Here is a 144,179-nt window from a genome sequence, read left to right as displayed (position 1 = left end):
TGTAAACTGCTTAAGAAAGCAACTAAGCCCCATATATGATGATAAATAGAGAGAAAGGGCATTTTGCACAAAGGCCCGAGGGGAACAAACATTGTTATAGCATAAAACTAATCCTGCTGTGCTAAGAACTCTTACAGATAATCCCTTTAAGATATGTTGTTACTGTGATGTCAGCATTATGTCATGCTGATATAACCCTGCTTCCCAGCCAGAGCTATAATAGTGAAATAATGCTATCCTTTAGCTTTGCAGAACCAGAACCCCATGGAGCAGACCCAAATGAACACAAAGAGTTCCAATGCAACTCCCTACAAGGGATGGGTATGCAAGGCCCTATATTGTGACCCCCAACACATGAATCCTAAATGTGTGCAGAACACCAATGGGGAAAGGGGGAAATGGTGCCACTCTTTCAAATCCATAGCTGGCACCATGTGCATTTGCTAAGCATACATCTAAAAACTGCAGTTCTAGTTTTAATCCAGCTCTTCTGCTGTGTGGTTGTCAGCTCTTGTGTTTTCTCCTGGCTCCTGCATCATTGCAAGTAGCTTAGCAGACAGCTGTTTGTCAACTGCACATGTAGCTGTCATGGGTGCCAATTGATGGAATTCAGCTCTACCTATAATTTTGCTGTCTATCAGTTCAGCTTTCAAAGGCACAGGAGGATTGCCAGACCAAACAAATTGACAAACCACTTCACTGGACTTGCTTTCAGAACTCCAGGACTCCCTAGAATATACAGTTGGTACAGATGGATGCAGCCAGAGTGTTGACTGGAGTGAGTTATTGGAGCCATACTACTCCCTCCTTATTCCACTAATGATGGCTCCCAATTGGCTTTCAGGCCCAATTAAAAGGTTTGCTATTAACCTTTAAAGCCCTATAGAACTTGGGCCAGTATACCTTAAGGAATGCAATTTCCCATAAGAACCTACCCATCCAATCCAGTCATCTTTGTAGGCCCTGCTTTAGATGCTTCTGCCATCTGAGGCTAGATGGGGGGCAACCTGAGAAAGGGCCTTCTCAGTTGTGGCATCAAAACTTTAGAACTCCCTCCCTAGTGAGATTCATCTTACTCCCATTATTGCTTTATTCTGCCAGTGGGTGAAGACTTTTTAATTTTGTTTGGCATGCCCTCTAATAACTGTTATTGGCCCTCCTACCCAATCGAGTTCTTTTTTTTTTTTGAAAAATTTTTATTGGGTTAGAATCCATTATTTCCACATTTACATTCAATTTTCCCCAATTTTTTTCATCTCTAACCCCCTCCCTTTCCCCCCCCCTTTTTGTTGACTTCCAACAGCTTTCCACCCCTTTGTCCCCTTTCCCTTACTTTTATTAGCTTCCTCTATCTAAAACAAATATATATTCTCCATTATTCTAAGCAGTACATCCTTAACTATTTTTAACATTATATGCCCAAACTGTAAGTCTTTGTTTCCATCTTAGATAAACAATTTATCCCAATTTTTCAATTTCAGATATTTCTATATATCATAAACCATATAGATCATACATTCGTTTATATCAAACAATTTGACTTATTCTCTATATATATTACTCATTCTATCTTTTTATAATAGTTCTATATATCTCTCCTCACGTAGTCAATCAATTTGACCCATCTATATCTTCAGACATTCAGTTTGGTACAAAACTTATCAGAAAAAAAGAAAATATTGTCAGTTAATCGCTCCTTATATTTAGTCCTTATAATTAATTATTTTCTCTATGTTCTGTTTGTTAACCTATATATATCTATATATATGTCAATCTATTAATCTGACTGCTTATTAATTCACATTTATCTCTTCTCCCCCCGGTAAAGTCTCCCCCCTCTACTTCAATACTTCAGTAGTTCTCAAACTGCCACAGTTTTCCTCCCACCTCCCATTTCTTCTCCAGGTATTGTTTCAGCTTCTCCCAGTCTGTGTTGAACTGCCCTGAGTCCAGATCTCTCAGTTTTCTTGTCATCTTGTCCATTTCAGCCATATACAGCAATTTGTAAGTCCAATCTTCAATAGTTGGCACTTCTTGTACTTTCCATTTTTGCGCATACAAAAGTCTAGCTGCTGCTGTCATATAAAATATCAACGTCCTGTGTTGGGCTGGAATTCCCTCCATTCCCAAGTTCAGTAGCAGGAGTTCTGGGTTCTTATTAATTTGAAATTGTAAAATTTCACTCATTTCTCTTATTATTTCCCCCCAGTACTGCCTGGCTACCTCACACGACCACCACATATGATAGAGGGAGCCCTCATGCTCTACCCAATCGAGTTCTTATGTGAGTTTGTACTTTTGTTTCTATTGAATTATTTTATATATACTTTATTTTAACTGTTGTTTTGATGTTTGCTGCCTTAGGGACCTCATTTGTGTAAAAGATGACATAGCAATGATTTAAATAAATAAATAAATAAATATGTAATGCTGCATTAATAAACATTAGGATTGTTTTGCAGATGTTGGCATGGCCATGCTTCCTTCCTCACGTGTCCCCTTATAAAAAGGATATGTTTAGATCAAGACATTCAACCCCATGTGTGAACTTCCAAGTAGTATGATAGTTATGAGGCTTCTACTGGGCATACTACCACCTCCATACAGTGGAGGACGTTATGCTATCTTTATTCTTTCTCTTTTGTGTTCTGTGGGTGAGTGAAAGCAGGGTGGTGGCAGGGCAGCATGTTTACATACAAAGCTCTTCACAGCCTTGGTCCAGCATACCTATGGGACCACCTCCCTCCCTATGTACCTTCACGGCAGCTTCACTTATCTGAACAGGGTCTCTTGCAGGTGCCAGCCTGTACATGGGCTTTCTCTGTGGTGGCCCCTACCCCGTGGAACAGCCTGCCTGAGGAGGTCAGGGGAGCCCCCATTCGCCTGGCTTACCACAAATGATAGAAAACTGAATTATTCAAAAAGGCTTTTTTACTTAGATAGGAGGGTGGTATTGTAGGGAGGGGGTCTCAGATGCTTTGCTAATGAGTTAGGGACCATAGACTTCACCACTATGTTGCCTTACGTATTATCTGTTGCCTTAAATTTGTACTCCAATATACTACCTGTGCTTCATGTTGACTAATGTCAGTCCTAGAATTGGTTATGTTCTGTTTCAGCAATTCTTCAACTGTGTATTGGATCCTTGCTAATGCTATGTTTTTGTAAAATGTATTTATCCTATGGCATCATCTATGGAAATGTCCTTGACACTGTATGAAAATGTCTTTGATACTGATTATACTAATCTTACACTGTGTAATCCATCTTGAGTCTCAGTGAGAAAAGCAGGCTATAAATGAAATAAATAAATAAATAATAATAAATAAATAAATAAATAAAAATGTATTGGTGTGTTCTGGTTGGCTGCCTCCATATCTGGCTGGCATGGAGTTATCATTGTCATGCTTTTCCTTGACTGGTAAATGTGCTTAGTGTTTCAAGGGGCTACAGTGCAATAACTGAGTTCTTAAGATAGGCAGTAAAGCACTTCTAAATACCTAGAAGGCTGAAAGTTATTAAGTTCCCATTTGGAGTGATGGCAGGAAATGCCTACCATTTTTCGTGACATTCTTCCTGCAACTGTTCATTTGAAGTAGCATGAACATTAGGAAAGCTCTCACTTGACTTTTGAAGTTCCCATTTCAGAGTGTTTTGGGTCTTCTATTAATAAAGTTGTTTAGCGGTACTGATATTCTTTTGCTGTGCCCATTACAGTAAATCCATTGTGCAGTGACATTTGTATAATGGTTCTGAAGGCCCAGCTATGAAATTAAGCAGTTGAATATAATGGGTTCTTTGGAGCCAAATGGAATGCCAGGTAGTATCAATTTTTAAAATGGTCAGAATGCATAAATTATATGATGACATGTAGTAGTATTGGCTTGGTTTTATAAACCATATGCATTTTGAACGTTCCCTAAAACCACATGTCTCAGACTCCAAGAAATAGTTATAACAAAAGCTTTATTAGCTCCTAAAGTGGTTCCCTGGGGAGTTCTATACAGTGAGCTTTATGAGAATTTTATTCCTTTTAATTTAAGTAGCAAACAAAAAAACCCCCCAGAAAATAAATTATGTACACACAACTGCCTTCTTGAACTTTTTTTTTAAAATAAATCCTTCTTGAATTTTGGTGTGTAGTGATGTGAATGGAATGAAAATAACATGTACTTCAGTGGTGTTGGTTTTTCTGTGATAGTTTTCATGCATTGATGAGATCACTCACTATGATTAGAGCTTTTCAGAAGCTATTAAAGACCTATTCCTCCATGTGGTACTCAAGCAAATGTTTACTAGGGAAGGAACCCCCACACTTTCCCCAAATGAGTCCAAAGCTAATGCTATAATTCTGTTTCTCATATTTGGAAACGTTTTAAATATTTATCAGTTTTGCGAATATATGTAGTCATGGAAAATGAATGACTCTGCACATCTGTTATATTTATTTGTTTTCCATTCATGCCCTGTTCCAAAGGCTTAGAAATGATCAGGAATTGGGGGTGAACACTGGAGTGGCCAAGTTTGCAGATGACACAAAAGTATTCAGGATGGTGAAAACCAAAGCTGACTGTGAAGAGCTCCTGGAGGATCTCCACAAATTGAGTGAGTGAGCAACAATGTGGGAAATGAAGTTCAATGTAGGCAAGCATAAGGTGATGCACATTGGAACAAAGAATCCCAACTTTAAGTATATGCTAATGAGGTCTGAACTCACTGAGACTGAGAGAGAAAGAGGCCTTGGGGTCTGGGCTGGGACTGGGAGGCAGTGTTTAGCAGTGGTTCTGGTCCTACTTGGAGGATAGGTTTCAGAAGGTATTGCTGGGAATCTGCTGTTCATCCCCTTGGCCTTTAGCCTGTGCGGTTCCACATGGTTCCATTGTATCCCCTATGCTCTTGAATATCTACATGAAAGCACTGGGTGAATTTATCAAGAGATTTGGGCTGGGTTGTTACCAAATGTGGATAACATACATTTCTATCTCGTACTTCCAGATGATTCCAGGGAGGCTATAGAAACCCTGAACTGGTGAAGTTTTGTGGTTGATAAGTACTAATAAACTGAAGCTTAATCCTGAAAGACAGAAATGCTACTGGTAAGTGGAAGATCTGACCCAGGATTGCAAGTATCACCCATTCTGGATGGGGTTGCACACTCCTTGAAGGAACAGGTCCATAGTTTGGAGTGTTTTTGTACCTAGACATCTGGCTGGATACGTAAGTGGCAGCTGTGGCTAGGAGATGGATATCATGTAACAATTAATCATTGATTATTACAGTAGTTTCAGGATACATATACAACCATACCACAATTCTATAAATACAACAATATTCAGTTTATAGGAGATCCAATAAATATCACATCCAATTATTTCAATGTGCAATACAGGCTCAGAATACTTCTATTCCATATACAGCATATCAGAGAATCCCCTTTAACAATTTCTTCTGTGGTAAATTCAAGCGAGGTGGGGTTTGTTGTTATGTCCTTTGCCCACAATAGTCACAAAGCGTCTCTGTTCCTTTATTCCCAAACATTTCAATTTCCTTAATCTTTTTGGACTTTGGAAACAGATCACCCCAACTAAATGTCTTCTATAGTAGGTATTTTCCAAACAAGGTATGCATTCCCTGGGCTAAGAAGATGGTGTTAGTATAACCATTCTTCATTTGATTTTATCTTTTTGTTACAGGTGCCTTGAGGGATCCATGAGGTAACCCTCTCTCCGAGGGTCAGCCGCTTAGCTGGCTGCAGTTTGGACCGTGAGTGGCACACCTCCTCGGAGAGAGGGTTACCTCATGGATCCCTCAAGGCACCTGTAACAAAAAGATAAAATCAAATGAAAAATGGTTATACTAACACCGTCTTCTTAGCCCAGGGAGTGCATACCTTGTAGGCAGGAAAACTTAGTAGTTAACCTGTCTGCCAGGCAGCTCTCCGCCACAGAAATTGAAGTGTTAAACTTAGGTTTAGGTTTTGTCCCCACCCCTCGTTATAATGCTTTCAAAACAAGAGTTGATTTGTTCAAATTAGTCAGGCTCCTAAAACTTCGAGATTTTTTTGGTAATGCACCCCCCTCCCTTGGTGTCCCTCCCAGTCTTCGTCCCCGTTCGACTTTTGTTCCTCCGGTTACTAATCATTATATTCAAACTTTTGAGGCAATGGTAAATAAAGAAATAGAGGAAGCGGAGCAGGGTTTCCGCTTTAAGAAGTCCAATCTCAGCTATTCACATAACCTTGACTTACGCTCCCTTACACAAGATGAATCTATAGTTATTAAGGAGGCAGATAAAGGAGGTGCAATTGTTGTAATGAATAGAGAGGATTACGTTGGGGAGATTGACCGCCAACTTAATGATAGGGAGAGCTATTTGAATATTCCTAATGATCCTACAAAACGAGTAGCTAGTATTATTAAAAATACACTTGATGAAGCTTTAGCCCTAGATTGGATTTCCGAGCCGACACATAGGGCTTTGATTAATTTTTGTCCAAGAACACCTATTTTCTATGTCCTACCGAAAATTCACAAGCCGGGATTTCCCCCTCCAGGACTCCCGATAATATCCGGGTCGGATTCTATTTTAGAGCCGTTAGCTAAATATGTGGATAGTTTTTGCCAGCCATTTGTAAGAAAGCTCCCATCATATATACAGGACACACGGGCCTTTATTAATGCTGTAGAGGGTATGTCTATTCCACAATGAGCGACTTTTGTAACCCTGGATGTGGCTTCTTTATATACAAATATTCCCCACGAGGAGGCTATGGAAGCCGGCCGAGTAGCTTTGGAACAAAGAACTTCATCCAGTCCACCTTCTCATTTTTTGTTAGAACTTTTGGATATAGTTTTGTCACATAATTATTTTTGTTTTAAGGATAAATTTTTCCTGCAGGTCCACGGAGTTGCTATGGGCTGCTCTGCGGCACCTAGCGTCACGAATTTGTTTATGGGGCGTTTGGAGGAAACTTTTTTACAAAACCCTACACAGAATCCTTTTTTTGAAAAAAATATTTTCTATTGTCGTTATATTGATGATCTTTTTTTGATTTTGTCAGAGTATAATATAGTTAAAGAAATTTGCATGTGGATGAATTCCCTACACAATAATATCAGTTTTACCTGGGCAGCTAATGAGAACAACATTAATTATTTGGATGTGTCAGTGGTCCGTTTGAGGGGAAATGTAGTACAGGTACGATCATATAAGAAACCCACTGATAAAAATGCACTTTTGCACTTTCATTCTTTTCATCCTCCTCATCTTCGCAACAATTTACCGTATAGTCAATTCTTGAGGTTACGTCAAAATTCTACAACAATACAGGATTTTCATACACACGCGGCTCAATTAGAGAGACAACTTACGGTGAAGAGATATCCGACTCAGGTGATTAATCAGTGCAAGAATAGAGCTATTAAGAGGGATAGACAGGAGTTCTTAAAGAACACGGAAAAAAGGCAGGAGGATAGGTTATGTTTTGCATTAGACTACACACCTTTGATGAGACGAATTAGGGGTATTATTTATAAATATTGGCCCCTGGTGGAGAGCTTGCCTGGTTGTAAGGATAAGCCACTTATTGCCCTCCATAGAACAAAAAGTTTTAGGGACCAATTAATACACACGGATATAGTAGGAAAGGTCCCATCTAGGGAACTACCGAAGGGGTATTATAAATGTGGCAAATGCAACACATGTGACCTGGTGATGTCACCACAACAATGTAGGGACTTAGGATTGTATTGGAAGGAGTTTTCCAATTGTAATAGCCAAAATGTTGTATATTTGATAGTATGTTCATGTGGCAAAATGTATGTAGGATGTACAGGACGAGCTATCAAAATAAGGATTCAGGAACATCAGTCGAGACTACGGAGGAACATTGAGGAAGTGCCGTTGGTCGCACACTTTAAGAATATGGGACATGGTGATAATGACTTTGTGTATACCGTATTGTATGTGAGTCGCTGCAGGGAGCCCTTGATGTTGCAACGTGACCTGCTGCGGCAAGAGGCTTGGTGGATTTTTAAATTACGATCTATGGAACCAAGAGGTTTAAATAATTCATTTGACTTGGCTGCATTCTTATGAGGACAGGACCTAGGAGCACTAGCACTTTAAATGATGACTGGAAATTTTGATTCATTGACTAATTGGATGTGGTACTTAACGGCTGTATGAGTTTAATTGAATTGCTGACGCTATAGAGCGTGTTGCCACTATGCACTTTAAAGGTTGAGAAATGCGTTGATTTATTGCTTGTAAGTATTTATATAACATTTGTAATTTACTGTGTATATTGATATATTGTGAGATTAATTCAGTGGATATTTATAAATTTGATATGTGGCTTTTGTTTTACAGTTGTACAGTATTTATTGAGATAATACATCCATCAGAACGGTTGTTTGTGAGTATATAGTGAAATGGCTGTGACTTATTGCAGATGTATGAATATTTACAATTATTCTAAAAATCATTTTATATATTTTCACAGTGGTAACTGCTTTGAGAAAGGGGCATCCGGAACGGGAACCTCTTGCTGGCGAACCCGTCAGCAGTTACATTGATTGTATTGGATATACTGATTGTTATTGTAGATGGTAACATGGTTCATGTACCTATACAATTTATGGATAAAATATGACTTACTGTGAATGATATACCCTAGTGGTTGAAATATTAAATTTACACCTTTAACATTTATGATATAAGTTGGAGTGTAAGAATTGTTGATTGATTGGCTTATTAAAGCTCCTTCATTGAAAGTAATAGTCTATACAGCACACTTGCTGCATAGTTAGTCGGGCACGGTTACACATATCATTTTGGTTGGTTGCTCCGTGTCTCTCTCTTTTGGTATTGTTTATACTGGCTATCTAGTCTGTTTTGCTACCATGGCTAGGAGATGGGCATGAACAGCAATACGAACTAAAAAAAACCCACGAACAGCCCAATCTGCTGTTCATGAACAAGCTGTTCGTGAGGCCCCATTCTAAATGAACAGGTGGTCATTGCAAGCCTTGTTCGCTGCTGTTCGTTAAGCCAGATAGCCTGGCACCTGCAATCAATTCCCTTGGCAACTTGGGCAGAGATTGTCTGAACTCTGTCTGAATTCCTGCTGTTGCCCTGGAAACCCCAATCTAAGCCCAATTTAGCTTGATAAGCAGGTCGTCCTTCCAAGTGTGGACTGGAGCTCCAAATTTGTTACAAGAGGAAAAGACCAGGGGGGAGGGGGCTCCCAGCTCTGGCTTTCAGGGAGACACAGCTGCTGTTAGAGAGACAGGGTGAGTGCATTGGAGCTTGAATTTTCTTTGTGTGTGGTGGGAGAGGGATCTACCCCTTCAGGTTCCAGGGCTGCTGCCAGGCTCTGGGGCCAAGCTATTATTTATTATTGGTACCTTTCCTGCTGCCTGCTCAGGTAGGGTTTCTGGGAGTGATGCGGTAGGGATCTTGATGGCTGGAGGAGAGCCTGCTGGCCCCCACAAACAATGAACAATGAACATGTTCGTGAACAGGATCATGTTCATCAATGTTCATTGTTCGTTGTTCGTGGATGGCAATGAACAACGAACACCATGTTCATTTTTTTTCCTGTTTGTGCCCATGTCTAGCTAGGAGTACCTTTTACCAGTTTCATCTGATTAGCCAGCTGCACCATTTCCTGGTCTGAAAAGATCTGGCCACAAGAATAGCCTTTATGCATTCTTCCTTGATAATATACCTAGTTTCAACCCACAGTTCCTTCAGTTCATGTTCAGTTGGAGTCAGGAATGCATTTCTCTTCTTTATATCTCTTTTAGAATCTCCAGGAATATTTTAGATTATATATGAGTACTATGATTGTGTTAATGCTTTCCTTCAACTTTACAGTGTCACCTCAGCAGAGTTACTCTAGTCTAAGCCTATTGAAATAAATAGGCAGAAACTCTGCTTAGGATTTCACTGTTACTCTAAGTCTTGATACTATTTGTGGTTTGTACCACAGTCAGCACCTGATCATATTTTAGCAGAAAGAATAGAGCGTTTCCATCTTCTGCTTCTGATTATGTGATGATGGGAAGAGTTCAAGGGGCGGGGGGATGTCTCCAATTTCTTCCCAACTGACCTGGCTGTCACCTCTCTTCTGCTCCTGCTGTCCCCCCATTTTCCAAATTCAGGAAGCCATTTTAACTTTCCTTGTAACCTACTGACATTCATGCAGTATTTGATTCATATTAAGTGTGGTGGGCTCCTTTCATGCTTTAAAATACTTGTTGTCCTTGAATATTATTTATCAGCTCTTTCCCATATTATTTACAATTTCTTTGTGTATCTTCTATGGCCTCCAGAAAACTCTCTGGTCATACATTATTTCATGATAAAAGATGGTCAAAAACATCTTCAGCACAAATTCTGTGGCTCCAGGCATATATGTTAATCCAATATATAAATATATGACATGCATCAGATTGCTGACAGCAAGTTAATGTTGGGTACATATTTCTCTGATAGATGAACACACCAGATTTATGTGAACTGACAATGAAAGGTCTGTGATGATTAATTGCAGGCTTGTATGTTATTGACTGTATTTATACATTTATGAACCAGATGCTTGTAATAAATAAGTGTATCAACTGATGGGGAATTTGCCATCAGTTACTTAACTAAATATGTGCAAAAAACATGTGGTCATTGGCATGCGGCTCAGGGTCTTCAGATCAATGCATTCTAAACAATTATGTGTTTGCTTTTTCTCATCCTAGAGATCCTTGCACTGCATAAAAAGTCTCATGACAAAGATGATAGGGCAGTAAGGTGTGACACATGTCAGTACCATCCTAAGCAGAATTACACACTTCTGAATCTATTGAAGTCTATGTGCTTAGAATGTTGTACCTCTGCTTAGGATGGCACTGCCAATCACTTAATGGTGTAGGACAGGGGTCCTCAAGCCCCGGTCCGTGGACCAGTACCAGTCTTTGGCGGGTTAGCAACTGGGCTGCACAGGAGGTGAGTGGCAGGCGAGTGCAGAGCCAGCTCCAGGGAGCAGGCGAGGTAGGTGGTCACCTATCACCCCCAGATGGGACCATCTAATTGCAGGAAAACAAACTCAGGGCTCCTACTGATTCTGCATTGTGGTGAGTTGTATAATTATTTCATTATATATTATAATGTAATAATAGAAATAAAGTGCACAATTGTATCATTCCGAAACCATCCCCCCCCCCACTCCCCTGGTCTGTGGAAAAATTGTCTTCCACAACACTGGTCCCTGGTGCCAAAAAGGTTGGGGACCACTGGTGTAAGAGGAGTTCCATAAGTATGAACAATCCATCCCCCCACCTCAAACTGAGAGAAAAATTGAGCATGCAGTGCTTGCATACTCAGGAAAACTTGCAAGTACATCACCAGCTGCTGGATTAGGGTTCCCAACACTGCCTCAGATGTTGCTGGGAGATGGGGGAAGGGGTTCTTAGGGAGGGTGGAGTTTGGGAGGATATGATGTCAATTCTGGTCGATGTTCTAGGCTGCCTCACCTAGCCTGCATTGTCTTTACTACATGTAGTACATTAGTTTGTTAACTTTTAAATTAACCACTGCTTTTTGGAAAGTTACTGAAAGTGCAACTAAATTATTGTGTGAAGCCATTGCAAGTGATTTTTTTCTGACAATTGTCTGACAAATCTAACTGTACTGCTTTTTTTTTTTTTAAAAAAACTTTTTTGCAGAGAAAATAGGATCATTTATTTGGGGTGTGCATAATGGAAAAACTAGCTGAAATTATACATAGAACTTGGTGGTTTGGCTCATTGAAGCAGCTTCCAGAACGCTGAACCAAATCTGGGAAATGAGGCTGTAATGACTCCCCCTCCCCAACCACAGAAAAAGTTATGGGTTTCATTTCGGTACTTACCACAGGCAGGCCAGACAGTTGGAGGCCATCTGGCAGCATCTTGTTTTCCTTAATGGCAAGTCTGTCTGCACTTTCCATGCAACCAATTGGCTTTTAAGGGAACAGGCTGAGCCCTTAGCATTAACTCTGTTGGAGGGAAGAGGATGTGCATGGTGCAAATGAGTGCATTTTTTCCCAGTACTTCCTGGGCAATGGGGTTATGGCACTGGCATTGAGTGGCTCATAAGATCAAAGGTTTGCTTTGCACCAGCGAGGGAAGCAGCAGATGGCATGGCACCATCAGCTGCAATGTCACCATCGCCATACTTATCTGTGTGCTTTTACGCACAATGTAAGAAAAGAACAGCCTGGCAACATCCACGTAGGCATGCACACACAAATGGGTTTGAGGATCTCCTGCAGCCTTTGAGCCCCCGGCTACTGCAAAGGCTCATGTTATGCAGATTAGGGTGAAAATCGGAATGAAAAACCAATTATAAAAGGAGAACCAGGAGGTCCCAGGCATGTGGAGCTGGTTCATGCCCATTCAGTGGCCTTCTGCTGATGCTGTCATTTGCTTAGGTGTCATGGTGCCAGTTGGACAGTTGGAGTCCCTGGGAGAGAGCGAGTGAGAGGTGGGGAGAAATGTTTTGGATGCTGCTGAGAGAAGGCTGCAGAGATTTTGCTAGCTGCTTACAAACCTGTTCTGTTACACTGAAACATTCCCTGTTTAACCTCAGTATGTTTTTGAGTTTAAAACCATGTTCCATCTTGTAAATAAACTTTCTTTTTGTTTTGTTTAACCTTGGCTGGCTTGAAGTCATTGGCTGAAGGAAAATATCACACACAGAGACCTCAAATGCTATGGTCACATTAAATGGGCCAAGTTTGGCGGCAGCGTATATATATAAGGAAAGTAACCTTTAAGTTCTCTTTTCCCCTGAAGTCCTGGGCTGTAGCTGGATATGGGGAGGTAAATACAGGAAACTGGTTGCCTTTATGGTGGAGCCTCTGAAAGAAGAGAGAGGGAACTCTGAGGATTTGGGTCAGGGCATTCTGTCTGCTAAACTGGGGGCTAGAAAGGTGGCATGTGGTACTAGCCTTTACCAGCTTGGGAAGCCCCAGAACTGGAAGGGTAGGTAGAAGGCTATGTGAAAAGCTAGGTTGGCCATAGTGTAAGCGGTTGGCCTGGCCTCCGCCATTTTAATAGCAGTTTTATATATGGCTGCTTGTAATATTAAAGATGTTCAGGCATCTGGAGTTAAAATGGCTGCTGTATTGCCAGTAGAGAGCCTCCAACAGTTACTAAGTCCTGCCTGGGAAAACACAGCATGTATGGAATGCTGCACAGGAATGCGGAGTGATTGAGAAGTGATTGGATTTACCATGGAGAAAGAAACCGAGGGTAAAACTTCCATTTCTAGATACCTTGGTCATCCGCAAAGCAAACTTTCAGTTACGTCACAAGGTCTACAGGAAACCAACTCACACGGATTGGTACTTACTCAAAAACTCCAATCACCACCCTTGACAGAAAAGAGGTATAATAAAAACATTAGTAGACCATGCAAAATGGATATGTGAACCGCACTTTCTCAACGAGGAAATTAATCATCTAAACCACACACTTCAAGCAAATGGCTACTCCAGAAATGAAATCAGAAGAGCGATTAAACCAAGGATAAATCAAACAACTAAGGAAAAACAGTCTCCCACAGGAAAAGTGTTTTTGCCATATATCAAAGGAATCACTGATCAGATGGGAAAGCTTATGAAAAAGCAAAACCTACAAACAGTATTCAAACCCACCAGAAAAATACAACAGATGCTACGTTCAGCAAAAGACAGTAGAGACCTCCTCACCTCTGCAGGAGTATACCGTATACCCTGCAGCTGTGGACAAGTTTACATCGGGACCACACAGCGTAGCATCCAGACAAGAATAAAAGAACATGAAAGACACTGCAGATTTGGCCATCCAGAAAAATCAGCAGTGGCTGAACATAGCTTAACTCAAACAGGACACAGTATCCTATTCCAGGACACTAAAATACTGGACAACACTTCCAACTACTTTGTCAGATTGCACGGGGAAGCCATTGAAATTCACAAGCATAAGCACAATTTCAACAGGAAAGAAGAGACTTTAAGAATGAATAGAGCATGGTTTCCGGTCCTGAAAAACACCAGGCTAACAAAATACTGTACACCCTACAATAGCCCTGCAGAGAAGATTAGCATATCAAGCACCAATCCATATGCAAAAGAACCTCCTTCAGGATACAGTGAAGCATTAGCATTCCATTAGCATTCTACACCCTGGGAAACTCTTACAGGATGACTCAGCCCAAACCCACCTTCCTGAGCAGATATAAATTACCTGCTAACATCTTCTCCACAGTTTGACACTGAGAGATCTCTGTCTTTTGGTGCTACATCTCTGAAGATGCCAGCCACAGCTGCTGGCGAAACGTCAGGAACTACAATGCCAAGACCACGGCTATACAGCCCAGAAAATCCACAACAACTATCTTCTTTGTGCAGTGCTAGAACTAGTTTTACATTTGTATTCACACACCCCAGCATCAAGGCAATCAAATCCTTTGTTAAACCTAGGAACTGACCATTGGAGCCTTTGTTCTGACTGCTAGGTGGGCTCTCCCACCTCAGGGCACATTTTACCTATAAATGTAAGGTTCTGGCCCCATTCAATTTGTACACGCTTACTGGATCCCCAAGCACTGTTCCCTTGAGGTTTGCTCTGAGCCTTTTGCTCCCTGGGCCGAGGATGCTGGACATTTAAAGCTACTCTCTCTCTCTCTCTTCATTGCGGACTGGACTACTCTTCAGGATAGGTAGATACACTTACTCCCTCTCTCTGTTCCCAATCTCTGACTAAGTTTCCTAGGACTCTCTCTCTCTCTCTCTCTCTCTCTCTCTCTCTCTCTCTCTGTGTGTGTGTGTAATCATTTCCCCCAGTAATTGTGTGCATATGTGCATGAAGCCTTGTTCTTAATAAAAGTTATCGTTTGATGTTAAGCACCAGCCTCGTTCATATTATTGGAAGGGACCCAGTTAAAGTTGGTGATTGATCCACGTGGTTATCAGCCTCCTTGCTTGCTAATTCCCCCACAAATTATTTATTGCAAGGAGACCACTTCCAGTAACAATACCATGCCCTCCTTTTCCGTGCATTTTTACGCACACTGCAAGGACAGGCTGGCAGCTGGCAGGATTAAACAGGGACTCCTATTCCTCCTTGGGCTCCTGCAGCAGATTAGGGAGGAGGATTATCCCAAAATAGCCCCTCATTGTGAAAATGAAACTACAAGGTACAGGGAAACATGGCATAACAGTAAGACTGAATGACTTTGCCTCTAAAGCAAGGATTTTTTAAAAAATAAATTTTGCTGTGCTGTGGAAACCATTTGGCAGTGGAGCGTTCTCCTGCTTGTGTTTGTGGTGCTGCTGCTTGTTTCCTGCAATTGTGTGCAACTGGCTGCCACCCAAACCTGCCTTCTTTGGGGTCCATTGTTGTGTGCTTGAGGAGACACTCATTGGATCAATGGGTTTTTGAACAATGTGAAAAGAACAGTGCGTGCATGCATGCACAGCTATCCGACACTTGCTTTGATGTATGCCTTCCCTATTCTTCGCGGTCCTTAAACACAGAACCCTGTTGTTGTATGTTCTCAAACTCAGTGGGTCGATGGTTTCAAGGGAGGACTGAGTTTTCTGTGCAATTTCGGTGCTGTTGCATGCAAAAACAGCTTCTCCACCCTTTGTCCCCTTCAAAAGAAGACCCTGCGTGTGCACATGCATGGCTAACACATGTGCAAGGGGGTGAAACTCATGAAATGAAAAAAACAAATGGATCAGTTCTCAGTTCGCACTGCCCTAGCTGGAACAATCCAGTTAAGAGACATGATTGCTCCGTAACCCCTGGAACCAAAACTGAAATGGAAACTTTTCAGATAACACACTATATCATTTATTTGCTATGTCTGAAATGCTATTCAATTAAAATTAAAATAAATATTGTAATGCACACTATTTTGTGTCAGTTACAAAAAAGGAAATTCCATCTGGACTGTGCTTTTCAGAAAAAGATGGCATAATCTCTTCCTACTTCCATTAATGTCTCATTCTTCTGGTTATTGCAGCCCACACAGGCAGGCAACAGTTAGCATTTAACATCTGTGCCAAGATGTTTTACTTGTTTCTTTCCCTTCATCCCCAGCTGATATCCAGGCAGAGAAAGGAGAGTTGCAGCTCTGTTCTGAGGAGGTAGCCATTGTAACAAAATAAAGAAAAAAAATAAGATAAACAAATAAGATAAAACTGCTCTGCCCTGAGCAGAATTACACAGCCCATTAAAACCAATGAGTTTAGAAAGTATAACTTCATTTAAGATTGCAGTGCGAAAGAGAAGTTTCTTTAAAATGAATTGATATTGGGTAGAGTTGTCTTCATAGACTATATATGTACACACATGAAACACCTGGAATTCAGTGTGGTGTTAGACTGTGTTAATGTTCATCTTAATAGTCATTAATGGCTCATTTCCCACCAACATAAATGGAAATGAATGATGTGAAATCCTGCAAGTCAGCTTTGCACAGTCATTTCCCAAAGCATTGAACATGACAACAGGGAAACCAGGCAGGCAGCGTCATTGCATGCGGGCTGGCCAGTGGGTGGCTAGCCAAGTGAGCAAGCTAGCAAGTGAGCAGGTGGGAGGATGAGATTTCCTCTCCCCTCCACAAGTCTCATGGGTCACCCACTTGTAACTGTATAAAAAGCAATACAATAAAGAATAGCCTTTCCTGTGTCTAATGGCTAACTCTTTTAGGACCAGGAAGAAGACCTCATTCTTGCTGTCATTGCTGTCAGATGCTAGTGTGATGTCATTGTAAAGGTGCCTTTTTAACCCCACTCATGTCTTATAAATCTGACCTGTGCTGTTTGGTTCTGCCTAAGGAACAAGCCTTGACCTCACCAAAGACTTAAGATGTTGCTATTGAATTAGAAGGCTTTGGAAAATTTCCCACTGTTTATGTACATTTTAGCAGCTAAGACATTAATCCTTTGCTTAGCGTTTGTGGGGGCAAAAATGTACCAGAGGAAAAGGTGTGTACAAAAAAACGAATAAAGAACAGGAGAAACAGAAAAGGGAAGCTGAGAAGAAAGAGAACTGAGGAGTCTTAAGAGATTTTCAAACACTTGGCAGCTTGCTTGGATTCTTTTCCTGGGAGAGTTGACAACTTCATTGAAACACAAAGCTCTGCCAGAGGAAGGAAGCTTCCACAAAGAGCAACATTTACTTAAACAAATAACATTTTGGGTTTTTTTGTATATTTAATAAGAGCAGTCTGTTGGCTATTTGTATAATAAAAGTTCTCTCTCTCAAAAAAAGAAATACAATAAAAAGAAAATCAAAGAGCAATAAAAAAATTCCAACAAGAATACCAAGCTGCAAACTGAAAAAATGATCACAGATAGGGCCATTTGCCACAGCCAACTGTCTAGACCACTTCAAGAAAAGATCCACTGTAGAAATACCAGTGTACAGATTGGTGGGGAAGGCATACTGTGTGCTCACTCAAGAAGCACTTTCTGCAGTATAGGCTGAACAATAGAAAATGCGTGGAAATGGGCCAACAAAGCGTGCACCACCAGCAGTAAAGACATAGTCGGTAAATATGAAAACAGATAAGGTTCCAACAATTACACCAACCAATGGTAATACTACCTTGTTTATTTGTAACTACTATTAATTATGCGGCACTTACCTGGCTGGCTGCACGCAGCTACAGCTGGGTGCCGAGGATTGCCGCGCTGGAAGGAGGGAGGCGGCACCAACTCCGCCCTCCTTTCTTGTAGGGGTTAGCTGGGCGGGGCGGAGCCGGAGCCGTTGAGGCTGCTCTGCCCTTGCCCAGCCGCAGTTGCTCTTTGTCGCTCGGCTCGGGAGGCTGTCCGAGCGACTGGGGTAGTTGCTGGCGGCGGCGTGGCGGCGCGGCGGCGGGAAGAGCCCTCGACGGCCGAAGAGGCGGCGGGGAAGCCATCGGCGTGACGAGGGTTACGGGGCAGCGGCAGCCGCTTGCATAGCGCAGCGGCGGCGGCGGCGAGGAGGCTCTAGCTGCGGCGGTGGTGGCGGAGCTTTCCGGCGGCGCCGCGGCGGCCCGAGTCGCCCACAGCCGCAGAACACCCGAGGCTTGGGGGCAGTGGGGGCCTTTCCCGGGGGTTGGGGCGGCGGCATCCGAAGGGGCCAGTGCCGCGGCGGTGCCCATTAAGCGGGGAGGTCTCCTGTTCCTGGGGACTGAGCGGCTGCTGGTGCTCCATTGGGGGTGGCCTTAAAGAGGCAGTTGGTTGGGGCACGGATCACGGCCGTTGTAGGCCTGCTCGCTTTCTGGCTGGGCTTGCGGCCCGACAGGGTGGGGGGGGCGCGTTTTTTCTCCCCAAGAGACGAGGGCTTTTCTTTGTAAGGGGCCCAGGAAAGGAGTTTGCCCCCATTATCCCCCTTTTTTGCTGGTTTAAGGGGGGCCGAGCAGGACTTTGGGAGCAAGCGCTGTGTTGCGAGTGTGCTCCTTACTGCATCGGCGGCCATTTTGTGGAGGTTGAGGGCAGCCATTTTGTGGGTGGTACCAGCAGCAACAGTGGTGATGCCGCCCAAGAAGGGTAAGGCCGCTCCTAAAGGGAAGCAGCCTGCTAGCAAGGGATCAGCAAAGCGCCCTTATGTGGCTGGGTCTTCATCTGAGGATGAGGGACATGTGGACCAACATGACATAATTAAACGGTTGGTGGCTTTGGAGCAGGCTAAGGGTATACCTGGGGTAGCGCCTCATGCAGCAGGCGTGGCTCGGCCGATTAGGAGTGCAGCCAGGAACGCGACTAACAGGGATATTTTACGCTGTTTGGCTATTTTAGAGGGTGCAACTGGAGCGGCGGCTGGCGAAAGCAGCAGCGGGAAAGGTGCAGTTGACGTGGAGCAGCAGGAGGCGGTGGTGGATGTGGACCAAGACTGGCAGGATGACTCGGCTCCTGTGGCGGTCGCGGTTGAGCCAGCGGATGTGGGTAAGAACAATGCACCACACGTAGGTACCCATTGGCCTTGGGGGCCATGGGGCCCGGCGGCAGCCGGTTTGGCTCAGTCATCTCCGCAAGGGGCTAATACACCCTTAACTGGAATGTCCATAGTGGGTAGTCAGTTGGCATGGCCAGGGGCAGGCATGGGGTTTGCCTCACACCAGATGTCTCCAGCTGCTACGACATGGGGTAGCGGGGGTGTCACGGCCTTTTCTGGTTTACCAGCGGGATGGCCCGGTTTTGCCGGGAGCCCATGGGGTCTCTACCCCCACCCTACATTAGCTTATGGGCAAGTTCCTTATGGTGCCTTGCCTTTTGGTGAAACGGCCTTGCCATTGGGTGATCACCTTACCCAGGCCACTAAGGATAAAATATTAAAAGGGGAGTATGTTGATGTTTTTTCTCTGCTCTTTCGAGAGCTGGAAAAGAAAGACAAGGATGAGATGGATGATAGGGACAAGGAGCGCCTTAAGAGGCGACGCGTGGATAGGACTTGGAACAACTGGTTGCCCGGCTTTTTGATATATGCTGGGGTCATTGCTCGGGCTCAGCCCAATCGGGCTATACAGTTGTTTCAATATTTGGATATTGTGTTTAAAGCGTATACGGGCTTCTCATGGATGCAGTATGATGAGGAGTTCCGTATGCGCGTGGCCATGAACCCGAACATCCCTTGGGATAGGGTGCATCAGGAGTTGTGGCTGCATCTTATGTCCCCAGCCAAGCCGTCTACGGCTGATAGATCAGATAGCGGGCATGTGGTTTACTGCTCTTCTCAGACCCCCAGTGCCCGCAGTACAGCGGGCCAGCCAGTTCAACCCTGGCTTTTGTGCTGGGAGTTCGCATACAAGGGATCGTGCGTTAGGAAGCCATGTCGTTTCAGGCATGAGTGCCCCTCCTGCGGAGGGGCCCACCCTTACAACTCCTGTAACCGTGCCAAGCAAGGTTGGAGCGGTAAGAAGTCAGGAGGAGGGGGAGCCGGGGGTCAGCACTCTGCTGGTAAAGGGCCCCAGCCCGGTAAAACTGAGGGTCCTTAAGCAGCTGCTGGCTGGTTATCCCAAGCGGGTTGATGCGGTTTATTTGTTGAAGGGTTTTAAGGAAGGTTTTAGGATACCGGCGTTGGGTGCTCGGGCCCCATTTATGTCTGATAATTTACGCTCGATTGTGGGAAAGGAGGACATTGTGCAGAAAAAGATTGACAAGGAATGTGCCAAAGGCCGGGTGTTGGGGCCATTTTTGGCCCCGCCCACCCCGAATTTCAGGGTTTCCCCCCTTGGGATTGTGCCGAAGAAGGAGCCAGGTGAATTCCGCCTTATTCACCATTTGTCGTACCCCAAAGGGGAGTCTGTGAATGATGCTATACCGGAGCACCTGTGCTCCGTAAAGTACACCACATTTGACCAAGCGGTCAGGGTAGTGCGTAGGTGTGGGGTGGGGGCGGAGATGGCGAAATGCGACATTAAGTCGGCATTTCGTCTTTTGCCAGTGCACCCTGAGGATTTTGAGCTCCTGGGATTTATGTTCAAGGGTAGGTACTATATGGATAGGGCCCTACCGATGGGCTGTTCCATTTCTTGCGCCACCTTTGAGCGCTTTAGTACCTTTTTGGAGTGGGAGGTGCAGAGGCGGGCTTTTTGCCGCGACACCGCCCATTATTTGGACGATTTTCTTTTCGTGGGGCGGGCGGGGTCTGGACAGTGCGCCAGGCTGATGGCCGTCTTCACGGCGCTGGCCGAGGAGCAGGGGGTCCCGCTTGCGCATGAAAAGACTGAAGGACCTTCTAAGGTCCTGACTTTCTTAGGGATTGAGCTGGACACGGTCCAGCAGTCCCTACGGCTGCCTTCGGATAAGCTGGAGGAAATTAAGGAGCGGGTACGGACTTTTAGAGGTCAGTATAAGGTGTCCCTTACTGAGCTGCAGCAGCTGGTGGGTTACCTTAATTTTGCTTGTAAAGCGGTGGCACCTGGGCGCCCTTTTTTGCGCAGGTTGTGCGATGCTATGTCCCACCTGTGGGCCCCTCATCATAGGCTGAGGGTGACCAGTGGTATGAGGGATGATTTGGTCGTCTGGGAGAGTTTCCTCGCCGAGTTTAATGGGGTTACTCTGTGGCGGGAAGAATTGCTCTTAGAGGCAGAACTGCAGGTTACATCAGATGCCTCCGGATCTACAGGCTTTGGGGTTTACTTCCGTAGGCATTGGTGTGCGGAGCAATGGCCCCCGGATTGGCGGGCTAGCGCACTGGTCCGGGATCTGACCTTTTTGGAGTTTTTTCCAATCTTGGTGGCAGTGCACCTATGGGGTCAGGAACTGGCTAACCACACTGTCCACTTCTGGTGTGACAACCAGGCAGTGGTGCAGGTAGTCAATTCCCTGACTTCTAGATCCCCCAAGGTCATGAGGTTAGTCAGGGAATTTACCCTTATTTGTTTGCGGCTGAATATTTTGTTTCGGGTGCGGCATGTACCGGGGGTGGATAATGGTGTGGCGGACGCTTTGTCTCGCCTACAGATGGAGCGTTTTTGGACGCTTGCCCCAGATGCAGATCGGCAACCGGCCCGGATGCCATCGGAGCTGTGGCGACATGGGAGGCCGAAGCGTACCGGGCCATTCAGTTAGCCATCGCGCCGAGCACGAGGAGAGCATACCGGAGAGCGGTAGGACAGTTTGGGGAGTTTAGGGCAGCTGCCGGGCTACGTGATAGTTGGCCTGTGCCAGTCAGTCATCTCCTGCAATTTTGCATTAGGCAAAAAGATAAAGGGATGGCAGTGAAGTCCATTCGGGGTCAATTGGCAGCTATCGCTTTTGTTAGTAAAGCCCGGGGGTTTTCAGAGGCCACGGGAGACTTCCGGGTACGGAAGATGTTGGAAGGATGGACCAGAGAGGGTGCGAGTCGCAGGGACTTGCGGGAGCCCATATCCCTGGCTGTTCTGCGTGGGCTTAGGGCTGCGTGGAACGTAGTTTGCAGTTCGAAGTATGAGGCTGTGCTTTTTCACGCGGCGGCCTTGACGGTGTTTTTTGGGGCATTACGGGTCAGCGAACTTGTGGCCCGATCAGGTAAGGATTCTTCAGGTAGGGCTTTGGGTGCAGAAGATTTGAAATTTATTGGGGATGGTGTCACCCTTACCATTCGTTGGTCTAAGACGGACCAACGGAGGAAGGGGTTGGTGGTCCAGCTTGGCCCGTGTACCGATCAGGACTTATGTCCAGTTCAGGCCTTGCGTAAGTATTGGAAAGTTAGGGGGTCCCAGGGAGGCTGTTTGTTTTTGCATCAGGATGGTACTCCCTTGACTCGTTACCAGTTCTGGACGGTGACGAAGCGCGCGTTAGCTAAGCTGGGTTTATGTGGAGTCAATTTTGGTACTCATTCATTTAGAATAGGGGCTGCGTCCACCGCAGCAGCTATGGGGTACCCGGCACAGGTGATTCAGTGTGTGGGGCGGTGGAAATCCACGGCTTACCGTTCTTATGTTCGTCCTTTTTCACAATGAGAGCATTGCTAATGGTTGTTTTCTTAGGTTTCTCGGAGAGTGGTGGACGGCAGAGGATCCTGATCTGCGGTCACAGTTATGTGTTTTGGGCGGCCCATCAAGTGAGACGGACAGCGGTCGGGTCCCAGTTGGGACTGAGTGAGAGGGCCGTGGTTGAATGGCAAGGCCGCCAGGGCCTGCGATGGCCGGGCCTGTTGCCTTTGTTGTTTGGATCAGGTGGGAGAGAACCTCCTCACATTTTGGTGATTCATTTGGGCGGCAATGACCTCGGGCTGCTACAGGGCAAGGCCCTCTCGGCGCAGGCGCATTCTGATTTGCGCATTGTCGCTGAGCGTTGGCCTGGGGTGCTGATCGTGTGGTCGGCTATGGTCCCACGCTTGGTTTGGAGGGAAGCTGGGAGCCGGCAGGCTCTTGAGAGGGCTAGGATTAAGGCCAATACGGCTATCCAAAAGGCGTTGGAAGGGGGGTTGGGTGTTTATTTGCCCCACCCCAGAATTAGGGCCACTAGTCCCGGCCTTTACAGAGGTGACGGGGTGCACTTGTCTGAAGAGGGCAATAAGATATTTTTGGATGACCTGCGGCAAGGGCTTCTGCTGGCCTTAGATTATAAGTGGGGCGCCAAGGCCTAAGCAGAGGCTTGGCTTTGGCGTTGGCAGATTTGGGGTCGGATAGGGTGCGGGCCGGTGAGCACCCTTGGCGCTTCCCCGTTAGCGGGGAAGAGGGGCCTGCCTGAGGGCCTGGTACTGCTTTGACGGCTGCCAGGCAGGGCAGGCTGCCTTTGGAAACCCACGCTTGCGAGTCCTTCCTTCACTGCTATACGGCTGAGGGGTAGGAGCTTTAAAGGAGGGTGACCACGTTGCCTGGCTGGCCGGGTCTGCGCCATCTTCTAGATGGGTCGCACCCGGGGCTTCGGGGCTCGCCCAGACAGGTCAAGGCGGTGGTCCAAGGGGACCCCGTGTCTTGACCTGTACCGCCTTAGGCCCTTGCCGCTGGTGTTATCTTTGTAATTAGTTAATAAAGTGGCCCTTAGATCCAACTTGGTGTCTGCCTCTTCATTCCGACTAGCGTGGCAATGCGGCACTTACCTGGCTGGCTGCACGCAGCTACAGCCGGGTGCCGAGGATTGCCGTGCTGGAAGGAGGGAGGCGGCACCAACTCCGCCCTCCTTCCTTGTAGGGGTTAGCTGGGCGGGGCGGAGCCGGAGCCGTTGAGGCTGCTCTGCCCTTGCCCAGCCGCAGTTGCTCTTTGTCGCTCGGCCCACCCTCCTCACCCAGTCTTGATGCAGGATTAGCCAGCTGCTGTAATCAGAGCCAGGTAGGAATTTTCCCCTCCTTTCTAATTGAGCATATTGAATGGGGGTTTTTCGCCTACCTTGCACCATGGATGGGTTGAGGCAATTGGCTTCAGGTGGTGCTGGTTATTGAGCCATGGCAGGTTTGGGGTCGGATAGGGTGCGGGCCGGTGAGCACCCTTGGCGCTTCCCCGTTAGCGGGGAAGAGGGGCCTGCCTGAGGGCCTGGTACTGCTTTGACGGCTGCCAGGCAGGGCAGGCTGCCTTTGGAAACCCTCGCTTGCGAGTCCTTCCTTCACTGCTATACGGCTGAGGGGTAGGAGCTTTAAAGGAGGGTGACCACGTTGCCTGGCTGGCCGGGTCCGCGCCATCTTCTAGATGGGTCGCACCCGGGGCTTCGGGGCTCGCCCAGACAGGTCAAGGCGGTGGTCCAAGGGGACCCCGTGTCTTGACCTGTACCGCCTTAGGCCCTTGCCGCTGGTGTTATCTTTGTAATTAGTTAATAAAGTGGCCCTTAGATCCAACTTGGTGTCTGCCTCTTCATTCCGACTAGCGTGGCAATATCTCTCTAAATTTCTGCCAGTCTTGTGCTGTGGTGGAATGTAAGTGGCAGCAGGGAGGAGTTACAAAAAAACTCTTCAGCATCATTCCAGCGGTTATTCATTTATTTATTTGTTCATTTATTGATTAAAATATTATATTGTGCATTTTATTGTCTGCCCAAAGTGGCTTACAACAATGTTATTAAAACAGGTCCATGTAGAGATGACCAACAATCACTGTGCTGACTAATACCAAAAATGAATTACCTACATCACAGAATATTATCAACAGTTTATAAATGCACTTAAAAATAATACAGTCTGACAAGCCCTTCTGAATGTCACATGAGGAAGATTTATGAAGAAACTTTGGCAGAATATTCTAAGGAAGGAGAATGACAACTCTGATGCCAATTGTCCCAGCTTAGTAACTGGGACAGACAAAAGGGCCCACTGAGGGATGACCTCACTGGCACATGGTTTCATAACAGGAGAGGTTGTCCTTTGGCCACTGCTCAAGAGCTGAATTGGAAATTTGCTCCACTGTTCCCTAGTAGCAAGGAGGGAACAAGCTCTTTTGCAGCTGTTAAGATGTACAAGTTACACAACAGTACATAGTGAAATCCATTGCCATTTCCTAGTACCAAGGCATCATAGCTTTAATGCCTCTTTTTGTATTTTATCTTTTTTCCAGTAATAATTTCCCTTTATTAAATGTTCAGTCTATAAATATCTATCATCTAACTTTGTATATCTTGGATAAAACATATTCCAGTAATGGATACAATTGGTTACCAACTGACAGTAGCAGATTTCCAACACAATACACAACATTTAGAATGCTTTCTCTGATTACACTGAATCCCTTCTGGGCATTGGCAAGAATTAGTACTACAAAGGGGAGCTGACATATATTGAAAATGGAATGAATACGATGTCTGCATAATTCTGGAATGAAATTCCGTAGGCAGCATCTTTTTGAATTTCAAAGCTGTAATGCTAAATGTATGTTACCATGATGCAAGTTCCACTGAACACCATGAAGTTTATATATGAGTAAACATGTTGAGGACTAGGCTGAAATCCAAACAAATATAGCAGAGAAGATGGCTCTCTAACTTTCCCAGTAATAAATGCTGGAGCCTTGCTAAATAGGCCATAGATTTATTGCCACAGAAGCAATAAAATTTCTTCAATTAAAACCAAACTTATTTCCCCTGGCAGCAAAAGAAACTTAAATAAATAACTGAAAGAGACTGAACATGCAGACCTACTAATATTGAGTATCATTTAATTTTTCTTTCTTTCACGGCTGTACTACATTATAGCTTGCTTACACAGAGTCCATTTACCTGTGCAATCCTGTAAAAGGGACAGTAAAGGAAAATAGTATCATGTGAAATGCACAAAAATTAACTTCAGCATTTTTTCCTTTCTTTTTTGCCTAATGTATCAGAAATATGTTGCTGTCTAAATATGGTTTATTACAACTATGCGAAGAGTAGGAAAATATTATAGGCCTTTTCCGTTGCCTGGTTTAGTTGCTTTCCTGTGCAGATGATCATGGAGAGACAGTCAAGCATTCTTAATGGGTAATGTGGATTCTGTATGCAGATGTTTGTGGCATCTAGACTTGGATATGGGCTTGGGTTTGAAGAATTTCCTCTCCTTTGTGAACATCTGCCCCAACTCCAGAGAAACAACCATTATTCTATCTTCCAACGTATAGATAGATGGTAAAATTCTCTGCATCACCTTGGAAGGTGCTAATATGATGGGCTTCAAAAAGACTATGTTAATACAGTTAATGTTTATTTATTCTTATTTACTGAGTGATGAAACAATTCTCCTTGAAACATGATAAGAAATCGCTTGTAGTTTGGGTGCTTAACATTATCGACAAATTCCAAAAGACTGTATACAGGCACTCTCATGCTCTTCCTAGTCATTACTTCTATCCTGGCTTCAGGGGCTGGCAACCTCCATCAATTGGCAAAGGCCCACTGCTCCAGTGGGTGCCTTCTGAGCAGGAGCTAGGAATTCAACAGCCCTTCTTTTCTGGCCTAGGAATGACTCCCCACTTCCTATCTGCCATAAGGGCCAACTGACAGCTGAGATAAGAAATAAGAGGAGGTAAACAATGTCTAAAGACCCTTCTCCCTCACTTCTGATGATGTAGCTGCTACAGCTACGCTGCTAGTCTTTCCTATCCCTCATGGCAGCAATGCCTGCCCCCACATTGGAATTTTGGAATGGGGTACATGGGGGCCTGCTCATTCAAGCTGTGAAATTAACTGGTTATTCTGGATCTCTCCTCTGGGCTTCGTCCTTCTTGACAGCAGCAAGAGGGCATTGTGGGGATTACGATGGCTAAAGTCTATGTGACACAATCAATGAGGCCAAATTGGACATAAGAAATCACAACATTTAGAAACCAGTGGGAGGGGGGACATCATAATATCCCTAGACATATTATTACAGACCTGAAAGTCACTATTCTACAAAAGAACTTCAATGGGAATATACAATGTGAAAGTGGTCAATTAGAACTCATCATGAAATTAAAACTACATGCCATCTTGGTTTAAACAGAGGTTTGGGTTTCCTTACTTACAGGAGTGGAGAGTGCCCTCAAATCATAGCTGACTTATGGTGACTTCTGGTGGAATTTTCATGACAAGAACCTAACAGCCTGCCTCTGCAACTCTGGTCTTCGTTAGAGGTCTCCCGTCCAATTACTAACCAAGGCTGACCCTGCTTAGCTTCTGAAATCTAATGAGATCAGACTCATCTGGGCATTCCAGGTCAGGTCACTTATTGACCACAATCTCTAATAACTCTATAGGACCTACTTTTTAGAAATTTTATTTGGCTGTTCTTAATACGTTTTATTAATACCAATATCAATTAATCTTTACTAAAACTCTTTATCTTACTTCATCATTTTGCTTATCTGTTTAAATCTCTGACCTTTGTTACCATCCACTATACATATTCATGGCTTGAGGGTGCTGCTGGACCTGGATTTCCTGTTGGATAAACAGGTAGCAGTGGTTGTCAGAGATGCCTTTCACCAGCTGCGGCCATTCATAGGCAGGAAAGTTCTTTCCACTGTAGTACATGCCCTGGTAACAACTAGATTAGATTACTTCTATGCACTCTGTGTGGAGGCTGCCCTTGAAGACTGTCCAGAAGCTGGAATGAATGCTGCAGCCAGAGTGTTGACTGGGTAGGTTGTAGAGACCATATTGCTGCAGTCTTTCCCCCCATCTATAATGGCTCCCAATTTGCTTCTGGGCCCAGTTCAAGGTGCTGGTATTGACCTTTAAAGCACTATATGCCTTGACACCAGTATATGCAAGGACTGTCTTCCCCCATATGAACCTACATGACCACTTCAGTTATCTTCAGAGGTCTTGCTTCAGGTTGGGTGGCAACCTGAGAAAAGGCCTTCTTTGTTGTGGCACCAAAACTTTGGAACTCTCTCCCCAGGGAAATTGACCTGTCTCCCTCTGTCATTGTCTTCCATCAGTGGGTGAAGGTTTTTTTGTTTTGTTTGGCATACCTCCAACTTTCACGAAAATTGGACTTTGTGGTCCAATTCTATGGGGCCCTGAACAAAGTGCCACCAGCCACTCTCTCTTGTTTCCTATGGTGGGAAAAAATTCCAAACTGGCACTCAGCAAAAACAAACAGAGGCAAGGCAGCCGCTAGCAAATGCACAGTTTAAAAGGCAAGCTGAACCCAGAAAAAGCCCAACAGAACCAAACTGAAGCAAGGGAATGGAATCCCCCTAGAACCAAAGTAAAGCAAGGGGACCAATATCAAACCAGAGAATCATGTCAAACCAGCAAATTCTGTCCAAATCAGACTGAAGCAAAGGACACTGTTACAAGCCAAACAGAACCAGTGTCACTCACAGAACCCAGGAAGAACCCAGGGCCAATGGGAGAACACCACAGAACAGAACCAAACAAGTACTCACTAGGGGTGTGCATCTAGAAAGTTTCCAGTTCAGTTTTGTTTCTGGGGGTTATGGAACAATTGCAGCTCATTACAGTTTTCATCTGGCTGGGGTGGTGCTGGCTCGAAACTGATTAATTTGGGTTTTTTTCATTCCATGAGTTTCACCCCCTTGCATATGTGTTGGCAAAGCAAGGCTGTCGGGCAGCTGTTTTTGCATGCAATGGCACCAAAAATCACACAGAAAACACAGTCCTCCCTCTAAACCATGGAACCATTGACTTTGAGAGCATGCAACAGTGGGGTTCTGTGTTTATGAACCCTGAGGAATGGGGAAGGCACACATCAAGGCAAGTGTTGGGCAGCTGCACATGTGCACACTGTTCTTCTCACATCATCCAAAATCCCATCAATCCAATGAGTTTCTCCTCAAGAACATGAAGACACACAGAACAATGGACCCCAAAGAAAGAGGGTGTTGATAGAGGCCACTGGGCACACACAATGGTGGGAGCGCTGAAAGGGATGGTGATGGGCGCTGATGGCACCATGCTGTTTGGTGCTCCTCTCCCCAGTGAAAAGCAAACCTTTGATCCCACTTAATGCCAATGCCATAACTTCATTGCCCAGGAAGTGCTGGGGGGAAAAGCACTCATGCACAACATGCACAATACTTCCCAACAACAGAGTTAATACTAAGGGCTCATTCTCTCCCCTTTGGAAACAATTAGTTGTATGATGAGTGTAGACAGACTTGCTGTTAATGAAAACAAGATGCTGCAAGATGGCCTGGCCCAGCCCACTGCCTGGCCTGCTTGCACAGCAGCTGTGTGATAAGTACTGAAATGAAACACAGAAACTTTTTGGGGAGCAGGGAGTCATTACAGCCTCATTTCCCAGATTTGGTTCAGTATTCTGGAAGTTGCTTTAACTAGCCAAAGCACCAAGTTCTGTATGCATTTTTGGCTCTTTTCTTGGTTATGCACACCCCTAGTATTCATATCATCAGCTGCACAGCATCAAAACCACCAAGCACAAGGCAATGGCAAACAAACACAGTTGTAACATAGTATAAGTTGGATCCCTCTTAGCCTCAGAAAGTAAGAGAGAGGAGTAATTTTGAGAAACCTAAGTTCTTCTCTAGCCTAGTCTCCACAGTCTGCTGCTCTGTAGCCTACGCTGCCACTCTCACTGTCTTAGAGGAGCCTCGAGACAGAAATGTGTCCTGCAGCAGCACTTCATCAGTGGCCATCCTGTTCCCTTCTACCCCTGCAATGAAGAAAGTTAACATTACATACAAGAACAGACAGCAAACAACCAACTCTTAACAAGTCAACACAACAGAACAAAACACCTCCCAACACCAATTAATTTAAAAACAATTAATAACTAAGCTTGAAGCTTAGAAAACTGTCCCCTTTCCCCTCTTTATCTAATATCTCCCCAACCCAACACAAGGGCAGCCATCCCCAATTCCACAAAAAACAGGGAAAAAAGACTCTAAGGGGACTAAAAAACCAGATGAAATCAGGTATCCCTGCTCAGGCAGGCAGCACAGTAGCAAAAAGACCAGGCAGAAAAGCAGGCAGGTAAATCCAGTAATCCACGAGAGCAGGACACAGCAAGTCAGAACAGCCAGCAGCCACAGTCTCTCCACAGTCTCAGACCCACAAAAACCAAGTCTATTCTGAGAGCCAAGCTACAAGTGATGCCTGACACAGGTTGGACCCTTGTCAGCTTCCCTCAAGTTTTGATGGGAAATGTAGGCATCCTGGTCTTGCAGCTGTAATGGAGAACCAAGCTGTAAAACCAGGACACCTACATTTCCCATCAAAACTTGAGGTAAGCTGACAAGTGTCCAACCTACGTAAGGCGTCACTTGTAGCTTGGCTCTGAGCCAGATCCTGCACCAATTGGTTACTCATCCCCTCCCCCACCTCCCCATCTGCTGCTGGAAAACCTGGAAAGACTCAGAAAGCCCATGAAGGAGCCAGCCAACAGGTTGAAGCTGCGCTTGCCAGATGAACCCAGATTAATCTGGCTGTCTTGATCCAAATTTCCAGACCTGATCCAGGATTCTCTGATCTAATCCAGTGTAGCTGATTTTGCTAATCAGAAAGTCATATTGCACATGCCTAGTATATATGTTTTAATTGTATTTATATATGCATTTTAAATGTTACTTTAATGCTTTAATATATGTTGTTATTCACCATAGGGACCCTTTGTTTAGTAGAAATGAGAATTAATGTTTTACATACATACATACATACATAGATACATACATAATTTTGTTATCCTGGGATTCACCCTTAACCTTTACACCTCCCCTCTCCCATTATATTGAAAATTTACACTGGAAAGAATCATGGTGGAATTCACACCACACCTCTCTGTCTTGGCTTCTCTTCCCCCTCCCTGTAATTTCCCACATATGAAGAATTCCCAGTATGAAGCTGTGACTGATGAAAGCTCATATGGAAATAAATGTTGTTAATCTTTAAGATGTCACTCACTAAGCCTTCTGCTGACCTGGATAAATTGCTACTGTAGCCATTTATTCTAGCTGTATTAATAATGAAAAGAAGGAGATCTGGATAGGCAGGCATTTCTGTGATCACTCAGAAGATTCATTTTTGTTTGTAAGAATAGTAGATTTAATGACAGGAACAGCTGAATCTTCAAAGTCTTTTGCTAATGCAAGCCTTATTTCAATGAATTGTTTGCCTTGGCAGACCAGTCTAAGATGAGAGCCAGAACTTCATACTCATTCCAACCACTAACAGCTGTGGGATTCATAACATTTCAAATTACAATGACAATTTAGAAATAATTAAGATCACATTCAGTGCAATTCCTACCTCTGTTAAAAGGTTTTGTCATTTGCTGGGAATAGAAAAGTAACTATGCCTCTTTCTGAAGATAAAGTACCTTGAAATTCCTTGGGGTTCACCAGGAAAATTGGCTAAAATATAATTATTAGTAAAAGAAGAAAATGAGAGATGCTCTTTGTACCACTGAAAGCTACTAATGAATGCAGGATGTCTAAATCATGGCCGGTCCTTTCTTTAAGGATTATTAAAGCATCCAAAAGGATCAAATTGGATATCTGTAAAGTGTGGCAGGGTTCTGGGGAATCTCATCTGATAAATGTATTGGCTGGGCTGCCATTTTTTGAGCGGCAGAGGAGAGGAACTGTGTGAGACATATGAAATGATGATTCACTCAATCATTTCCCTCTCAAAAATTATTAAAAAAATAATTCTTACATAAGCATAGAACACGGAGGAATGCGTATATCAATCACAGTCAAAACTGAGGATGAGCATCTTTGACATGAGAGCAGTAACCACTTCTTTGTCTCTTATGGCTGCTCTACTTGTTACCCTTTGACAATTCAACCAAAGCATCCCTTTGGTTAAGTTGCTATGATCCAGTGGGAAGGAATAAGTCAAACCTGTCAAACCTGTCAGTGGTGGCTCATGGACAGGGTCACTGAGAGGTAGAAGAGGTGATGCCTTTACTGGTAAGGGTCAGGACAGGCAGCGATGGAGCTGCCTGGCCCTGTCTGCAGCAGTATGCAGACATACAGCCACTGAGTTGCCAGCAGAACCTGGTGGCAACAGGGGATGTCACCTGTGACCCCACTAGGTCCTGCAAGCCAGCATGCTTGCATAGTGCTTCTGCTGTGGCTAGAGAATTAAATGCTGATTAAACAGAGGTAGTATGCTGTGTATTTTGATTGGTGTGGACTCTACTGCAACATTCTGCTGAATGAACCGAACTGTCCTTCTAAATGCAGTTATTATATATAAGACATCAGGGAAACAGCATCAAAAAGCAATAACTTTTATTCACTATCAGGGATAGGAGAAAAAGAGGTTCAGTAATGATGCTTAAAACGCTTTACTGATAACACACAGCTTTTGCTGGGCATATTGTTAAAACACTTCAGATATTAAAAGATTGGCCTTCTCTCAGCCATTGGATTCTTACAGTGTAAATGTGAACTCCCTGAAATTACAAATCATTCGCCCATTTCCCTAAGAAACTGGGTCCTGAGAAAAGTTCAGTCTTTTCCTAACACATTCACTCTGCTAGCCTGCTTTATCATAGAAGACCGAGTGAGATTTCCTATGTCTCCTGAGAAAAGATTATTAGCCTTCCCCTCTGTATACACAAGATCTCTACCCAAACGCTCACTGATGTAGCCTAACTAACACTCTGGAAACACAAACCCTGTCTGATCTGAGCTGACAGTGTGATGACTTTTTCTAACTCACTCAGTCATTCAGGGGGGCAGATTGTATGTTAGCTGCTCTGCACACACAATCTAGCACATGGGATTCATTTGTTTGTTTATTATTTATAGTCTGTCTTTCTCACTAAGATTCAAGGTGGATTACATAGTATAAGTCAATATAGTTAACAGGATGGGACATCTAATAAACAAAACCAAATAAAAACATGAAACAAAACTGGAACAAAGTGTGAGCAATAACATGGCATATTAAATGATGCAGAAATTACACAACAGGGTAGTATATACAGCAACAGATTGTACATACTGTGGAAAGAATTTTTCTAGTTTGGCTTGTTTTGAACCCAAACCCCATAACCAAATTCAACTTAAGGTACAAAGCAACGTCCAAAAGTTCTTACTTTAAGTTCACGTGCACTAAAAACCTATGGGAGAGCTGGCAGAAGTCTGCAGCAGTTTGCCTTAAGCATAAATTAAGTATAATTAATTAAAGAGCATTAAAATTAAGAAAGAAATCTGGTTTTGACATATAAGACTAATATAGAGAAAAGCCTGCACTAGGTGAAAGTTCACTCTTTCCCCCTCCCTTCTAGCTACGCAGAGAGAAATAGTTATTTTCATTATAGGTAAATTGCTGATAACTGCATTCCAATAATTCTGGGAAAAGTTCCAAAAAGCGACTCCTAGTCCTCAAGGACGAGCACACCTGAGGAATTTCAGAAGTGATTTCATTGGCTAGCCAGAGTCACCTGGTCAGAAGTGTTACTGACCAATAGGGGTTCAGGAAAGTTGGAGTGACACCTGCATTAGGGGAGCAACAACCAATTAACCTGGAAACCAGGTGACAGCCAATCAGCTACCAACCAATCAGAACATTGGGGATTTTCCTATAAAAAGACTAGCACAGCAGCTAGTCCCTTGCCACTTCTTGGGAAGACACACACGTTTGTGTCTGCCAACAGGTGGTCTCTGGGAAGCCCACAAGAGACCCAAGTTGGTCCAGAGGGGCTTTCCAGAAGGGGAATTCAAGTACTTGTAAGGGGATTTTTAAAGCTAGCTTTTGGAGTTAAGTGTTAGAATATTTCTGTGTTAAGGACTTAGTTTAAAGTGTAAGTTATAGTTAAGAATTAAGATCTTAGGTTTCTTTTAGCTGTTAAGTTTTATATAGGGGTTTGTTTTTAGGACTGTAATATTCTGCTAAGATAGATTTCTCTTCTTTTGTTATAAGGTTCATAGGTTAAGACTCTATCTCTGTACTTTCTGTAACCATTGCCTGTCCTGCCCAGCATCTGAAATCTGTACGGGCAGTTTAACTAAATACCATCAGGATTCAGAACTATATGTAACATTCCACTGTGCCATTTTGTTATTCAAAATAAACCTTGAGGATAGTTAAGAGCCTTTCTGTGGAGTGTTGTTTGCTCACGTCACTGTGTTAGACTGACGAATGGAGAGAGAACAGGGGAGGTACGTTACTTTTGATTCACACTCCCCCGGGAACCTTAGTGAGTAGTCTCAGAAGCCATAACGAACCGAGGGAAGCTAGCCTCAGGAAAGAACCGAGGGGCTGCCGGGGGGGAGCCGGGACACCTCCCCAATCACCAAAAATTCTCACATCACATACTATATACAATCTCCTTCCTTTTAGTTATTAATTCCTGAATCAATTTTGTTTTATAATAAAGGCCTATTACCTTTGTAAAGATTCCCTCCTGAATAATTCAGTTTTGCATAGTCTAACAAATGCCAGGACAGTGGGAGACTTCCTGACCTCATCAGGCAGGCCATTCAATAATTTTCAGGCCATAACAGAAAATGCACACATATGGGCAGTTGCTGATTTTGCCCATTTGCATGGTGGCACCTGCAGAAGTCCCTGCTCAGATGAGCGAAACTGTCATGGCAGAGCAAAGGGGGAGAGGTAGTTCCATTAATATGAAGGTCCAAGGTCATTAAGGACTTTCTATGTGATAACCAGTACATTGAACTGAACCTGTAACTGATGGGCAGCCAATGGAATGGCTGTAGAATAGGGCTAATATGCATGTCCCGCCTATCTCCTGATAATAACAGAGCTGCAGCATTCTGCATTAACTGGACGTTGAGGGAAGACCTATATGGAGTGCATTACAGTAGTCTAGTCTTGATATTACTGTGGCATGCATCTAGATGGCCAGATTGGCTAAAGATGGGGGGGGGGGTGCATTTTCCAGGCTAAACTAAGTTAGTTGAAAGTGTTTTTTTGCAGCCACATAAACTTGCTTCTCCAGTATAATGTTGGATCCAGTATAACCCCTAGGTTCTTCACTGAGTCAGCAAAGGTCAGATAGACCTCACAGAAGGTGGGAAGACCAATGTCTTTGAAGATCTCTGACTTCCCAGCCAGCATTACCTTTGTTTGGTCAGAATTTAGGTTCAATTTATTCACTCTTAGCCATTTAAATACATGTGACAGTTAGCAGTCCAGACCTCTACTGCATTACCAGGAGATTTGTATAAGGAGATATAGAGCTGAGTGTTGTCAGCATATTTATGACAGTCAACCCCAAAACTTTGAATGATCTGTTCTAAGAGCTTTATGTAGATGTTTGAGCCTTTATAAAAACATCTAAGAGCTTTATGTAGATGTTTGAGCCTTTATAAAAACTACCCTATAATCTAATCTGCTTCAGATAATCTGAAGTAACTGGATTGGCTAGAAATTTGCTGGCTAGAAATTTATCTGGCTCTGGATTGAAACTCAACACACATGAAAACATGGAGCTGACTTATAATGAACCCAACCCTTTACCTATCATGGCCAGTATTGTCTACTGGGACTGGCAGCAGCTCTCCATGGTCTTTCACATCACTTCCTCCCTGATCATTTTCACTGGAGATTTCGAGGATTAAACCTGGGACCTTTAGCATCATGCCAGGCAGATGCTCTACCACTGAAACATGGCTCCTCCCCAGATCTCTTGCAGGATGAGATGGCATGGAAAAAATGAAAAACTTGGTGAATTAACACAAAACTAAATGTTCTGTACACTTTCACTAGAAAGATTAGGTGGAAGAAGGCCGAAGAGGAAGTAGACCCTGCTTCCTGGAAGACGGCTGCTGAAACCAATAGGTACAGGGACCAATAGGTGCAGAGATTGCAAGCAAGAGTCAAAGGTGATACAGAAGGCAGAAGGTTGTGTGAAAGAGGGACAAAGAAGGCAGTGATGAAGGAAAAGCTGAGCAAATTAGACATGGGACTCAGAAAGAAGCTTTAGGAAAAGAAAGTGGTATATGCTATTGGACCAGGGGACAGAAATGCAAAATTCAACATTCTCTCCTGTGGGCTGGGGAAGTGTAGAGACAGTAAGTCTAAGGGCAAGGTGAATTTCAATATAATCACCCAATTTTGGGGTCCACGCCTCAGCTATATGATTAATTTGTTCTGATAAATCCTTTCACTTTGGTTATTTCAGCCCTTCTGGTTAGGTGGCATTCATTTGCAAGGGGTAATAAAGTTTAAAGGCGTGTTAATGGTGTTCTGTTCCGCATGTGGTACCTCTCCACAGGTGCCCTATTTAATTGCTCACAACTTTGAAAGTGATGAACAGTGCATTTTAAGTGGCACGCTTGCACTCAATGCACATTCCATAGCTGCTCTTTGACCATCTCCTTTTCTCTCTCCCTGTTACCTTGTAGCTTCCAGAGGCCATACAATAATTGCTGCCGGGATACAATAGACAACTTGTCAGCAAGCATATTCCTTTTATTTAGGCTTCATTTACTTCCTCTGGCATTGTGACTTTTTCACCTCTCACCTTTGGTCCTGGCAGTTAGAGAACTAGAAAAAGTGGGGAGATGGAGAGGAGCAAATTAGTTTATGCCTTGCTCATGTGAACTGTTAACACTTCAGAAATATCAATAGATCCCGAAGCAGCTGCAATTCCAGTCATGGATGCCAGGCTGTTAGTGGTACACTACTAGCATTGGAAAAGTTATAGTTCATTGCAAGGAGGGGCTTTTGTTTTGGTTGAGAAAGTCTAGACATCAGTAAGGGACAGTTGTAATACTGTGGTCTCTTTTGCTGAGATAGTTAGTTGTTCTAATATTGCCCTGGGCCTGGCTGCTTTTGGACCTTATAATTATGGGCTTGCCTGCTTAACAGTTGATGGGTGATCAGGGGCCTAAGCAAGAAGTAGAATTACCAGCCTCCAGTTGGGGCCTGGAGTTCTCCTGTACTGATTATCAGTCTATAGAGATCAGTTCCCCTGGAAGAAACGGCAGCTTTGCAGAGCACACTGCATGGCATCACATCCCTGCTGTGCTCTCTCCCTTGCCAAGGGTGGTTACCGGCCCGCTCAATTTTACCCAACTTCTAACCTGCCATGGGAGATTAACTCAACCCACCTTAGCCAAATACCCCCTCTCCAGACAGTGCAAGGTAGGCGAAAAACTCCTTCCCCCAATGGCCAAATGTAGGAAAGGAGAAAAAAAAATCCTACCTGGCCCTGATAAACAGTGACTGGCTAATCCTGCACTGAACTAGGGTGAGGTGGGTGGGCCAAGCACAAAGCACAACCGAGAAGCTGGGAGGGCGGAGCGGCTAAACAGAGCTGCTGTCTCCACCCCTGCCACATACCCAGATGGACAGGAAAGCACTGCTGCCTCTCCATCTTTCCAGGGCATCAAATCTCGGCCCCTAGCTGTAGTTCCTGTTGCTACCAGCTGGGAAGTGCTGCATTCTCTCAGGGCTTAAATCCATGGCCCTTTTCGCACTTACGGTTTAAACCGCCATTTATGAGCATTCACCCCGATCGCAGTGGCTTCGGCATTGCACCTGTTCATTTCACACTGTCCACTGCAATTTTGATTTGGTGTCTGTGCTTCATTTCAAAACCTCGGTGCAATTTTGGGCTTTTGGGGCCTTGCAATTCACGTCACACTTTTTAAAAAAAAAAATCAGCATGCATAGTAACGTTGCAATGTTGGAACCCTTCCCCCCTTTTTGCTGATTGGGCTGTCCCCTGCCCACCAGAGAGGCAATTGGTGGCAGAGTTCTGGGGGAAAACATGTACCACTCTCATTTTTTTTAAATCAAGCCAGGAAAGGGTTAAAATGCTGCCGATTAATCTCCTCCCAGGAAGCAGAGGCTTGTTTCCAAAGGGCTGTGCAAAATGCTTGGGTTTTTTCCCCCTCTTTGGCAAAGTCTGAAACATGCCTGGGAGGGAGGGAAAAGCAGCCGTTTAATCCTTTCCTGGCTTTTAAAGCCAGGAAGAAAGTGCAGGAACATTACAACGTTGCAACCCATTCTTGTCTTTAAAAAAAAAAAAGAATGTGTGTGCATACCCTAAGGGAGGAAGGAGAAAGCAGCTATTTAACACTTTCCTTGATTTTAAATCTGGCAGGGAATTAGCAGCAAGCTTAGGAATCATTCCTGGCTTTTGAAAAAAAATAAAACAGCATGCATACCGGGAGGAAGGAAACCAACGAAGAAGCAGCCTTATGACTCTCAGCTCGCTTTACTAAAAAAAATGGTGGACAAGGAGTTCAGAGAGCTGAGGAGGGTGGGAGTGGTTAATTCTGCACAAACCAATCAGCTCCCAGGGAAAAGGAGGGGGGGAGAGAAGCAAAAAGGAGGCAAAAGTGTTCACATTAGCAAAATGCGGGCCAGCTGCCAGTCGGCAGCGAACTTAAAAAAACATCGGGGTATGTCCGCAGGGGGAAAAATCGGGGATACAGCGGACAAAAAGCAGGACTGCATCCCATGACTGCTTTTAAGTGTGAAAACCTTGCAAACATGGGATGTGGAACAGGTACAAACGCGCTCTAAAAACCGAGTGCGAAATGTACCCACGATACACTTTTCTTGAGTTTTCTTGAGTATTGACAGATACAGTTTGAGGAATCCATGTTTCCCAGCCATACATGGGGCCAGTTTGAATTGCAGTTTGGTGTGCAGGAGAAGGAAGTGTAACATTCCCTGCTTGCCATTTTCCTGACTGAAACAGCCCTGGGGAACTTCTGTTTGCCCAGTTGGAGAATCTTAGTCTGCTTCCACGTACGTTGGATAACGCACTTTCAATGCACTTCAATGATGGTTTGCAACTACATTTTGTGTAGTTGTGTGAAACAGGAAAATCCACTTGCAAACTATCATTAAACTACATTGAGAATACATCAAAAGTGTATTATCAAAAGTGTGAAAGCAGGCTTAATGTGTACTGATGGGCTATATGTTAACTTTACTCAACAGTACAAAATAGTGGTTCGGACTGTTTGAGGCTTAGAAAATGGCACATGGGGAAGACAATCCTCCCTCTCTAGACACCATAGTCCCTATTGTAATGCCCCATCAGCAGCTGGGAAGCAATGAACTTCTGGTGATAAGATTTGGAGTTTTAGCTGGAGAAGTGTATCATGTAGTTAAGCACTCACTTGGATGCCTACCGTGGGTTTAAGACTTTCTCTGTCAGCCCTACTTAAGTGGCTGGAAGATTTAAAAATCATCCTACGTATTCTGGAACTATTTCTAGAAATGTAGCTCATTCAAGGTTAGAATAATATCAAATGTCCACCTCCCTCAAGTTTTCTGGGATTGTAATACTCATTCCTGCCCTATTGAACTGGCTGGATGTACCTTTTATGGTGCATAGGGATGGTCATCCATGTATTACAAGTTTGTTACACGTGACCCGCTGCCAGAAATACAGCTGAATAAAGGCCAAAGACATAAGTTGTAAACAGACAGGATAGATCTTTGTACAAACTTGAAAAATGCCCCAGATTTGCAGAAAAAACTGAAATCTAAAAAAACCCTAAATAAATGGAGTGAGTGCGTGTTAAAAAAACCCAAAATGATAAAAGGAAAGCCTGCTGCTTTGTGATGGCCCCTGTGGGAACAAATGGCATGGTTGTGAACACCACCGAGTGCATAAGGGCTAACTATGAAGTCCTTGGGTGGCAACTGAAAGGAATGGGGGCACAGGGGGTATCCTCTTCAATCCTGCCAGTCAGAGGAAGAGGAATGCAATGGGAAAAGATTATGGAGGAGAACCACTGGCAGTTTTCATGGTGCCAGCAGGAGTTATTTGGATTCTGGGACCATGGACTATGTTTTCTTGAAGATGGCCTGCTTGCATGCAATGGATCCCACCTATCAAGGACAGAGAAGAATGTCTTTGGAAAGGACCTAGGGGATTCCTTGGGAGGATGTCTTTATCCTACTATATACCATGTTGGTCAGGCCCCACCTGGAGTATTGTGTGCAGTTCTGGAGGCTTCACTTCACAAAGGATGTGGACAAATTGGAATGGGTGCAGAGGAGAGCAACCAGGATCATCTGAGGTCTGGAGACAAAGCCTTGCGAGGAAAGGCTGCAGGTCCTGGGAATGTTCAGTTTGGAGAAAGTTGAGGGGAGACATGATTACTCTCATTAAGTATTTAAAAGGCTGTCACTTATGGAAGGGAAGGGAGCTGTTCCTGTTAGTAACAGAGGTTAGGACTTGAAACAATGGTTTTAAACTACAGAAGGGAAGGTACTGGCTGGACATTAGGAAAAACTTCCTCACATTAAGAGCAGTTCAGGAGTGGAATCAGCTTTCTAGTGATGTGGTGGGTTCCCCCTCATTGATAGTTTTCAAAGAACAGCTGGATGAATACTTGTCGGGGATACTTCAGGTCATTCCTGCATTGGGCAGAGGGTGGAACTAGATGGTCTGTACTTCCAACTCTATGATTCTATCTGGATGCAGGGGGAGAGGGAAGGACCCTTTCTGCCATTGTTTTGGCCTTTGAGGGAGGACTTCTTCAGAGATCATTTACCTCTGAGTATCCAGTGAGAGATACAACCCTTCTCTGGGGCATCTCCTTAGTACTGGAGAAATTTGTCATGTAAGTTGCTACTCATCTTTCTGTCTGTACTAATCTTTCTCTCTGGAACTCAAAACCTCCTTTCTGTAGAAGATGTTTAATCACAAATGCTTGAGTTACCTAAGATCACAATGTTGGACTTTACAGTATGGATTTCTTACCCATGGAATCCTTCCTAAATTTCTGCGAGATGGGAGAAAAGGGTTCCAGTGCACATAGGAAACTAAAGATAGAACACAGTTTTGGGCTCTGATTTTGTATTTCCCTGTGCAGGGCTCATTTCAAGGGGGAACATGCAGGAACGCAATTCTGGCAGTTCACCAAAGAGGTCACAAAGAGGTTGGCCCCGCCCACCTGACTCTCGGCCATTTTGGGCCCATTTCAGCCTGGATTGGGGCCAAAACAGCCCAGATCAGGCATCTAACGGGTGGTGGATCACGCTCCCACTCAGCAACGGCCCGATCCTGACCATTTTGGGCCCCTTTTCGGCCATTTTCAGCCTCTTTTTGCTATTTTGGGCCAAATTTTGGCCCTGAATGGCCAGGATTGGGTCCAAAACAGCCAGGATAGGTGATGTCAGGAGTGTGGCATATGCAAATCAGTTATGCTAATGACACACTTCCAGTGGTGGCAAGGGGTGTGGCATATGCTAATGAGTCATGTGAATGAGTTATGGTAATGAGTTCCTCCAGCTCTTTTTCTACCAAATGACACCTATCCCTATGTAATCAGGATGAAATCATGAGTGGTTAAACCTTTCTTCAATTCAGTCATTGCAGTCAGCTTACTCATAGACAGAAGAAAGTGTCCTTGTTTTGTAAACAATTAAATTTCACACTTACAGCCTGGACATTGGAATGGCACCCTACAAAAAGAAGCCAGAGTTATGCAATAGAAGCACAATAGACATTTGGAATGCAGCACTAAACTGTATTATCTAACACAGTTTGCTAAGAAATAGGAAAGTCCAGCAAGTATTAGAAAATCCATAAACAAACCTAAAAGTTCTCATTGAGATAATCATATGAGTAGGGCTCACATGGCATCCCAAAAGTACTCCCAAATGGAACAGCAGAAACCTATCAGTGCAACTCTCTTTGGTGGTAAAATCAGTAATACTCTCTGTAGATTGGCCAACATACCCTTTTATTGCCTCTGTCATTATCTGCTGCTGACACTCTCTCCTTTCTTCATCAAACTGATCACCGAAGTGCCAGAATATAGAGGATGAACAACCTTCTCTAACTGTATCTGAATGCACATAATTTTCCAGTTCTAATTCATCATAATAACGGTATATAAATATGGGATGTAGTCTGTTCAGAGTTTGATTATAACCAAATATACATCCCTATTTGCAAGGAATGCAGCATCACGATCCATGACCACAGGACAGAAAGTGAAAATAGAGTTGGATTGGGAAGAGGTTTCTTTTCTTTCTTTTTTTTGGTCTTTTCTTACTTCTGTATCCAAAGGTGTAAGATTGCTGTTGGCATATCCATTACCAGGCCTTCACATCTTTAAAAGCAGGTCTGACAAAGTGGCACACACAAATCATTTTTATAAGGGAGGAGAAATCCATGCACTTAGTTCTCTAGGTCATCATGGAATCTTGGTCAATAACGCAATCAGGTCACTGAAATGAATCATCTCTCTCAAGTTACTGGTGTGTGACCAGTTTTTAAAAGGTAGAAATGAAATGAAGCCACATTTTGTTCATCTCCAACACATTTCTTTTGTACGCTGGGTCCCCTGCTGCTACTACCACTCATCTCCATGGAAATAGCAGCATTTCTCTCAATCTGCTGTCTAACCTGAGAGATTTAAAAACCACCTTGTTCAAGTACTCCTAGTGTTCTTAAAGCCTGGGTTTATAAATCACCTCAGAAGTTTTATGTTTGAAGAGTGAGCAACTCTTCTGCTTTTGATATTTGTAAAACTCCTTCCCTAATGTTTGTAAAACCAACAGCTACCATTTGGTAATAGTCATCTTCTCCAGTCCTCAAAACCCATGACCAAGAAGCATGCATTTCTCAAATTTCCACGTTTCATTCATGAGAGTGAAATGAAAAGGGCTGATTTATTATTGCATTTTTAATCTAGGCCAAAAGTCTCCAACCTTGTTGAATCTGTAGCCATTTTGGAAATTTTGTAAAGTTTCAGTGGGCAACATCTCAAAATGGCTACCATGAGGGCCATGGCCAACCACATAATGACTGCTAGTGAGACTGGAATCTAATCTAATCTAATCTATCATACATACACACATACATACACACATACATTATATATATATATATATATATATATATATATATATAAAGACAAGCGTCCTGACAGACTCATCGATGCTCAGCCCAAACCCTTAAACCCAGAAATGTGAAATTTGGGGAGAATGTTCCTTTTGTGATGTAGAGGCTCACTAAGAAGGGATTTTAAGAAGGTGGCAGGAATTGACTGGAAGGAAGACTGCTTCTCACATGGGCAGTTCTATGTGGCCTGCACCAGAGTGAGCTCACCCAGCAGCCTGGTGATCCTAGCACCTGAGAGGGAAACCATCAATGAGGTCTACAAAGAGGTCCTTCAGTTGAAAAAAAAGGTTGTACATATTTTTCACTTTATTTATTGCACTACAATCTTTCCCTTTTAAAATTTCTTCAATAAATGTTACATTTCGAAATTCACTTCATCAGTTTTCGGCATCAACATGCTTCGCTTTATTCAAACACCTTTGTGAAGCTTGGGTACTATGCTATTATACTACAAAACCAACTCAAAAAAACTCCCCACAAACCAAAAAATGTTACATACCCATAAGAATTATAACTGGATTTAAAGTAGTGAAATACTGTAGCAAAGCATGGGCATCAAGCTAGCCTATATACATAAAGACAAGTGTCCTGACTGATTCATCAATGCCCAGCCCAAACCCCTGGACCTAGAAATGTGAAATTTGGGGAGAACCTTCCTTTTGTGATGTAGAGGCTCACTAAGAAGAGATTTTAAGAAATTCGCGCCCTAAAGGGATAAAAAGGAATACATAGAGATACAGCTACCCTGTGAGGCTGGCAGGCTTCTCCTCCCCCCAGCCCCCACCAACTGCAAATTTAGCCACTCTTCCCTGAGGTCATTTGCATATGTGGTCTGATTAGTCATCACTCCAACATTATAAACAGTGCAGTTGCTGTTGGGAGTCACTGAAAGTGTCCTGAAGTAAAAATACACCTCCCAGTCTTCCACTCTAGGGTTCTCAATCTCTCTGTGGGGCCTGGCCTTCCTGTGTGGCTAGCAGGCTCCTGCCTGCTCACACCCACCCCCTCCCTGATGGGTCAGCTGTGGAACTCTGTGTTCTGAGGTAAAAATCAGGTAAAGGAAACTGCAGACAGCAGAAGAAAGATAGTGCAAGACTCCTGAATAGGGGTTTTATATAAAAGTCAGTATGGCAACTGAGTTTTTAAAGTCATGGGGAGATGGTGCATGACCTTTCTAGGGGCCATTTCAATGCAAACCTCTCACATGAACCTGCCAAAGTGCCCACCACTCCACCCCTCCCTCAGTCCAACTCCACCTCACACCTCTCGCAACCATCACCTCTTACTGCTGCCAAGAAGCCTTCTGGCAGACGTCCTGCAAAATACACCAACACTAAAAGGAGGAAGAAACTTAGAGATGAGGCAAAGAAATATGAACATCCTACTTCTGTGGTTCCCCAAGCAGCAGTGGCCAAGTACCAACGAGATCACCCTGAGGTGCAGAGTCTCTCTATGAGCAAAAATAAGTTGTTAAAATGTATACAATTCTTTATGGCATCTAGTTTTGGCTGGTCCTCAGAGTAATGTACACCAAAACTGTATCCAGTTTATCTACTAGCAGGTACTAAATAATGAACAGTCATATCTCTGTTATGATAATATTTCTAGAGCAAAACATTATCAGCCAACTGTTTGCCTTTCAGTATTGGTACTCATGGTGTCTTATAAATATGTTTGTCCTTGTTTGACCTGCTAAATACATTGGGAGCAGATGCATGAGGATATATAATAATGTATTTTGGGAAACTGGTTTCATAAGTTTTCGTGGAAAAAATAGTCATGACAACCTTACAGAAAGACAACATATACAAAACTAGTGTGTAAAGAAGTAGCATATGGAACTGGTTTACAGGTTATATTTTAATGACCCAATCTATGTTTTTTTTTTAATTTTCAACAATGTAAAGACAAAGATGGGTGGAAACTAAATATCTAAAGTCCTTATATGTCTATTTAAACCCGTTGGTTAGTATTCAGATTCAGAATGAAGTATATTTTAATTTTCCTGCTCAAAATTCAATCCACCCTTCTGGAAATAGATCAAGATGGGTAGCTGTGTTTGTCTGTCTGTAGCAGTAGAAAAGAGCAAGAGTCCAGTAGCACCTATAAGACTAACAACATTTGTGGTAGAGTATAAGCTTTTGTAAGTCACAGCTCACTTCTTCAGATACATCCTTCCGGAAGTCAATTCTAGATAGTCTTGTTCTGAATTATAAGATTTCTTACTTTTTAGATAATGGTGTCTCATACTTCCAGTGTTTGGTGTGTCTGTGTAGATAGATGAGTAGCAAACAGGACTACCTCTTACAGTGCATGGTTTTTGATAGCCACTGCTAGACATCTGATAGATGTCTTGAATACTATCAGTTCATGATTAGGAAATATCTTTCTTCTAGTGTCTTAAAGTTAATTTTTGCAGTTATTGTGATGTCTCGTTTTCCAAGAATATTTTTGAAATCTTCATTTATAACATTATTTACTTTTTGAGAACTGGACTTATAGTGAGTTGCTGACAGGGCACTCCTAACAACAGAGCTTTGTTTCAGTTCTATTTCATATTTTGGCTTGTTTTCAAATTTTTCTAATCCAAAAATTCTCCACTGTTTATTGGATGCCCCATCCTATTGATCATTTTGACTTATACTGTGTAATCCAACTTGAGTCTCTGTGACAAAGGCAGACATTAAACCAACCCACCAACCTAAGCAGAGTTTAATGGACTCCGAGCTGGTTCAACTATATAGGTGAACCTAGGTGGTTGCCTAGGGCAGCAGGTTTTAATGGGCACTAAATTCGATGGAAGAGGGAAAAAGAATAAAAATACCAACTTTTATTTTTACTTCATTTATTTTGAATGCCAATATGTGAAAAGGAAAAAAGTATATTGCCTGGAAGCATAGGCCCGTTCAGGACATCGGGTTGCCAAACTTCAGGCAGAGTATGGAAATCTCCCAGAATTACAACCAATTTCCAGACCATAGAGAACAGTTCCTCTGAAGAAAATGGCTGCTTTGAAAATGGTGGATTCTATATATTGCGTTATACCCTGCAGAGCTCCCTCCTCTCCCCAAAGTCTATCTTCCTCAGGTTCCATCCCTAAATCTCCAGGAGTTTCCCAGCCTGAAGTTGGCAGCCCTATGACAACATGGTCTGCAAACCTGCAAAATATTGAAGGAACTTAATGTCATTCTTTGATAACATCTATGCCATGAAAGATTACCACACCATTTTGTGGAACTGTAATTATGTAACATTTACTTCTAGACACAAGAACGTTAAGAAGCAGCTATGAAAAAGTTATGCTCTCACTTTCTTTAAGTGAGTTCTCCTGCTCTTAAATGGTCTAATAGAATTGATGCAAATAATTTCTGGGCATTGTGCAATATGAAATCTTTGCAAAAAACATTGCTTTGAATCAATCAATGAGTGTTTTCCGGTTAAGCTTTTAACAGGAGAGATGTTTTTCTGAGTAGTAGAAAGTAATTGCGGATCCAAGAAGTCCATTGGCTTGATTTTACATTTTGTTCAGAAGATAGTAAATCATATGCAACCTCACTTGTGCAAACATCTAAACATAAACTCATTGGACCATTTTGTGGTTCCCTGAAAGGACTGATCAATAGAAGACAAAATGTGCATTATAGTCTTTTAGAATTCATGTGCTGTCAAGCCATTTTCATCTGCATTTATCTGGAGTTATTCCAGTTACCTCCTCATTTTGTCCAAGCAGGCAGGGCCTCTTGTGTTGGGATGACAGCTATAATTTTAGTGTACTTAAGGATTTTTGTTCAAATTTGTTCAAATAGCTTGATCACCTGCTGTTGAAGAGATGTGTTGAACTTTGACAGTCTAGTCTTCTGAAGGTGAATTATTTGTAGTGTTCTGGGTTTGACAGTGACATGTTCAGCATTTCCAGTTAGTTACTAACTTGGTTCACCCAAGTGTAAGAGAAGAGAACCACAATGTCATGAAATAGATGCCCCTCCAACCCCACTCCCCAAAAACCTCATCAGGTAAAATGATCTTAATTCTAATGTAAGGGCAGAAATCAATAGTTTAATACTCTTCATTTTCCCTCTTGTGTGTGTTTGTGTGATTTGTATCCTGCCCTTTCAGCATGTAAGAGATAGCAACACGGCCCTCATGGTATTATGCAGAGTATAAATAAATCTAGTGAAATTACAGTAACAAAAGGTATAATCTATTCCTGATTAAAGGCAGGTATGAACAACATTACGAATGCAAAAAAGCCCACGATCAGCCTGTTCAGCTATAACAAACAAGCTGTTTGTGAGGCCCCATTCTAAACGAACAGGTGGTCATTGCAAGCCTCGTTTGTTGCTGTTCGCTGCTGTTTATCAAGCCAGACAATCTGGCACCTACAATCAATTCCCATGGTAACTCAGGCAGGGATTGTCTGAACTCTGTCTGAACTCCTGCTGTTGCCCTGGAAACCCCAATCTAAGCCCAATTTAGCTTGATAGGCAGGTCTTCCTTCCAAGTGTGGACTGGAACTCCAAATTTGTTACAAGAGGAAAAGACCAGGGGGGAGGGGGGCTCCCAGCTCTGGCTTTCAGGGAGAGACAGCTGCTGTTTTAGAGACAAGGTGAGTGCATTGGAGCTTGAATTTTCTTTGTGTGTGGTGGGATAGGGATCTACCCCGTCAGGTTCCAGGGCTGACTGCCAGGCTCTGGGGCCAAGCTATTATTTATTATTGGTATCTTTCCTGGTGCCTGCTCAGGTAGGGTTTCTGGGAGTGGTGCAGTAGGGATCTTGATGGCTGGAAGAGAGCCTACTGGCCCCCATGAACAACAAACAACGAACATGTTCATGACAGGATTGTGTTCGTCAGTGTTCATTGTTCGTTGTTCATGGATGGCAATGAACAACGAACACCATGTTCATTTTTTTGTCTGTTCATGCCCATGTCTATTCCTGATTTGGCATTCCTTGTAATAAATACATGGAAGAATCTGATATTTTGTTATGTTTTGCTGTAACTTCCTTTTTCCAAAATTTTCTTTTTTAGATATAGCAATTAGTTCCTCTTATTCTCTTTTCTTCTTTCAAAAGAGGGATTCGCTTAGATTTCTCATTAATTTATCTTTGAGTTTTTTTGGTTTCCACACCTATGGATTTTTAAGGCCTGTCTTGTGTTTAATTGTTTCTTTAATGGCTCACCTTGTCCTTAATTTTTCAACTATGCTCGTAGTATATAATTAAATACACTACTTCTTAGAGATCTAAATCAAATTTTACTCTTAATGAAAGAGAATTGAATCAAAACTGACTGAAATTCCTAAAAAGAGGAATAGTAACAGATTTCAAGAAGAAATTTGGCAAAGAGGAATTTAGAGAATTCTACTTAACAACCCTAGTGACTTTCAAAGCTGGAAGGGTAGGATACAAATCATGCAAACACATACAAGAGGAAAAATGAAAATAATAAAACTATTGTTTTTGGTTGCCCTTACATCAAAATTGTTTAAAATCCTTTCAATCGACATCATTTTCTGAGTGTTTCAGTTTTTCATTTGTGTTCAATTATTTCCTTGTGCAGAACATGAACTGTTTGGTCTATGCATATGGCAGAAGCTTAGGGCAGTGCAGTGCAGAAAGTGCTTTAGCCTAGGAGACATTGGATAAAACTATAAGTGACAGTGGCTGCAGGTCCCTCTTCCCCATTGCTGTTTTGGCACCTGAAAAGGCACAGGGGAGGGGGGCTCCTGGGACAGCCTCACATGCTATTCAGATTGGGACTCTACAGCAATTTTTAGAGAACAATAACTGCTTTTAAAATGGTGTTGGGTGGCCATGGGATGGTGCCCATAACTGCTGTCAGTTGTAGTTTGGCCCAATGTCTCTGAATCTTCAGGGATACCAGTAGTTGGGCCAGGCTATCTGCTTCACATATAGAAACAGCTTCCTGTGTTTTAGGAGGAGGAAGGCTTGGTTTGCAACCTCCCCTTAGTTTTTGGAACTTCCCAGCCTTTGTGATTATTGCCTATGAAAGACATTTTGAGACTGGCCCATTCTCATTTTAAGGTGATGTCCATTACCCCAAAATCTAAAATAGCAGGATACAAAAACTGGCTTGGCATCTGACTTAGACCAAAGTCAGTGAATTTATTGGCTCCTAATATCCATTGGGAGAAAATAGCTGAGAAGTAGTACAAAGAAACAACATAGTTATGGATCTTACCTGATGGCCCACGCATTGTTTCTGCTGCTTTCATTCCTGCCAAGCAGACTTATGAGAAACCAGCCTAGACTCATCTGATAGACGACACAATCTATGGAAATGGGATGCGCTGATTACATTCTGTCCTTTGGAAAGACTTTACCACACTGTTAGATAAACATTCTGTTTATATATAACTGATTCAAACAATATGGCAGGTATTGTCGAAGGCTTTCACGGCCGGAGAACGATGGTTGTTGGGGGTTTTCCGGGCTGTATTGCCGTGGTCTTGGCATTGTAGTTCCTGACGTTTCGCCAGCAGCTGTGGCTGGCATCTTCAGAGGTGTAGCACCAAAAGACAGAGATCTCTCAGTGTCACAGTGTGGAAAAGATGTAGGTCATTTGTATCTACTCAGGAGGGGTGGGGTTGAGCTGAGTCATTCTGTAAGAGTTTCCCAGGGTGTGGAATGCTATGGCGGGAGGCTTCACTGTATCCTGAGGCGGTTCTTTTGCATATGGATTGGTGCTTGATGTGCTAATCTTCTCTGCAGGGCTATTGTCGGGTGTGGAGTGTTTTGTTGGCCTGGTGTTTTTCAGAACTGGAGCCCATGCTCTGTTCATTCTTAAGGTTTCTTCTTTCCTGTTGAAGTTTTGCTTATGCTTGTGAATTTCAATGGCTTCCCTGTGCAGTCTGACAAAGTAGTTGGAAGTGTTGTCCAGTATTTTGGTGTCCTGGAATAAGATACTGTGCCCTGTTTGAGTTAGGCTATGTTCAGCCACTGCTGATTTTTCAGGCTGTCCAAGTCTGCAGTGTCTTTCATGTTCTTTTATTCTTGTCTGGATGCTACGCTTTGTGGTCCCGATGTAAACTTGTCCACAGCTGCAGGGTATACGGTATACTCCTGCAGAGGTGAGGGGATCTCTGCTGTCTTTTGCTGATCGTAGCATCTGTTGTATTTTTCGGGTGGGTCTGAATACTGCTTGAAGGTTATGCTTTTTCATAAGCTTTCCCATCTGATCAGTAATTCCTTTGATATATGGCAAAAACACTTTTCCTGTGGGAGACTGTTTTTCTTTGGTTGTTTGATTCATCCTGGGTTTGATTGCTCTTCGGATTTCATTTCTGGAGTAGCCATTTGCCTGAAGTGCGTGGTTTAGATGATTAATTTCCTCATTGAGAAAGCGCGGCTCACATATCCGTCTTGCACGATCCACTAATGTTTTCATTATGCCTCTTTTCTGTCGGGGGTGGTGATTGGAGTTTTTGTGTAAGTACCGATCAGTGTGAGTTGGTTTCCTGTAGACCTTGTGACCTAACTGAAAGTTTGCTTTGCGGATGACCAAGGTATCCAGGAATGAGAGTTTTCCCTCACTTTCTTTCTCCATTGTGAATTGTATGTTCAGGTGGATGTTGTTGAGATGATTCAAAAACTCCATCAATTCTTCCTCCCCATGGCTCCAAATGATGAATGTATCATCCACAAACCGGAACCATACACTGGGTTTGTGGGGTGCTGATTCTAGAGCTGTTTTTTCAAAATGTTCCATGTAGAAGTTTGCTATAACTGGGCTGAGTGGGCTCCCCATGGCCACCCCATCCATCTGTTCATAGAATTCGTTGTCCCATTGGAAGTAACTGGTTGTCAGACAATGATGGAATAAGGCTGTTACATCCTCTGGGAAAACCCGATTAATCAGTGCAATAGTGTCTTTTACTGGAACCTTGGTAAACAGGGATACAACATCAAAACTGACAAGTATGTCTTGTGGATTGAGTTTCAGAGAACTGATTTTGTTGATGAAATCTGCTGAATCTTTGATGTAAGACGAGGTTTTCCCGATGTGGTCCTGCAGGAGATCTGCCAGATGTCTAGCTAATTCATATGTCGGTGAACCAATGGCACTCACAATGGGTCGGAGTGGGACTGAATCTTTATGTATTTTGGGGAGTCCATATAGTCTAGGTGGCTGTGCTTCTGTCTTGCATAGTTTGCTGTGCGTGTCGGGATGTAGTGAGGAATTCTTGATCAGCGCATTTGTTAGCCTGGTGATTTTGCAAGTGGGATCTCGTTTTAGTTTTTTGTAGGTGGAGGGGTCCAGGAGTTCCTTAATCTTCTTTTTGTATTCCTCCGTTTTCATGATCACTGTAGCATTGCCTTTATCAGCTGGTAGAATGATGATGTCTGGATCTGCATTGAGGGTCTTGATGGCATTTCTCTCCTTGCGTGTTATATTGCTGGTGGGAAGCTTTGCCTTTCGTAGAATCCTGGCTGTCTCTCCTCTTATTTCCTCAGCTTCCTCTTCAGGTAGATGACGGATGGCAGCTTCTACATTTGCAATGATGTCTTCCACAGGAATTCTGGTGGGGGTGACTGCAAAGTTTCCTCCCTTTGCCAAGATGGAGGTTTCTTCTGGTGAGAGTTGACGGTCTGTCAGATTGATGACAATGCGTGCATTGTCGAGCATTGGGCTTGTCTGTCTTTTTTCCTGTAGTTTGTTAAACTTCTGCTTCTGTCTGGATGTGTGGTTGGTAAACACTTGTTCCATCTTCCTGTAGGTGAGATTATCGACCTTGTCCCAATCCTGACTTCTCATTTTATGGCTGGTGTTGATATGCAAGCAAAATAGCTCCTTGTCTGTGGCAGCAAGTTCTCTGCGGGTAGTGTGGATTCTCTCACGTAAGAGGGCCTGTTCTAGACGGTCATAAATGCGGTTCGCCTGTGTGGTTTTGAAGATTCTTTTAGTTGTGAGAAAGGATGGAATGGTTCTTGTGTCCCTGCAGCGTAGAAGAAAGGTCAAAGAACAGAGTAGATGTGCTTTCTTGTTCCGAAGTGTTTCCAATCTTCGGGTCTGTTGGAATGTTTCCTCCCCGTAGAGGTGTTCGATGTATTGTCGAAGGCTTTCACGGCCGGAGAACGATGGTTGTTGGGGGTTTTCCGGGCTGTATTGCCGTGGTCTTGGCATTGTAGTTCCTGACGTTTCGCCAGCAGCTGTGGCTGGCATCTTCAGAGGTGTAGCACCAAAAGACAGAGATCTCTCAGTGTCACAGTGTGGAAAAGATGTAGGTCATTTGTATCTACTCAGGAGGGGTGGGGTTGAGCTGAGTCATTCTGTAAGAGTTTCCCAGGGTGTGGAATGCTAATGGCGGGAGGCTTCACTGTATCCTGAGGCGGTTCTTTTGCATATGGATTGGTGCTTGATGTGCTAATCTTCTCTGCAGGGCTATTGTCGGGTGTGGAGTGTTTTGTTGGCCTGGTGTTTTTCAGAACTGGAGCCCATGCTCTGTTCATTCTTAAGGTTTCTTCTTTCCTGTTGAAGTTTTGCTTATGCTTGTGAATTTCAATGGCTTCCCTGTGCAGTCTGACAAAGTAGTTGGAAGTGTTGTCCAGTATTTTGGTGTCCTGGAATAAGATACTGTGCCCTGTTTGAGTTAGGCTATGTTCAGCCACTGCTGATTTTTCAGGCTGTCCAAGTCTGCAGTGTCTTTCATGTTCTTTTATTCTTGTCTGGATGCTACGCTTTGTGGTCCCGATGTAAACTTGTCCACAGCTGCAGGGTATACGGTATACTCCTGCAGAGGTGAGGGGATCTCTGCTGTCTTTTGCTGATCGTAGCATCTGTTGTATTTTTCGGGTGGGTCTGAATACTGCTTGAAGGTTATGCTTTTTCATAAGCTTTCCCATCTGATCAGTAATTCCTTTGATATATGGCAAAAACACTTTTCCTGTGGGAGACTGTTTTTCTTTGGTTGTTTGATTCATCCTGGGTTTGATTGCTCTTCGGATTTCAGCCACAGATGCCAGCCACAGCTGCTGGCGAAACGTCAGGAACTACAATGCCAAGACCACGGCAATACAGCCCGGAAAACCCCCAACAACCATCGTTCTCCGGCCGTGAAAGCCTTCGACAATACATCGAACACCTCTACGGGGAGGAAACATTCCAACAGACCCGAAGATTGGAAACACTTCGGAACAAGAAAGCACATCTACTCTGTTCTTTGACCTTTCTTCTATGCTGCAGGGACACAAGAACCATTCCATCCTTTCTCACAACTAAAAGAATCTTCAAAACCACACAGGCGAACCGCATTTATGACCGTCTAGAACAGGCCCTCTTACGTGAGAGAATCCACACTACCCGCAGAGAACTTGCTGCCACAGACAAGGAGCTATTTTGCTTGCATATCAACACCAGCCATAAAATGAGAAGTCAGGATTGGGACAAGGTCGATAATCTCACCTACAGGAAGATGGAACAAGTGTTTACCAACCACACATCCAGACAGAAGCAGAAGTTTAACAAACTACAGGAAAAAAGACAGACAAGCCCAATGCTCGACAATGCACGCATTGTCATCAATCTGACAGACCGTCAACTCTCACCAGAAGAAACCTCCATCTTGGCAAAGGGAGGAAACTTTGCAGTCACCCCCACCAGAATTCCTGTGGAAGACATCATTGCAAATGTAGAAGCTGCCATCCGTCATCTACCTGAAGAGGAAGCTGAGGAAATAAGAGGAGAGACAGCCAGGATTCTACGAAAGGCAAAGCTTCCCACCAGCAATATAACACGCAAGGAGAGAAATGCCATCAAGACCCTCAATGCAGATCCAGACATCATCATTCTACCAGCTGATAAAGGCAATGCTACAGTGATCATGAAAACGGAGGAATACAAAAAGAAGATTAAGGAACTCCTGGACCCCTCCACCTACAAAAAACTAAAACGAGATCCCACTTGCAAAATCACCAGGCTAACAAATGCGCTGATCAAGAATTCCTCACTACATCCCGACACGCACAGCAAACTATGCAAGACAGAAGCACAGCCACCTAGACTATATGGACTCCCCAAAATACATAAAGATTCAGTCCCACTCCGACCCATTGTGAGTGCCATTGGTTCACCGACATATGAATTAGCTAGACATCTGGCAGATCTCCTGCAGGACCACATCGGGAAAACCTCGTCTTACATCAAAGATTCAGCAGATTTCATCAACAAAATCAGTTCTCTGAAACTCAATCCACAAGACATACTTGTCAGTTTTGATGTTGTATCCCTGTTTACCAAGGTTCCAGTAAAAGACACTATTGCACTGATTAATCGGGTTTTCCCAGAGGATGTAACAGCCTTATTCCATCATTGTCTGACAACCAGTTACTTCCAATGGGACAACGAATTCTATGAACAGATGGATGGGGTGGCCATGGGGAGCCCACTCAGCCCAGTTATAGCAAACTTCTACATGGAACATTTTGAAAAAACAGCTCTAGAATCAGCACCCCACAAACCCAGTGTATGGTTCCGGTTTGTGGATGATACATTCATCATTTGGAGCCATGGGGAGGAAGAATTGATGGAGTTTTTGAATCATCTCAACAACATCCACCTGAACATACAATTCACAATGGAGAAAGAAAGTGAGGGAAAACTCTCATTCCTGGATACCTTGGTCATCCGCAAAGCAAACTTTCAGTTAGGTCACAAGGTCTACAGGAAACCAACTCACACTGATCGGTACTTACACAAAAACTCCAATCACCACCCCCGACAGAAAAGAGGCATAATGAAAACATTAGTGGATCGTGCAAGACGGATATGTGAGCCGCGCTTTCTCAATGAGGAAATTAATCATCTAAACCACGCACTTCAGGCAAATGGCTACTCCAGAAATGAAATCCGAAGAGCAATCAAACCCAGGATGAATCAAACAACCAAAGAAAAACAGTCTCCCACAGGAAAAGTGTTTTTGCCATATATCAAAGGAATTACTGATCAGATGGGAAAGCTTATGAAAAAGCATAACCTTCAAGCAGTATTCAGACCCACCCGAAAAATACAACAGATGCTACGATCAGCAAAAGACAGCAGAGATCCCCTCACCTCTGCAGGAGTATACCGTATACCCTGCAGCTGTGGACAAGTTTACATCGGGACCACAAAGCGTAGCATCCAGACAAGAATAAAAGAACATGAAAGACACTGCAGACTTGGACAGCCTGAAAAATCAGCAGTGGCTGAACATAGCCTAACTCAAACAGGGCACAGTATCTTATTCCAGGACACCAAAATACTGGACAACACTTCCAACTACTTTGTCAGACTGCACAGGGAAGCCATTGAAATTCACAAGCATAAGCAAAACTTCAACAGGAAAGAAGAAACCTTAAGAATGAACAGAGCATGGGCTCCAGTTCTGAAAAACACCAGGCCAACAAAACACTCCACACCCGACAATAGCCCTGCAGAGAAGATTAGCACATCAAGCACCAATCCATATGCAAAAGAACCGCCTCAGGATACAGTGAAGCCTCCCGCCATTAGCATTCCACACCCTGGGAAACTCTTACAGAATGACTCAGCTCAACCCCACCCCTCCTGAGTAGATACAAATGACCTACATCTTTTCCACACTGTGACACTGAGAGATCTCTGTCTTTTGGTGCTACACCTCTGAAGATGCCAGCCACAGCTGCTGGCGAAACGTCAGGAACTACAATGCCAAGACCACGGCAATACAGCCCGGAAAACCCCCAACAACCATCAATATGGCAGGTACTTGGGGACTGTAATCTATATGCAAACAAAATCACTTTAGAAGTTTAGCCATCTCTGGAGGGTAAGCTAGTTCACATTAGTACAGAAAGAGTCCCCAAGCAAACATTTTTATGCAGTCTTTTAAATTCCAGTTGCTGATGTTTTCCTTGAAACAGGTTTCTCAATATTCAGATATCTACTTGCATGAAATCTAATTTGCCACCTCTTTAAACCCACTTCCTATTGACCAATTATGTATAACAGCTTTGTTAGAAACAATGGTCTAGTGGCCCCCTGCTTTAAAAGAGTAAAATAGCATTCCAGTAAAGATCATGCAGTTCTTTCCTGTAACAAAATAGGGACAGAAGCATGCATTCCCTTCTGATAATCAGGATCAGAAAAAGAAATAAGCTTGTTAATACATTTTGGATTATCAATGCACTGGCTATCAAGTGGGATACTCCAGGGAAGGTAGTACAGGAAAATAAAATGTTAGCCAACATAGTATAGTGGCTTGGGTGTTGGGTGTTGGATCTGGGAGACCCAGGTTCAGCCAGTCACTCTCAGCCCGACCTACCATCATCCACACCTCATTTTTATTCCAGTCTTTCTCTCTTTATATAAGAAAGTCCCTTAAGCCAAACTGGTATGTTTTGCTTCACCATGCACACCATTTCTTACACCTATACCAGGATGTACAGATATGAGGCAAAGTTATAGTCTTTGAACAGACAAATATACACAAGATAGATTTATTATTGACCAGGACAGTTTATCCTTTTTTAAATCATTGTGTGTGTGAAGTGTTAAATTGCAGCCAAATTCTGGCAACTCCACATGGAGTTTTCAAGGCAAGAGACTAACAGGTGATTTGTGATTGCCTGTCTTTGATAACAACCTGGACCTCCTCATAGTTTTCCATCCAACTACTAACTGGGGCTGACCCTGCTTAACTTCTGAGATCTTATGAGATGGGGCTAGCCAGAACCATCCAGGTCAGAGTTTGTCTATTATTCATACAGTTTATATTACTGCTTATATTATGCTTTGGAGGTATGGAGAACGAGATAAAGTGATGTTTATTTAACTGATCAGTGTAACAAAGTAACTGTGAGCCAGGTGTGAACCGTGCATGTATTTACAGTTTAAAATCTTTGAAAGGCTTATAGTCACAAATACCACAGTAGATACACTTTCTACTTTTAACTGTTTTTAAGAAAAACAGCATCCATACCCCCATACTCCTCTCCTTCAAACCTCCTCTTCAGGATGGTCAGCAGTTAAACTGGCTCCCTTAACATTCTACTCCTTCTTCTGCCACCATTCAAAGGCTATAGCTGGAGGAGGCAGCCTCCTCCTTTTCCATGAAACCTACCCTACAGGATTGTGGGTGTGAGTATAAAATAGACAAGAGGTAAATTATGTGTACCTACCAGCCTTAGCTTGTTGGGGGAAAGGGGAGTGGATGACCTCCATCAGAAGGTAGACGGATGCTCCTCCTGGATTCATCTGCAACCTTTGACACAGTCATGCCATCCTGTTCAGGTGTCTGGAGCAGAAGCGGGTATCATGTGATGTGCCATGGTTCAAGTTATTCCTCATGAAATATTCCTCAAAATATTGCTGTTGGAGACAAGCTATCTTCAGAGTGGCAATTATCTTGCAGATGCAATCTTATCCTCATGTTATTCAACCCTATGTAAAGCCTTTAGTAGAAATCATTCATAGCTATGGAATTGGATGTCATCAATATGTAGATGACACTCAGCTTTATATATCTCTATCTAAATCCCCTGCTGATGCAGCAGAAGTTTTAAATTGATGCCTGTTCCAGATTTTTTTTCTGGATTCTGTTATTTCATATGTGGGAATCAATTTTGTGGTAATAGGCAACTTTTTTAAAAAACTCTAATGACACTGAATTAGCACAGTAGTCAAAAAGCCGAAGCTCAAGGAGATAGAAATGGGGTTATAATAAAACACCCTATGAACATGTTTGAATTGTCAATTTCAATTCTGGATTATGCACAATGCATTTCTGCTGCAGTTCATCACATACGAAAAATCACATAGTCCAGTTCCCAATTGTATTTGTCCTGTATAACTCCTTTATAATTCAGTATATGTCCTTTTTATTTTTATGTTGCCTTTCTAGAGCACACAGAATTGCTCAGCATGAAGCATGTGCTAGCCGCTTGTCTTCCTCCAATGAGGTGAAGTAGAAGCGGCACTTCAAAGATGTTGGCAATTTGATTGTAGAATGGGTTAACAGTATTATTCAGGACAAATTTCTTCTTGAGTTTCGCCATATATAGGATGGCTTTAGTAGAAATCACAAGAGTCAATTTATTTAAACTCTTTCGGCTTCTGAAACTAAGGAAACATTTTGGAAATAGCACCAATACTCGCATAAACAGTGGTTTGAAACATCGTTCCACCTTTATCCCTAACATATCGGATGGTTTGATAGAGACCTTTGAAAAACTTGTCCTGAGAGAGGTAGCAGAAATTGAGAGTATAAATTATAAGGTATGGCAAAATCTTATGAAAGAGGAGAGAGTAGCATTGACCAAGTTAAGGGAAGATATACAAATCATAATTAAACCAGCAGACAAGGGCAGGGGGATAGTGATGCAGGACATCAATGACTACACCCAAGAAATACAAAGACAACTGTCGGCTAGAGAGTATTACAGACCCATCGACCATGACCTGGTAAATGAGATTTCTAGAGTAATTAAAATAGTCTTGAAGGAAGCTCTAGGAAATAATGAAATCAATCAGGTCACCCATCATGATTTAATAAATAAGCACCCACGTACCCCGGTATTTTATTGTTTGCCTAAGATCCATAAAAGGATTAGACCACCACCACCACCCCGCCCCCCACAGGAGACCGATTGTCTCAGCTACAAATTCCATCTTGGAACCTCGAGGCATATACTTAGATCAAAACTTGCAACCCTTTGTCATGAAGGTTGATACGTATATTAAGGACACCACTGACTTCATAAATATTGTGGAAAATCTTAAAATTCCATGTGGGGCATATCTAATGACACTGGACGTACAATCCCTGTATACATCCATTCCCCTCTTAGAAGCCAGACAGGTTATTGAAGCCGCTTCGGAATCTAGATCTAACAAATTTCCCCCTACTCACTTCCTTTTAGACCTTTTAGATCTTACTTTGGAAAAAATTATTTTAGATTTCAAACCCAATTCTACTATCAAACAAAAGGGGTAGCCCCCAGCATAGCCATCCTATATATGGTGAAACTTGAGTAGAAATTTGTCCTGAATAATACTGTTAACCCATTCTACAATCAAATTGCCAACATCTTTGAAGTGCCTCTTCTACTTCACCTCATCGGAGGAAGACAAGCGGCTAGCACATGCTTCATGCTGAGCAATTCTGTGTGCTTTAGAAAGGCAACATAAAAATAAAAAGGACATATACTGAATTATAAAGGAGTTATACAGGACAAATACAATTGGGAACTGGACTATGTGATTTTTCGTATGTGATGAACTGCAGCAGAAATGCATTGCGAGTAATACAGAATTGAAATTGACAATTTATATATGTTCATAGGGTGTTTTATTATAACCCCATTTCTATCTCCTTGAGCTTCGGCTTTTTGACTACTGATCTTATAAGGAGGTTTCCCTCTTGAGCTTATACTGATTTAGCACAGACAATAATCTTCATTCTAAACTAAAGCCCCTGAAGTTTGAAAGGAATTGGACAGTGTAGTCCCATTTTATGGTCCCCTGGATAAGGTGTCCTCACAATTCTTGTCTCCATTGTTTTCTGTTAGGGAAAAATGCTGTGTTATGCTTCTTATGCTAATTTGATGTTCATAAGGAAAGGAAGGACCTCACTGGCTACAGACTTACTTGGCTAACATTGGCTCTGCTGGTGGCTCCAGGGCCATGTTGCAGTCCACTGTCTGAGTCAACATCCCCACCACCAGCACTGTAGACAGCAGAGCCCACTCTTACAGCTGAAAAACAGAGGGCAGGCCTGCAAGTGGGCCCCTGGAATCCTGCAAGCTTTAGCTGCCGATAGAAGATAATGGATTGTACTAAAACAAATTTTTATGGGAGCTCTCAGAAGACCTGTTGGATATAATGAAAGCTGTGAATGCCAATTGATTTGCATGGGCTTCATTGAAATACATTCAATGAAAAGCTGCTAATAAAATGCGGAATTAGTCAGAAAAACCTGGGGAATGAGTCAAACATAGTCCATGAAAGTAGAACGAGGCTGCAATACTCTTTCCTGGGAGTAAATCTTGTTGGGAAAAAAGACAGTTTCTTCTGAGTAGGTCTGAATAAGATGGTTCTCTAAGTCTGTAATGACAGTCCCCATCCCCTCAGCTCCTACAACTGTCTTAGCCACCCATATCCCAGCACACCTGTGAGTGACAGTTGAAATGACCCTTCCAGCACCCCTCCCCCCACTATTCACAGCCTTCTTTAGCCTCAGCACATTCAGTGCAAGCAACCCACTCCTAACTGTTGCTTTTGAGCAGAGGTAGACCCCTCCCCCCATCACACACACTGTTGTCCTGCTGGGGGAGACTTCTCGTGGTTGCAGAGTTGCTGGCTCTAGAGGGCTCTAGCTGAACTGAGAATGGATTTCTAATACCCTCACCCTCCAAAAAAATGTTGTTTGGGAAAGCCTGCAAAGCTAGACATCAGAGGGGTGATGTGTAATTTGATTGGAAGAGATAAGTCACCCCCAACTGGAAACAACATAATGTTGTTTTCTTCCTTCTCTGTTCTCTTCCCACCCTACTCCACCCACATTGTAGTACCTCAGAGCAGCCTGAATTGGATTCAGAGACTAATTGGTAACCAATGCAGCAGCTTCAAAATTGGTGTAATATGAGCTGATCATGATGACTTGATCAGCAGCCTAGCAGCTGCATTCTATACCACCCAAAGTCTCCAGAGCCTCTTCAAGGGTAGCTCTACGTAGAATGACTTGCATTAGTCTAAACGAGAGGTGACTGCCACATGAATCAGTGTGGCAAGGTTGGACTGAGACAGATATGGGGAAAGTTGTCAGGCCTGGCAAAGATGGAAAAATGCCATTCTAGCCCCCATGGACACCTGTTTGTCCATGGAAAGCTTAGAATGAAGCCAAACTCTCACACTCTTCACGGAGTCCACAGCAGAAAACTGGACTCTGTTGAGTAGCAGGAGTGACAAATTGCTCACAACTCACAAAGTTCTTCTCAGCCACATAACCTGTTTTCAAAGGATTTAACTTCAGGCAGCTACCTATCAGCCACCCCACCACAACATCCAGGCATTAGGCCAGGGAGGAGATATCTGCTTCTGGTTGCTTATCAAGTAGAAGGTAGAGTTGGCTGTCCTCAGCATACTGGTGGCATCCAACCACTAATCTCATATATAACCACTGTAAGGCAGTACCTCTTACCCCCAGTGAAGCTAGGTGGTTGACCAGGACTAAATGGTCAACTGCGTCAAATGCTGTTGACAGATCTAATAAAAGCAGCAGTGCACATCCACCCTTATCCAGCTGAAGCTGAATGTGGTTCACCAAAGCTATTAAAGCATTCTCAGTCGCAAAGCCCAGCCTGAAGCCAGACTGGAATAAAGTACCAACATACCATTCAAAAATCCCTGTAGCTGCTCAGCCACCACCCTCTCAATTACCTTAACCAGGAAAGGAAAATTTGACACTGAATGGTAATTTGCTAGCTCTCCTTTATTCAAGGAAGATTTTTGCAACAGAGGTCTCACTACAGCCTCCTTGAGGAAGCTAGTGAACCAGCTAGGAAATGTGAGCGAACAATTAATAATCACTTGCAAAGGGCTTCCCACCACATTCCAGCACAATTTAACTAGCCAAGAGGGGCAGGGGTCAAAACAGCAGATGGTAGGCCTTACAGCCATCAAGGTCCTGTCAACATTTGCGGGGGTAAGTGGACTGAAGGTGTCCAAGATTGGACCCAGCGATGTTTATGGGTACAGCTACTAGACTGTACCCATAAAAGAAGTCGCAAATGTGTTAAAGCTAAAAACTGACTCATTCTAACACTTAAAAGGAGTGGTTAACTGCTAAATAAATCTAAACAATTGAGCTGAATGTGACCTGTGATTTGATGGAGGCGGAAATGTAATTCCTTTTTGCTGCCTTCATCACCACTTCATAGGCCTTCAACTGGGCCCAATAATGTATTCTCATAGTTTCATCATGAGTCCACTGATGCTGAAGGCAAAGATGGTATCGGGGAGCAATTCTATCAATGGTCTCTCAAAGGCCCTTATTCCAGGACTTGGTGAGCTCATCAGGCAAGCAGCCAGCAGGCCTAGAGATGTAACAGTGCTTAAAAGTGAGGGGTGAATTTACTGTAATCTACATAGTTTGGGGTTGACATGTGAGCCTGGCTGTGAATCCAGGAAGGCTATAGATCCTATGTTGATTAGTAAGTGTAAGTGAATTGTCTGCAGCTATGCTGACAATTAACCTATAAATCTTATGATGCAGAGCTACCATGAATGAAATACACGTGCACAAATATGGCAACTTGGCAAGTGCTGGTGATGTATGCTTATTTAGATGGCTTTAAAAAGGACAAATTCATGGCTGATAGGTCCATCAAAGGCTGGTAAGCCTTGATGCCTAAATAGCATAGTATTGTGTTCAGACACAATACATTTCTGAATGTCAGTGCAATGAGGAGGGGCAACAACAGCAGTGGCCCTGCGTGTGGACTTCTAGGGGCATTGGTTTGGCCATTGAAACAGGATGCTGGAATAGATGGATCATCGGTCTGATCCAACAGGCATGTTTTTATGTTCTGGGTGTGGATGGTGGGGGAACCAGAAATCCAGAAGCGATTAATGGATTTTCAGCGTAAATCTGTGCAATGAACAGGCAAAAACAGTGATTTTAAAATTTGGTCATCCTTATATATGCATATGTTTGGGCATCCTTATATACGCATTTGTCCATAGTTGTAATATTATTTATGTATGTATTTATTTATTTTTTAACCTGCCCTCCCCACAAATGGGCTCAGGGCGAGGTACAACCTTGATTAAAATACAGCTTAAAATCAGTTATAGAAACAGATAAAATACTGTGCCCCTTTTGGGGCAACCAGCAGGAGTGGACTCTCCATACCCCTTGTAGAGGGAGACCAGTGGAAGGCTCGGCAATGATGGGCTAAAATGATAATGATAATGATAATGATAATGATAATGATAATGATAATGATAATGATAATGATAATGATAATGATAATGATAATGATAGTTGGCACATATCGTCATAGATTCCTTGCTTAGTGCAAAGGAACTACTGGACTGTCTCTTTACTTTTAAAATGTTAAACTAATGGTGAAGACCAGTGAGAAGCTTTCCTGGGGAAACAGGACCACAATCTTGACAGTATCACAGAAAATATATTTATTGTAGCTGGACTGGCAACCTGTAATAAGGGAACAAAAGTTTCTCTCTCTCTCAATCCCAATTCAGAAAATGCCTATTGTCTGAATTATGAGTTGGAGAGTACTTTGTCTGGTTTCCATATTCTAATCAGAAATATTTCTTATTCTGACTGCACAGAACTCTTTAGCCTCAAAACATTGACGGTTACATTTTAAACTCCCCCCTTCCCTGAAGTACTTACAGATCAAGGGATCAATCTGTCCTGCTGTTGGACCTGAAGCCTTATGTCTCTGAGAAGGCTATCAGCTTTTTGCCTGAAAAATTGTAGTTCTTTTCTGTGCTCCTTCTGGTGGATGTGTGGTTCTTCAGTTCTCTTTGGCCTTTCACCTGCCATTAGCACAGAGTTCATCAGCTAAACACACACGCGTAGAAGGTGAGGAAGAGTGAAAATGTGTATACAAGTGAGTGTGATAGATTGAGAGAGCTCTGCATACTTGCACTAAGGTATTAAATTGATTTATGCTTCTAGTGTTAAATAAATTACAAGGATTCTCATGGTCTATGGTGTCTTCATTTATCTGATATTTTTGAGTCTCACTTTACTGAATGTAATCCTATAGAGGTTTTTTGCCTGTGCCTCCACAGACTTTTTGTAACACATTTTTTTTGCATATTATGCTTCCCAGCTGCAGGATGTGGTCATATTGGATACATTAAGCTTTCCAGCTCTGTCTTTGCTCCAATCTGATATGTATTGGTTTCAACTGACTTAGCAGAACCTTTATATTCTTTACATTGCACTTCAAGGTACTTGCATTTAGAATGATACAATAATTCAATGACTGACTGGCTCAGTGCTTTGCCAATTTGTTAAGTCTTTAGAAATCCCATGGTGCCTCTTACATGGAGATTGCCTTCTGCTATTATTGATGGTCTCTGTCTGGAGAAGGCTTCTGACATCTACTGCCATGCTCAGCTTGGTAACTCATGACATATTTGACTAGTGTCTCTCATTCCTCATCTCTTCTTTGCATATGCTTTCCAACTCTTTCTGAATTTGGCCCTGTTGATTTATTATGGTTGGAATACAGTTAGCATATTCATAGCATGGTCAGCATTTTTTGTATTGTCTAATGGGAAATAATGGGGAGATATTTATTACTGGAAAGTCTGTGATTAATTTATTACTTAACCCTACTATGCCATAACCTGAATGGAAAATACAGTGAAGAAGCACATTTGCAAGGACATCCTTGTGAAAAGAACTGCAGCTCAGTAATAAAGACAATGCTTTTTCTGAAGATTATTTCAAGTTGAATCCTTGGTATTTCTATTTGAATGGCCTCCAGGATAAAGTATTTTGGGGGCAGGGGAACTTTTACTACCCGAGAAGGGGAAACTGCTGCCAGTGGATAATACTAAGCCAGATAGCTCAGTGGTCTAAATCAATAAAAGGCAGCTTCATTTGTTCACTTATGAAGAAGACTTGACTTCTTCTCCATTGCCTAAGGCCAAAAACCCAACAAATCCAAGCATTCACCAGAGATGACCAACCACAACATCCCATGCAGAGTTTGTCCCTTCTAACCTCATTGACTTCAATAGACCTATTAAGGCATTTTACCCTGTTTTGGATGGCACTGCAAATCCCTCTTCAGATTCTTACAATTACCCCAAGATAAATGGTTTCCCAGTAAGCAGATAGTAGAGAACTGCATGGAACATGCATTACTTGAGCATGATAAGAAATCCCAGAGACCAGACATTTAGGAAGGAATGGTAGCCAGGAGGAGTGGGGGTGGCCTAGCTGGGGATAGGTGAGCTTGCTGGAGCCATACTTGAGCTGCCCAGAATTATGGTTACTATTAAGTATTTCTCCAGACATGTTAGGGAATTCAGCTTTCAAGAAATACTGGGATAAAATTGGACCCTTAATGTAGTTTAAATGGTATTTCTTTTCTTTTAGAAATTCACTAGTTCACAAATACAATCTATCAAGCTGTGATCAGTTGAAAAGAATTTGTTTTTAAATACAAAATAGAAATGAGAAAAATAATTTTCAAAATAACATTTATGAAAACTATTATTTGGGCAGAGTTATACTATTAAATGTAAATTGCAAATATGCTTTACTCCTTTCCTACAAGGCAATGGAAGTCCATTAACTCTTGCCTGGCACCCCACTCCCTAAACCTGAACGTGGGCTTTGCATGAACTATGCATAACTTGGTACTGAGGCCAATCCTATGCAAGAAAAGGGAACTCCATGGGACTGGCAAGGCAACCCCTTGGTCAGTACCCACAAGCAATTGTCCCTGTAACCACTCTGGAGTGGCTACTGTGCGCCAGATCAATGAGCCTGCTTGCCAAGATGCCAGCTACTGCTGAGATCCCTACAGGAACCGGTACCAGTAGCAAGATGGGGAAAAGCCATATTCCAGAAGAAGGAGAAACAACCATTTGCCTGTGGAAGCCATGACATGCCAGCGCTCCTGTCTCGAACTGCTTCCTAGATGTGCCTCTTGATATGTAGATGCCAGAGACAGAGACAGTGAAGCAAGGCACCTCCAGACTCTGCAGATCCCACATCAAGATAATCGCTTCCACCCATAAAGCCTGGGACTATCATAAAAATCAATCACTCCCCATCCCCTCTGTCCTTTCATCCCTCCCAAAGTGTCGACCATCATAAAACCCAATCACTTCCCATCCGCTCTTGCTCTCTGCCCTTTTGTTATTTTTTAGGTGTCACTGATTCAAAAATTGGATCCAAAAGTTCCTTTTATCCCACCAAAGTGGAGCATTTTTTGTTTTTGTTAAATTTCCTGAGAACCATTAATGGGGCATGAAGCCTACCCCAGGTCTTGCCCAGGGACAGAAATTGGCTATTTAAGGGAGATGCTCAAACTCCCTGTGCACACTCCTACTTCATCCCACCTAGTGTAGTGCAGGCACCTCGCTCCTTGCTACGGAATCTCTGCTTCTTGTCGGACAGGTGCATATGGTCCAACGACAATCTTCCTGCTAATGCAACTGTACCCTTTCTACCCTTTTTATTTCCTAGTTCTGTATTGAATGTGTGCGTGATTCTTGAACCTTGTATGTTTGAAAGTTACTAAGCAAAGCCTTGATTCAATTAAGGTACTAGTTTCCCTCCTTAATGTGTGCTCCAGAAACTCTGACCCTAGTATACACAGGGTATGATGACTTAGTACATGGCAATTGCCTATTAATTCCCCATCTTTGAGGCATTGTCTAACAAAACTTGTAATAATGGTGGTGATGATGATGATGATAACAACAACATCAACAACATTCAATTTATATACCATCTTTCAGGATAACTTAACACCCACTCAGAGCGGTTTACAAAGTATGCTATTATTATCCCCACAACAATCATCCTGTGAGGTGGGTGGGGCTGAGAGAGCTCCGAGAGAGCTGTGACTGATCTAAGGTCACCCAGCTGGCTTCAAGCAGAGGAGTGGGGAATCAAACCCAGTTCTGCAGATTAGAGTCCTGCCAGTCTTAATGCCTGTATCCCCTAGGATTGCCAACTTGTAGATGAGTCTGTAGTTCTCCCAGAATTACAACTCATCAGACTACAGAGATCAGTACTCCTGGAGAAAATGGAAGCTTCAGAGGATAGAATTAATAAAATCATATCCCACCTAACCCCCCCCCCCCCATTCCAAACCTCCACCCTTCCCAGGCCCTGCCCCAAATCTCCAGGAATTTTCTAAGACAGAGTTGGCAGCCCTAGTTCCCCCCCCAAAGACAGGAGGATTCACTGTCCCAGAAGAAGCCAGGAAATATGTGAATGAGCTGAACTGAATGAGTATATTGATCATTCCACTTATAGTCACTTTTTTAAAAGATCCCCAAACCTGCTACTTGACATATTTTCTTATCTCCTCAGTTTTTAAATTTCCCGGCTGTAATCTGAGGCACATCCATCTCCACATCTTTCTGCTGTAGCACATCATAACTACTGTTGTGTAATCTCACAATCTCATTCCCTTTCCTATCTGGAGGCAGTTCGGTGTAGTGGTTAAGAGCAGCAAGACTCTAATCTGGAGAACTGGGTTTGATTCACCAGTCCTCCACTGGAAGCCAGCTGGGTAACCTTGAGTCAGTCACAGCTCTCTCAAAGCTCTCAAAGCTCTCTCAAAGCTCTCTCAGCTTCACCTACCTCACAGGGTGATTGTCATGAGGATAATAATAACATACTTTGTAAATCACTCTGACATTAAGTTGTCCTAAAGGGCAAGAAGGTCCATATGGACCATCTTATTTATTTATTCATTTATTCAATTTATATACCGCCCATCCCCAGGGGCTCTGGGCAGTGAACAATTAAAATCGATAAAAACAAAAACTAAAATCAATATACAAATAATAAAACAAATTAACAAGGTGCAGTGGTGGGGAGAACCTTCCTCACCCCAAAGGTGGGAGGCCGACATGGCACCGCCCCCTTCAATCACCAAACGCCTGGCGGAACAGCTCTGTCTTACAGGCCCGGTGGAACGATAATATGTCCCGCTGGGCCCGGGTTTCCATTGACAGAGCGTTCCACCAGGCTGGGGCCAGGACTGAAAAGGCCCTGGCCCTGGTTGAAGCGAGGCAGGCTTCCTTAGGGCCGGGGACCACAAGTAAATATTTATTCGCTGATCGGAGCGATCTCCGGGGAACGTACAGGGAGAGGCGGTCCCGAAGATATGCCGGTCCCAACCCACTCAGGGCTTTAAAGGTAAGAACCAACACTTTGAACCTGATTCGGAATTCAACCGGAAGCCAGTGCAGCTGGCGCAGGACAGGTGTGATGTGTGACTGGCAAGGTATACCAGTCAAGACCCATGCCGCCACATTCTGGACCAGTTGTAGTTTACGGATCAGGCCCAGGGGTAGCCCAGCGTAGAGTGAGTTACAGTAATCTAGCCTGGAGGTGACCGTTGCATGGATCACTGTAGCCAGGTCCTGGGGCATCAGGTAGGGGGCAAGTTGCCTGATCTGACGAAGATGGAAAAATGCAGACTTGGCAACCGCCGTGACCTGGGCCTCCATCGATAGGGAGGCATCCAGGAGCACACCCAGACTCTTTACCACTGGCAAAGTTGCCAGTGGTGTCCCATCCAGGGCAGGGAGCTGGATCCCAACATCTGGCAGCCCCCATCCCAGCTGCAGGACCTCCGTCTTCACTGGGTTCAATTTCAGCCTGCTCTGGTTCAACCATGCCATCACAGCCTCCAAAGCTCTGGCCAGATTGTCTGGGGCCGTGTCTGGCCAGCCGTCCATCAACAGAAAAAGTTGGGTGTCATCCGCGTATTGATGACAACCCAGCCCAAACCTCCGCACCAACTGGGCGAGGGGGCACATATAGATGATAAATAACATCGGGGAGAGTATCGCCCCTTGGGGAACCCCACACACCAAAGGGTGACGGGGCGATATATCTCCCCCAAGCGCCACCCTCTGTCCCCGACCCTGGAGAAAGGAGACCAGCCACTGTAAGACTGTCCCCCTAATCCCCATGTCGGCAAGGCAGCTGGCCAACAAATCATAGTCAACCGTGTCAAACGCTGCTGTGAGATCAAGTAACACAAGCAGCGCTGACCCGCCTCGATCCAGATGCCTGCGAAGGTCGTCTGTGAGGGCAACCAAGGCTGTCTCTGTCCCATGGCCAGGATGGAAGCCAGACTGGAATGGGTCCAGGACTAGAGCATCATTCAGGAATTCCTGCAGTTGTACCGCCACCGCCCGCTCAATCACCTTGCCCAGGAACGGGAGGTTCGACACTGGGCGGTAACTGGACGGGTTGGTGGGGTCCAAAGATGTTTTTTTCAGGAGGGGCCGCACCACCGCCTACTTTAACACTCCTGGAAAAACCCCAGAGCTCAGGGAGATGTTAACAATGGCCTCCAAATGGTCCCGTAGCCCCTCTGAGCTGGCCTTCACCAGCCAGGATGGGCAGGGGTCCAGAGGACAGGTGGTTGGCCTCATCCCCTGCAGGATCCTGTCAACATCGTCCTGAGAGAGCAGCCTGAAATGGTCTAATACGGACCCAGAAGACAGCCAAGGGGTCTTAAGAGAGAGTACTGCAAGAGAAGGCTTCCTGAAGAACAAAGCTGTGTGTAGCAGTTCAGATTGTCAACGGGTTTGGAGATTATTGCCTGTAACATGTTCATTTTAAGATATCATATAACAATTTTGTTTGTCGTTTGTTTTATTTTTTAAACCTACCTCATATAATTTGGCCCCTCCTTATGTTACCTTAAAACTTTTACCTCAGGAGACCCCTGGTCACAACACTCCTTTTATTTCCACACACAGAGAACTTCAGGTGTTCTCTACTTTACCCAGGCTTATACCTCTAGAACACCTTCCTTTTGGGGTTTTAATCCCACCACTAAACCCTCCTGTGGCATTTTGCCTTGTTTGTGTGACCTATATTTTGCTGCCTCTCTGACTCCCTCAAAAGGTTTTCACTGACACCCAAGGCTTTTGCCTTAGAAGTGCTCTGTTTAACTGGTATAGGAAGGCTTTGTTATAGTATGGTAGTATGACAGAACAGTCAGTGTGTGGGGGTGGCTGTGAAGTAAAAAAAGGGAACCTTTCTTGCTTAATCAGAAGTAGAATTTATTTATAAGAACATAAGCAAGATGACTGCAGAGTTTTGATAAGTGTATTAGTTTCAGAATAGTTCATAAGCTTGGTGGTTTCAAAAATAGTTATATCTTCACAGATGCAGTCACAAACATGAATTTTCCACACAGATCTTCACTGACAGAGTAAACACTCCTCTCATCCACACAGACATTAGGCTTATTTACACAGTTTGCCTGACAAAATAACCTCTGTCTGAGATATACAGAGGCTTCCCCAGGCTCAAACACAGGGCACACACAGATTGCTGAGCACCCTCAGGCTACAGCTACCATCCAATCACAGCACACTTAATTCATCCATCCAGCCCCCTTCATCTTTCCTCAGAGGCTTACATCAAAACCCACAGTAACCAATAGTCAATGCCTCCACATAAATACACACTAACATATTTACATGCAAAACATATAATTTGCTGAAAGTTTGAAAAAAGTTTGAAAAGGTAAAATGTATCAAGGAACTCATGTTATTCTGAAGAAACTGACTGGAAATTTCCTGCCTAGGAAGTATCTCTTCCTGAAATGGAATACTAAGTTAGAAGCTGGTGAGTTACCTTAGGTACCAGGTATTTAGAATGCACACAACCAGGCTAAAATAGAAGGTTCTTCTAAATACATAAAAATAGATTACTTTCAGTTTCTATGTTTTAGTAATATTGGTGTCAGAAATTGCTTCTACCTAGCTACCGTTTCTCATTTCACAAAATTAACATTTATATTTCATGAGCATTGGTAGAACTTTGCTTGCACTTGGATTTCTGAATTTCATTCCTGATGATTATTTATTATAGACTGTTGGGGGAATGAAGATAATTGATGCAAAGAGAGCAGGTAGAAAATGTAATTGCAGAGTTCAAAAGAGGCCCCTGTCCCACTTGTAACAAGTGGTCCATAAAGATAAAAAGCACAAAGTATTTATAGGAATGATTTACTTTGTTGGCCCTTCTCTTTCTCCTGCATTCTGACAACATGGAGCTGCTGCCTGTCTGCTATCCATAGGAGACCAAAAATTAAGAGTTTCTAGCCATAAGCATTACAAAGTACAGAGGGCCATACCTATTTAAGGCACACTTAACAGGAAATAATACCTCCAACAAGAAGACAGGCCTCTCAAGGCAATCAGACCATTCTTGTCAATAAAGAACTAGGTTCACATTAGCATTCTCCAAAAAAGACAACTCAGAGTCTCTCTACATGAGACATCTTACATGGGACGCTCAAGTGTTAATTTTATCTTCTGCTCCCCGAAGGCTCTGTCAATTTCACCTCCCATAAAATTAACAAACCCTCTGAGGAGTGATTTCTGTGGCTCTGTGTTTTTAAACTACACATCCTGGCTAACATTGCATCTCCATGTAAGATTTCTCATGTAGAGAGACTCTCAGATAATTTATAGCTGTTTGAATTCCTCAGCAAATCCCCAGCTTAGTGACCTCTCAGCATCTCCTCCCTGCCCAGAAACCATTCCTTACATTCCTAATTTTAAGCTTTCTCAGAATTTGGTGTTGCTCTCTTCTTCTCTGCCCTTCACCCAATCCAGTGGCTTACCTGTTAGCTCACCTTCCATTTCTGTGTAAATCTGGGGGTGGGGGGAAAGAATATTTTATTTTAAACTCGAGCCTCTTTCCCTGTAATGGAGGCCAGAATCTTCCCCCCAAATCATGTTTCATGTCAGTAGTGGATAACTTTCAAATACATTACTTACTGACTTCAAATTGCCCCAGTTTGTCTAGTTAATGAGGTAGTCATTCTTGATGTACAGAATACATCTCCCCCCACCAATTACTTTTGGGTTAATTTGCTGCCTACACATTTTGACCCCTTCTTTGAGAAGTGGACTTTTGCATGGAACCCTTGATTTATTCTCTTGCAATACCTCTTTGCCCCTTTCCCCTTCCTTTCTTGAGTTTAGTACACTCCATAATTTGTGGGTTCTTGGGCTATTTAATGCTTAACATGAGTGTTGCACAGTTTGATATTATCGCTGTATGCTTAATGGCTTCCTAATTCTTCAAGCTTCCATTATTGTCCCCACATAATACATTTTATTTCTGAGTTTATATAGATGCTCAGTTCCTTCAACCCAATTGGCTCAGATATTGTTCTTATGAATAATGGATCCCTTAGTATTTTAATTCAGTAGCTCTGTTAGTGAAGCTGGCATTCTGCATATGCAAGTATAAGCCTATACCATCTGAAGATGTACAACAGTGAAAGAGAAAGTGGAATCCACAGATCCACATAGCGTTACATACAGGCATGACTTGTCAGTCATTAAATGTGTAACCAACAATGAGATGCCTTTCAAAGTGATGTAGAACAGGCATCTTGTCTTAAAATACATATCAGCACACCTCCATCTTTAAGCGTAGAGATGCAGTGGCTTGAATCCTAATTGCTTTCTATCGAAAAGGAAAGACTTTTTTTGCCAGTGTGTCTCTCTTAATGCAGACTCCAATGATAGCACAGAGATATCATGCTGACCTTTAATTTACCTTCTGACTTCAATCCTGAGAAAGCTGTTCTCTTCATAGCAAGTGGAGGTGGGGGGCAATAAAGATGCAGCTGCGTCCCCATTTGCTCTATCATCCTGTGATGAAGAAATGAGTGTCTATGGTTGTTGTGGGTTTTCTGGGCTGTATTGCCGTGGTCTTGGCATTGTAGTTCCTGATGTTTCGCCAGCAGCTGTGGCTGGCATCTTCAGAAGTGTAGCACCAAAAGACAGAGATCTCTCAGTGTCACCGTGACACTGAGAGATCTCTGTCTTTTCGTGCTACACCTCTGAAGATGCCAGCCACAGCTGCTGGCGAAACATCAGGAACTACAATGCCAAGACCACGGCAATACAGCCCAGAAAACCCACAACAACCATCGTTCTCCAGCCGTGAAAGCCTTCGACAATACATCAAATGAGTGTCTTTCCAACCATTGATAGCATCATAAAATGAGTGCTATGAGTACAACTTGCCTAGCTGATAAGATGCCATGGGACTTGGAGGGAGGCTTTCCTGATGGGGGCAAGGAACCACCTCTCTGGGAAAGGGTTTAAAAGATCTGCAGTCCTTTGTGTGTGTGTGTATGTTGTTCATCTGGGAATTGGAGTAAGAGAGGTATGAGAGCAGGGTGTCTCAACCTCTGTGCACTCCTAATGTTGAGCGCCCAAGCTGAAGAACCATTTTAGGATGCTGAGGAAACTCTAGTGACATTCAAGTAGCATGGCTAGAGCTTAGAAATGTAGCTTTTCCCTTTCTTTTATATTTAGCTTCCTAATCCTTTATGTCATGATTAGGGATGTGCGTTTCGGCATTCAGAATGCCGAAAGAATGCCGAAACAAAAGTGTTTCGGCTTCTTTCGGGGAATGCCGAAACGTTTCGGGGAATGCCGAAACGTTTCGGGTAGCCGAAAGAAAAAAGCCGAAACGTTTCAGGATTCTTTCGGCTTTCTTTCGGCTTTTCAATGGGAAAATGCCTCCGTCTTCCCGGACATCTGGGGGAGGCATTTTCCCACCGAATAAGCCCAAAATTGGTGGGGACCTTCCTCTAACCCTTCTCTAACAACCACCCAAGTTTCAGACAGATTGGACTTTGGGGGGGCCATGTTATGGCCCCCCAAAGCAGGTCCCCCCATCCTCCCATAAGAAAGCGAAGGAGCAGCATATTGTTAGCATGCTGCTGCTAATCTTCTTCATTATTTCCTATGGGGAAAAAATGAAGAAGCAGGCTTCCTTTGCCAGGGGTGGCATTTTGCATACAAAATGCCCCCTCACCCTCAGGGGCCCTTCTCCCACCCCTCCTCCCACCCCCCACCAAGGCTCAGCCTGCTCCCACTTGGGGGGGCCATTTCATGGCCTCCCCAAGTAGGTGCTCTAATCTCTACCACTGACAGCTGGGGGAGGCTTGTGTTGCCAGGGGTGGCATTTTGCATGCAAAATGCCCCCCAGCCCTCAGGGGCCCTTCTCCCACCCTTCCCCCCACCCCCCACCCAGGCTCAGACTGCTCCCACTTGGGGGGGTCATTTCATGGCCTCCCCAAGTAGGTGCTCTTTTCTCTACCACTGACAGCTGGGGAAGGCTTGTCTTGCCAGGGGTGGCATTTTGCATGCAAAATGCCCCCCAGCCCTCTGGGGCCCTTCTCCCACCCTTCCTCCCACCCCCCACCAAGGCTCAGACTGCTCCCACTTGGGGGGGCATTTCATGGCCTCCCCAAGTAGGTCCTCTCAGCCCCTAAAGTCCACCCCTTACAGCCCCACACAAACCCAATTCCCCCCCAGCTGCCACACACAGACCCAAATCCCCACATTAGCCCCTCACAGACCCAAATCCACCCCCACCTGCCCCACACCCATAACCCCAGGAACAGGCTGGCAAAGGCCAGCCCTCTCCCTTTGTTCCCTATGCTGGGAACTTCTAAACTCTCTTTCCCTGGGCAATTCCGCACAGCCCAGGGGTGCCACAATGGTGGGCACACTTCTGAGTGCCAGCTGGTCCCTGTGAAAGAGCACCTGAACCACAGACACCCTCCCTCAAATTCCCCCACCACCTACAGAGATGGCTGGCCAGCCAGCCCCATTGTTCCCTATGATGGGAACCAACTGCACAACAAAGAATAAAACAAGAACAACACAAAATAAAGTTTTAAAAAAATTATTTTCTCCCTTCCAAAGTACAAGTAGGCAAAGCATTATGACACATTACACCAGCAGTCCCCCACACAGAAAAATAACACAACTCACTTAACATCAGAGAATCACAAAGCATGATTCCTGTCAAAAACACTTTATTTCTTGAACAGCTTTAGGTTACACAGCAGGGGGGAACACCAAAGGGCATGGCAGCACTATCTTACACAAAAATAACACAACTCACTTAACATCAGAGAATCACAAAAACACAATTCCTGGCAAAAACACTTTATTTCTTGAACAGCTTTAGGTTACACAGCAGGGGGGAACACCAAAGGGCATGGCAGCACTATCTTACACAAAAATAACACAACTCACTTAACATCAGAGAATCACAAAAACACAATTCCTGGCAAAAACACTTTATTTCTTGAACAGCTTTAGGTTACACAGTAGGAGGGCACAACAGGGCATGATAGCAATGTACTACAAAAAATGATACAACCCACTTCACCGTTTTTGACAGCAATTGTGTTTGTGTGATTCTCTGATGTGAAGTGGGTTGTGTTATTTTTGTGTAGTACACTGCTTTCCTGCTCTGTGGTGCCTTCCTACTGTGTAACCTAAAGCAGTTACAGAAATAAAGTGCTTTTGACAGCAATTTTTTGGGGTGATTCTTTAATGTGAAGTGAGTTGTGTTATTTTTGTGTAAGGTACTGCTTCCATGCCCTTTGGTGTTCCCCCCCTGCTGTGTAGCCTAAAGCTGTTCAAGAAATAAAGTGTTTTTGACAGGAATTGTGCTTTTGTGATTCTCTGATGTTAAGTGAGTTGTGTTATTTTTGTGTAAGATAGTGCTGCCATGCCCTTTGGTGTTCCCCCCTGCTGTGTAACCTAAAGCTGTTCAAGAAATAAAGTGTTTTTGACAGGAATCGTGTTTTGTGATTCTCTGATGTTAAGTGAGTTTTGTTTTAATTTTTCTGTGTGGGGGACTGCTGGTGTAATGTGTCATCATAATGCTTTGCCTACTTGTACTTTGGAAGGGAGAAAATAATTTTTTTAAAACTTTATTTTGTGTTGTTCTTGTTTTATTCTTTGTTGTGCAGTTGATTCCCATCATAGGGAACAATGGGGCTGGCTGGCCAGCCATCTCTGTAGGTGGTGGGGGAATTTGAGGGAGGGTGTCTGTGGTTCAGGTGCTCTTTCACAGGGACCAGCTGGCACTCAGAAGTGTGCCCACCATTGTGGCACCCCTGGGCTGTGCAGAATTGCCCAGGGAAAGAGAGTTTAGAAGTTCCCAGCATAGGGAACAAAGGGAGAGGGCTGGCCTTTGCCAGCCTGTTCCTGGGGTTATGGGTGTGGGGCAGGTGGGGGTGGATTTGGGTCTGTGAGGGGCTAATGTGGGGATTTGGGTCTGTGTGTGGCAGCTGGGGGGGAATTGGGTTTGTGTGGGGCTGTAAGGGGTGGACTTTAGTGGGAGCAGTCTGAGCCTTGGTGGGGGGTGGGAGGAAGGGTGGGAGAAGGGCCCCAGAGGGCTGGGGGGCATTTTGCATGCAAAATGCCACCCCTGGCAAGACAAGCCTCTCCCAGCTGTCAGTGGTAGAGATGAGAGCAGAGCACCTACTTGGGGAGGCCATGAAATGCCCCCCCCAAGTGGGAGCAGGCTGAGCCTTGGTGGGGGGTGGGAGGAGGGGTGGGAGAAGGGCCCCAGACGGTTGGGGGACATTTTGCATGCAAAATGCCACCCCTGGCAACACAAGCCTCCCCCAGCTGTCAGTGGTAGAGATTAGAGCACCTACTTGGGGAGGCCATGAAATGGCCCCCCCCAAGTGGGAGCAGGCTGAGCCTTGGTGGGGGGTGGGAGGAGGGGTGGGAGAAGGGCCCCTGAGGGTAAGGGGGCATTTTGCATGCAAAATGCCACCCCTGGCAAAGGAAGCCTGCCTCTTCATTTTTTCCCCATAGGAAATAATGAAGAAAGATTAGCAGCAGCATGCTAACAATATGCTGCTCCTTCGCTTTCTTATGGGAGGATGGGGGGACCTGCTTTGGGGGGCCATAACATGGCCCCCCAAAGTCCAATCTGTCTGAAACTTGGGTGGTTGTTAGAGAAGGGTTAGAGGAAGGTCCCCACCAATTTTGGGCTTATTCGGTGGGAAAATGCCTCCTCCAGGCGTCCTGGAAGACGGAGGCATTTTCCCTTAGAAAAAAGCCGAAAGAATGCCGAAATAATGCCGAAAGAATCCCGAAAGCTGAAAGCCGAAAGAGATTCTTGTTTCGGCTTTCGGCTTTAACGATAGAGAATCTTCTTTCGGCTTTCTACTTTCGGCTATAGCCGAAAATTTTTGGCTTGCACACCCCTAGTCATGATTAGACATGGGCATGAACAGCAATACGAACTAAAAAAAAACCCACAAACAGCCCAATCTGCTGTTCACGAACAAGCTGTTTGTGAGGCCCCATTCTAAACGAACATGTGGTCGTTGCAAGCCTCATTCGTTGATGATCGTCAAGCCAGACAGTCTGGCACCTGCAATCAATTCCCATGGTAACTTAGGCAGGGGTGTTTGAACTCTGAACTCCTGCTGTTGCCCTGGAAACCCCAATCTAAGCCCAATTTAGCTTGATAGGCAGGTCTTCCTTCCAAGTGTGGACTGGAACTCCAAATTTGTTACAAGAGGAAAAGACCAGGGGGGAGGGGGGCTCCCAGCTCTGGCTTTCAGGGAGACACAGCTGCTGTTAGAGAGACAGGGAGAGTGCATTGGAGCTTGAATTTTCTTTGAGTGATGTGATAGGGATCTACCCCTTCAGGTTCCAGGGCTGCTGCCAGGGTCTGGGGCCAAGCTATTATTTATTATTGGTACCTTTCCTGCTGCCTGCTCAGGTAGGGTTTCTGGGAGTGGTGCAGTAGGGATCTACCCCTTCAAGTTCCAGGGCTGCTGCCAGGCTCAGGGGCCAAGCTATTATTTATTATTGGTACATTTCCTGCTGCCTGCTCAGGTAGGGTTTCTGGGAGTGGTGCACTAGGGATCTTGATGGCTGGAGGAGAGCCTGCTGGCCCCCACAAACAACAAACAATGAACATGTTCATGACAGGATCATGTCCGTCAGTGTTCGTTGTTCGTTGTTCATGGATGGCAATGAACAACAAACATCATGTTCATTTTTTTTTCTGTTCGTGCCCATGTCTAGTCATGATGTAACCTTTCTTGCATATTCTGTGCTCTACAAATATATATCCTAATCATAATATCATAAAGTTCTTTCTTAAATGAAAGTTCTTTCTTAAACTGGCTCTTTCTTAAAGAGCCAGATTGGTGTAGTGGTTAGGAGCACGGGACTCTAATCTGGAGAGCCAGGTTTGATTCCCCACTCCTCCACGAAAGCCAGCTGGGTGACCTTGGGCAAGTCACAGTTCTCTGGAGCTCTCTCAGCCCCACCCACCTCACAGGGTGATTGTTGTGGGGTAATAACACTTTGTAAACCGCTCTGAGTGGGCATTAAGTTGTCCTGGACAGTATATAAATAGAATGTTGTTATTATTATTATAAATTAAGAGCCAGTTGTGTCAACAGTTCCTCAACCATGTGTCTAGTTGTTCATTCATTGCTGGCATTCTGTGACTTCTCAGAGGCTCATCATGTCCAGGCCTGGCAAATTACAGTTTGGTGGTGGCAACTGAAGAAGGAAGAGGGAAGTGTGGGTTTGAGCATCCAGATGCAGCAAATGTCCTACATTCTGCCCCGGCCATAACACCCCCTGTTTCCCCACATTCTGTTCCCTGGGGGTTCACTAGCCTTTGTGCAGATGCAAGTTCAGAAAAAAAGTGGCAACCAAATTGGAACGTGTCCTTACAAGGCTTAATACTAGCTATGAAAATTTAGCCCAAATGTAAACACTTATGTAAATTATTTATATTTATTTATAGTCCACTTTTTCTCCCAAAGGGAACCAAAAGTAGCTTACAAAATTATTCTCCCCTCCTCAATTTTATCCTCATAACAATCTCATGAGGTAGGACAGGCTGAGAGAGTGACTGGCTGGCCCTCTTGAGCTTCCATGTCTGAGGGAGGATTTGAACCTGGGTCACCCATATCCTAGTGCAATGTCTAACAACTACACTGGCTCTCTAACATCAAGCTAACTTTTAAAAATCAGTGTGAATTTTTTATGTTTGACTACCGCTTTGTCTTCTGTAAGCATATTGTTGTCATATCTAAACCATTTTTCAACAGCAACAAGAACTAGAAATTTGTTTTAACTACAATCTAAAATGTATCCATAGGCAAATATCCTTAACTGATCTCTAGTTTGTGCCACAGGTGACAGGGTGATAAGCCCAGATTCACTCTAGTTGGAGCAAGTTGCAGAATATTTGGTAGCTTGAAATAAAACTAATTATGAATTCTATGTGCCCACTGCTGCTGCTGCTGCTGCTGCCAAAAAAAACCCCCAAACCTTTCAGCACTAATCTCTTTTTTTCTAAAATTAACCTTGCTAGCAGAACATCTCCAATCTTGCGCCCATTGAGACAGCATCTAGCACTCATAGTGATGCTTTTTGGAATCTAATTTTCTCATTGTTATTCATTGGTACTCATAGGTTCACTACACGGGATTTATGAGTGGATATGAATCCTCTCCTCTCGATGTGATATGTGCTGTAGATTAACACCTGCTTCTTCTCTGTTTGGGGAAATCACAGAAATCTTGTCTCTCTTGTGAATCCAAGCTGAAGCCATGCTCCTCCAAAATTTATGCATGAAATGAGAAGAGAAAGGGTGTCTTTTGTACTTCATGAGCAGATGCCTTTTTCTTTTTAAAGGTGTTTACTCAACTAGGGTGTTTATTCTCTAAGACTCTTAAAGCACGGAAATATTTGCATTGCAAAGCAGCACAAACCTAGTGCTGAAGGAGCTGATGGATCCTAGAGACTGCACTGCGCATGGTTGCAAAAAGGGTCTAGCATCATGCAAAGAAGCATTTACACAGAACCTCATTCATAAATAAACATAGACGCAAATCCCAAGCTAGCTATGGCAAATATAACAGTGCTTTAACATTCAGAAGGAGGAGTGGGGAGTGAAGACCAATGTGTGTGCGGGAGGCAAGGCAAGAGGAGAAGAGTTTCCCTCCTTTTATCATCTCTTTCCTGCTTTCCTCAGGCATTCTGGCTCAATGGTCAGCTGCTGCAGCTCTTCTTTTTCAAACTAGGTAGTACTTGATTTAAGTAAAAAGGCTCCATTAGCCCCTAGTGATATAACACCCCTTCTTCTGCCTACTTTGCTAACCCCATTGTGTTCCTCAGTGCTAAGTTCCTATTGCAAGATATTTTTAGTAGAAAATTTGGTTCTGGGAGGAGAAATTAATTGCAAATGTAGGAAGAAATGTATTTTGCCCTTTACTCTAATACTTCTGGCTAATGCAGCTGCCTTTGCTTAAAGTAAAGCTTAGAATAAAATATAGTCATGATGGTTAAATCTGCTTTTAATCCACTTTCTGGACAGCTAATGACCAGGTTGGTAAATTTGCATACGTAGACAGAGTCTAGTTATCTGTTTCAGTACGGTGATAAAGACAAAATTTTACTTTCAGCGTCTGTAGTGATGTCTGGGCCACTTTAAAAAGTGATGATATTGCTTTGTTATTATATATTTTACCCTGGTTATCCTGATTTTGGATGACTGGAGGATTATAGGGGTATCCATCCCTGAAAAATAAAGAACAAACTAGGAGGGTCTTATGATTTTGAAGAATAAAATGGGCTTGTGGGAAACATATGCAAGTTTTCTGCTTGTTCTAGTTCAGGGCTTGGAGCTTCATATAATTGCTAGGGGTGTGCATCCTCAAATTCTGGAACTGAAAATTTACACTAAAAGACTGTTTGGGGTCATTACCATGATTTCTGAAATGGTAAACACAATATTGGATTCTTAGGCAATGCAAAAAACCCCCAAAAACCTGAAAACGTCCATGCTGTTTTTTGTGTTCAGATGCTTATCCACAGCTGCAGGCATCTTGTTTTAATTTGATCCTCTTGATTTCCAAGGTAACAGCATTTCTCCTTTCCAATTGGATCCATACAAGGGATCAGGAATGTTTCCAGCCCATCAGCATTGGAGACAAGCCTCAGTGAAGGAATTTTTAAGGCCTACAGCTGCTGCTATGAGTTGGATTGCATTGTCAGAGGAATGAGAGACCCACCAACCTGTATTATAACGCTGTAACTTTACATCCTGACTTCCCTCTTTGCTTCACCCCACCCAGCTCCTGTCTGGGATATAAAGGCTCAGGGATCTCCATTCCTACTTGTAGTGCTCTGTCTCTTGAAAGCTTATAATGTGAAGATCTTGTTGGTCTCTCAGGTGCCCCTGGAATCAAATCCTTCTGTCACACCCACCAGAAACTCCTTAAATACTTATAGGGATTAAAGTGCCCCTATGGTAGACACCCAGCATGAAGACTTGTGTTCCATAGTAACTGGATGTTTGATTCATCACATACAGTCACACACACACATACTCTATTTATGCGAAAAAACTGAATTATTTTCAAAGTATGCAATGATGTGGTGGGGAGGGTGGGAATGCAGCTTTCTGCAAAGGAAGCCTTCTTTACTTTGTGAAAGGAGACAAAGGACCACAACAAAGATAGATGGCAAATGCAGTTTTCAGTGGAAAGATTTAAAAATATATATTGCCCATCAGTCACTGCAAGTTTATGAAAAGACACAAGATTCAGTCAGGAATTTCTTTTTGAAATACTGGCAGCCAGTACTCTCTTGCTGGGCTGTCACCATTTCCTCACCATAAGAATTAGTGGGGAGAAGTGCACCAAGGGGGTCTACTTTGTGGGGAGTCTGTAAAACTGAACCCCGTTCAATCTGTTCAAAACGTAGATGGTCTTTAGAGTACAGGGACAGCTATGTTTTAAGCAAATGTGGTGCCATTATCTTTAAAAGCAGCTGTCCTAGACCCTCAAATATATTTCCCATTGAAACTAATGGACTTGAAATTCCAGAACCAGAAAAATAATACACGGGTTTGAAGTCTGAACCAGTACTGTCCTACTTGAAAATCAGGAATAAGCAATAAACATGTCCCCAAATCTGAAATTATAACTTTCTTTTCAGAGCATACCCCTAATTATTGTCATGAGAGCTTCGAGAGTAGGTAGGGGTGTCACATGATTCCACAGGTGGCAATGCCCACTCCCCTTCACTCAGCTGGGATCAGAGGCAAAGCAGGTGGCAATGCCTGCCCCCTGACTTCACCCAGCTGGGATCAGGAGCAGAGTAGGTAGCAGTTCCCACCTCCCGCCATCACCTGGCCAGAATCAGGCATGGAGCAGAAGGCAATGCCTGCTGATTCCCCTTCAACTCACTGGAATCAGGCACAGAGCAGACAGCAATGTCCATGCCCTCTTCACCCAGCTGGGATCAGACATGGAGCAGACAGCAGTGCCCACCCACCTTCACCCAGATGGAATCAGGCACAGAGCAGGAGACAGTGCCTGTCCCCCTTCACCCGGCTGGGATCAGGCATGGAGTAGATGGCAATGCCCGCCCCCGCTTTCAACTGGCTGGGATCAGGCATGGAGCAGGAAGCAATTTCCAACCCCTCTTCACCCAGCTGGGATCAGGAGCAGAGCATGGGGAAATGCCCCCCCCCATTTACCCCACTGGGATCAGATGTGGAGTAGGTGGCAATGCCCATGCCCCTTCACCCAGCTGGAATCAGGCACAGAGCAGGAGCCAATGCCCTCCCCCCTTCACCCAGCCAGGATCAGGAGTGGAGCAGGTGGCAATGCCCTTCCCCTCTTCATACGGCCAAGATCAGAAGAGAAGCAGGCAGCACTGACTGCTCCTCCTTCACCCAGCTGGGATCAGGTGTGGAGTATGTGGCAATGCCCACCCCCCCTTCACTCTGCCTGAATCAGGCATGAACTAGGTTGCAATGGCTGCCCCCTTCACCTGGCTGAGATCAGACGTGGAACAGGTGGCAATGCCCACTCCCCTTCACCCAGCTGGAATCAGGCACAGAGCAGGAGGCAATACCCACCTCCCTTTACCTGGCTGGGATCAGTAGCAGATCATGTAGTAATGCCCACTCCTTCACCCAGCCGAGATCAGTCACAGAGGAGGAGGCAATGCCCACCTGCCTGCCCTCCCCTTTCTAGAGCCCATTGTATGTTTTCCCCACAACAGGCTTTGTTACTAGTACCCCTAATTATTATCATGAGAGCTTGGAGAGTAGATAGGGGTGAGCCACCATTCCACAGAGAAATTCCTTTCTTAAATTGTTAGAGCAAACAGTGAGAATACTGTTATTTGAATTGCTCGCCAGTGTTCAGTCTCAATTGTATTGGGCAAAATTTCCAGTGAATTTAGAAAGAGAGACATATTTTTATTTCATATTCACCTTTTCTAATTCCCTCATCCCAATCTTTGACAAGAATTTAAAACTGTGCCTATATAGGGCCACTTTTATTAATTCAGCCAGGGGCTTTGGCTGCTTCTAAGAATTTTGAGTCGTTAAGTCGTTCTATGTTTTAATCTTTCTGACATCAGGGCTATTGAGGTTTTAAAATTTAATATGGAGAGACTGCAGTAGATTCTCCAAAGCTTTTATAATGCTCTCAGAAGACTCAATAAGTTATATAATATATTATACAGTAACAAATCCCAAGGCCAAAAAAGGCTACATAGTCTGAAATCTTAAAATGAATAGGGTTACCACCTCCTGAATCTACATACTGTCTCCACACTAGTGTGGCATCATTGATGGGGGTCTACACAAGGTCATTCTTTTTGTCGATGAGAGACCAAGGGTAACTTTGAACAATCCCCACAATTTCTTGTTCCCTTCTCCCATGAGAAAGCCCATGCATAATTGAAACGGCCTCTTGTTTTCATTAATTATGTATCTGCTGAAGAAAAGAACCTGGTTTTTTTAAAAATCCATGACAAATCCCCATTATTGTTTTGCATAGAAAGGTAATCCATCTCAGGACACGAACTAAGGGTAAAGGAGAATAAATATGGTTATTAGGAATAGCCTCAGATCTAATAATTATGAACTACTCCTTCAAACTGATAGATCTGCTTCTTTATTTAAATGGAACACCCATCACATCCAAAGGCTTGAGGCAGCTAAATTAAAAAGAGCCCAAAGACGCCATTAAAAATAATAAAATGTTATTCCCATCTCCCTGCAAACCTCTGCCTGTTACAGTCTCCAAAAACCTATCCAGACCAGTAGGCTAGGACTTCGATAAATTTCCAAGAGGAGTCGAAGTGCAGTCCTAAGCAGAGTTACACCCTTCTCAGTTTATTGAAGTCTGAGGCTTAGAAGGGTTTGATTCTGCTTAGAATTGCACTGTCATTTCCATATCTGAAGGGCAGTCATCCTCTGGGAACTTGTGTGCCATTCAGCTTCAGTGCATGAATTGTATATGATCAGTGTTAGCAGCTGTAAAGGAACACTGGAGGAAAAAACTTTTCTTAGTTATGCCAAACCTAATGTTTTGGGAACAAATCAACTTAAATCATACCAGGAAGATAATAGAGAAGATACTAGTGCAGACAGAGAATCAATATTTGTGCCCTGAATAGCCCATCCTTACCATGAGATAATGGCATATCTATGTATCCATTTAACTTCTGGATTATCTCAAATGGAGTGTATGAAAGGTGGTTTTCAATCTTGGTTTTCAGATCCCTAGGATACAGTGATGATATATTTTAGGCATATATCAGCACTGTTGGTCTTTGGGCTAACTGCCTGCAGACACTTAAATGAACTCTCAGCCATTTTTTTCTAAGATAAAGCATATTAGAGAAGGAATACTGGAAAGTGGGGCACATATCTTTTTCACTGCCCAATGTTTCTCTGGTTCATATTGTCTCCCATCTTCTTTTCGCCTCACAAACATAGAATTAGGGAGAGGTGGGTGGCAATTTGGAACTGAAGCTGAAGGTGAGGAAAGTTTTAAACATTCCCTCCACCACTGCTCCTCTGCTCCAAATCATCTCATCCCAACCTGCTTTTGTTTAGAAAAGACAACCATTGTGGATTGATTGCATGCACTTTTGGGCAATGTGTAAGACCATAGTGATAAAGTTTGCTGAGCCCTACCAGTAAGTGATATTCCAGTCCAACCACCCACTGGTCCATCAGGATTCGATTTTTTAAAAAGAACAATCTGGAAGGGCTGGTTCAGAAGCATACATACCCATTGCCTAGATGATGGTTGTGCCATAAGTTGATGACTTGAATGTCTATGTATCACTTTAAAATGATGCTTTCCTAAGGGAATCAGGTCATACATTCATTCAAGTATACTTATATGCTTAGAAATCAAGTGTGGCATGGCCCTTATAGCTGTATCTTCCAGTTTGTACGAACAACAGGTTGGATCCAATCAGCCTTTGCACTGAATCTTTCCAAGTTCTGCACATTACTGTAGCCCGTATCTCCTGTGGCTTTTGCACATGCAGATCCCATGAGCCACAGGATAGCCTTTTTGGGTGGTCAAAGAGAACCCCTCCTTTCTTTTTCAGCAGCAAAATAGCTGGTTGGATCCAACTCACAGTTTTAAGGAAAGATAATGCTGCTTCACTATCATCTTATCCTATCCATAAACACTTTAGAATTATCATATGCTGATATAATTCATCTGCAAAATAACATACATACATACATAATATGTAAGAATAAAATGTACTAGATAGATGGTATAGAATTTAAATTTAGTTACCTGACAGTGCAATTTCCACTATTTTCAGGTCCCTCAAACATTCAGTTAATGTACAATGGTACCAAAAATGGTGCTTAAGGCTGCCAGTGAAATGCATGTATTAGCACAATCACCCTCAGGCTGTTATTCAAAGTGAGTCTATTATTTATTTATTTATTTGAAACATTTATATGTCACCTTTCTACCCAAATGGAGTTCAAAGGCGGCATACATTAAAACATTAAAAAACTGAAAACAACATTTTATAAAATTTAAATTTAAAACATTTAAAACAGTATAAAAAGAATTCAGCAACACACAACACAACACCCAGAACATAGAGGAGGACCAGTAACAGTTATTGCAGATATGCCAAAAGAAACAAAAAAGGCTTAACCTGCAGGCAAAAGGAAGCAATGGGGAATGGGTAGATGAATCTCCCTGGGAAGGGAATTCCAAAGTTTTGGTGCTATTACTGAGAAGGCTGTTTCTTGGATTTCCACCCATCTAGAGTCAGATGGTGGGAGCACTCAAACAAGGCAGCCATAGGTGACTGGAGTGAACAGGTAGATTTATATGGAAGAAAGTGGTCCTTAAGATCTGCTGGCCCCAAGCTGTATAGGGCTTTAAACATCAGTACTCGCACTTTAAATTGAGCATGAAAGCAAATTGGGAGCCAGTGTAGATGGAACAAGACTGGGGTAATATGGTCCCTATGACCCACTCGAGTCAGCATTTTGGCTGCAGTATATGGTACCAACTATAGTTTCCAGACAGTCTTCAAGGGCAGCCTTCTGTAGATCGCATTGCAGTAATCTAATCTAGATGTTACCATGGCATGAACTACGGTGAAAAGATCTTTCCTGCCCAGATGAAGCTGGAACCTCTGGTAACTGCAGCCACCTGTTTATCCAAAAAGATACCTGGGTCCAGGAACACTCCCAAGCTACAAACTTGCTTCTTTAAGCAGAGCACAACCCCATTTAGTACAGACCTGGGTCAGACCATCCCCCCAACAGTAGCAACTCTATTTTGTTTACTGCAATTAAGCTTTAGCTTATTAGCCCGCATCCACTCTAAAAGTGCCTCCGGATATCTGTTCACAGTTTCTGCAGCATCCCTGGGATCTGCACAAGATACAGCTAAGTGTCACCCACGTATTGGTGGCAACTCAGCCCAGATCTCTAGATGATCTCTCATAGTGGCTTCACATAGATGTTAAAAAAGCATGGAGGGCAAGATGGAACCTTGGGATACCCTGGAAGCAAGAGGCTAAGGGGCAGACCAGCAGTCACACTCACCCTGTCCATCTCCCAAAGCATGTTATCTATCAGGGAAACCATGGCTGTTTCATTCCCATAAACAGGCCTGAAAACATTGGAATGGATCCAAACAATCTGGTTCATTAAGAAATCTCTGGAGCTGGCCATGCACCACCCATTCAATCACCTTGCTAAAGAATGGTACATTTGAGACTGGGCAGTAGTTACTCAACTCTCCTGGGTTTACCCTAGGTTTTTTAAGAATGGAAGTTCCACTACCCACTTCAATGCAGGAGTGATCACCTCGTTTCTCAGGGAGGCATTTATTGTCTTCCAGCCAGGTCCGCCAGCCCTTCCCCCCAGAAGATTTAAACAGCTCGGAGGAGCAAGGATCATATAAGCAGGTGGTAGGCCTCAAACTTCCAAGAATCCCATTCACATCCTCAGACTCTATAAGATGAAAGGCATTCCACACATCTGGACAAATTAGTACCGTAGGACCACCTGATCCCATTGCTGCTAATGTAGTCTCCAAGTCAGAATGGATATGAGATATTTTATTGACAAAGTGCTTAGCAAAATTATCACAGTGGGCTGCAGAGCTTCTACTTCCTCCTGCAGGCCAGAACCCAATAGGCCCCTGACCACCCAGATGAATTCCACAGGTCTACACTATGTGGATGTTTACAATGTTGGCAAAGAAATATTGTTTCTTTGTAGCCATCACCTCCATGGAGTAGGCTTTAAAATGAACTCTAGGCTGAACCTTGTTGGATTTATCTCTTTCTCCACTATCACTCTAGCAGTATCCCTTGTGTTTTCATCAATCTGCAAGCAGCTTCTTAGGCTCTTAGAATTGAGAGAGGGCTCCTAGGTGCACTTTTATCAATTGCCTGGATCAGTTCCTCATTCCAGAGGTCATCCACAACATCCATAGGAACTCCAACCACATCAGCAAGAAAATCCCCTAGTGCAGTCTGAAAACCAATTAGACTCATCAGGTTACAAGATCATCCTAACTGATCCCCCACCTCTACAGAGTCTTTGTATCCCTGTTAAGTCTAAAGCTTAACAGACAGAGATCTGTTTGTCCATGACAAGGGGACCATCTTCAACGCTTCCACCTTCAGATCACCTTCCTCCTGCCCAGAGCAAAACATCAGATCAAGAATGTGCCATGCATAGTGTGTGGGGCCTGTTATTACCCAAGACAGGTTCATGTTTATCATGGAGACCATGAAATCCTGAGTTGTTCCAGACAAGGAAGCCTTGGCACTAGGGGTGTGCAAAGGCACCCTGGTTCATGTTTCCCGAATCTGGCAAACCCAAATCGAGAAGCCGATTCGGGTATAGCAGAAACCCGAATCGCCCAGCCTCACTTAACATCAGAGAATCACAAAAGCAGAATTCCTGTCAAAAACACTTTATTTCTTGAACAGCTTTAGGTTACATAGTAGGAGGGCACAACAGGGCATGATAGCAGTGTTTTACACAAAATAATACAACCCACTTCACCGTTTTTGACAGCAATTGTGTTTGGGTGATTCTCTGATGTGAAGTGAGTTGAGTTATTTTTGTGTAGCACACTGCATTCATGCCCTGTTGTGCCTTCTTACTGTGTAACCTAAAGCAGTTAAAGAAATAAAGTGCTTTTGACAGCATTTTTTGGGGTGATTCTTTAATGTGAAGTGAGTTGTGTTATGTTTGTGTAAGATACTGCTGCCATGCCCTTTGGTGTTCCCCCCTGCTGTGTAACCTAAAGCGTTCAAGAAATAAAGTGTTTTTGACAGGAATTGTGCTTTTGTGATTCTCTGATGTTAAGTGAGTTGTGTTATTTTTCTGTGTGTGGGACTGCTGGTGTAATGTGTCATAATGCTTTGCCTACTTGTACTTTGAAAGGGAGAAAATATTTTTTTAAAAACTTTATTTTGTGTTGTTGGTGTTTTATTCTTTGTTGTGCAGTTGGTTCCCATCATAGGGAACAATGGGGCTGGCTGGCCAGCCATCTCTGTAGGTGGTGGGGGAATTTGAGGGAGGGTGTCTGTGGTTCAGGCGCTCTTTCCCAGGGACAAGCTGGCACTCAGAAGTGTGCCCACCATTGTGGCACCCCTGGGCTGTGCAGAATTGCCCAGGGAAAGAGAGTTTAGAAGTTCCCAGCATAGGGAACAAAGGGAGAGGGCTGGCCTTTGCCAGCCTGTTCCTGGGGTTATGGGTGTGGGGCTGCTGGGGGTGGATTTGGGTCTGTGAGGGGCTAATGTGGGGATTTGGGTCTGTGTGTGGCAGCTGGGGGGAATTGGGTTTGTGTGGGGCTGTAGGGGGTGGACTTTGGGGGCTGAGAGCACCTACTTGGGGAGGCCCCCAAGTGGGAGCAGGCTGAGCCTTGGTGGGGGGTGGGAGTAGAGGTGGGAGAAGGGCCCCTGAGGGTTGGGGGGCATTTTGCATGCAAAATGCCACCCCTGGCAAAGGAAGCCTGCCTCTTCATGTTTTCCCCATAGGAAATAATGAAGAAGATTAGCAGCAGCAAGCTAAAAAGACGCTCACTTTTCCCTTTCTTAGGTGAGGATGGGGGGACCTGGTTTGGGGGCCATAACATGGCCCCCCAAAGTCCAATAGGTCTGAAACTTGGAGGGTTGTTAGAGAGGAGTTAGAGGAAGGTCCCCACCAATTTTGGCTTGATTCGGTGGGAAAATGCCTCCCCCAGGCGTCCAGGAAGACGGAGGCATTTTCCCATTGAAAAACCCGAATCAACCCGAATCAACCCGAATCGATTCGGGTTATGGCAATTCGGAAAACCCAAATCGATTCTTGGCACTGTTTCAGACGCACCCCATTTCTTGAGTATTATTTGCAAGAACAGAACAAAAATGTTTTCTGTGTGTAACTAGGGAATATTTATTTCCAAATGAGGGAGAAACTTTTAATATGCAAGTAAAATACACAAAAGGGGGGGGTGAGTGGCTATTTTGAGCCTTTTGGACCTAATGCCTCCTTAGTCTCTAATATGGAAATTGCATACTGTCTACAACTGCGGGCCGACTTGTGGACTCACAGTGCTGAAAATGGTCATAAAAGCATAGTGGTGGAACATGAAGTAAGAAACAATACTAGGTACATCTTGTGAAATTTAAATTTTTATTTTTATTGTTTTTAAGAGCAGACTGCCACGTCAGATCAGAAGTAGCATCAGCATATAAAGCTTGACTTGCCATCTCCTGCTTTAAAAAATCCTGGAGATTTGGGAGGCAGAGTTTGGGGAGGCTAGAGAGATCTGTGGGGATGTGATGCTGTAGAGTCTGCCCTCAGAAGCTGTGATTTTTTCCATGGTAAATAATATTTGTGGACTAGAGATCAGTTGTAATTCCAGGACAACTCGAAATGCCACTTGAAGGTTGACAATGTTACATACGGCTCATATTTGTGACTGTTGTAAAATGTGTATAAATATAAATTGAATGTATTTCTATCATCACTTTAAAAGATTTGTTGAGGTAAAATAGAAATCTATGGCAGGGTTAGAGTAGGGTAAACTCAACTGTAAATTTCTCCTGCTAAATTCTGCCTTTTTTATGCTACAGAAGCCCTAAATCTATGAGCATTATCATTTCCTTTGTTTTTTATAGGAAACCTGTGATGACTTTCCTGGCCAGTCCAGCCTAGGTAGGTTTTTTTGTTTTCATAGTGTCAAGTTCATTTTCAAAGGATAGCTTCAGATCATTTAATGCTACCGAAAAAAAATATCACAATTACTTAATAGCATTATCCTTAGCATCCTATTTCATTGTGGATATTACCATTCCAATTCTTCAAAGTACCACCAAATATTGCTCACAAATTGCTTTTGAGGAAATGTTGTCCACCTGGTTACCTTTTCCAAATAAAATATTTAGCATTTGTTCCGAGTCATAACATTTCTAATATCTGGGAGAAAATCTAAATTTTATTTCCTTCACAAAGTACAAAGGGAACGTAAGATGAACCCATGGTGATGTTTTGGGTTGGAATTTGTTTCTGGCAGATTTTACTTAGAAGTAAAAAAACACTTTTGTGAAACAATACAATGGTCATGGTAATTAAACTTCATAAAAATTAGATATTATAGGTGGAACATTATTTGTATAAAATTTGACTGTATATAAGTAAACTGCATGTGCTTGGCCTTTAGCCAGGCAAATATTTAGTCTGGCAAAGAGCCTGTTATTTTGCAAAGGAGCCACTGTTGTCATTTTTAACAATGCAGCTTCCTATTCCACATGAATCTCTGTATTTGTGTAAAGCACTCATAGGGACCCTTAGGCAGAATGGCAGGTAAATAATAAACTAGAACTCTTCCCCATATGGGATTTGGAGTCATAGCTCATTAAATTCCTTGGCACATTACAAGTTATTCTTTTATTGTGCAAAGACGCAGGTAACGTTCTGTTCCTGGCTCTGATTCATGCAGCAAACAACGTTTCTCCCAAGGTACTGGCTTGAAAATATATTGGTGAATGATAATGCTGAATGATGTGAGTTTGATGTTATTATTTAAAGTTTTGGCTTAACTGAATTATTCCACTTCATTTCATTTCAAATACCACAGTTTCTCATTAGACACACTGTTATTCTTCATATAAAGCAATGACATCAATACTTAAATATTATTAATCCCACCAATTTCCCCTTAACATCTGAATTTTATATTCTATTGGTTTTTCTTTCAGCCAGTAGAGTCCTGGATTGTCACTCTCTTTTATTCTTTTCTAACTTCTCTTCAATATTCAAGAGGATACTAGAAAGAGCAGAGGGAAAATGAATGAGGCAAATGGGGATAAGGCTCCTGTCCCCTTTAACAGCTGGGTTAAAGGAAGGAACTTTTGGAGGGAAAAGCTTGCCATGAGGAGGTGAAAAAAGTGATTCCTCAAGCACTTCTACAAAGAATAAACAATTTCTGCTCAGCAAAAAACACTGGTATGTCAGATAGTTTATAAGGAGTGACATTTAAAACTCTTCTGGCACTTCTTGTTATCTTGCTTGCATACGAAGGAGGGTACATCTGGGAGACAATAAAGAGAGCATTAAAGAATCAAGTCACAATATCCAGAGACACTCAAGGCCATGCCCTGTAATAAATCTTGGCACTTCTAGAACACCCTTTTCTTGCTATCTTTGTCTAGGTTGCAATTTCTGCAAGGCCAGGAAAAAAAAATGAAAGTAGGGAAAGAGGACAAAGGCAAGGAGGAAGCCATGGCTCATTCCATGATTCTATTTGAAAGAACAAAACTTACAAAAAGTAAAAGACTAAAACTATATTGGTGTAAGAAAAATCCCTTAACAAGAACAAATTCTATAATAAACAAAAGAAAGATTATTATTTCAACAGGAAAACTTTAATATAGTCACAAAATATTTAAGATTACCATCAGGTTAACTTTTGTTAACATAGAAAACATCCTGTATTATCATTAAACCCATTAAAGCATGTTAAATGTTGTTAAAAGTATTCACGTTTAAACATTACACATATTATTTAAAATATTTATTCATTACACCTGTATTCCACTCTTCCTGTAAAACAGGCTCGGAGCAGATCAAATCAAAAATATAAACTGGTACAAAATAATTAAAAACAACTTCAATTAATAATGCGATATTCCTATTACACAAACCCTCAGCAACCAAGAACCTGTGGGTGGGGGGGTATATGTGGTACATGTCTACAGTAGAGATGGGCACGAACTGGAAAAAACCCGAAGCATGTGGTTCATGGTTTGTCAAATTTCACGAACCTGCCCCTGATTTGGGAACTGGTTCATTTGGTTCGTGAAAATGTCACATCCAGGTCAGAAAGTCATCACTTCCGGGTCAGCAGAAGGTCACTTCCGGGTCAGCAGAAGGTCACTTCCGGGTCAGCCGAAGATCTGCAGGAAGTCCATTCCCTGTTGCCTAGGAAACTGATTGATTGGCACCAGGCTGTCTGCAGTGATGAACCAAAAAACAAACCAATTGAACCAGCCTAAAGTTTGTGGCGTTTCATCAGAAATGGGATCTGACAAACCACTGGTTCGCGAACCATGAACCAGCCCGGTTCATGCTTAATTTTGGTTCATATTTCAGTTCGTGCCCATCTCTGGTCTATAGTATACATACAAATTACCATACGTGGTACGTTTGCAGTACATGTATACCATTGCTTAATGCTATAGGACATCTTATATAAACATTTTTATATTACACATTTTGAGTAAAAATTTACCTTTAAAACATTTTACTCATTCCAAAAGGGGAATGAAATTTGATTTCCAAAATTCCATAATTTTTCTGAATTTTCCCTGTTGTTTTCCTGAGCCTTCAGGGACATTTTATCTTGCTGGTTTCATTATGTCAAATATCTATTGCAAAGAAGCTCTTTGGATGGTAAGTTAAACATATGAAAGAGAGAAAAGATTGAGGAAGACATGAAACTATTCGTTTTCCATGGTTTTATTTCTAATCTTTTCTCTTAAAGCTGAAATGGTTTTCACAGTTTCCTTCCATTAGAGATAGAGAAAGAGTCCGAAACAGAGGTGAGCCATCTCTAGGCCTTTGGTTCCTCTTTTATTTATTAATCTTATACTTGAATACAAAACACCAGTTTGTGTATTGTCTTGTCAATAAGAACAAAAGACGCACTGGCACTAATACAGTTCATCGAGAACCACCATCTCATTTACTATAATTTCCCTTCTAGCTGTTTTTGGCATTATTAAAATTGGCTTTCTCTATTCTGGCAACTAAATAACATTCCTCCTTCCCTTAATCACTCACAAAATGTCACATTGGCCATTTCCCAATAGAAGTCAGATTTGTCTTTTTGGCTTTCCTTAACAGATTGAAAAAAATCCATTCATCTCCTAATTACAGGGAAAGAAAGAGAACTACCAAGAATAATAAAAAAGATAGAACCCACCCAGTAGATCAGGTTTCTTGGGAAATGTCTAAAGAAGGAACAATTGATGCACAACCCTTTGTTAATGAAGCTGGTGTTAACAGATCAGTATTCCTTATGTTCCAGGGGCTGTGACCTCAAATGTTAGGCCTGGTAAATTAAAAAGAAAGTGGGAAAAGAATAAAAACAGCAACAGTCAATCCACAAATAGGATTTGGGCTGCAGAACAAAGACACATACAGAAAGAGATTAATCCAGTTCTCTAGAGAGGATACAATTCCAACATGAGAAAGAACTAAGCAGCTTAGAGCCTTAGGAAAAAGAGCCACAAAATTATCTGTGTTTCAATGCCAGCCTGAAACAACCAATACCAAAGCAGGAAAGCAACAATTAACACATTTCCCAACCGCTGCAGAGCTGGCATGCTGCTACAAATCTTGGCACAGTGTGAGAATAATGAATAAGCAAACAGGATACCATAGTGGCTAGAAAACAAAGGTGTGGTAGAAAGTTGTGGAATGGAATGTAATACTTCAAAATGCAGGTGGGGCCTGCAATTTTTTAAAATGCTTTGCTCGCTAACAAAACCAAATCAAAACCATCCTCAGGAGAAAGCAAGTTAGAACCTTCATTTCTGATATATTATTTTCTCTACTTGTGGGATTCATTTTTTTTAAATGTGGGTAGCCATTCAAAAATGGCATCTCCTATGAGAAATTATACATTCTGCTCTTTCACATCACTGTCTCAGTGAGAAAGGCAAACTATAAATTAATTAATTAATTAATTTTCTAGAACCTCATGTGTAGGCCAGGCATGACTTGTTGACCAAAACTGCTTTGTGCAAATTTTACCTTTAGGTAGCCTTAGAATTAAATGCATCATGGTATAAGAACTCCATGATTAGTACTGCCTGTGCATTTTAAAGAACTATTTGGCAGCTCCTTATGGCTCCTTTGAAGATCAGTGGAAGGGTTGCTAGACAGGGAATTTCTATCCTTTCCTTTTCTTCTATGATCTATACAACCCTCTAAAGCTGCAATTTCATTCTGCTGGGAGGTGGAGCAGGTTTTGTATTGGTGGTCAGATCTCTCCCAGTAAGCCTTCCTCAGTCTTCAAAGTAGCCATGTGGGTTTAATATACAACTTTAAAAACATGCAAGATCCTAATGGTGGACCAGTTAAACTATATCTAGATTGAACACTGGGTATTGCAGGCCAGGGTCAAGGGGTGGGGGAGGAGAGCTAGGAGGCAAGGCGACAAAATACACAGACAACTATGATGGAGTTAAACAAGGCCACAACTTTATTAATTTATAGCTCAAGGAGCATTGGCGCTGCATAGGGCACAGATCCGAACATCAGCTGACTTGCCTGCCAGCCGACGAACTGCCACACCCCCTCAGACCCAGGCTGAGAGGGGGAAACCATGGAATGACAGTCAGTGGGATGCTAAGTGGGTGTGCACCCCTGTGTGGATCATCCCCTGCCACCAGGGGTCATTTCGTAGAAAAAGAGCTGCAGGAACTTATTAGCATAACTCATTAGCACAACTCATTTGCATATGCCATGCCCCTTGACAATCACTGGAAGTGTGTCCTTAGCTTAACTGATTTGCATATGCCCCACCCCCTGGCATCACCTATCCTGGCTGTTTTGGACCCAATCCTGGCCATTCAGGGCCAAAACTGGACCCAAAATGGCCAAAAAGGGGCTGAAAATGGCCAAAAAGGGGCCCCAAAATGGTCAGGATTGGGCTGCTGCTGAGCAGGAGAGTGATCTACCAGCCGTCAGAGGCATGATCATGGCTGTTTAGGGACCAATCCTGGCTGTTTTGGGTCTGATCCTGGCCATTTTGGGCCCAAATAGGGCTGTTTCAGCCCTGATCCAGCCAAAACGGGCCCAAAATGGCCAAAAATCAGGTGGGCGGGGCGACCTGACATGTGACCTTTTTGGAGAACTACCAGAACTGCGTTCCTGTGCGTTCCCCCTCAAAATGAACCCTGCCTGCCACCATGGAGTGAGGCGGACCCGACAGCCCCCAAGCTGGGCATGTACATGCCATGCCGCACTCCCCAGACCCCTTAAGGGGATCTCCATAATAGGGAAACTGAGCTCATGGGCTGTTTTCCCCCAAAAGGATCAGTGCCCAATGCCCCAATCACCACAAGAGCCACAAAACAGCTCCTACCATGTTCCTAGAGCCAGAAACCAACAAGGCAAGTTACTCCAGATGATCTGCAACCTACAGTCCAGACCTCTGCTGGATGAGAGCACTCCACCAGGCCAGGCCATGCCACCATTCTGCAGATGTCTGGTGCATATACTGTTCCATGTCCTGATATGCTGCAGCCTGGAGCCTTACACAGGATCCCACCCCTTCGAGGCTGAAGGCCTTGAACAAGCTTCCTTCCTTCCCATGACAGTGCCCAGGGACCATGCAGGACTTGGTGCTGTGCACTGTGAACCTGAATGAATTTGCATCAACCTGTGGGAACTAGAAAGAAAGAAAATACAAATGCAATTTCTAGCCCATAATCATGCCAACCCATCTGAAGCTGTAGCAGGGAACCCTACTGCCAGAAAACACCCTACTCTTGTGGAGGGGGACAGGCCTATGTGGAAAAAAAGGGCAGCTTGAAGATCCTGTCCCTTCACCAGTGGACCCCTGCTCCATGCCCAGAGGAAGGCAAAAAACCTCCAAGACCCATGGGCCAATCGGACCTGGAGGAAAATTCCTTCCCGACCCCAAACTGGTGATCAGCATTACCCTAGGCATGTGAGAAGAGGCCACAAGACCCAGACTCAATGCATCTCTCCTTAGTCTGTCAATAATCAGCCTGTGTTGGCTTGTCACTCAGAATGGAAATGAAACAAACAAGGCCGGCAATCGGGCAGGATCCAATTACCAACCCCTGCCCCATCCTGACTGGACCTTGGCCAAGCTAGCCCAAAGCAGACCAGGAGTGCCACCTGCACTGCCCCAAGGCCCACTGCCTGGGATGAGCTGCAAGCCCTGCTCATGGGACCCAGTACCAAGTGACCCAGTTAAGTCTGGGGAGCTGGCATTTCTAGCTGTAGTTACACAAGACTTAACATAAGGTGGCATTGTATTAGCATTTTATACATTTAGCCCTTGCATTTGAGGTGATTTACAGTTCAAAATAATTAGAGGGTGAGATACCATCCACCAAATGATACGAATCATTTGGTGGATGAAACTAGACATGAGGACAAATTGAAATACAAATCAAATTTCATGACGAATCAGGCCAATTTGTGTATCGTGAAAATGTGGGGCTGTGTTTTTAATGAAATCCACTTTTGGCACCGATTCGTTCAATTTGTGAATGCTTCATGATGCCAGACAGGCTGGCGCTGATCTATTGATTCCCTAGGCAACATAGGCCTGGAATGTCTGCAGACCTTTTATTGCCATGGAAAACCCAATCTTAGCCCACATAACCTTGATAGGCAGCTCTCCCTGCCAACCTGAGATCTCCCATTGTGTTCTATGAGAGCAACGAGCAGGGAGAAGATGGTCCTGTAGCCATGGGAACACCAATCTCATCCCTCCAAACCCTGTTAGGCAAGTCTTTCTGCTAACCAGAGAGCTTCTGTTCTGCTCTATGCAAACGTTTCTTATATAAGGCACAGCTCTGTGCCTTCTGCTTTCAGTTCCCATAGACAGAGGGAGAGGGAGGAGCTGTTGCTGGGATTTGGAATAAGAGACAGTGGATTTGGGAGCTTTTGGCTGGATTTGCTGCTGCTTCAAAATAGACTGAAAAAACTCTTATTTTCTGCTCTTGTCCTTGCTGGGAAGGTTGTTGGGTGATGGTGCTATGAAGTCTCCCTGAGAGCTTGGCATCTCTGGGTATGAATGGGGCTGTTGTAGGGCCCCAGGATCTGACGAATCATGAACCTAATGAATCATTTCATGAAACAGGACAATTTTGTGAAAGTTCGTGGTTCGTGGAACATGACAAACCACGAAACTCAGGGTATTGTCGAAGGCTTTCACGGCCGGAGAACGATGGTTGTTGTGGGTTTTCCGGGCTGTATTGCCGTGGTCTTGGCATTGTAGTTCCTGACGTTTCGCCAGCAGCTGTGGCTGGCATCTTCAGAGGTGTAGCACCAAAAGACAGAGATCTCTCAGTGTCACAGTGTGGAAAAGATGTAGGTCATTTGTATCTACTCAGGAGGGGTGGGGTTGAGCTGAGTCATCCTGTAAGAGTTTCCCAGGGTGTGGAATGCTAATGGTGGGAGGCTTCACTGTGTCCTGAGGAGGTTCTTTTGCATATGGATTGGTACTTGATGTGCTAATCTTCTCTGCAGGGCTATTGTCGGGGATAGAATGTTTTGTTAGCCTGGTGTTTTTCAGAACTGGAAACCATGCTCTGTTCATTCTTAAGGTTTCTTCTTTCCTGTTGAAGTTTTGCTTATGCTTGTGAATTTCAATGGCTTCCCTGTGCAGTCTGACAAAGTAGTTGGAAGTGTTGTCCAGTATTTTGGTGTCCTGGAATAAGATACTGTGCCCTGTTTGCGTTAGGCTATGTTCAGCCACTGCTGATTTTTCAGGTTGTCCAAGTCTGCAGTGTCTTTCATGTTCTTTTATTCTTGTCTGGATGCTACGCTTTGTGGTATGAAAAAGCATAACCTTCAAGCAGTATTCAGACCCACCCGAAAAATACAACAGATGCTACGATCAGCAAAAGACAGTAGAGACCCCCTCACCTCTGCAGGAGTATACCGTATACCCTGCAGCTGTGGACAAGTTTACATCGGGACCACAAAGCGTAGCATCCAGACAAGAATAAAAGAACATGAAAGACACTGCAGACTTGGACAACCTGAAAAATCAGCAGTGGCTGAACATAGCCTAACGCAAACAGGGCACAGTATCTTATTCCAGGACACCAAAATACTGGACAACACTTCCAACTACTTTGGCAGACTGCACAGGGAAGCCATTGAAATTCACAAGCATAAGCAAAACTTCAACAGGAAAGAAGAAACCTTAAGAATGAACAGAGCATGGTTTCGTTGCCACAGGAGGTGGTGGCAGCTACAAGCATTGCCAGCTTCAAGAGGGGACTGGACAAATATATGGAGCAGAGGTCCATCAGTGGCTATTAGCCACAGGAGATAGATGGTATTCTCTTTGTGGGGAGGTGGTGCTCTGTTGTCTTGGTGCTGGAAGGAAGGCAGTGGGAGGGCTTCTGGTGTCCTGGCCTCACTGACAGTCCTTTAGATGGCACTGGATTTCTAGCCACTGTGTGTGACAGAATGTTGGACTGGATGGGCCACTGGCCTGATCCAACATGGCTTTGCTTATGTTCTTATGTTCTTATGTTTCCAGTTCTGAAAAACACCAGGCTAACAAAACATTCTATCCCCGACAATAGCCCTGCAGAGAAGATTAGCACATCAAGTACCAATCCATATGCAAAAGAACCTCCTCAGGACACAGTGAAGCCTCCCGCCATTAGCATTCCACACCCTGGGAAACTCTTACAGGATGACTCAGCTCAACCCCACCCCTCCTGAGTAGATACAAATGACCTACATCTTTTCCACACTGTGACACTGAGAGATCTCTGTCTTTTGGTGCTACACCTCTGAAGATGCCAGCCACAGCTGCTGGCGAAACGTCAGGAACTACAATGCCAAGACCACGGCAATACAGCCCGGAAAACCCACAACAACCACGAAACTCAGGGTTCGTTTTTTCCCCATTTCGTGCCCATCTCTAGATGAAACACCATCACAATCTGCAGAAGCAGAAAATCCATCCACAATAGCAGTTTGATTTACAGTCTCAGAACACCTGGTTTAGTAATGATTTGGCAGAATTGTCTAAGGTGGCATTTGGAACATCCTCTTCTTTGATGCTCACCTGGTGCTTACATACAGTTTTTTAGGCACCAGATCAAAGTGTTTCTGATGATCCAGGCTGTTAACTGAGAGTTTTAAAAATCTTTTAACTGTTTATGGTTTATGTCTAGTCTAATGTCTGTTTTATTGATTTTTAAAAGGGTGTTCAGTGGTTGTTTTGTGCTGTTTTTATGTACCTGGCTTCTTTACAAAGACTTGTTTGTTTTTGTATTGTTAATTTTGGATGGTGGAATGAATTTGTGTTTTTAAAAATGTGTAAGCCACCTAGGGTTGCCAGCCTCCAGGAGTTCTCCCAGAATTACATCTGATCTCCAGACCACAGAGCTCAGGTCCCCTGGAGGAAATAGCAGGTTTGGAGAATAGAGTCTGTGGTATTACAGCACTCTTAAGCTTCTTCCCAGGTTTTGCCTCCAAATCTCCAGAAATTTCCCAACATGGGACATTGGAGAAGTTACATATAAATTTTCTAAATGAATAAAGTAATGAATGGTGTTTGTTTGAAATATTTAAAAGGCCTGCACTTCATAAAGTTCAACAGCGTGCAGCCAATGAAGAGCTCATGTTCTTATTGCATTAAGGAGCCCTATATCCCCCATCTCAGAAGAAGTGGCAAACGCCAAATCTTCATGACTACACTTTGTCAAAATTGTGAGTTAATTAACAGGGACTTTTAGAAATTTTTTCTATCAAGGGGACTGGGGTGGGGGTAGGGACAATCAGCTGCACTGAATGTTGAAGCAGTGAACCAGCGAAGTAGATGTTGGAATCCTCAAAACCAAGCCCTGCTGTTGATTCAACATAGCCACCATGACATGCTCCATTGTTTCATGAGCTTATAACAGAACAGTCAAATGGCTTCAGACATGTCTATCAAATACACAAATACACATAAACAACTTCTGGTGGTGGAAAGTAAATCCTATCAATGTAAGCTAGGCTAGCAAAAACCTACAAACCTACAAAGACAGGTCTTCAGTTCCTCTGGGTTTTAGTCTCAGGGAACACAAATGTAAGATTCGTCAAGCTCCTAGTTAGCTTGGGCTACAGTAGATGCAGGCCTGTTGAAACTGACCTTGAGGCCAGAGATGAAACTTTTCATACCTTTCATAAATTTATCCAACTCTGTTTTAAAACAAATGAAAATCTTTGTTCCCAAATGTCTCACAGACAAAACTTTCTGCTGTCTTTAAAATACTTAGATCCGGCTTCCAACCTTCATTTATTAATGAGTTATTTATAGCTATGTATCCAGATCCCTTTTATTATTCCCATTTATTACATTCTTTGCTCTGTGTGGTATCATGTCAGACACCACAGGGACCACATCTGTCCTCCATTTCCTGTGTTCCTTCTCCATTTTCCTGACTTTGGTTTCCTGTGAGTTTTTCACTTAATATAAATAGCAAATTCTATAAAATTACTATGTGGCCCATGATTGATATTCTTCATATTGCCTCTACATTTTTCATTTTTATTTGCTGGAGGTTTTGTCATCCTATTCACTATATTAATTCCCTTAAACAATAAACAAATAATTCACTGACTGCCCCCTTCCCCCTGGGGGGAAAAACGGTCCTAAAATGGAAAATAAAGGAACAGAACCTTAAAGCTAGTCATCATGAATATATGATGGCATTATTCCTTTGGTCAGATCTTTATTTTGGTTTGATTTTATTTTGTGCTCAATGTATTTTTTCCTTTCTTTAGATTTCCTGAGAAGTTATCAAGTGGCGTTAAATAAAGGGCCCTTTCAGGTTGTGAGTCACACATAATGATACAGATGCATACTGCACAAATGGAGATAGGAATATGCTTGCAAAAACTATATTCTTATACCAAGGATTATTTTGCATGCTCCTTCCTTATACATGTTTAAAAGGCACTTTGCTTATACTTGTTGTATGCCTGTAAATATAAGGAACCAAGTCCATGAAGCGTTTTGTATGTGATAGCCAAAACCTTGAACTGAGCCCAGTAACTGATGGGAAACCAATGGAGTGATTTTAGAATGGGAATAATATGCATACTTCACCTAGCTCCAGATAATAATCAAGCTTCAGCATTCAGCACTAACTGGAGTCTTCAAGTTCTCTTTGAGGAGAGACCTATGTAGACTGTATTATAGTAGTCTAGTCTTAAAGTCACCATAGCCTGGATCCAATTAGGAAGTTCACATCATTGCTTATTAGTGATCACATTTTTGTAGTTTTTGTTCTGAATACAGGAAATAACAGAGCAGTCTTGTACCTAATAAATTTATCATGACATGAGCTTTCATAAGCAACTGCCTCATTTCCTTGATGCTCTATAAGCACTATATCCATGAGCATTTCCAATGGAGATAGGCAAGCAGAAAGAAATGCAAGTCATAACACTGTGTCAGATGCAGAGCACACTGTACTTGATCCACACCACCAAGATAGACTAACTGTTCACCATAAATGGAACAAATAAATGCATTTTGGTTCAAGTGGGTGGTTAAAAATGAAGTTGATTCAATTTCTCAAAGATATGACAACTTTAGTATTAATAAATAATACATAGCATGCAGCCATAGAAATAACTAGAAGCTTGGCCACTCATTTTTTTGGTATTCAGTTCACTGGCTTCTAGTTCTTAAAAGATTAGTTTTATAAATGTATTCTGCAGTGATGTGGAAATCATTACCTTTGGAAGTATAATGCATTTACCGAAAAGCCACATAGAAGATTCCACAGCATGCTCTTCAGTTATATATTAGAGTTGCTGATCCCAGATAAGGAGGTACCTAGGCCAGTCATCATAACTGAAATGTTGTTGGGGAAAGTAAGTACAAATTCCTCAAGATTCTATTAATCTAATAAAGCCAGATTATGCTTTTCATGGGGGACAATGATACATTTACACACATCACTGGACAATAAATTCGCTCAAACCGTTAGCTGCTGTGTACTTTAAGGAATATGAATGCCACCAAATTGGCTTTGATTGGTGTAGCATTTGTATGATATGACCTAGTCAAGTAAACTTTCATCCTCCCAATTTAACAAACCAACTCATTCAAATCAGGTGGAGCTTTATAAAACATGATTATTGTTCAGCATCATCAAGTTGAAATCATAAACAATTGGAGAGGAACAGAGTGCAAAAAGAACAATGAATGGTATGTATCAAAGTCAGGCCAGGGCTATTGGGTGGCTTACCTGAGTCCACTTTCTAGTTTGGATTCCCCAAAATCAGGAGCTCAAGTTGGAAGATGAAATGAGGCAAGCAAGGTGCAGTACACTGTTAACTAGATAAAGACAAACAGCCAGACTCTTAAGTCAACTGGCCAAACAGTAAATAGTAAATGAGTACAATTCCAATCACTCTTTCCTCATCCAGCAATATTTGATAATTAGTAGGTGTGAAGAAGCTGGAACAGTCCAAAAGAATTGCTGGATATAAACAATGAAGTCAGAATGGTGAGTCTATTTCTTAATCAAATAACTTTCTTTATCTCTTTATTACAGATGAATGTGAACAGAGATGGCAAGCCATTTTTCAAGCGGCAGCCGGACGCACCCTTCTCTTGGCCGTGCGTCAGGCTGCTGCTTGAAAAACAATACGCGTCAGCGCGGATATGATGGCAAAGTCTGTCTGACCCCTGATGAAGGTTTCTCCTTGGAAACAAGCATCTTTGATGACCGGTTCCTTGTTGGGTCTGTGGTCCTTGGAAACTTGCCATCTCTGTTCACGTTAGTCTGTAATAAAGAGATAAAGTTCTTTGATTAAGAAATAGACACACCCTGTGGACTTTATTGTTTATATCTGGTGGTTCTTTTGGACTCTTCAGGCTTCTTTGCACCTACTACTTAGCAAATTTTGCTGGATGAGGAAAGAGTGATTGGAATTGTACTCATTTACTGTTTACTGTTTGGTCGGTCGCCTTTGTATGTTAATGGTGTCTTATTTCATTGTGTACTATCTGAGAATCTATTTTTGTACAATGTTATTTATTTGTACTGAGTCACCTTAAATGGTTTATAAATAGAAAAGATTGCTTATATTTAGTGCATATTTCTTTAAATCCCTTAGCTGTGGTTTTCCACTACGAATTTTGCTTGTTGTTTACTAAGGGTGCTTCTCTTTTTTCTGCTGAGACTCTTAAGTCAAACAACAAGCAAATCCAAACATTTGCTTTTCCTTTGAAGCACAGAAGCTAATGCTGCACATCCAGGGCCTGTTCATGGCCTGACTGGATGCTTTAAGCAGAATGACAGGGTACCACTTAAGAACATAGAAGATGTACGAGGTTGAGGGCCCCACCTCTGAACGTACCTGGGCTAATGCAGCCGCCAGGGTGGGTGGTGCAGGATCTGATGACAGCTGCAGCAACTATGGTGAGTCCCCAGACAAAGCTCAGCCTAAGAGCTGGCAAAAAAGGAGCAGACAGGTCCCAGCTCTGTTACCCATATAGGTCTCCTTAATTAGATGGGGAGATTAGCATTAAGGAGGCAAGAGAGAGGAGGTAACTAGGAATCTCCAATAATGTTTAGAGGGATTATTCCCTTAGAGCACTTTCAAATAAAGTAAGCAGATATTCAACAGGAACGGGTTTTTAATTAAAGAGAAATAAAAGGCAAATGTACAGAAAACCACACATAGCATGCATATAAGGCTAACTAGGAAAATGAGGGAGGAAATCAGGGAGGAAAATGGGAGAAAAGTGTTGAAGCCTGAGGGCCAAGCTACAAGTGACGAATGACACTTGAACGGCAAGTGTATTTCTCCCTGTTCACTTGCCCTCCACTTGCGCTCCACTCGATCCACTTGCTGTTCAAGTGTCATTCATCACTTGTAGCTTGGCCCTGAGACCCAAGTTCCGTCTAAGCCAGGCAAACTGTGGAAAGGCCTGAGTGAATCTATATCTGTATGGAGTTTATTCTGTTAGCAAAGACCTGTGTGAAAAATTACTCTGTGTCACTGTCTGTGAAAATACCTTTAAGAAGATATAATTGTATTTGAAACTGCCAAGCTTAAGAACTATTCTGAAACAAACACACTTATCAAAACTCTGCAACCATGATGCTTATGTACTTATAAATAAATTCTAGTTTTTACCTCACAACCACCTTCATGTGATGACTATACTGTCAAACTAATCATCTATAATGGAGCCTTCCTGTAGTGTCAGTCAAACAGAAGAGATCTAAGTCAAAAGTCTTTGGTAGCAGCAAAAGCCTTTTGGGAAGGCAGCAATATACAGGTCACACAAACAACAACAACATGAAAAAGAAAGAAATTCTTGAGGTATAAACTTGGGTAAAGTATAGAACACCTAAGATCTGCATGAGTGGAATTAAAAGTGTGTTGGCTGTAACCAGAATCACTCTGAGGTATAAGTTTAAGGAAATATAAAGAGGAACTGGCATAAAGGTCCAAAGACAAAAATTGAAAAAGGGTTTAAAAGGGCTATAAAAAACAAGCAGGGTGGTCAGAACTTTTAGTCTACTAACCCTCAGAGTAAAAGGACATTTTGTTAGCAGTGAATAAAGTGCATTCATGAAGATTGTCAGCAGAAGCCCAAAACAAAGATTATTATGGACCATCCAATACATATAATAAAGCTAATGCAGGAAATGGGGGCAGGGCCACCAGCACCCTTACATCACTTCTGGTTAAAACTGGCAATGACATGGCAACTGCTGTAGCATTATGCAAAAAATCTGTGGTTTTACAGGAGCACATTCTTTCTTTCATCATTTCTGGCATACACTCCCCCCCCCATTATCTTCCATTGGTGCCTCAGGGCCACTGGACAATGAGAGGCATCCCACCATAGCAAGGCATCCCACCAGGAGGAATCCCACCATAGCAAGTGGCCTGGTGTCCCTATATTTTAACCATGTATGGTTTAAACGCTATAGGGATATATACACAAAGACAGGCCACAATGAGATTTAGGACTGAAAATATCATCGTTTTGATGGCCATTTTGGCAGTTGTCATAAATTTAATAGGTATTTACATATGCATTTCATAAAGCTAATGGCACTGTACTGTAAAGTAGAAGACTACGTTCTAATTGCATCACAAATTTCCACTCAGTTTTGACACTTCCTTCATCACTAAAATAACAGTACAATGTGTATCACCTGCATAAAATATACATTATTTATCAAGAACATACAAATGCTGTATGAATTACATGCCCCCCCCCCAGTCAGGAATAAAGAGGCAGACACAAGGTATTTGGGAATTTAAAGGGCCACTTTATTTAAACAATTAGCAAACTGTAAATACGGCAAGGGATCTAACTGCAGTACAGGTCAGGCCCAGTGTCCGCGCCAGGACTGCCGCCCTGACCTGTCTGGGCGAGCCCCGATGCCCCGGGTGCAAGCCATCCATATGCATGGTTGCAACCCGGCTGGCCAGGCAAATGGTTCCCCCCCTTGAAGCTCCAACCACTCCACCATACAGCCCGAGTGAAGGACATTTATGGGGGGGTACCAGCAGCAGTCTGCCCTCTCAGCTGGTCGCCATGAAGCCCACCAGCCAATCAGACATACTCCAATCCCCATAGGGGGAAATGCCAAGGGTGCTCGCCGGCCCGCTCCCTTTTCCAACTCTATCCTGCCAAATGACCACCTATTTACAGCTCCACCCTGAAGAACTACCACAAACCAATACACAGTGCAAGGTAGGCAAAAAACTCCCCTCTCCAGGGCCAATCAGGAGAAAGGAGAAAAAATTCCTACCTGGCCCTGACGATCAGCGACCGGCTCTCCTGCACTGGTAAAGGGAGGGTGGGTGGGCCGAGCGCGCGAAGACAACTGCCAGGCTGCAGAAGCGCAGCTGCCTTGCAAAGGCTTGGCTCCGCCCCTTCAAAGCCCGTGCTCTGGAGAGGAGCAAAGCAGCCGCTTTCTCCCTCCGGGGCTGCAAACGTGGCCCCCAGCCTCAACAGCCTTTGGCTGCCGGCTGGGAGGGCCGTATTATTACAGGTTCATTATATCAATGAAATCTTGCTAAGAAAAGGATGTTAGTTTGCATAAAAGCACAAGCTGCAAATGTTACACAGTAATGCTTGTTTACTGAGAGGTGGTATACTCATGATGTGTTTTTAAGCCAAAACAGATCTCATGTCTCATAATAATATACTGGTGTCCTTTGTCTAATATCTGTATTTTTCAACACTTTATTAATAAATTTTATTTTTAATTACTAACACTACAAAAAGGGAAAAATGGGAACAAGGGGAAAGGGAAAAAACAACATATAAAAACACACATACTACATCTACAGGTATTGCTTTCCCTTCATACTACAATTGTTTAAAGTTAAAACTTTATAATATGCTATTAGATTGGTAGATCTTATAAAATACAAACTACAATCAGGATCAGGTCTTCTCCCCCCCCCCCCCGCATCTCGGTCACAGCTCTCTCTGAACAGCTACAGTAGCTGTGCTCGCTCCCTCCCCCCCTTCAGCTTCTAAGTCCTCTTCTTGTTGGAACTCTTGATGATTAGACACAAAGTCCCTTAGCTGTGCTTCCGATATTATCTTGTAGGCTTGGTCTTTATAACTAAACCAGATACCTTCCGGAAATAACCATTTGTATTTTATTTCACGCTTCCTCAGAAGAGCTGCAAACCTTTTATATTTATATCTTCTTTTCCGAGCTAAAAATGGAACGTCCTTCAATATCTTAACCTTGTTACCCAAAAAATCCAAATCCACATTGTACGAATTATATGAGATGGTGTCCCGAGTCTTCTTAGATGAAAAGTCGATAATGATCTCGCGAGGCAGCTGATGCTTCGTTGCATATTTTGAAGATGTCCGACGGACTTCCAAAATGTCGCTTTTTAACTCTTCTTTAGTTGCCTTTGCGGATGTCGCCAAAAGTTCCGACACGAAGTCCTTTAAATTTTCACTTTCCTCTCCTCCACATTCTGGAGACGCAATACCGTCTGAGCACGATCCACTTGTAGCCCTATCAGTTGATTCTCCAAAAGCTTTACTTCTTTGTTTGTTGCCTTCATGAGTTCTGCGTTTTCCCGAGCAGACTGCTCTGCCCCCGAGGCTGCTTCCTTAATGGTTTTCACTTCACTCTCAATTGAGCCAACCCTTTGACCGATTTCATTCAGCTTATCAACAAAGGGCTTTATAGCTTCGACGACCGACCGCTTAACCAGCTCTTCAAGAGACTCTCCTTTCCCCTGCAAGGCAGCCGAAACAGATTTGCCCATAGCAGGGCTCTGCTTTTTCGTCGCCATCTTAGGGGGGGGGGAATCCGCCAACTAAGTTCCGAGACTCAATGAAGGGGAAGATATCCGAACCTTCTTAGATTCAACTCCCACCAATCCTTCGCATACGCTTGAAATGACAGAAGGGATTCGCTACTTACAGGTTTTCACCTTAAATCTGCTTTTTGCCGTTCTCCATAGCTCAGCAGCACGCGATGTGCTGCGCAAGTCTGCCGGCCTCCATAGGAGCAAACGGGCAATTTACCCCCTGCATCGACTTCAGGGGGCTCTTCCCGGTGCGCTCCGGACCCTGACCCCCTCACTGGGAGTCCTGGGGGTTAACCCTCGCAGGTCAACCGCCCGGTCAGGCTGCTCGGGCGCTTCCTCCCGGACCTGCGGAGAGGAGCATCCGACATGGCCGGGAAAACGAAACCGAATCTCTAATATCCATATTTTTGTTGCTTGGGATAATGGGCTTTTGGAGGCAATATTCTTTTATCCTGTAGCACCTCTTCTTATAGTATATTATGTTTGCTGAGGTAGACAATGCAGGGGTGGGAACTTTGGTCACCCCTCCACCCCTTCAACCTCCCAGGGATGAGTGGAGGCTGCCCCCCCACCTTCCCCCTAAGACTTAGCCTACAAATAGAAAAGCGTGGGCTAACTTCTTGAAAAACAGATATGTAGACAGTGGGCTGGAAGAGATGGAGATGGAGAGTATGAAAGCTGGATAAGAAAGGACAGAGATGGGGAGTGAAGCAAATGGGGATGGAATTAATGGAGAGAGGGCTGAAGAAAATCCCACAAAGTACAGAGGTGGCAGCCTGAAGAGGAGAAGAAGCATGCTGGTGGGAGTGATTGTTTGGTAGTTCTATCTTGAATGCCAAATTCATCAGGCTTCATGGCTGTTTTTCCTCAGGAAGGGAAGGGAATAGTAACAGTCAGTGAATGAACTTGCTGGTGTACATGTGTACATGAATAAATTTGCTGAATAAAGAAAAGCCTGCTTCCCAGGTTTTTTTTTAATGGACCCCATCCTGGATAATCAGGAGTCAGACACTGTGCTATATGACTCCATTGAAATGCATTTTGGACACATTATTCAGTTCGTTAGAAAATGAATAATAAGGAAAACTTGTTCAAATCATAGTTTTGTTCCAAGTATATTTGGAAAATGGATGTTTAAAAGTCAACTTCAAAGGTGATTAAGATCTTGGATTTTTTATCCGTATTATACTATGAATCATAAATACTGTAATAGCATTCTGTCACACCCTGTATAGATGCCATCTGAGCTCTTTTATCAGAATTTGGTCCTTGGTTCCTATAATGCTTGAATACCAAACATTCAGAGATTTACAGAAACATTGAATTAGATCTGTGTGAACTTCAGAGTCCTGTGGAGTTTTGAATTTTGTTATGTGTCCTATTGATTGTAGGCATTTTCTCAAGAGCTAACAATGTATTATGCACAAATGTGGAAAAGAGAAATCACTTTACAGTATTTTTGTTGCTTTAAAAAATGGCATCACGGTTCTCTTACACATTTGAGCATAACACATTGTGATATATATTCTACCAAAGCTGGATGTAAATACAACCTTTTAAATGTTAGATTAATATGAAATATATTTCTCATGTTTGTCTCTTTGTAAACGCTCCTTTCCTCTCTCCCTCTCTTTTGCCATTGTGTTTGTATCAAGAGCCAGGATGGTTTAGGTGGGAGCAATGTTGGTCTGCAGTAGAACAGCAGGGCCTGAGTCCAGTGGTGGCACCTTAGAGGCCAACAAGATTTTCAGAGTGTAAGCTATTGATCTCATCAGATCTCAGAAGCTAAGCAGGGTCAACCTTGGTTAGTAATTGAATGGGAGACCTCCAACAAAGACCAGAGCTGCAGAGGCAGGCAATGGTAAACCACTCTGTTAGTCTCTTGCCATGAAACCCCAACAGGGGTTGCCATAAGTCAACTATGACTTGAGGGCACTCTCCACCACCAAGCTATTGAGAGACTGAGCTCCCTTCTTCAAACACCAGTTTGTCAGGAGCCATTTTGTTTTTACTTCAAGACTTAATTAAAAAAAAAATAAAAGGAAAAACTTCTGTGTGGTGAGGCAATTTTGAATAGAGAATGGAAATAGCTAACCTCTTCTTTGCCTACCAAGTCTCTAACAAAAATACCCCAAGTGGTTTTTCCCATGTGTTCTAACAACATGCCTACCACATTTTGAACCGTTGGGTGGAAGAAGCTGCTGGGAAGGGGAACTTTGTAACGTTTCTTTGTTTCATCTTTTGGTGGGAGTCTAAAGAGTGCTCAATTCAATGCTCTTCACAGTCAAAGATAGAAATCTCAAAGAAATAAACTACTTATATTGAAGTAAAAGGAGTATCATTTTGCTGTGCAGTTTACTGAATTACTTTGCCATGTGATGTAAATTGTAGCAATGCTATTTTTATACCCATACTGAAATACATGGACCTAAAAGAATGTTGCACTGGCTAAATGAAGCATAGTCTTAATGCCCTCCATGCATTATATTAATGTGCAGTGGGAAAAGAGTGAGTCATAATACATCTGATATACTTGACCAAACTCCTTGAATGACATTTTCACAAAACATGTTCATTTTACAGGGTTTAGGCTTTAAAAAAAAAATAAACACTGTACTTAGAAAGGAAACTGAATTAAAAAGCTAATTTTAATGCTGTATTCTAGACTATTCTTCTCTGTGAATTACTGGTATTATAAGGAAGAAAATAGAAGCCTCTGTCTAAATCTAGCCTTGTTGAGGAAATACCAGAGTAATTAATATGATAGTGTCAGGCTGTTTTCAATCCACAAAATACTAATTTTTCAATAAGGCTCCTCAGTAATGAAATTTGTGCATGATAAGTATTCTTCAAGATCCTAGCTTGACATTACACTATTCACAAGCTGTAGATATGCAATGAATCACAAGTCTACCCCCATATCTCCCCCTTCAGAATTGCATAAAAACCCACAACATTAAGCAGACTACCTTCCCCTTATTTTCTTTAAATGGCTGTCAGCCTCAACGTTCTAGGCCTCCTGAAACATATTTATTCCTCAACAGACCATTTCCCCCTTTTCTTTTGGTAATCCTGAGCATGTATAAACACCTATTTTGCCTGTGAGTGGCCCCTTTTGTGATGTTTTCATGATCATCATAGCAGCCAGCCAGTTTACTCTTAGGAGTAATATATTGAATAATGGATACAATAATCAAGATGAATAGAATGCCATTAAGAACTGCAGCAGCAGAAACAGAATTTAATTCAGTAGTTCAGATAGGATAGAGGAGACATGAGCTATGAAAGAGTTCTGTATGTACTAGACAAGATAATCTCTGCCACAGAACATGATTCCTCTTCTGCCAAAACCTCCATTTACCCAAGATCAATGGTTTTTAATGGGCCTGTGATGGACTCGACTTCAGATGCTGAGATTTCCAGTCAGTGAGCTATGACTGACATGCCCCGCCCCCTCCAATGTGGCTAGCCTGAAACGGCAGTTGGGGATGGAATGTTGGGGGAGCTGGCAGTTGGAGTGGGAGAGAAAGTCATGCTGTGTTTGTGTTTGAGTATATAACATGTAACATCTATGAAGCAGTGTCAACCTCTGAAAGAAGCCAGCAACCTAGTGTTAAACCAAGTGTTTTGTGCCTCACACCAGTGAAGTTGCTGTATAAAAACCTTTCTGTTACTTAAGTTCAAACACCTGCCTACCTGCCTTTTGACTTTCCCTACTGTAAATAAACCTTCTGTTACCTTTTGAACCTTCCCAAGCTTTGTGTGCCAATTTCTGCTCAAGGGAAGTGCAAACCCCTGATCTGTTCCCTACTAAGACTTGGCTGGGTAACCATTTTTAATAATCGTTAGGGGTGGGACAAGAAGGAAAGTTTAAGCTTAACATCAACCATGCTACCAGAGGCTTCCAAGCCCAGTATACAGCTTCATGGGCTTAAAGAGGAGAAGTTTTACCTCAGGGTAGGGGAAGATCAGCCTAAGCCTGAGTTGGACGTGGGTTTGCAGCAGCGCCCTTATGCAAATGGATGTTTCAGCAGAAAAGGAATCATGCTCCATGACAGAGACTATCTAGTGTGCGCAGAACCCATTCATAGCATCCAACCCCAAAGCAGCCAAGTAGCTAAGAAGGAAGGAACCTTTGGTACAATATATACGATAACTACCAGTGCCGTTAAGCAGAGTAATACCTTTCTAAACCAATTGACTTTAGTGGGCGTAGAAGGATGCACACCTGATTTACTTGCATTAAAATATTGGCTTCAGTACAGTGAATTTATAAGATGGGCAGATCTTTTGTTGCACACTATGCCATCTCCATTTCCAGTGACTCATCCCATAGAAAGAGTGCAAGAATGTCTCCAGTCAGTTGAACAGGAATCTGGAATAAAATGTCAGTAATGTTTTGTGTTATCTTTGAGACTTTCTTTACCAGCCTTCAAATGACTGGAAAGGTGGAATCTCAGAAAACTTTTAACTACAGAATTGTGGAACTGTCACATGCGCTCTTCATTATTTTCAGTGCTGCATATATATCTGGATATGCATCCTTTCCCAGTAGCTGCTACAAATGTACTGATCACAGGATGAGGGTGAGGGAATCTTATGCTAGCTGTTTTACCATAGATTCTGTTTCTTTTCTCTACCAGAATCCATCCTCTTGTCAATATTTTTACATAGTTTTGTAAACTATGTAAAAGGAGAGGAGGTGCATTTTCTGGGGGGACAAAGTCATTGCCATTTCAGCTCAGTCCTGAAGCAAATATCTTATGAATGTACATAGACTCTCATGTTTATATTAACTCACTCATCTTCAATGCATTTATTCAAATGTAAGATAATCGTACAATAAAGACAAGTTGGATAAGCGGTGGAGCTTATGGTTAACAGGACATTACATGCACCCACCAAAGCTCATAAGTTCCAGCCAGACTTTGGTAGGTCTGCCACCATCTGAAACAAAATGGATAACTATATCATCAATATATCTTATTCTCAACATGGGCCATTTCCACATTCATCCGGAATGCTGTGGAACGTCACAAAAAACTTGTGGAAGATAGCATCTTCTCAAGTGAGTTTTGCTCTCTCACAAAGTGATAACTGACATATAACTGTGACACTTACCTAGATTTGTTGTAACTGACAGCCACCTAGGTTTTAATTCTGGCGGCTGGTTTTATTTTTATTTATTATTTTGATTTTTAGCCTGCAAGCGGGGATGTGACTTCCCTATCTCAAGAAAACAGAGTTTTCTTCAGCTAAGATCTCTATACAAACTTGGTTTGTATTATAGTGGTCATTATTACACATACCACTTCAATACTGAGATGAGGGATAGTTGCTGCATTAAAATGTTCCTGCAATAGCCAAATGTTTGGTTATATGAATACATTTTCACACAGAGACTCAAATTACAGGAAGTGTCTTTACAACATGAATCATGCCTATTTTCCCAATCAGTTTAGTCAGCAGTGACACAGTTTTGCTTGTATTAGAAACAAAGGGATTGCCTTCCCTGTTGGGTAGACAATTCAACCTGCCCATTATTTTTGATGAGCATGCCAGCTCTACTTAAATTCTATTCAAGACACTTGGCATTGCTGACTCTTGGAAGTAACTAACCATAAGAAGCAATCCCTCACTTTCTGAGAAGAGCTTCAGAGAATCACCAGCATTTGTTGTGCTGTTCTGATCTCAGGTGTGTGTGTGTGTGGGGATTTTCACATTTTTACACAGCTCTCCAGAAGAGAGCTAACTCAGAATTCTCTCATGCTGTGAAACAACTTGTCTAGAAATGTCCGATAAAAGACAGATATAAAATAGACTTTGATTCATTCTTTTTGTAATTTACAACAGCCAGGTTAAGCACGAAGCAAAACAGAGGGTGTTTTATATTTTGCAACTTATACGAAGATGCTGCTGTATGTGCAGAAGAGCAATCAGGTTTGTGCTGCAGCTGCTGAGCAAACATCTATGCTGCTCCACCTCATGTGCCGCACAAATGCCTTAAATTCTTCTTATTCCCAGGCTGTGTCATCACAAGTCATACTCAGTCAACTTGGATTTTTGTACAGGGTTAGCAAACAGTCAAAGAAACTAGGATCCCTGGCTGCAGTGTGCTTTAACATCTTGGTAACAAACAAAACCTTAGTGGGTAGATGTGGCTGCTTAACAACAACAAGCCCCCTTCTTCATCAACCAGAACTCCATGTGTTTGATTCAGGGCTAGCAAGCAACACAATCCAAACTCAGTTGTCTGACTCTTGTGTGCTGTATTGGCTTTCGGGGCACTAGGTGGCACTATAGAGAGACGCCAGAAATAGGAGGGAGGGGGAAATAAATCTCAATTTTATCTCAACATAGTGTTTGGACGCTGTTAAATTTACAGGGTGTCAGAATGAAGATTAACTAAAGCCTCTTTGGGATACAGAAAGCCTGACAAAGCACTAAGGGGACACAGTTAAACCCAACTAACCGTTGAAGGTTTAACTGCAGCAGTCAAAACTTGCATATCTTTGATACAGCATCTGACCTAGGAGAGCCCTGCCTGAAGAGAACTAAGGGTGAGTCTGTAATAGGGCTGCCAAGCCTCCCTCGGTGGTGGGAAACCTCCTGCCAGTAGCTGCACTTCCCTGCTACCACTCCAAGTGGCAGAGGGGAAAAAAATGGTGTGCTGTGTGCTGCAATGTCACTTCTGGGTTTGAGATTCCAGCAAATCCCAGAGCTAGCCTATGATGCCTCCAGATTTTCCCTAGCCACTATACCACTGTCCTACTGTGATTTTGTAGGTGATAAGCAGATCCCACAGAGAAGAAGTCTCCCAAACCTCTAGCCTAGATCAGCAGCCAGAGGAAAAAAACAAACAGACCCTCTTTTATATGCAATGGGCTCAGCAGCAAAACATAACATCCTCTCTGTGGGGCTCACATCAGCCCAGGTTAAACAGTTCAAAACAGTAAAAAAGAAGCACATCTTATCTATCTGCAATATAATTTTTGAACAGGCCTTGACTACCAGCTATTGCTTTAGATCAGGTTCTAGATACTCTGTTTTTACTCTTTGGAAAACAATTGATCAGAGCTGCGGCAAGATTGGTCACTGAAGGATAATTTAAATTTATCTGTTGGTGTTTGGCTCTCTGTTCAATATGTGAGACTGCTCTGGATTACTTCCATTTAGTGGTCAAGTGTTTTTTGTGTATGTGTGTACATGTACATATGTCTTTCCTAAGCAATCTATGACCTTGTCATTCCTCTTCTCTTTAACTGGAGTGTCGGGAGCACTAAAAGATAATTACACTGTGGCGTCTGTTTCAAAAATGGTAAATTAAATGTATTAAGAATAAACCGGCAGTCTTGTCTCCCTGATGAGCCATGATATCTGCTAGAGAACTAGGAACGTGTCTTAATGCCAAGGAACAGAGAAGTGTTTATGTATTTCAAAGAGGTAGAATGAATACATAGCATAGAGGCTAAAGCTAAGGAATACCAATAAGGTTGGAAGTAATGAGATTATATGTCTTATAAGCATTAGCAATTATATTCTCATTACTAAAATATACCATGTTAATGAGGACAATTAGACTGCAGCAAAATGGGGAACAGAACATATTACAAAGTGTATACTAGAATCTGATGAATGATCTACATGTTTTTATTTGAACTTTTCTGTTGTCATACTGGCAAACATTGCTTTGTCTTTGGAAACTAATCAAGGCTGCTGTCTTCCTGTCCCTGGCTCTCATTTCCCATTTTGAGTGACAGTGAAAGAAAAATAAACAAACAAACAAAAAGCTGTTGTGCTGATGGCATGGTTTCCCCCAGAAGTGACATCACACTCCTCTAGGTATCACTGGAACTTCTGAAATTTATGTAATTTTATAGTGACTTGTTTGCTGTCTTAGATCTTTGTATGCCATTAAAGGTACTTGATTGATTGATTGTATCACTGGAAACTCCATGGCTTTACAATAGTGTTTTTGGCAATTCCTAGAGAGGTGTGACACCACTTCCAGGTTTTCCCCAGAAGTGATGTCATACCATTGCTGATGGTGCCCCCAAGTCCCTGCCCTCAAGACTCCTGCTGGTTGTAGGCATACCTGGCAGCCCTAAAGCTAGTAGAAGTATAAATATTTAATTTGAGTGAAATTATACCCATATTTTCTTAGAACCAATAGCTTGCTATTTGTTGTGGCATCTGCTAGAGCTGAATAAATTGTACAAATTTGTAATCTGTGAAAGTTTTTTTTTTAATTCACTTTATTTATACACTGCCTTCCTCCCCAATGGGGACCCAAAAATGGCTTACAAATTCTTTCCTCCTACAACTAGAATTTAATGAGGTGGCATAGAAATCTGTCTAAAACATATTTTTTAATTCTTGCAACAAAAGCTCAGTTAGGTTAGGCTGAATATGTGTGATTGGCTAAGGTCACCCAGCAAACTTTCATGGCAGAGTTTGACACTAGACATGGGCACGAACCAAAAAAATTTACAGAACCAGAGGATTGTGTTTCGGTGCAGACCACGATCCCGAATTCCCGAACAGCAATGGATCCCGAACCTGGATCATTGATCGTGGAGGCTGCAGCAGAGGGGCGCCCCGCTGTTCCCAGCGATACAGGAACAGTGGGTGATGCCGGCGGCATCTGTGTTTGTGTTTGGCCATCTGAGCTGCCTATCAGGGTTTGCAGGGATGAGATTGGAGTACCCATGGCTACAGAACACCCCTCCCTCCCCTGGGTGTCTTCTCCCAACTTGTAACTGCTTTGCTGCTCTGTGGTTGGAAGGAAGCCCTGCCAGTCAAGGAAAGCTGGGCTTCCATTCGGGTTTCCAGGGCGACAGAAGGAGGGCAAACAGAGCTCAGGCATTCCCCTGGCTCCGTTGCCAGGGGAATTTATTGCTGGCACCTGAGTGTCTGGATTCCCGAATCGAGCCCGAACGCCATGATCCAGGCCTCTCCCGACCACTGGATCGTTGGCCGTGGACGATCACGATCCGCTGGGTCACGATCGCGTGATCGCCATTTTCATGGGTTTTTGACGTTCGTAATGTGGATCATGCCCATCTCTATTTGACACTCTAACCACTATACTATACTGGCTCTCAGAACCTGTTTGAGAATTTGATGGTTTTAAAATGTACATTTATACATTTGAATTTATCTTTTTTTCTCCTACCCTTTCTCCATTGAGTTCCAGGTGGAATACATGGCATTCCCTACATTTAATGCCTACAGCCGCATGGTGGGCTGGGGCGGCGGCGGGGGGAGCAGCGCAGCGGCGACCCCTGGGGGCCCCCCGGCCCACCGCGTGGCGGGCCAGGTGTCTTTGTCTTTTTGCGTCTTTGTCTTTGTCTTCGGGGGATGGGGGAATTTATTTTTGGCAACCTCTTCTACATGCAAAATTTAAAACTTTTGTGGTACAAAGTTGTAATGTTATAAAATGGTAAAAATTTCATAAAATTGTGAGTTTTCCTAACAATCCAACTCAAATAAGTGTATACATAATTCAAACAGTATAGCTTCTATAATCATATTAGGCATAAATATTAAACATAACTTTTAAACATTAAGTAAAAAGTATTAAATACTCGGTAGAGATGGGTTGAAAGTTTTATCTTAAATCCTGAGCAGCTTGAAACCTTCAAGTGAGAACTGAAAACACATTTCTCTGTTTTAGAGAAACTGTTTGTCAGTACAAAATAAACGGGATGGATATTTTTGTTGCACTCTCCCAACCAGGAGACAGACTCCTCCGAAGAGTTTAATGGCTTCTTTCATTAACAAACACTAGTCTTTTTCATTAAGTGAGGTATCAAAATATAAATGTTTATTTAAATAAAACACAGAAAAATAGAACAGATGAACACAACAAGAATTAAGTTTCCTAACATTTCTTAATGAAATCTAACTCAGTCAGATTAACGATGAAATGCATTCAAGTTACCGTAGCACATATTACAAGGGTAACGTTCCTGCCTAGATCTTCATAAGATTTCTTTTGGCCAAAACCCTGATCTGCTATTTGGATTACCATTTTTATATATTATCTTATGCAGAAATCTAAGATCTTTTCCTAGTATAACATAGATAAATATCAAACCAATCATAATTTAATTCTTTTTTACTATTTCCAATCATGTGACATTCTACCTAGCCAGAAGTACCACTATGCCCAGCTGCAAGATAAGAGATATGGATAGTAAAAATGACAGGAAAAGTTACATGACCAGATCATCCTTGGTCTCTGCTAACAATTACAGAACATGTATCTGATACTGTTCACTATTTTTAATTGGCTGTCAAAGATAAAGAAGCACCAGTTATACACCATACTAGAAAAAGAACTACAGTGAAGTTCATACAGCGTTATTTAGAATGCATATGTTTCACTAAGTATGTGTTCTAAACTATAATCAGCAGTCTACTGGTTTGAATCCCGCTACTGACATGAGCTCAGTAGGTGGCCTTGGATCAGCCACTCCTCTCAGCCCCAGCTCCATTGTGGGGATAAGAATAACACTTTAAAAATTGTATTGGATAATACTGCAAAGCATGATTACTGAGAAAGCTGCTTTCACTGCTTTCAGTGTGGAGAGCTGCTTGTAGATCAAAACAACCTGGCGAGCTGTCTTCATGCAGAGTGTACTTGATTCTCTTGGCTTTCAATTCTGCTTTCGTTCAGCTTGGGTAAATCAATGTGTCAGCAGTAAACATTTGTATCACTCCTCTCTGAATGACCTTTTAAATTTTACTGCCTATCGTGTCAAAGCAACTAAAATTAACAATACAGTTACTAAGCTGCTAAGATCAATTAATGGCTCTTAGGCTTTATTTATTGATCTAGTGACATCTTCAAAATCCACTGGTAACAGACTATACATACTTCTCTTCTATCCACAATATATACACAAGGATTGATTACATATTCTTATCTTCTAAATTACATATTTAAATGACATATTCTTATCTCCTAAATTAATTAGTCAAACTGTTTACATCAAGGATTGGTGACAAGTTGTGGACAGACTATGCTTGGACAGAATGTACACTGAGAATAAATGACATCAAACAAATTGGAAACTAAATAAATCACTTTTATTTAACAAATAAATTTCTTCTGAAGTCTCTTTAGAAATTAAACAATAGAAACAAATAAACTATGTGGCATTCCTCAAATCCACGTGTAGGATGCTATGGAAGTGGTACTTAGAGGGAAATTAATCTCCATTGCCTCCTGTCATGAAGAGCAAAAAGAAAACATTAGAAATGAAATGATATCTAGAATAAGAAAACTAGAAGATGAACAAAAAAAAAGGCCACCCAATCTATAAACTTACTTGATTCAAAATTAAAGGAAAAAAACTCCTCACATTCTATACAAGCTATTAAAGGCACCCAGGAAAAACTCAAATTAATTCTGTAAAATTAGCCGATGTATTTGCTGAATACTACCAAACCATTTGTACATCAGACAATCCTGACACTAATCATATTTTAATTATTTATCATCACAAGAAATTATTTGGAAAAAAACTCACAAAAACATAAACAATATCTGGACCAACCAATCACAACAGAAAATGTTACAGTCACTATCAAATCCTTGAAAAAAATAATAAAGCTTCAGACAGGGATGGATTCCCTGCCAAATTTTTACAAAAAAATACATTCACCTACTTTCAACTCCACTAACTGCCACATGCAACTCTGTTATGATAGGAGGTAGCATCCCTCTATCTTGGTCAGAGGCTGAAATAGTAGTTACTCCAAAAAAGGACAACGATATTACAAATACTAAATCTTCTAAACCAATACCCTTACTGAATCAAGACCAAAAGATCTTTACAAGCATATTTGCCAAAACATTGTCTAAATTTAAATAACCAACTACATTCACCTTGACCAGACAATACACGTAACAATTTAACTATAATTAATTTCTGTGAAGCATACAAAACCCCTGCATTACTTCTGGCCTTTGATATAGAGAAGGCATTTGATTAAGTGGAAATACCATATCTAAAACTTTTACTTCAAAAAATGGGTTTTGGTGACCAATTCTAAAATGCCATTAATGCTCTTTATCTTTCTCCAAAAGCTACAGTTAGGACTAACAATGTACATTCAATAGATATCCATATAGCAAGGGGAACTAGACAAGGCTGTCCCCTTTCCCCATTTCTGTTTGCCATAACTATAGACAGGGCCAATGCTACCATTAGACCAACTAGGCAGCCGCCTTGGGCACAGACCTCAAGAGGGGCATAGTTTTATACAGATTACTTTCTTGAAAAAATGCAACTAAGAAAACCTATTGAGCACCCCCTAAATGGTCCTGTCCACAGACATCAAGCAGCTCAAAAGCTCACCGTAACATTTATTTATTTATTTATTTATTTATTTGATTTATACCCTGCCCTCCCCACAGATGGGCTAAGGGTGGCTAACAACATTAAAAAAATACATTAAAATCACAGAAACATACAATCAATAATATTTTTTTAAAAATGATAAAAATACTCCAGGATCAGGCTATTTAAACAAATATTGGGAGTCCGTATACAGGCATGGCAGATGGCTGAGGGCAGCTCCGGAAGAAATGGTGGTCTTAGATGGAAGAAGAAGGACACTCGCTGGCACTCAGCCAAAGGCCCAGCAGAACATCTCCATTTTACAAGCCCTGCAAAACTGTAACAGGTCCCACGGGGCCCAGATCTCCAGTGGGGAGAGCATTCCACCAGGCCACAGCCAGGGCAGAAAAAGCCCTCACCCTGGTTGAGGCCAGATGGATGTCCTTTGGGCCAGGGACCACCAGGAGTTGCTTGTCTGCAGAGCGCAACACCCTGCAGGGGACATAATGGAAGAGGCAGTCCCACAGGTATGGAGGTCCCAGTCCATGAAGGGCTTTAAATACCAAGGTTAACACCTTGAACCGGATCTGGAACTCCACTGGAAGCCAGTGCAGCTGGCACAGCACATGATGAATGTGCGCTTGGATGGGCGTTCCGGTAAGGACGTGTGCCGCTGCATTCTGGATCAGCTGTAACTTCCGGGTCAGGCCCAAGGGCAGTCCAGGATAGAGTGAGTTGCAGTAGTCTAGCCTGGAGGTGACCGTTGCATGGATTACTGTGGCCAGGTCCTGGGGTGAAAGATAGGGCACCAGTTGCCTGCCCTGTCGAAGATGAAAAAAGGCAGACCTGGGCATCCATTGAAAGTGTGGCATCCAAGGTCACACCCAGACTCCTCACCATCAGTGAAGGTTTCAATTGTACCCCATCGAGGGCTGGGAGCCGGTTCCCAGCTCGATTGCCCCATGATCCAGACACAGAACCTCTGTCTTCAGGGGATTCAATTTCAGGCGACTCTGATGTAACCATACCGTCACAGCCTCAAGACCCTTGACCAAGGAATCCAAAGCAAGATCGGACTGGCCATCTGTAATGATTCCAAGTAAATGTGTGCATGCATCTTTAAATGTTTAAATGTTTGATGAGATAGGTGAAGAGTGGGGGGTGAAGGAGATGGATGAGTGAGTGATATGATTGGTTGAGGACTGAGAGGGTGGGCGGAGTAAATGCAGTTTGAGACTGAGAGTAGAGAGAAAATTTTTAGTCAGAAGAAAGCAGGCTAGCTGTGTGCTGCCTGAATATGTTGAAGTGTTTATGAGAGAAATATAACCTGTGTGGAACCTGAACTGAGCATGTTTGTGAAAGGACACTCAGTCAGGGAAAGAGAGGCCAGCTGTGTGAATGAGAGTCAATGAAGTAACTTTAAGAACCGAGAACTACGTTTATGAAACCGATACGCTTCTTGACTAAATAAAAGTTTATTTTTGTTTTGTTATATCCCAGTGTAGCTGTCATTGCTATATCCCATTCCTATCTTCAGGGCCACATAGAACCACGAAGGAGCCTGACGCTTAGGAACGTTACCAAAGGGAAAATTTAAATAAAATATCTTGGAATAAAATATTCCGGGTGGCAGCAGACTACCCAGAGGGTTAAGGGATAGATTAAAAGAAAAATCTCCCCTAGAGAAAGTAAAGGTCATAACACCATCCATCAGCAGATAGAGCTGAGTGTCATCTGCATACCGGTGACAACTAGCCCAAAGCTGCTGGCTAACCGGGCAAGGGGGCACATATAGATGTTAAATAGCATCGGGGAAAGAATCGCCCCCTGAGGGATGCCACATACCAAAGAATGGTAAGCAGACATCTGTTCCCTGAGTGCCACCCTCTGTCCTAGATTGTGAAGGAAGGAGTTCAGCCATTGCAGGGCTGTTCCACGAATCCCCACATCGGCAAGGCAGTGGGTCAGAAGATTATGATTGACCATGTCAAATGCTGCTGTAAGATCTAAAAGTATCAGCAGTGCCGACCCACTCCGTTCCAGGTGTCGCCGCAGATCATCTGTGAGGGCAACCAGAGCCGTCTCTGTACCATGGCCAGGCCTGAAGCTGGACTGGAATGGATCCAGGATAGAGGCATCACCCAGGTATACCTGCAGTTGTTCCGCTACTGCCCTCTCAGTTACCTTACCCAGGAACGGAATATTCGAAACTGGGCGATAATTGGCTGGATCAGCAGGATCCAGTGATGGTTTCTTTAATAAGGACCGCACCACTGCCTCTTTCAGTGAGTCTGGAAAAAAACCAGAACTCAGAGAAAGACTAATGATGTCAGCTAATGTTGTCCAAATCCCATCACCACCACTTTTCACCAGCCATGATGGGCATGGGTCCAGTGGGCACGTGGTAGGTTTCACAGCATGCAGGACCCTGCCCACCTCCTCCTGGGAGAGTGGCCTGAATTGATCTAATATCAACGCCGAGGACAACCAAGGGGCCTCCAGTACACATACTGCATCAACTGTGGTGGACAGATCCCGGCGGAGTGACAAGATCTGATCCGCAAAATAGTCTCCAAAAGCCTTACAGCTTATTACTGAATTTACATTTTTATTTGTCCCATGTGTGAGGGACATTAAAGACCAAATCACTCTGGAAAGTTGTGCTGGGCGAGAACTAGTGGACACAGTGGAAGCTGCATAGTAGTCTCTCTTTGCAGCTTTCAATGCCATCTCATAGGCCTTCATAAACGTCCTATAAGATGTTCTTGTCACTTCATCATGGAGTCGCCGCCACACCCGCTCTAGCCGTCTCAGCTCCCATTTGATTTGTCGTAGCTCATCAGTATACCAAGGAGCGACTCTAGTTCGGGGGTGGAGAGAGTGACGGGGAGCGATCTCATCAATAGCTTCAGAGAAACGGGCATTCCAGTCCTCTATCAGCTCATGCAATGAGCCACCAGGGGGCATCGGATCATGCAGAGCGTTCAGCAATTCAATTGGATCCATTTGACTCCACGGGCGAGCATAAATCAGCTCATCGCCCAAGCAGGAGGGGGTCATGGTGCCCAGACAAGCCCTCAGGATGAGGTGGTCTAACCATGGCACAGCTATAGCTTCATCCAGATCCACCTGTATCCCGAACCCAAAGATCAAATCCAGTGTGTGTCCTGCTCGATGTGTGGGCATTGATACAAACTGGGAGAGTCCAAATGCTGCCATGGAGGCTATCATGTCCATGGCCTGTGAGGAGGTAGCATCATCGGCATGGACATTGATGTCCCCTAAGACCAGAAGCCTGGGGTACTCCAAGGCCCAGCCAGCCACCGCCTCTAACAGGCCAGGCACAGAATCTGCTGGTGTGCTGGGCGATCGGTACACCAGACAGATGGCTATACTCTCCTCGGCATCCCACACCAGGCCCACACAATCAATGCCAGCAATCTTTGGTAAGGGGAGCAGCCTGATGGAGAAAGACTCTCGAATGAGCACCACTACCCCAACAAGACATTTACCAATATGTAAAACAAGTATGAGAAACCTGTACCATAAATGTGTTGGAATATATGTGTGTTGCAAGGTCTGAGATTCAGTCATTATGGGGTTAATGTGTTTACCTACCATGCTATTGTTTAGATTGACCTGGAAGGGGAACCTGGCTCAAAGCCAATAATCTGCAAGCCCGGGAAACTTGAGAGTGTTTGTAAACTGTTATTGGTCAACAGGTCAGGTGACTTTCTTTCAGGGTCAAGAAGACAGAGGAAGAAGAAGATTCTCCATTCAGTTATCCCAGCTCTTTGTTTGTTACCACTAGTGAGAATGTAGCTCCAGGCATTTGTTATTTTGTAGGCAATCCTGTTAACCTTTTTTCCTTTAGAAGTAAATGATTTTAAAAGCTAAACTCGTGTGCTGACTCTCTATTGATTCAAGATCCATTGCACCTCTGAAGAAAAGCTATGTTTTAACCTTTTCTCCCAACAAAGTGGACCAGTTGAAGTAATTATTAAGGTGAAAAAGATGCTAGCGATTCGTGTATATTGTTCTTTGAATAACAGCAGTATGGTATGACTTTGGATAGGCAATATGAGATCATTAACTCTCAAAAAAGGCAAACCTTATGAGTTATATCATCCTGCTTTCAGATAATACTGCCAGTCATTGCTGTATCTCAAAATAGTCTAGGAGACTCAAAGTTATCTCAGAAGTCTCAGTCAACTTGAGAGGAACAATCCTTACTGAAACTACTCCTTTTTAGCTCTCCAGAGAGCCAGCTAAAAAGAAGAAAGCAAACAAACAAAGTAACTGCAGAAAAAAGTATCTCCTTTTCAAGTACAACATAATTCTCTCATTGTCTCACAGCAAACATGAGAAGGGGGTGGGAGTAGAAGACACTCTGCTGTGCCAGCCAGGAAAAAGGTGGGGAAATAGCTTCCAAGGCTACAAAAAGAAACTTTTCAGCAACTTGAGGAAGCCAAGCAAGAAGTGAGAAGGAAAACAAAAGGGAAAAGGTGGGAAACTGCCTCCAGAGCTAAGAAAAAAACCCACTTCATAGAGCAAACTGTATCCCAGCAACACCAAGGGAAGAGGCAGAGTGGAAAACACTAAAATCTTCACAGCTATTCTGCTGTGTCTGGAAAGAAATGGGCAGAAAGTCAGCTTCATGGCTGCAATAAAAGGGAGGAAAGTAGGGAAATTCTACTGTAGCAATGCACAGAGCATACTTGCTGCAGAGGAACAAGTGCAGGGAAAAATACCTCTGTACTAGAACCTACAACTATATAGTCAAGCTTTTAAGGTTTCCTCAAAATCTGAAAAGCCTTTAAAGAGTTATGATGACCTCATCCAATCCTTAAGGCCACTTTTGGTAGGTGCTCGAGAGGGAAAACTGGTCAAGACCAATTTGTCATCTAAACCTTAGTTTGATCAAAGCTGTATTTGTGCTAAAAATGCTTTAATCTATGCCTATAAGCTAGCACTGAGAGCTGATGAAAAGACCAGACAGGATGCATATCGTTCTCTTTCATTTTTAAAAAAGAAATATAAATCACTGGTTGCCCGCTGTAAGAAAGAACATACCAGAAAACTGGGCCAATATAATTGAAGCAGCTACGAGCAAAAACTCAGTGGTGTTCTGGAAACTAGTGTCAAACCGCGCCTGCACAGCCGTCTCCCCCTTGGCTTCCTGTATCCCCCTAGATAAATGGACTTCTTTTTTCCAAAAAATGTATGATGATCCTATTCAACCCCCTCCTGCCCTAACAATAGAAAATCTGGCCAAATGCCCCCCAGTTCATGCCGAAGAGGTAAAAGCTTATATTAGCCAGTTAAAGAAGGCAAAAGCCCCTGGGCTTGATGGAATATCTCCAGAATTACTAAAAACAAATAAGGACTGGTGGGAAACTTTCCTAGCCTCCCTATTTACTTATATTGATGAAACCGGCTACATCCCCAATGATTGGGGAATGGCTATAATAGTCCCCTTCCGTAAGAAGGGAAAGAAAGAGGATCCATCCAATTATAGACCAATCAGCTTACTAAGCATTGTAAGCAAATTGTCTACAAAACATCTGCTGGAGAAATTTTTAGACTGGCTAGAACAGGAGGATATAATTGCTGATGAGCAAGCTGGGTTTAGAGCTGGCAGGTCAACAATAGATCACTGCCTAGTAATGCAACACCTTGTAGAGAAATACGCTACAGGAGACCAAGCATCACTTTACCGGGCATTTGTTGATTTAAAAGCAGCTTTTGACACAGTCTCTAGAAATAGACTTTGGAGGAAACTGCAGGCCTCCTCTATTGATAGGCGACTGCTGTCCCTTTTGGGGGCTATGCACAAGCAAACTGCCCTGAGTAAGGTGCAGCCGAATTGGGCATTTGACTGACCCCATTCAAACTTACAGGCAGGTGTGCCTTCTAGCCCCCTTTCTGTTTATCTTCTACATCAACAATTTGGTAAACCTTTTGAATGACCCTAGATTGCACCTTCCCAAATTAGCAAATAGGCACATTCACGTACTGCTCTATGCAGATGATGCTGTATTACTTTCTAGGACCCCCATAGGGCTGAAACGAGCCCTAAAAAAATTCTCCCAATTCTGTGATACTGAACACCTTCTAACTAATTACCAAAAAACTAAGATCCTGGCTTTCGGTAAAAATCCAAAGATCAGATGATGGGAGCTTCAGGGGCATCAGTTAGAACAAGTTACCAGCTTCAAATATTTGGGTGTAGTTTTGCAAGCCTCAGGTACCAAAACAACACATAGCAGCTTCATTGCTGATGTGGGAGAAAAAACAGCACACGGTATACTGAAATTCTATCGATCACAAGGGGGGCAGTATGTACCGGCTACACTCAGTTTGTTTAAAGCCAAACCATTGGCCCAATTAGTATAGGGATCATTCTTGGGGCTGCCATCCTCCTCTTTCTCTCAACTTGAGAGAGTGCAGTCCAAATTCCTTAGAGCCCTATTACAAGTGCCCAAATGCATGCCTAACTCATGGGTTAGACTGGAAACAGGAATGTTAAGGGTAGAGGCCAGAATCACCATCCTTTCAATTTTCAAATGGCTGTCAGGACATCTAAACCCGCAAGGTCTGCTCCCTCTGTTATTCCAAGACAAATTTCAATCTAATTGACAAAAGGCAACTCCAAAATCCCTGGGAAAATTGGGTCTTTCCCATCAAAGTTTGCTAGTCATGGGGTTAGACCGAGCAAAATCACTCATTAAGCAGAGAGTGACAGACATTGAAAGACAGATTTACTTAGAGCACCAGGTTTTATTTCTTCAGATACTTCTAAATATATTGCTGCTCCTGCAGCCTATTTTTACTTTCTTGAATCCAATAACTCCAGAAGGGCATTTACTTTAGGTAGAAGTTCGACTCTACCCTCTGCCATTCTGGAAGGAAAGTTTAAAGCAGTCCCTTACTCTCTTAGGCTTTGCTCCTATCCCCTAAGAGAAATTAACTCAATGGAGCACATCTTCTTTAACTGCCCAAGTCATAGTAAAGTTAGAGCGGAAACCATCAGTCCATTAGTAGAAAGATTCCCTGGAAGTTCAATTAAAATCAAACTTGATTATCTTTTGTCTGATCGGAATCACCAGACAACACATCAAGTAGCAAGATTCTGTGCCCATGTCTACAAGCAACGTAAATCGCATAAGGCAGACTGAATGTATTTTAACCTTTTAAACAACTAATTTATGATGATCTTATTTTTTTACTCTTATATTTATTCATCGTTCTTCCCCTGTATCCAGTCTCGACTGTTTTTAAACTGATTTGCCAATGGTTTTATATGTACTGGTCGCAGACTGTAATAATAAACTTGACTTGACTACCTCTGCACTAAGAACAGCAGAAATTGCTTGAACCTACTTCATGGGATGAATTATCCTAGCTACCACCAGAAGAAGCTGAGAAACGGAGAAAAGCGGAGGGTGTGGAGTCGGTGTTGAAGAGAATGATAGCACATTGAAAGAGCTCCGTCTCTCCCATGCCTGAAATTTAAAATTTATGTTGGAAGGGTAAAATAAAAATATTTACCCTTCCAACGTAAAGATACACTAAGAGATCCAAAAGACAGATTCATATTTATTAAAGGCACTATAGAAAACCAAACTTACACATTTGGCTCAATTTATGCCCCAAACCAAGACAGCGTAATGAAATTCTAAAACAAAGTTCATTAGAATACACATGTATCGCTTAGTATAATGTGCTCTAAACCATATTTTCATGACAAACCCACAGAAACAGCAGCAACATAATCTAAGACTATAATGGAGAGCAACAAATAGAAACAGAAGGATTAAAAGTATCCTGCTCACTAGGTTGGAGGCAAGTTCTGACGACAACAGGGCCAACAACAAAGATTCTCAGGTCAAACTCCATGGTCAAGTAACAGATTCCAAAATCAAAGACTGTGACCCACCAAGGCTCAGGCAGCCAGAACCTAAGAGCTCACCAACAGCCAAGTCCAGAATACCACAATTGTGAGTAGCTAATCCCATGCTAGCTGTGGCCTTATAAAGGGAGTTTCTCCTACAGGTGAGGCTGGGTTCATTAAGCTTCTTTCTCCAAGCTGGCTCATCTCTGCTACAGGAGGAGTAGATCAGATCCTGTACTGGCTCTCCTGACATTTCCTCAGCAGGGGGAAGGCCGTGGGCTGCCAGGCATGCACTCCTGTGCTTGGTCCATGCCTCTGCCTCTGCCCTTACCCTCAGCCTTCGCTGCTCCTGGGGTTCTTTGGGAGACAGTGGCAGGTCTGGCAGCAGGCAGGTCCATGCTAAGGCTGCCTGGCTTGATGACACTGTGGTTGCCAACCCTCCTGGAGATCCCCACAATTTACAACTGATCTCTAAATGACAGATTTTAACATTCTCCGAGACATGGAGGCTTCTTAGGCTGGCCTATGTGGAATTATGCCCCACATAGGTACTACCTGACAATTGATGCCAACCCACCTAGAGAACTCCAAGAGTTACAAATGACTTTCAAATGACAAGTTTTAATTATCTCAAACAGAATGGTGGCTTTGGAGTGTGGCTTCTGTGGAATTATATCCCACTGAGGACCCTCCATATTATGATTGCCGTACCTGGAGATCTCCTTCCATTTCAGCTGAACTCTGTATGTCCTATTTTACCTATATTGGAGACAATGGTGGTATTGGGTATTGGCAACTGGGGTGTCTGAAGCACCTCCTTACAGTAGTTGCCAACTCGCCTGGAGATCTGTTTCCATTACAACTGAACTCCATATGGTGACGTTATCTCTCTTGGAGACAATGGTGTCATTGGAGGTCAGTGCCTGTGGCATTATACCCCTCCGAAGCCCATCTTACTGTGCTTCCTAATATCCAGCTGGTATTATTTGGCCCATAATTTAAACCCTATCCTCTGCTGCCAACAGGAACAGCTCCCTGCCCTCCTCTAAGTGACAGCCCTTCAAATACTTAAAGAGAGCAATCATGTCCCCCTATGACATCATGCAATTTGGATGTTATGCCTCTGTTGATAGACCCCAAGATCGCACTCACCTTTTTTGTCCATCACACTGGCTGCTAATATTTAACTTATGTTCCATCTGAACCCCAGGATCTTGTTCACACACACTGCTAACCAGAAGTGTATCCCCCATCCAGTATGTGTGTTCCTCATTTTTGCTACCCAGATGTAGAACTTGGCACTTATCCTTGTTAAATTGCATCTTGTTCACATCCACCCACTTTTCCAATGTGTTCCGATCTCGTTGAATTCTATCCCTATCTACTGATTTTGTTTGCTGCTTCTCCCAATTCAATGTCATCTGCAAATTTAATGCATAGCCCCTCCACACCCTCATCCAGATCATTTATAAAAATATTGAAAAGTACCAGGCCCAGGACCGAGCCCTGTGGCACCCCACTGGGCACCTTCCTCCGTTCAGATGAAATGCATTGACATCTACTCTTTGAGTGCGGTTCTCCAACCAGTTCCCTATCCACCTAACTATCCTAGAGTCCAGTCCACAGTCCTCTAGTTTACCCATCAGAACATCATGAGGAACCTTGCCAAGCTTTACTGAACCTTGCCAAGCTTTACTGAAATCCAGATAAACTACATCAATTCTCACAATCCAGTAAGCCTGTCACTTGATCATAGAAGGAGATGAGGTTGGTCTAGCAGGACCCATTGAGGACAAATCCATGCTGACTTCCGCATATCACTATGTTGTTCATCAGATGCTTGCATACAGAAGTGTTTAATATCTGTTCCAATATAATTTTTTTTGTCACTGCATCACACTGGCTGCTCATATTTAACTTATGTTCCATCTGAACCCCAAGATCAGCTGTAATTCAAGGAGAACTCTAGGCCCCATCTGGAGGTTGGCAATCTTATCCAGTCTCCCGCTCTTCAAATCAGCTCTGCTGTTCTCTATATGCTTGAATCATCTCTCCATGCACTTACTGACGCTTTAGTCAAATCCCTCTCCAAATACCCACGCTTTGTGCAGCTTTCTGACCGACGTGTCGCCAAGTTTTGTTCACATTCATCCACTGTTCAATGTTCACACACAGCCCCTTTCCATTATTGTTGCATTCACCTTCATTTTGACCCACTGACTGAATTGATCTATGGGGAAGCAGTTTCCTTTGTTTGGTTGATTATATATATTAACTAGCTTGATGCCCGTGCTTCGCTATGGTATTTAACTACTTAAAATCCAGTTAAAATATTTATGGGTAAGTAACATTTTTGGTTGGGGGGGGCGAGTTGAGTTGGTTTTGTAGTATAATAGCATAGTACCCGAGCTTCACAAAAGTGTTTGAATAAAGCGAAGCGTGTTGATGCCTAAAACTGATGAAGTGAATTTCGAAATGTAACATTTATTGAAGAGATTTTTAAAAGGAAAAGATTGTAGTGCAAGAAATAAAGTGAAAAATACGTACAACCTTATTTTTCTACTGAAGGACCTCTTTATAAACCTCATGGGTGGTTTTCTCCCACTTTGGAGTCCCCACTTTGAGGAGAAGCTTGTGGGCTTGGAAGTCAGGAGGGTTGAGCATGTTGAGGAACTCCATAGGGAGTCATTGAATGTGTCCTGAGTACTGTTTAGAATGTTGGGATGATGACCAATCAAGGCCACATATGCAAATGACCTCAGGGCACAGTGGCTGAGTTGGCAGTTGGCAGGGGGAGTGGGATGAGCAGCCTCCCAGCCACACAGGGAAGCTGTATCCCTATGGGAAAACACATTTTACCCCTTTTTACCTCCTTAGGGGCCAAATGTCTTAAAATCCCTTCTTAGTGAGCCTCTACACCACAAAAGGAACGTTCTCCCCAAATTTCATGCTTTAAGGTTCAGGGGTTTGGGCTGGGCATTGATGAGTCAGTCGGGACACTTGTCTTTAGATAGATAGATAGATAGATAAATAGATAGATAGATAGATAGATAGATAGATAGATAGATAGATAGATAGATAGATAGATAGATAGATAGATAGATAGATAGATAGATAGATAGATAGATAGATAGATAGATAGATAGATAGATAGATAGATGATAGATTGATAGATAGGACATTTCTTTTTGATTGTCTGTTGGAGCCAGGCAACCGGTATTGGCTTGAAGCCTTATTTTAAGCCCCAGGCTATCTCCAGACAATGGGGAGGGGGTTTGAAAACCTGATCTGGGTGCACATAAAGCCCCAAACCACTGCAGAAAACCCTGCTGTCTGCTGTTCTTTCTTTTCTTTTTTTTCGAACTTTTTATTTTATGATTTTCTGGAATACATAACAATTTAAACAAAAATTTTACACATAACATGCAAAAACATAAACAGTGAACCTTGGAACAGTCAATAAGAGATCAGCTATCACTGAAAAGTACATTATTGTTAGAGAAGGTACAATACTAGAGAAGACTCATAAGATTGCCAAAAAGCTGAAAGTGTTCATATCTGCATTCGGCAGTTGATTGGTAGCATGAAGATGGTTCAAAAAAGGTATCCATTGTGTAAAGAACGTTGAATGATGCTGTGGATTATCAGTAGAGTGAAGATAATCCACTATTTTCTCCATGGTGAAGATATCCCACACTTTCTGGTACCACTGCTGCAATTTTGGAAGTCTGTCTTGTTTCCAGTATAACACAAAAAGCATTTTCGCTGCAGCTAATAACATGAGTATTCAGTTTCTCCTGATCGTTGGTACTGTTGGGTCTTCCCAGAGACCCAGCAGGATTGTCTCAGGATTTTTAGGTACATCATAGCCTGTGATTTCTGTAAAAGACCTCAAGATTAAGACCCAGAATGACTGGATTTTAGGGCACGTCCACCAGAGATGAATATAATCTCCAATTTGGCCGCATTGCTTCCAACAAAGCGGGGCTATAATAGGATTAAGGTGATGGAGGGAACTAGGTGTCACGTACCATCTCGACATTATTTTAAAAGATGACATTTTAATATTGATTGCCTTAGGTTTTAGGTGTCTGCCTGACCAAATCAGGGCCCATTGGTTGTCCGTTAGTATGTTCTTGCAATCCCTATTCCATTTCAGTTGGTATTTTAAGGGTGGATGTTCATTTTTTTAGGTTTAAAATTGAATAAATTCTTGCTATAAGTCCCTTATGTTGAGATGATATTTGTTTTAGCAGGAACTCAAAGTCTGTTAGCTCACGTTTCAAAGCATTTGCAATTGGTTGGCTGTTTATAAGGTGTGACAGTTGTAAGTATTGGTACCATGGCAAGGTATCAGCTGCATCTTTTTCAATTTGCCCTTTACTTAGGATGGCCCCTTGTTTGGTTATATCCATAATTCTACTTTTCTTAAGTATCTTCCATTTCTGGAATGAGATTAAATCCTTTCCAGGTGGAAACCAAGATTGGTCCAGGAAGGATGATAACAGAGAAGGAGTGGGGGCTAGATACTGCCTTACCCTGTCCCAAGTTATTAGAGTAGATTTCAGAAAAGGATTCGTAAATGTTTGAACTGGTCTGCTTTTATGATCTGTCCAGATTATATCTTTTATGTCATGTGGGGAAATGTGTGTCATTTCAGCATAGCTCCAGTCTAAATTTTCTGTAGGATTTAACAAAAGCACTATATTAGCTAATTGAGCAGCCATGCAATAATATTTTAAATCAGGTATAGCCAATCCACCTTTATTGGAGGCACGTTTCATGGTTGAGAAGTTGGTTCTAGGGCGTTTGTTAGCCCAGATAAATTTATTTATGAGACTTTTCCATGACTGGATATCTTGATCTGTGAGATGAATAGGCAGCATACGAAAATTAAATAAGAAAAGAGGTAAAATCATGGATTTGACTAGCAGTATTTTTTCAGCCCAGGGCAAATTTAACTTGTCCCAATCCTTAAACTTTTGTTAACCTAGAAGCTGAAGACTCAGCACTATAAGTGGACCTATACTGGGTCATCCTACAAAACCCAGATCTTGAGTAAACAGCTTCAAAATAGGATGCCCCCAGAACAATTCAATAAGAAGAAAGGGGCGGCAGCTGAAGCAGAAAAATCTTTGGATCACCCCAAATCACACAGATCTGAACTCCAGAGATGGTCCCCTACAAGAGGACATGTGCTGGTGCTGATCCAGTCTCTGGTTCTGGACCTAAGGCCTCCTATGTGGCCTGCCTGGAAAAAACTTGTATTAGGCATTGCTGTGAATAAGGAAGTGGGGAACTATAAGCCCTCTGAAACCCCAAACAATCTTTGGATCACCCCAAATCACACACCCCTGAACTCCAGAGACTGTCCCCTACAAGAGGACATGTGCTGGTGCTGATCCAGTCTCTGGTTCTGGACCTAAGGCCTCGAATGTGGCCTGTCTCCAAGCACCCAGTACTAGACATGGCTTTGAATAAGGAAGTGGTGAAAATATAAGCCCTCTGAAACCCAAATAATCTTTGGATCACTCCAAATCACACACCCCTGAACTCCAGAGACTGTCCCCTACAAGAGGACATGTGCTGGTGCTGATCCAGTCTCTGGTTCTGGACCTAAGTCCTCGAATGTGGCCTGTCTCCAAGCACCCAGTATTAGACATGGCTTTGAATAAGGAAGTGGTGAAAATATAAGCTCCCCTGCACCCCAAAATATTCTTTGGATCACCCCAAATCACACACTCCTGAACTCCAGAGACTGTCCCCTACAAAAGGACATGTGCTGGTTCTGATCCAGTCTCTGGTTCTGGTCCTAAGGCCTCCTATGTGGCCTGCCTGAAAAAAAACTTGTATTAGACATTGCTGTGAATAAGGAAGTGGGGAACGATAAGCCCTCTGAAACCCAAAACAATCTTTGGATCACTCCAAATCACACACCCCTGAACTCCAGAGACTGTCCCCTACAAGAGGACATGTGCTGGTTCTGATCCAGTCTCTAGTTCCAGAGTTGAGGCCTACTATTTCACCTTTCTTTCAGAACCTTGTACTTTATATTGCTGTGAATAAGGAACTCAGAAATATAACAGCCCTCGGCACCCCCAAATAATCTTTGGATCACCAGAAATCAAACAGACCTGGGTTCGAGAGACTGTCCCTCACAACAGGACATGTGCTGGTGCTGATCCAGTCTCTGCTTCCGGAGCTGAGGCCTCCTATTTGGCCTGCCTCCCAGAACCTTCTATCAGACATTGCTGTAAATAAGGAACTGGGGAAAATGAAAGCCCTCTATGCATCGATTCGGTTTCATTTTCCCGGCCATGTCGGACGCTCCTCTCCGCAGGTCCGGGAGGAAACGTCTGAGCAGCCTGACCGGGCAGTTGACCTGCGCGGGTTAACCCCCAGGACTCTCAGTGAGGGGGTCAGGGTCCAGAGCGCGGCGGGAAGAAACCCCTGAAAGCAATGCAGGGGGTAAATTGCCCGTTTGCTCCAATGGAGCCCGGCAGACTTGCGCAGCACATTGCATGCCGCCGGGCCATGGAGAACGGCAATAAGCAGATTTAAGGTGAAAACCTGTAAGTAAGCGAATCCCTTCTGATTTCTAAGCGTATGCAAAGGATTGGTGGGAGTTGAAGCTAAGAAGGCGCGGATTTCTTCCCCTTCATGGAGTTTTGGAATTTAGCTGGCACCCCCCCCCAGATGGCGACGAAAAAGCAGAGCCCTGCGATGAGTAAATCGGTGATGGCGATGTTACAGGGGAAGGGGGAAACCCTGCAAGAGATGGTCAGACGAGCGGTCTTTGAAGCTATGCAGCCCTTTGTAGTGAAGTTAAATGAATTGGGGCAAAAGGTTGATTCAGTGGAAAGCGAAGTGAAAACCATTAAAGAAACAGCGTCTGGAGCAGAGCAGTCTGCACGCGAAAACGTAGTACTCATGAAAGCAACAAGTAAAGAAGTGAAGCTCTTGGAGAATCAAATAATAGGATTACAAGTGGACCGTGCTCAAATGGTACTGCGTCTTCAGAATGTAAAAGAGGAGCAAAATGAAAATTTAAAAGATTTGGTGTCGGAACTTTTGGCGTCATTCGCAAAGGCAACTAAAGAAGAGTTAAAAAGCGATATTCTGGAAGTCCGTCGGACATCTTCAAAATACGCAATGAAGCGTCAGCTGCCTCGCGAGATTATTATTGACTTTTCATCTAAGAAGACTCGGGACACCATCTTATATAATTCGTATAATGTGGACTTGGACTATCTGGACAATAAGGTTAAGATATTGAAGGACGTTCCATTTTTGGCTCGTAAAAGATTTAAATATAAAAGACTTGCAGCTTTCCTGAGGAAATGTGAAGTAAAATACAAATGGTTGTTTCCGGAAGGCATCTGGTTCAGATACAAGGATCACACCTACAAGATAATATCGGAAGTACAGCTGAGAGACTTTTTGTTCAACCATCAGGAGTTTCAGCAAGAAGAAAGTCCAAAGTCTGAAGGGGAGAGTGGGGGGGAGGAGGGAACGAGCGCAGCTATTGTAGCTGCGCAGAGAGAACTGAGACCGAGACGCAGGGGGGGGGGAGGGAAGAAGACCTGATCCTGAATGTAGTCTGTATTTTATAAGATCCACCAATCCGATAGCATATTAGAAAGTTAACTTTAAAGAAATATTGCAGTATGGAGGGAATACAAGACATGTAGATGTAGTGTGTGTTCTCTGTTTACATGTTGCTCTTCCCTTTTCCCCAGTCCCCTTTTTTTCCTTTATATTTTTGTAGTTTTTTGTAGTTTTCTATGTTAGAAATTAAAAAATAAAATTTTTATTAAAAAAAAGAAAAAGAAAACCCTCTATGCATCAAAACAATCTTTGGATGACCCCATCTCACACAGACCCGAACTCCAGAGACTGCCCTCTGCAAGAAAACATGTGCTGGTTCTTATCCAGTCTCTACTTCTGGAGCTGAGGCCTACTATTTCACCTTTCTCCATGAACCTTATATTAGACATTGCTGTCAATAAAGAAGTGAGAAACATAAAAGCCCTCTGCATCCCCAAATAATCTTTGGATCACCCCAAATCTCACAGACCTGAACTCCAGAGACTGTCCCCTACAAGAAGACGTGCTGGTTCTGATCCAGTCTCTGTTTCTGGTCCTAAGGCCTCCTATGTGGCCTGCCTGGAAAAAAACTTGTATTAGATATTGCTTTGAATAAGAAAGTGCAGGAAAGTGGGGGAAATATAAGCGCTCTGCCCTCCAAAGTGGTTCTGGTGCTGTGAGCTCCCTTTTCAGCTGCCTCCAAGAAGCTTGTATTCGGAAAAGTTTCTCTCTCAAAGCAGCCCTGGTCTCGAGTCTGCTCAGATTTGGAGCCTGGACTAAAGTGTTGATTTTTATGCCCTTTCCTATTATTCCCATTCAGATATACTGTAATACCAGCACATGTCCTTTTGTAGGGGACAGTCTCTGGATTGCAGAGGTGTGTGATTTGGGGTGATCCAAAGATTGTTTTGGGTTTCACAGGGCTTATAGTTCCCCACTTCCTTATTCACAGCAATGTCTGATACAAGTTTTTTCCAGGCAGGCCACATAGGAGACCTTAGGTCTAGAACCAGAGACTGGATCAGAACCAGCACATGTCCTCTTGTAGGGGACAGTCTCTGGAGTGCAGGGGTGTGTGATTTGGGGTGATCCAAAGATTGTTTTGGGTTTCAGAGGGCTTATATTTTCACCACTTCCTTATTCAAAACCATATCTAGTACTGGGTGCTTGGAGAGGGGCCACATTCAAGGCCTTAGGTCCAGAACCAGAGACTGGATCAGCACCAGCACATGTCCTCTTGTAGGGGACAGTCTCTGGAGTTCAGGGGTGTGTGATTTGGGGTGATCCAAAGATTATTTGGGGTTGCAGGTGTGGGATTAGCAAATTTATATTAGTAAAGACTATGGATTAATCATATAGCAATAATATTAAGCTAGCAAGAAGCATAAGATGGATTCTTTATGTTTTAAAGTAACTGGTCTCTGCTTTTATCCACCCCCCCTCTTCTCCCTAGCTGTACATGGAAAGAGAGAATGTCTATCCTTGAAGATAGATAACTGGACATTCCTGAGGGTATATGAAAAGGGCAAAGCCAGAAACAAAGGGAGAATTCTAAGTTCCACCCCTTTCCCCCTTTTGGAGAAGAGAGTTTGTGTAGAAAAGTAACCAGTTGTGGAATGAAGGAAGATGCTGCTATGGAGAGCAAGAAAGGATGGCAAATGATGTTGTTGTGAGACTGAAATCTGAGACTGAGACTGAAATCAAATTGCGAGAATCTGTCTCATCTCCTCTTCGCTCAGCGGATTGGAGGGGCAAGGGGAAAACACTTTTGTGTAACAGATTCTGGCGACTCCAGATGGAACATCTCCAGTGCATCCTAGCTTCAGTTGCGGAGTAAGAACTTGGCTGACATCCCGAGAACGCACGCACCTTCCCTTTTTGGGGTATCTCTGGCCTTTCAGTGGAGCTCGTACAAGCAGCGGACTGGGGCACTGTGAGAGTCCTCTAGAGGCAGCTAACGGCTAAGCACCACTCTCTGAGCAAAGCAAAACATTGAGTCCCCCAGGGGCAAGGGAGGAAGGCAAGGAAACAAAACAAAGGCAAAGGGAAAAGGGGAGTGAACAAAGTGCTTGGGAAAAAGGTGCCGCCACTGTAAATCCAAGTGTTAGCCTCCTAAAGGAGCTGCGGTGAGAGGTTCGAGCAATGGGAACCAATGAAAGTAAAATTCCTAGGGGAAAGCCGCTAGACTGTGTGGCTAGAAACTGGGAAATGATTGTCGGAGGACCAAAGGGGTTAACAGAAGAGCCTCTGGAGCAGTTGATTTATTTGTCCACATGACAATGGCCAGTTTATGATTTGTACAATGGAAAAAAGTTGCCAGCATATGGGACGTTTGATTTAGCCTCTGTGCGTGATTTGTTTGCTTACTTTCAAGATGCTGGGAAATGGGATGAGGTTCCGTTTATTGTGTCTTGGTTACATGCTATGGGAAATCCTGATAAACTACTAGTGGGGTGTGAGAGGAAATTGGGGAAAGTGTTGAAGAAAGCAAATGTAGCAATGGTAACAAGAGACTTAACCCAGTCTGAAGCGAGGGAAAGAGCCCGCAGGTTTAAACAGGGAAATAGGGAAGTGCATGAGCTACCCCCACCTCCTGATGATTGGATGGATCTGACAGGGGGGTGCCTCTAGTTGCTCCTGGCATGCTTCCTCCACCCCCACCTCTACCTCAATTACAACCCCCTATTAAGTTGCCGGGGAGAGAGGCAACAGATCAGCTTCAGCAACAGCCTGCTTCACAAGTACAGAGGAGATCGCAGCATGTAATCCAGTCCACAGATTTGCAATCTCCGTTGAGTAAACCCTCCGCTCCCCCTTTTGAAAGGGAAGGGGGAGCAGGACAAAGGCAGTTTACCGTTTCCACGGCTCCTGTGAAAACAACTCCCTCTCGTAATGTGCAAATGCCAGTAAGCTCTCCCCCTTCATATCCTGCCTCCACAGCCAATAAGCATCCTAAAGGGTGCAAGTGCCTGCCTTGCAGAAATCCTGGGTGGAATTTTCCTGATGCAGATACCCCCCAGTCTCCACCTCGCAGAGCACATCCAGCTTGCTGCCAGTGTATGCATTGTATTGGGAATTTCTCACCTTCCCCTCCCACTTCAGCTGACAATTCTGGAATGTTTAGTTCTGAAGCTTCCTCCCCAGAGCGAGAATTGTCACCTCTTCTTATGGCTCCTTTAAGAGAGCAAGCTGTTCCAGGACAGCAGGAGTCTGCTTTTATTTATGTGCCGATGAGCATGCATGAACTTCATGCTTGGCAAGAAAAATTACCTCCATACAGGGAGGACCCTGACAAAGTGGGAAAAGCATTTCAGCAATTGTGTGAGATGCATCAGTTGACTTTTGGTGATATTCAACTAGTGCTGTCCCAGATTCTGACCCCTGAGGAGAGAACGTTGGTAACAAGGAAAGCTCAAGAGCTATTTAGGGCAGAAGAGGCAGTGAGAACAGCAGCGCAGGGAGGGGCAGCAAGGAATGTAAATGACATAGTGCCCACGGACGATCCAAATTGGGGGCATCAGACCCCAGCTGCTAGAACTAGACATGCCACGTACTGGGATTACATTGTAAAGGGGATGAAGGAAGCAGTGCCCCGCCCAACCTGTCTGAATAAGATCTGGGTTAAGCAAGGAAAGGATGAAGATCCTACTACTTTTTTTGGGCAAAGTCATGGATGCTTTTCGGAAATGGGGAAATATGGATCCTGAGGACCCAGACAATCAAAAAATGTTAAATGCTGTGTTCGTAGGGGGCGCTGTAGATGATATTAGGAAAAAGCTACAGAAAGATCCAGACTGGGGAACCACCAATATTTCTACATTGCTGGATAGAGCATATTGGGTGTATTTAACAAGGGAGAAAGAGATTGAGAAACAGAAGAATATGATGCTAGTGCAAGCTTTAACAAACACACAAGGAGTGGGAGGAGGTCCAAGGGGAAATGTAGAGAGAGGAGGCAGCACCCAACGTGGTTGGGGAAGAGGAAGACAAGGATGAGGAAGAGGAAGAGGAAGGGGGGAGCAATTTATGCTAAAAAGAGATCAATGTGCAAGATGCAAAAAATTTGGACATTGGATGAGGGAGTGTTCATTGAACCAGGAAGACACTCAGAGAGCTAGCATTGCTGACCCCGCCTACCAGATGATGGCTTATATCTTCACCACTTCCTTATTCAAAGCCATGTCTAATACAGGGTGCTTGGAAGCAGGCCACATTCGAGGCCTTCGGTCCAGAACCAGAGACTGGATCAGCAGCAGCACATGTCCTCTTGTAGGGGACAGTCTGGAGTTCAGGGGTGTGTGATTTGGGGTGATCCAAAGATTGTTTTGGGTTTCAGAGGGCTTATATTTTCACCACTTCCTTATTCAAAGCCAAGTCTAATACAGGGTGCTTGGAAGCAGGCCACATTCGAGGCCTTAGGTCCAGAACCAAATATAAGCCCCCTGCAACCCAAAACAATCTTTGGATCACTCCAAATCACACACCCCTGAACTCCAGAGACTGTCCCCTACAAGAGGACATGTGCTGGTGCTGATCCAGTCTCTGGTTCTGAACCTAAAGCCTCAAATGTGGCCTGCTTCCAAGCACCTTGTCCTTCTCAGAAATAGTTCCGTGAAACGGCACAGGAAAACAGTGTAAGTAGCTGAAAGTTGCCTTTCTTAGAAGTCCTATTTATAATGTGGAGGGAATATTGAGGTTTCCAAGTGAAGCATTTTATGCTGTGCGATAGAGAGGAGGGGGGCAGAAGTAAGAACTTGTCACTGCTTGTTTTTGGCCTTCTTACAGCTGCAAGTGATTTTCCCACTCCATCTCCCTGCAGTTTATGCAATGAGGCTGCTAGAGGGAGCTGCTAACTAAATTGCTTCCTACACCTGGAATATTGGTGTGTGTCAGTTGAAATCACATTCAAGCAAAGTTCTATTCTCTGTGGTGTTGATTTAAATCAAATCAATATATTTGCTAGTTGGGACATGATTGGAAGTATATTTACTTTGCTACATCCTCTAACAGCCTGTCATTTAACAGAGGCTTCAGCGGAAGGGCTAAAAGAAGAGCCACTGAATGAAAATTGCTTTTCAGGCTGAATATTTTCATTTTGCTCCCATGCGGGCTCTGCATTTAACAAACACAGAATGTTTTTCATCCCTCTCCAGTCTGTAGGGACTTGTATGGCTTTTTGTGTGTGTTTCCTTTTACTGTTTGTTGCTTCTTTGTCTATTATTAGGCTGTGTACAGAAATCAATACTTATTTTTCTGTTTTGTGGATTAGATATTATATTCGATGTTTTGCAAAAATCTGTTTCTATGGTGCTTACTCCAAATGGCAGATTGAACTTTCTGCTAGGGGTGTGCACCAAGAAACTTTTTGTTTTGGTTTCAGGTCCAGGGGGTTCCGGAATAATTCTTTTTCATTACTCCAGATTGGCCAGTGCTGGCCCAGTATTGATCCATTTTTTTTTCAGTCTGTTGCATGCATGTTGACTACACATATGCAAATGCATGCTGTTCTTTTCAGGGGGTGGGGAAATGAGGCTCTGAGGAAGTTGTTTTCACACTTAACGAAACTGAGCATTGACCTCCTAGTCTAAACTATTGATCCACTGAGTTTTTCCCCCAAGTACAAACACACACACAACAGCAACAACAACAAACCTGTAGAAGGCAAGTATTGGTGGGTGGAGCAGTATGGCATTCCCAAGTAGAAGAGCGTTTCAAGAAGTGCAGTCCAGCTACATTAAAATCAAGCCTGCTTCATGTTCACCTTTCTCTTTTTCTATAGCACCAATAATGTACTACCTTGGCATTCTGCTGTTCCCTGTTGGTTTCATGTTTCCTTGTACTTTGTTCCCACAATGAAGGGAAAATCCAAATCCTTTCTTTTGATATTCAGCATTTCTCTGCAAAACTGGGCATCCTTGCTGCCAATTTTCTCCATTGCCCAACTGCAGGCAGACAGGTAGAAAGATTGGCTGAATCTAGGGCCGATTCCAGACGGGCACAAATAAAGCGAGTGCTTTCGCTTTTCAAGCAACAGCACTCGTAAAAACCCGCAATTTCCCGTCCCGGCTTACCTGCGGTCCATGGCACTCGGTCGCGCTATAAAAGCGGACGGTGTGAACATGGTATGGCGGGTTTGGCCACTTCATGACGATTCGTCATGGCGGAGAGGCACTCCCCTTTCCAGGCCGGGTGGCCGGCCACAATATCGCCATTCTTTTTTTTATAAACAGGCGCCATTTGTGCACTCGCGCGTCTGTGAACATAGAACTGCACAAATGCGAGCAGATGCATAATCAGCATCAGGACGTGTGGCTAGTTTTTTTTCCCGATCCATTTTCTGCATGTGCGCAATTGCGATGGTGTGACCCTCCTGAAATGCGCACTTGAGGCTTTATTATCAGCTGCCATTTGGTCACCCTCAGAGAATCCAACCCTGAGAAGTATTGCTGACCTTTGCCCTGCAGACTTGTGCGCCAATTGGAGGGGCGTTGGGGGGGGGCAATCTCGGTTGCCAAGAAATCCCAGCACGCAGGCACAGGCACACATGCTTGTGCTCATGCAATATTGGCTTGTCGGGAGCAGCATGACTGGCGGAGGGGAAGTGGCTGGGAAGCGGGGGGTGTCCTGGCAGCATAGAGATAATGGATCTGCTACACTTCTGGGGGGAGGAGAAGATACAGGAAGCTCACCGAAGCACCCACAGGAACCTGGACTACTTCCAAAAAATCTCGAGGCAGATGGCTGAGAGGGGCCACAAGCGGTCGGCTACAGAGTGTCGCTCCAAGACCACTGGCTGGACTACAAGAAGGTGATGGCACACAACGGCTGTTCTGGGAACGTGCCAACAACCTGTCCCTACTTCAGGGAGCTAGACAGCATTTTGAGGGGGGATGCAAGCATTAACCCCAAGTGGCTGGCGAGAAGAATTGTGCTGGAGGTGGAGGGCAGGGTGCAGGAAGGGCCTCTGGAGCTTCAGGAGGGCTCGGAGGAGCTTTTCAGCCATGACCTCGTCACCATCAATGCGGATCATCTAAGGACATCGACCCCTTTTCCATCGGGTAGGTAGGAGGCTGGGTCCAAACGCAGTTGGTATGGGGGTGGTGAATTGGCCGGGTAAACAAAGGATAACATATGTTGAGGCAGGTCCTCTTTCTGTTGCCAGGGCACAGTGGCTTCGAGGACGATAATCTCTTGGACAACGTTGGAGATCCTGAAGCAACCCTGAGTGGACTGGCGGGAACAGGTGCGTGGCAGGGGGATTCTTGGGGATGGGGGTGCTGTGAGAATCTGCTGCAAGCACAGGCCAGGCATTCCCTGGCAGGGGGTCCTGGGGGGGGGGAAGGGCGTGATCCACTCTGCAGGGCAGGCCAAAAACCCTGGGATTCTCGGGGACAGGGGAGCTGTGAGAATCTGCTGCAAGCACAGGCCAGGCATTCCCTGGCAGGGGGTCCTGGGGGGGGGAGGGTGCCAGCCACTCTGCAGGGCAGGCCAAAAACCCTGGGATTCTTGGGGACAGGGGAGCTGTGAGAATCTGCTGCAAGCACAGGCCAGGCATTCCCTGGCAGGGGGTCCTGGGGGGGAAGGGCGCCAGCCACTCTGCGGGGCAGGCCAAAAACCCTGGGATTCTCGGGGACAGGGGAGCTATGAGAATCTGCTGCAAGCACAGGCCAGGCATTCCCTGGCAGGGGGTCCTGGGGGCGGGGAAGGGCGCCAGCCACTCTGCGGGGCAGGCCAAAAACCCTGGGATTCTCGGGGACAGGGGAGCTATGAGAATCTGCTGCAAGCACAGGCCAGGCATTCCCTGGCAGGGGGTCCTGGGGGCGGGGAAGGGCGCCAGCCACTCTGCGGGGCAGGCCAAAAACCTGGGGTTTCTCGGGGACAGGGGAGCTGTGAGAATCTGCTGCAAGCACAGGCCAGGCATTCCCTGGCAAGGGGTCCTGGGGGGGGTGCTCTGGCTGTTTTCCATTCATTACTGTTATGTGCTTTCCGTCTTTCCTTCATCTCCCATGCTGTGCTTCTGAGAATACCACCCCATTGTTATTCTGGACTATAAAGCCTTTCCTCTCTTCCTGAGCCACTGTATCTTAAGGCGTAGACCATCACTCCATGTTTGTTTGCGAATCAGGAGTTAATTGGCCAATTCATTACAGTATGGCTTTTGCAAGTGATGGCAAGTCTTGACTTTAGGGTGTGTTGGGGAGGGGAGAGGTGAGATGTGGCCTCTGCTGGCAAGTTTCAGCTTTGCATGGTAAAAATGCTATACAACTTTAAGGTGGGGGGAGATGGCATGGCTGACAGTCTCTCCCTCTGTATAATTTTTAAATGCCAGCACACAGCGAACTGGCTCTTTGAGAGATGCCTCTTGGGAAAGCACAGTTTTCTCCTTGACATTGGTTTTTCTACATGCAGAACCCCCCAGATGCCCACGTGAATGCGGGGGGGGGGGAAGCATTCTGTAATGCCATATCCTATGCCAGCAAGCCAAAGTGAGGTCTAAGAATGTTGTCTCATTTGCAGATGAGAACGAGACCGCCTCTGGAAGCAGCACGGAGGACAATCTTGATAAGGAGAACAGCCCGCCCTCACCAGGCAGCGGCTCTCCAGGTACCGCACACACACCGTGTCGCACGCCTGGGCCTTTGGGGGCCACAGGCGTGACGGATGGCACATGGCTGGGAAAGGGTGTCGCCGTGAATTGACCTTGGTGCTGTTTCATCTCCCCCAGGCAGCCCTCCCCAAAATGCGGCCCAGCTGTCCCCCGGGACATGTCTTTCGGCTATACGGAACCGCAAACGGAGGGCCCACGGTGGTGCCGAGGCCGCTGATGGGATGATGAGCCAGGCGGACACTCAGCACCGCGAGGTTATCGCTGAGCGGTGGAGGGAGCATTCCGAGGCTCAGCGGTGGTGCGAAGAGTTCATGGAGGTGACCCGTCAGGAGCAGGCGATGTTTCAGAATGCTTGGGGCCAGAACCTGGAGGTGATGCGTGCCGCCATCAGCACACTGCAAACACTTGGAGAGGCCATGCTCAGGATGCAGCATCCAGTTGCACTGGCTCCAGAGCGGCCACCCCTTGCGGCGGAATCAAACGGCCCCGCGACTCCAGCACTGATTCAGGGAGAAGTGGAAGAGGGGGCAATCATCCGGCCTCCTTCCCCCGATCCTCAGCCAAGGCAAGGTGTTCCCA

General features: G+C 43.5%; 1 pseudogene; it reads left to right on the top strand.

The window, feature by feature from the left end:
- Positions 1-16,895: 16,895 nt before the first annotated feature.
- Positions 16,896-17,082, top strand: LOC129327649 (small integral membrane protein 11-like; annotated as a pseudogene).
- Positions 17,083-144,179: the final 127,097 nt, after the last annotated feature.

Source organism: Eublepharis macularius, chromosome 4 (assembly GCF_028583425.1).
Source record: "Eublepharis macularius isolate TG4126 chromosome 4, MPM_Emac_v1.0, whole genome shotgun sequence".
Classification (NCBI taxonomy): Eukaryota; Metazoa; Chordata; class Lepidosauria; order Squamata; family Eublepharidae; genus Eublepharis; species Eublepharis macularius.
The sequence above is the reverse complement of the archived record's forward strand: the minus strand, read 5'-3'. Positions and strand labels throughout refer to the sequence as shown.